Source organism: Pleurodeles waltl, chromosome 1_2 (genome assembly GCF_031143425.1).
Source record: "Pleurodeles waltl isolate 20211129_DDA chromosome 1_2, aPleWal1.hap1.20221129, whole genome shotgun sequence".
Taxonomy (NCBI): Eukaryota; Metazoa; Chordata; class Amphibia; order Caudata; family Salamandridae; genus Pleurodeles; species Pleurodeles waltl.
In genome coordinates this window covers 889824163-889968341 of record NC_090437.1, presented here as the reverse complement: position 1 = coordinate 889968341, position 144179 = coordinate 889824163, and the positions used below count along the sequence as shown (strand labels likewise).

General features: G+C 44.0%; 1 protein-coding gene across 3 annotated transcripts; it reads left to right on the top strand.

Moving 5' to 3' along the window:
- Window positions 1-41381: 41381 nt before the first annotated feature.
- PDLIM3 (PDZ and LIM domain 3) lies at window positions 41382-107324 on the top strand. 3 transcript variants are annotated; one of them, XM_069199743.1, is made up of 8 exons: window positions 41382-41651; window positions 67202-67353; window positions 78016-78100; window positions 96130-96197; window positions 98772-99035; window positions 101388-101518; window positions 103908-104019; window positions 105998-107324. In XM_069199743.1, the coding sequence occupies exons 1-8, from the start codon at window positions 41559-41561 to the stop codon at window positions 106179-106181; spliced, it is 1089 nt and encodes a 362-aa protein (XP_069055844.1). In that variant the 5' UTR covers window positions 41382-41558; the 3' UTR covers window positions 106182-107324. The 3 variants fall into 3 exon arrangements, with proteins under 3 accessions (XP_069055844.1, XP_069055861.1, XP_069055854.1); XM_069199760.1 differs by lacking the exon at window positions 98772-99035; XM_069199753.1 differs by lacking the exons at window positions 96130-96197; window positions 98772-99035 and adding an exon at window positions 95592-95779.
- The last annotated feature ends 36855 nt before the right edge of the window (window positions 107325-144179 follow it).

Sequence of the window (144179 nt, the reverse complement as noted above, 5' to 3'; positions counted from 1 at the left end):
CCCTGCACCTGATTGAAGAACCAGGAACCCCTGTTTTTCACCCCGGAGCAAGGATAAAACTGGCAGACCTGCACCCACACCTCAGATCCCTGCAAGGAAGAACTATAGGAGAAGATATACTGCCCTGATGTGCACCTGGACACTGCAATCTGGAGGACTGCACCAGCTGCACACCTGGGCTTCACCACAAGAAGGACTTGCCTCAACTGCGTCCCAGCCTGACTTGCAGGTTCGTCCCGGTGAAGAAAATCTCAGAAAAAGTGACTAAGTCCGAACGTTGAAAGTTGACCAGGACCTCCCAGGCAGTGTATCCAAAGAGGGCTCCAAGGATGTTGGATCAAGATTCAGGTTTGCCCCAGTTGAAGGATTTTCATCTCGCAAAATCGTCTAAGTCCAAACGTAGAAATCTCCACGTAGGGCTCCTGCAACATGTATCCGAGGAAGAGTTCCAGGAGGTCTGACTGGACTGGCGACTTGGTCCTGCTGAAGAACATCTTCAAGAAGACAACTAAGGCCCATATTTTTACTTTTTTTAGTGCCGCATTTGCGTCATTTTTTGATGCAAAAGTGGCACAAACTTACAAAATACAATTAGATTGTGTACGTTTGCGCCGCTTTTGCATCAAAAAAGTACGCAAATGCTGCACTAAAAGAGTATGAATATGGGCCTAAGTCCGAAGGTAAACTTTTGGAACCATGCCTCCCGCGGGTTGGACTGACGACTTGGTCCCGCTGAAGAAAATCTTCAAGAAAACAACTATGTCCGAAGGTAAACTTTTGACCGAGGCCTCCAGCAGGCTGTAGCCGAGCAGGGCTCCATCACGGTCAGCTTTAAACTTTGACTTTACCCTGGTCAAGGTGCGACCAGATGACCAGATTGGCACTCTTTGTTTCTAAGCACTAAAAAGCATTGATTCTTTAAAAATTCATATCTCTGGTTCCCTTTATTAGATTTTATTCATTTTGGTGCCATTTTAAAGCTAAAAATATTTCCTATGTTTATAAATTGGTTTTGGATTCATAAAAGGTTTCCTTTGTTTTATTTACTTACTGTTTTGTGATACTTGAATGCTTTATGCTTTGTCTCCTAAGTTAAGCCTTATCGCTTGTTGCCAAGCTACCAAGGGTTAAGCTGGGGTTAATTTATTGAGACCTAACTTAACCTAGTGGGGGTTTAGTGGCCTATTGCTAAGTGTAGGTACTTACCTACCCTTACCAATAGTCCATTTTCTAACATAACGTTTCAACTTCTTCAGTACTCCTGAGACTCCATGACAAGCTTCACCGGATAACTTTTGGTACTCCAGTTTGTTGTCATGTTCTACAGGCAACATATGTAGTTGCTGTAAAGTAATTCCTTTAATGCTATGTGCAGCTAATGCCTAGTCCAGTGGGTGCTACTACTGCACACAACAACTTAGAGTCAGTAGTCCTCTGTAGGACAGCAGTGAGAACTTCAATTGAAAAGCTTTTCCCTGTGCCAGCTTGACCGCTGACATGTAATCGTAATGGCTTAAATGATGCGCATGTACACTGTTTCGTCTCATGAGGGAATCCATGTTCTATTCTCTCTTTCACCTCAATATATAATACTTTTTGCTCATCATTCAGTTGTCCAACTAACTGCTTCAAATCAACACTTTCCTGTCTTGCTTGTTGTATTGCAGCCTCCACCTCATTCATGGCTACAACAGCTTCATTTTCAATAATGGTTGTCCAAGAGAATCTTGACTCAGAGGTCCTGAACTTTGGTTGCTTTGTAAACTCTCCTTACCTATGTCAGCAACAATTGTTTCTTTCTATTCAATCTCATTATTTGTCATTCTCAAATAGTTTGGAAACACTGAATGCTGTCTTTCAAAGTGTTGAAAGAATCTTCTTAGCAGTCAAAAGGGCACATTAAGACATTGGCGGTAAGTGCCACCTACCGCAGCGGCGACAGCCGCCAAAAGACCGTCACCGCGGCTAACATCCATCCACCAAATTATGACCACAACTGGATTTCCACCACAAGAAGGGCGGAAATCCGGCTCTGGCCATACTGGTGGATGGTGTTAAGGTTGAGCTGCTACCACCAGCAGCGCCACACCAGTAGACCACCACCAGCCATATTATGAAAAATAATACAGCCTGGCGGTGTTCTGCTGGTGAGAGCTGCTGGCAGTAGCAGCGCCCCGTCCCCTCCCGGAAGACCCCCTGTATGCAGGTAAGTTGGGTTTCCGACAAGGGAGCGGGGTGGGGGTGTTGTGTGTTGGAGGGGAGGTGCATGAATATGTGAGTGTGTGCTGAATGCGATTGTGTGTGTAGTGTTGTTTGCGTGTGTGTGTATGCATGTGTGAGAATGTGTGTATGAATGGAAATGTGAATGCTTGTCTGTGTCAATGTGAATGTGGTACAGATGTGTGCGTGAATGAATGGATGCATGCGTGTATGCATGTGTGAGTGAGTGTGTGTATGTGTGGTGCGTGTCTGCGAGTGTGCGTGTAAGGGGGTGGGGGATAGGAAGGGGGAGCATGGATGGAGGGAGGGGTGGAGGGTGTCTGGGGAGTGTTAGGGGGGTGGGTGTTACTCCTACCAATGACAGGGAAGGAATTTCCTGTCACTGGTAGGGCCTACTGCCATGGGTTTCATGGTGTTATGAACACCACGAAAACCATGGTGGTAGACAGGGTCAAAATGCCGCCAGTGGTACAGTAGCGGCCTCCGGGCTGAAGATTCCTATCTACGGCCCGGCGGCTGCTACCGCCATGGCGGTAAGTGTGGTATATTGGCGGGTTGGCTTCAGACAACCCGCCAATGTCATAATGTGGCGGTATGTACCGCCAGCCTGTTGGCGGTACTATCGCCACATTATCACTGACTGCTGGGGTCATAATGACCCCGAAAGTCTCCAAGTCTGATTCAGAACGCCAAGGCTTAAACAGTTGCAGAAGTGCCAAATAGAAAAATTCTCTTTTATCATGAGTTTGGCAACTACGTCTTCTGAGGTTGATTAGACTTCCTTTTGTGTGCGAAACCAAACAACCATCACAACCATACATGTATTCCCCTTCATCTACGTTTTCTGTCACAGATCTGTAGTGTTGAAGTATTTCATAAAGACACATTTTTCTAGATGTGGACTCCTTCTTGGATGGTAAGTGTCCAACATATTTGTTTTCACAATATCTGTACTTTCCAGGTCGAACTCTGCAAGGTACTGAATTTCCGGGAAAGACTTCAACACTCTATTTCATGTGCTTGAAAGGCCTAGACTTACACAAACAATTCCCCTTGACTTTGACTACAAACTGGCTGAGCTCTACCAATCACAGCATTCACAGGAACCAATTTTCATATGAGAAAGCATCTTCAAGCTGAAGTGGCACAATTTCTTGGTTTAAGACTTTTCAGCAGAAATCTCAACCCATATATCCATCATATCAGTCTTCTCTGATTTTGTTATGTAGGAAGTCACATAATGAGCAACAGCTATTGAGTTGTCTGCCACAAATTGAATATCTATATTAGCATTCCATATTTTGAGAATCACAGAATTATAGTCATTAATATATTTGGAGGCCTCTGTTCTTTTTGAGATTGTGTGCGTGTTTTTGTGTTTTTCGAGTCAGTGTATATCTCACTCCAATAAAAACCTACTGTTCACTCTCCCTTTGGAAATCACAGGTGTTGGAAATCCAAAATGACACTTTGTGTAAAATCTTCCTTTAGCCCTGTATTTTCAACAAGAGTACTTACCACATCTATGTGTTTAAAAGTGCAGAACTTGCTGTTGTAGGCCTTTTTCATCAATGTCTTTAAGGATGGCACATGTCACACACTGTTCTATGAAAGAGAGTACAGAGTCATCACTGTCTGTTCTAAATTTTGGTGTGTTCTTTAGACATAACAGCATGTAAATGTGAGGAGTACTCTTTACCCCAAAAGAAAACAGTAACTTCTCCTAGAGGAAGATTTGTTTTGTTGCACATCAAACATAGCATGGCTTGAAACTTATGGGTAACATATCTACAAACATTGGCAGGATCCAAAAAGTAAAGTTCGCCTGCTGCCTTCAAACTGATATTCTTAATGTTTGACCTTACTTCTCTCAAGGAGTCAAGTAAGTCATCTCATGCTTACTCTGTACAATTGTCACAAATCAAGCAGGTGCACCTACGATTTGCAACATACACTTCAGTTCACCATGATAACAATACCAATACTAGTTGGTCCCACATTGGCATGCCATCAAATGAATCACATTGTATTCCAACTTTTCATCATCCCCATGAACTTTGTCAACAAATTCTTTGGCTGAGATGTTTTGTAGATTTACTTCTGTCTTCAGTATGTGGTTTATAGCATATGATAGTCCAGACAAGTCACTCTCAAATAATAGATGGAATATGTATGGCATACATTGACGAAATGTAGGGTCATCTAAGTATAAATCTGGTTGACCTATACTGAACCACTAGTATTGGTACAGGGCAGTCATCATACCAGCCACCTAGTCCAGTTGGAAATAGTTGTGGAAAACAGTGAGCCTCCATCTTTTTTCCCACATACTCATTGGAGCACCTTTTGCTTGCTTTCATTTGAAAGAGATCAATAGCATTTTCAGTAACTTCTTTGGAATGGAGTGGATAGATTTTACAGTATATATATATATATTTCTTCTGATTTGGCTCTATCCACTTTTTCATTTTGTCCGCTTGATTACAAAATTTCATTCTTCATTCAATTTCCATCTCCAACAACAAAGACATTTTTGTAATAGATTTCAGGTATAACGAAGCTTTTTTAAAGTTCATTAACATCCACTAGCTCTTGCAAGATCTTGTTGTTTTTGGTAAGCATACTATTTGATTTACAAGAATGATACCTAGTTCATCAGTGTCTCTCTCTACACCCACAGTTTCAATATTCCATTTAAAATCTAAAGTTAAGTAGACAACTCTTCCTTTAAGGCCTTTTTGTAGCTCTGTTGGTGGTAGTTTGCCAGTCTTTGGTTCCATATGAACTATGGCGTGAAAAGGGTGTATAGATTGTATGAGAATTAATTTATAAATATTTAATTCTCTAAGCTCTTCTGGAATTGAAACCAATTCTAACTTGTTATGTATTGCCCTAACAGGCATTTCGTTACCCTCTAACTTATCATATCAATACTTACATATAACCTGCTATGTTGACAAATCAAACCGTTTCTCTACAAATAAATATACAGCAAATTATTGCCACTTATCTATGTTCTCTTCTTCAGTTTTTGAGAATAAAACAAGATTTCAAGTTTGGCTTTTGTAGTGAGTGTGTCAGCAACAAATACAAACATAGTTTGGTTTCTCTGAAGAAACTGTTTAAACTTTGCAATCTCTTGTGTAAAATTATCAATACTAATACCAGTATTCTGTTCCTTTACACCTGCACATAGCGACTCCTCATTTTCCCTAGACTCTTCTTCAGGACCAAAGAAACGAAATTGAACAGCTTGACAAACCGTTTTCACCTCTGCTAGTGTACCAAACAATACAGCACTATTTATTTCTCCTAAACATAAGGCAGAAGTTTTCACAAAGTAAAGTCTGTGATAAAATGTGCTAAAGCACACTTTCTGGGATAGACATCTGTGAATGCCCTTGTAATACCCTTGTAAATTACTATACTTCCTTACTTTGCATGGATTCCAATTCCAATTTTCAGTTTCAGACTTCTGCATGGAAATTCACATAGAAATGTTCTCAATATATCAATGTATTCCTGATGAACACTACAAATACTACTACAGCTCCATTTGACAGATGCCTGTCTATCTCTTCCTTGTACCTCTTCAGCTATCACTTCCTTTACTTTCCTAGAAACCATCTCCTCTTTTGCAATGGGAGTACAATCTTTCACCTCGGAAGATCGACCAGTTGCACTAATGTGTTCTCTTGGAAGTAGCTTTCTTCTTTTAAGAAAGGCTCAGCACTTGACATATGCTTCCATTCTGCTCTGAATGACTTATTCACATGTCTTATTTTGGTTTCTTCTCTTCATAGACCACACTGTTTTATCCAGTTTTTTCAGTCTGTTCAGTATCACAATAAATAGTTTCCTATTCAGGGAAAATGCCTTATCAACTACAGTCTCAAAATGCTGTTTTTGCTGGGCTGATTCTCTTCTTCTTTTATACTGCCTCATAGTGTGTTTTTTTATAAGATTTTTTAAATTAATGTCACTTGTTCCATCTCCTTTCTTATCTGATTTGAAATCTGGCTTTTTATTTGCATGGTTTAGCCCACTTTGCATTTTTCCACATAGTATTTTAAGAAACTTTTTTTTCTTACCAGCAACTTTTTCCTCTTTAACCACATTGTCAGCATTATGTACCTTTTCTCTCTGAGTTGTAACAAGAGAGTATCCTTTCCTCTTATTTGTTCTTCTTTCTGTTTTTTCATCATTGTAAGTTTGTTTTAAGTACGAGAAAATGCCTGAAAAGAATAAACAGATCAATACATAATGCTTTTCATTATGTACTATTAAATTACATAATTTTAGCATTTAAGTACCTACATACACAGTTATGTCACTATGTTATAGCCAGTGAAAGTATGTTACTTTCCATTTTTAAATCAGTGTGTACGTGCGTGTGTGTCACTGTATGCATAAGTGTCTTCTGGGCATGTTAGTGTATACATCAGTGTGTGCTTGGGTGTGTTAGTGTATGCATAAGTATATGCCTGGGTGTGTCAGTGTATGGATCAGATTGAGACTGAGTGTGTCAGTGTATGCATCCATGTGTGTGTGTGTTAGTGTATGGATTAAGGTGTGCCTGGGTGTGTCAGTGATGCAAATGTGTGTGCCTAGGTGTATTAGTATATCCATGAATGTGTGCCTGGGTGTCTCAGTGTATGCATCAGTGTGTGCCTGGGTGTGTTAGTGTATGGATTAGTGTGTGCCTAGGTATGTTAGTGAATGTATCAGTGTGTGCCTGGGTGTGTTAGTATATGCAAGAGTGTGTGCCTGGGTGTATCAATGTATTGTAGTAAAAGGTGACAATGGCAAACATGCTCCTCCCATAAGTGTCCCACAGTGTTACCAGCAGATTGAGTGTATATTTGAGAAGTCTACTGCTGGTGCTGTATGGTTGGCTACCCTGCCACCCACAGGTAGAGATATGTATTCTTCAATACAGAATGTTTTTTCACCATTATAAGTCTGTTTTAAGTATGAGAAAATGTCTGAAAAGAAAAAACAGATCAATACATTATGCTTTTCGTGTTATACCATTAAATTACATAATTTTAGCATTTAAGTACCTACATAAACAGTTATGTCACTATGTTATAGCCAGTGAAAGTATGTTGCTTTCCATTTTTAAATCAGTGTGTACGTTTGTGTGTCACTGTATGCATAAGGGTCTTCTGGGCATTTTAGTGTATACATTAGTGTGTGCTTGGGTGTGTTAGTGTATGCATAAGTATATGCCTGGGTGTGTCAGTGTATGGATAAGATTGAGACTGAGTGTGTCAGTGTATGCATCCATGTGTGTGTGTTAGTGTATGGATTAAGGTGTGCCTGGGTGTGTCAGTGATGCAAATGTGTGTGCCTAGGTGTATTAGTATATCCATGAATGTGTGCCTGGGTGTCTCAGTGTATGCATCAGTGTGTGCCTGGGTGTGTTAGTGTATGGATTAGTGTGTGCCTAGGTATGTTAGTGAATGTATCAGTGCGTGCCTGGGTGTGTTAGTATATGCAAGAGTGTGAGCCTGGGTGTATCAATGTATTGTAGTAAAAGGTGAAAATGGCAAACATGCTCCTCCCATAAGTGTCCCACAGTGTTACCAGCAGATTGAGTGTATATTTGAGAAGTCTACTGGTGGTGCTGTATGGTTGGCTACCCTACCACCCACAGGTAGAGATATATTCTTCAATAAATAATACTTTTACATATTACAACCAACGCACTCAATACAATTGAAAAGAATAAAAAATTGATATATATTTCAAACAGATCCGTTCTGCGTTGACAATTATTCTTTTATTCTGAAATCCCAATTCCGTTCATGCTTTCTGTACAGTTCTTCAATAAAGTTGGTTCATACTCAACAGCCAACACATGTTTCGTCCCAAAGTGACTTTATCAAAGCTGTATTGCAATAATATTCAAGGCGTCCTATGGTCGCGTCTATCATTGAGGGTCTTTTGTTGCGGACCTTACCTAATGTGGCATCCATTTGTAATAGATGCCAGTGCCGTTTGAGGATACGGTATACCAGAGTACTGGCTGTACTGCACCTAGTTATCATGGAAAGCCTGATTTCTTTAGACACAGTGCGTTTCTTGTGCAACAGTACCGTTCTACATTCTCTGGACATGATACATTTTCAGGCGTTGGAAAGTACATTAATGGGGTAACCCTTTTTGCGGAAACGTTGTTCTAAAAGGTCCAATTCTTGGTTGAAAATGTTGTTATCATTGCAGTTACGTCTAGTTCTAGACATTTCCCCATATGGAATAGAATTTTTTTTTTATTAAACTTTGTTAATTGGTATTTCTGTGATTAAGCAACAAACAGTGCATGGGTAGGCCCCACATCGCAGGGTATGCATACGGATCTATACATTCATATAGCAGTGTATACTAATCATTTACAGAGTCATTTTGTCCATCTCGCAAACAGTTTACAGTCCAGCAATTTGACCCACGCCTCAGCTAATTCCTGCCCAATTACAGATATTGTTCTACATTGAGGTTCAATGGTTTCTGTTTCTTTCCAAACCATACCATAGAAACATTAACTTGTTCAACAATAAAAAGAAATAGAACGGCAAATCAAATAACAAAATGTGTGCTGCCTTAATAATCGGTTGTTGGTGGGATAAGTAATATAAGTAAACTGACGCTAGGTGTCCAGGAGATGGGTCCAATGCCCAACCCCCCCTCCTCTCACCACAGAAGTAGTATAATCCAAGCCCAATAGTATTTAGCGAGGCCTGGTCTCCTGACGTGCCATCCTTTTCCTAGGCCACATCTCGCCCAGCCTCAAGGGGTGCCCCTTCCCCTCCAGTCCTGCATGCCCCCTCCGCTTCTCTCCTTCGAGCTTCCCATTCCTCCAGAATGTCGCTCCAGAGTGGCGCCAGAGGCCGTACCCTGACACCCCGGTCCTCTTCCCTGCGCAGCGCCTGCAGTTCGACCTGGGCCCACACTGACACGTCCCGCCTCCAGTCCGCCAATCGCAGGGCCCATCAGTGACTTCCAGGCCATGGTGATCCGTCACTGGAATAGAGTTGATTTGAGTGCTGGGGTGTGCACTGTGTGCGTGGAAAATGCAGTTACAAGCAGCAGGTTTTCTGTACATTTTCAAAAGGATTTTATTGTTCACAGTATAGAGTTACATCCAGAAATCAATACTGCGTGTACCTATGTGATGTGTAAATAGAAGATTATAAGTTTTCTTATTCAAATGTTTAATCAGGACATCCAGGTCTGAGTCAGTACCAGTCCAAATGGCCAGTATGTGATCTATACATCTACCCCAAAAGAGGATATGTTGTAAGATGGCTGGAGGACCATTTGTCCACAAATGCTGCCTCTCAAAGTGACCCATATAAAGATACTTATAATCTTCTATTTATAACCGCGAGTGCGTCTTAAGAGGATCTGCGTCCCTAGATATCTATATTTATTTTTCCTTTAATATTTCAAAAACGACTGAATGGATTTATACTACATAACAAAAGGGGCACTTTCTGGACCAAGACTTACCTTTCTGCCAAATTTGGTGCAATTCCGTCCAGTGGTTTGCAGAGGCGGTTCCTGCATTAGGTAATTGGGGCGTCACCCCCCCTCATATTTTGCCCCCCCGGCCCACCTAATACATGTCATTAATAAATATACTATTAAACGTACAACTTTAATTGTGCCCACGCAGTGTCAGTCTCAGTCTTCAGCTGCGGGTGGTTTCTCTTTACGGCTGTGGCTCTGAAGGGAGTGGGGCTAACACCAGTGAGCAACAGTCCTACAGGGAGCACAGTAGCAGAGTACACCTTGTCTAAGGAAGGCCACAAAGTGGGCATGTCGGGTCGGACAGCTGCCTTTCTCCTGCCAACCCGACATGCGCACTAAGGCCTCTCGCCACCTGCACATTAGGAGAACAGGGGTTGATCAAAGCCACAACCCCTGGTATCATAATGGGCGGTAGGTTTGCCTGCTCAAGTCAATCCTGGGGCCGCTCTCTGTATGGGAGCAGTGTCTGGATTGGCTGAGTGCAGGAGTTGCTAGGCTTCTGTTACAGTGTGCGAAGCACCCGGGGAGGAGAGGGGCACTCTGGCCAACTATGACCCAGTCACTGAAATGGCTTATTGTGAAGCCATGCAGTGATTGGCCATCTCTACAGCTGCTCAGCCAGCCTGTCTCTCCCACCTCTTTGTGCGCAACACATTGCATGTTTACTTGCATAAGGGCACAGAGGAAAGAGGGAGAGCACATGTGGCCATGGTCACATCGCATTTGCTGAGTGACTCCGACACGAGTGGAGTGGTGAATACATCTACTACTGTTGTGACTACAGTCACCTGAGAAGCAAAAGTAGGTTTCAGTGTGTACCACAATATTACTAATGGACATTGGAACTGGGGAAAGAAAGTATATGTTCTGTATGTACTTGTACTGGCTGGAAGGAAGTTGCTAGGTCTGAGGACTCTCCTCAGAGTCAGATTGACAACAGCTCTGCAGCTTCTGGTTCTCCGTGCAGAAAATAAATGTATCATGACTCAGGCCAGAAAAGATTTTTATTTTAACCATTAACCTAGCAAAATCTTTCCTGTCTGCAGAGCAACAATGTAAGTTGAGGAAAAAGTGTTACGTTAGAACTGGGCCACCAGCTGCAGAAAACAGTCAGGTTCCAAATTCTGTAAAATGTGTGTACCTCTCATACAGTAACTGCTCGGGTGTTTCATGTGTGGTCTCTACGAAAGTGCTGGTTTGTGATGGAATGCAGAGGGTGTGTTTGTCTGCATGGATATCACCTTCAGAGTGTTTGTACAGTGCCAATATGTGCTTTATGGTAACTTAGGAGCACACTATGGCGGTGCTCACTGGTATAACCAGGGGTAGCCGTTACACTTTGTAGAACGGTACAGTTTGGATGAAAATGAAGGTTTGCTGGATGCAGGTTGTCTTTGACGGCAATGTTCTTGATTGAGGGGTGGTCACAGGGTACCATAGTCCTGGGCACATTGGCTAATAAATGTGTTCTTTTACTGATTTCGACTTTGATATGTCTCTTACTGAGGTACAAATATCCACAGGTCATGGTCCCATTTATCCGGCAGACAGGTTTAGTGACGTGTAGTGAACGAGCTGCAGATTATACATTTAGGCAGGGCCCTCTTAGGCATCCATGTTTACAAGGCGAGCAAGTGAAGGACTCTTAAACCAGGTAAAATGAATGCATTATATTTACAGCACTTAGACACAGAGCTAGGGTATGAGACGTCATATGAAGCCATTTATCAATGTTTGAAAGAAGCCACTGAGGCCAATAAAGTTACAGAATTCCAGAGCCAGAATCTACTTGTGCCTAGAACCCCGAAAGAGAAGCTGCACCCAGACACGAGCACCTCTGAGGTGAAGTGCTGGTGCCCTCAAACTCACAATCCGAGACCCCTGCTGGCTTGTCTTTCTACTAAATAAAATACTAGTAGGTCTGCAAAATACAGTTTTCCGAAATGTTGTGGAACGTTTTAAAATATCAAGGGACAGATTTATGGAAAGTGACACTGCACCGAGTTCAGCCCCACTTCCTCTGTGCACCTTAGCACCCCCCTACTAGCTCCATATGTGCACCGTATTTAAAATACGGCGCACCATGGCACAGGGTAGGCGGCAATAGTGTAATTTTTTATGACGCTATTGATGTACTCTGCAGGAGTAGTGCCAAAATATTGGTGTTACTCCTGCAGAGTTCATAGGGCCGCATTCTAAAGAATGGCAGCCCGCTTTTAACGCTTCGCTGAGCAGGCGTTAAAAGTGCCGTAAACAATGGTGCAAGGAAATCTCATAGATTTCCTTATGCCATTTTTCCGGCTCCCCTAAAGGGGGACCGCCCCCTTTCATTACATTAGGTCTAGTGCAGGCATAATGTTGTGCAAAGGGTTACAGAGTGGTGCAATGCAAATAAATAAATAAGGCGCAGGGATTTTGGCCTTGTTGGGCCACATTAACGTCAAAATAAATGATGTTAATGTGGTGCAAGGTGGCCCCCAAGTTTAGTAATTTCTGCAAGTGCAAAATCAACCAGTAGCTGCCAATCCATGGGAGCGTAGGGCTCCTTTTAGAGGTACGAGCCAGAGAAGGTTGGCACCAGGCTGTGTCAATCACATGCCGAGGGCATGGGATGCCCTCCAAGACAGGGTGCTGCTTCTAATGAGCACCCACTGCTGAGGGTGTTCGTGTAGCCCACAGGTCTGAACTCAGACATTGCCAACTCAACTTTCATCCTCTTGTATAGTTAAGAGCAACGGGTCGGATCAATATGTTAGGCTCCTGCATCAAATCCATATGATTATCTCTCTGAAATGCCTACATGCACTGAAGTTCTACAGTGTGCGCTATGAAGAACAGTATCCAGTTATATACAAACACTGTGACTGGGAGTTGTACGAGGATGAAGATGAAACAACACTTTTGAGGACAACCAACCAACTGGCTGTGAAGGTTTGCGATGTTTTATGGAGGTGCTTAAAGTGGGGAAGAAGTGTGTTACAAAACTCAAAGTCTCATATCTCAAAGTCTTTTGTTCTGTGGTTATACTGAATAAGCAGCTACCAGCATCCCTATCATATGAAATCTCTTTATTGATGTCATAACTACACTTTCACAATTGCCTTATTAACCTTCCTGCTTTCTTAAATGTGCATGAAAATGCAACATTTGCCCACTCTTTCCTCCAGCAGAGAACTCTCCAAACCCGCTTTAGGATGGTCAAGTTTGCATGCTAGCCTGGCTTACCACACGTCACTCATCCCAAACATTTTACGCCCCACCACTTTCAAATGGAACCAGGCATCCCTGGTGGTTTGGGATGTGGATGTCTTCAAAATCCCTATGGGAAATTGAGGAGGGAAAATGCGTTTTGGGACACCCACCCCCTTTTTCTAAGCCCCTCTTGACAAGTCACCCTGAAATGTTCAACACAGCAGATGAAATGACTGTCAAGCTAGTTTTGAACATTTTGTGAAGATTTGTCAAATGGCACCAAAAAAGTTATTGGCAAAACAATAAAACGCTTTCGCCTAGAGGCAAAATGAAAAGCAAGCACAGGAGACAGTACTGGCTTTTTAAAAAAAAATTACAGCTAAATTTGCGAATATTTGCAGATTTTGATGTGAATTAAACAAAATGATTTTTTTTCCCTGGTGGGTTCCCAGAGGACCCTTGGACCAAGGCTAAGGGGTTAGGGTAAACATACCCTGCCCTCTTTTCTTTTTTGTTTTCTGGACTCGGCTAAAGCCGAGTCCTATAATGGCTGCCCACTCTTCCTGGTTGAAATGTTGACAGCCAATTAGACCTCTGCACGAGATCAGGAGAATTTGCGACGTCGTTGTGACATTGAAATACAAATTTGGATTTAATTTAACTTCTCTTAAACTACTAAATTGATTTACACAAAATAACAAAAGCGTGATCTGCAGACCAAAAGCTACCTTTCCGCTGAATTCGGTGTAATTCCATCCAGCAGTTCGGGCTGCAGGCATGTCTAAAGAGTCTATAGGAATTAACATGAGAAATGCACTTTTTTGACCCCCCTCCCCTTTTTCTTGGCCTCCACTTGATGGATCACCCCAAAACTTTCCCTGCACAAGACTCTTGGTCAAACATTTTTTTGAAACTTTCGTGAAGATTCATCAACCGGCACCAAGATATGGCCAAGGAAAAAATGCAAAAATGCTTTCCCAAGGGAAACTATGTCCTAACTATAACTACCTACTGGCGACCGCCAGGAGGTAGTATGTGTATGTATGTATATATATTTATATATATAAACAGACATTACCTCCTGGTGGTCATCATAGTTAGGACCATGTTTCCATAGGAAAAACATTTTTTGACTTGCCTATGTCGTTGCTTCATTTGACGAATCTTCGTGAAAGTTTCCAAAAAAAGTGTGTTGGTGATTCTTGTTGCACATAAACGTTTTGGGGTGATTCATGAAGTGGGGGCCAAGAAAAAATTGTGGGTTTTAAAAAAAAGTGTTCACCATTTTAATTCCCATAGGGATTTTAGACACGACTACAGCCCAAACTGCTGGACGGAGAAACACAGCATTTGGCAGGAAAGTAGCTCTTGGTCAAATAGTGCATTGTGTTATTTGGTGTAAATCCATTCAGTAGTTTTTGAAATAATAAAAGAAAACTAAATATAGACAACTGTAGGTGTGAACACGTTGCAACTATTTTTGCGATGTATTTGCCCTTCCCAGACTTGCTGACTTTCTTGTGGCCCTTCCCCACCTTGGAAGGTGTCGCAGCTGACTCCACACTCCCACCTCTACCCCTGGGAGCGGCTTTGGTGGCTGGCGTCATCCCCCTCTCCTGCCGGGCACTGGCCAACTTTTGATGCTTCACAGGTAGGGGACTGTCCGTGCTGTGGCTCCGTGCCACACTGGCTGCCCTGGTGGCCGGTGCACTCTAGATTCCGGTGACTACAGGCACCACTGGTCCTGGAGATGTTGTGGCTGAGGTGCTAGGTTGTGACCTGGAGAGTGGGGCCCTAGGAGACTGATGGGGTGGGGGAGGTGAGGGAAAGAGGTCAAGGTTGGACAGGAAAAGTTTCTTGGGAACACATGGATGGGTAGCTGGAGGGGGTTTGGGAGTGGAGAAAGAGGTTGTGGTTGTAGGAGGTGTTCGTTTGGTGACGTTGGGTGAAGGTGCATGCGCTGTAGGCTGTCGTGAGGTGGATGGCTGTTGGGTGGGTGTGTGCCTGCGTTTGTGTATCTTGGGAGGTGGCGTCACAGACACACTGGGAGAGGACACAGGGGACGTGTGAATGGCAGTGGGGGTGGTGAATGCACGTGAGCGGGGTGTGGTGGTGTGTGTGCTGGTGATGGAAGTAGTGGCTGTAGATGTAGTGCATGCAGGTGTGAGTGTAGACGAGACTGGGAGGGAGGAGGGAGACTAGGAGGAGGGGGACACAGTGGAGGCAGTGGATGTTGGTGTGTCTGCATGTGTGTGATGTTTGCGTGAGTGCCTGTGGGATGTGTGGTGCTTATGTTTGCCAGAGCTTCCCTTGTGTGTTGATGTGTGTGCATGCTGGTCTGAAGGTGTGCTTGGGATAGGCTGAGGTAGAGGGGATTGGGTCTGGGTGGAGGAAGTTGGAGGGGGAGGGTAGAGACAGGGACAATGGCTGCCATCAGTGCTGAGGCCAGAGTCTGAAAAGCTCGCTGAAGGGCTGCCTGACCAGAATGAATGCCCTCCAGGAATGCATTGGTTTGTTGCAACTGCCTTTCTACACCTTGGATGCCATTCAAAATGGTAGACTGCCCAACAGTGAGGGACCTGAGTAGGTCAATGGCCTCCTCACTGAGGGCAGCAGGGGTGACTGGGGCAGGAGCTGAGGTTCCTGGGGCGAAGGTGATGCCCACCCTCCTGGTGAGCGGGCACGGGGCAAAGGCTGAGGGGCTGCTGGGAGGGCAGTGCTGGTAGAGGGGGGTGGCGGCTGTACCTGTAGATGCGGTGGGGCACAGATGTTGCCGCCACCACAAGGGAGCTCCCATCAGAGAACGAGTCCGTATCACTGGTGTCAGCTCCTGTCCCCGCAGTGGAGCTTCCCTCGCCCTCCGTCCCACTGGTGAACTCTAAGTCCGTAGTGTCGCCCTCCAGGGCCATGTGGGATGCATCTCCCTCCTGCTCCGTTGCCACTGCTCCTCAGCCTGATGGTGCTAATGCACACAAGAACAGGGAGACCACAAAAAGGGGGGGGGGGGACAGAAGAAAGACATGTTGAGTGCATGCATTACCGCTACCTTTGGCGGACATGACAGACACAGAAGCCCCCTGCACTACGCCGCGCACTTGGGCTCCACTGTTCAATCCCTGGGACATGGCCTACAAGGCTATGGCCGACATCTGCACACATGGATGACACAGGAGCCTGACTAGGTGTACTTGGCACTGTACACAGGTGGGGTGGGGTGCCACAGGGTCTGCCAGAACAAGGGGACCTAACTAGCACACTCGCCCTGGCCTAGGGAAACCCACAGCCCACCTCCCCCACCCAGACACCTCAACTGCACGCAAAATCAGCAGAATGAGAGTATACACACCCCCTTGTGGCTGCTGTGATGCCCTCAAGTGCCCATCCAATTCCGGGTACACCACCGCCAGGATCCTGAACATCAGGGGGGTCATGGTGCGACGGCATCCCTCCCACATTGGGAGGCCATCCCCAGCTGGGCCTCCACCATCTTCTTGCTCCAGCGGCGAATGTCCTCCCATCTCTTACGGCAGTGGGTGCTCCGTCTGTGGTAGACCCCCAGTGTCCGGACGTCCTTGGCGATGGCACGCCAAATATCCCTTTTCTGGTGAGCCCTGACCTACATGAATTGTACATGGGGAAAAGAAAAGTTATTACCAACTGCACCGTCACAGTCATTGGCCCCCATCCCTACCCTTGCCATGTGGCACATGCACTCACCGTCGTTTCATGCACGCCTCAATCTCCCCCCTCATCTTTCATCCACCCCACTCCACACAGGCATTGCCCATACAGCATGGTAACGGTGTACTTACCTGTTTGTCTGGAGGACCGTAGAGTAGCATGTACTGGGGGAAGAGCCCATCCACGAGTTTCTCCAACTCCTCCAATGTGAAGGCAGGGGCCCTTTCCCCAGACGCACGAGCCATTGTCTCTTCCAGACCGAGGTCACAGCAGCACTTGCAGTGTAGGTCCTCTCCTGTCGAAGATCAGGTATCGAGTGATTGAACAGATAGAAAATGGCAGTCACGTCCGCGGCGGTGCGTACCGTCACCGCCGGCGTACATCGCCATTGGCTCCTGGGACCCATAGGGTCCAATGTTAACCAATCCAGAATTGCGCCTCGGTCTTCGACCGCCTACTGCGACGGTGTACAACGCCAGCACAGTTACCTCACATCCCATTGTCCCACTTTACAGGTCAGGCAGCTGCCATTTCAGGGGCCCACATGGCTTAATTTTTAACTGCGTCACACATACCTAGGCCTTGCCTCAACACTCATACAGGCCAAATTTCAGATTATGATTCGTGTTCTGTGTAAGCTGTGGGTACGTACCTCTGAGTTGGTTGACTCTGTGCTCGCTGTTGTCCTTCATAGGCACAGTTCGCTGGGACATGTGAGGAGATGGCGGCATCCTCCAGTGTACAGACCGCAGGGGGACCTGTCGACAATGGACGAAAGACATGAATCCCCCCTCAAGTGCAGGTGCTGTCAGTACTCCATTTCCTTATAAGTGGGTCATTTCAAACAACAGTGGCCATAGCATCAGGGATGTCCCAGCCTATGTTTTCCAACGTGTTGTCCAGAGTGTTGTCTGCCCTGCTGAAATACATGCAGAGCTACATCGTTTTCCCTCAGGTGGAGAATTTGCCTACAGTGAAAGGTGACTTCTATGCCCTGGGACACATCCCCAACATCATAGGTGCCATTGATGGGACACGTGTGGCTTTGGTACCCCCGCAGGAGTGAACAGGTGTACAGAAACTGGAAGAGTTATCATTCCATGAATGTGCAGATGGTGTGTTTGGCAGACCAGTACATCTCCCATGTTAATGCCAAATTCCCTGGCTCAGTGCATGACGCTTACATCCTGCAGAATAGCAGCATCCCCTATGTGATGGGGCAACTCCGGAGGCACCGTGTGTGGCTATTAGGTGAGCACCAGGAAGCAAGTCAGTGGGAACGGTTGTCTGGGTCTGGGGATATCCCTACAGGTTAGTGTGTGTCTAACAGTTGTCCCTCGCCATTTGCAGGTGACTCTGGTTACCCCAACCTGTCATGGCTACTGACCCTAGTGAGGAATCCCAGGCCAAGGTCAGAGGAACGCTACAATGAGGCCCATGGGCGAACTCAGCGGATTATAGAGCGGACCTTCGGCCTCCTGAAGGCCAGGTTCATATGACAGGTGGATCCCTATTCTACTCACCCAAGAAGGTGTGCCAGATCATTGTGGCCTGCTGTATGCTTCACAACTTAGCTTTGCGACGACAGGTGCCTTTTCTGCAGGAGGATGGTCCAGATGGCGGTGTTGTTGCAGCTGTGGAACCTGTGGACAGTGAAGACGAGGAAGCAGAAGAAGAGGACATCGACAACAGGAACTCGGTGATCCTGCAATATTTCCAGTGAGACACAGGTAAGAATACAAACCTGCTTATTACATGTACTTTAACACTACTACCTCTCAACTGTCTGTCGTTTTCACCCAGTGTATGGTCACTGAGTTGTCACTTTCCCTTACGATTTCACAGATGTGGGTCCCACTGTGTGACATCTGCTTTGTTTCCTCATGGACTAGAGCTGTGTGACATAGGTATGTTGACATTACATTTGAAAGAGCATTTTAACACTGTAATTGCTAATACACTATTTCGAAATCACAGACTGACTCCAGATTGTTTTGTGCTTCAAGGGTGTTTATTTAAGTGCTCAATATTGGAGGGGGTTGTAAAATGCTGAGGGGTGATGGTGGACGAATGTCCATGGCAGAGTCCAGTCTGTTAGTCTCACAGGTGCATTGCCCAAATGGGCATAGGAAGTGGAGCTGGGGCAGTTTGAGGATGGACAGGGTGACAAAGTGGGACAGAAGGATGACATTCAGGGTGGTCTAATTTCTTGGCGGGGGTCTTGGCATCGTTCTCTGTCTTTTTTCCTGGAACGCAGGGACTGTTTGGGGGGTGGTTCACCCTCTGCAGGGGGTGGGGTGCTGGGTGTGGTGGTCCTGTGGCGGTGCCTCCTGTTCACTAGCGGAGGTGGTGGGCAGTTCATCGTCCAGGCTAGTGTCAGGGGCCCCTTGTTGTGCCACAGTGTCCCTCCTGGTGTTGAGGACTTCCTTCAGCACCCCTACGATGGTGCCCAGGGTAGAATTGACTGATCTGAGTTCCTCCCTGAAGCCCAAATACTGTTCCCCCTGCAGGCGCTGGGTCTCCTGAAACTTGGCCAGTACCGTTGCCATCATCTCCTGGGAATGGTGGTAGGCTCCCATGATGTTGGAGAGGGCCTTGTGGAGAGTGGGTTCCCTTGGCCTGTCCTCCTCCTGTCGCACAGCAGCCCTCCCAGTTCCCCTGTGTTCCTGGGCCTCCGTCCCCTGGACCGTGTGCCCACTGCCACTGCCCCCAGGTCCCTGTTGTTGTTGGGGTGGTTGGTTAGCCTGGGTTCCCTGTAGTGGTGGACACACTGCTGATTGACGTGTCCTGGGGACAGAGGTATGGGCCCGCTGGGTGGGTGCTGTGCTGGTGTTTCCAGAGGGGGGAAGCTCTGTGCTGGCCTGTGACTGTGTCAGGGGAACCTACTGTCCAGAGGTCCCCGATGGGCCGGGTTGGTCATCTAGATCCAGTTGGACAGAGCTGCTGTCATCACTGTGGGCCTCTTCTGTTGGTGGTGTGGACATGTGTGGACCCTCCTGTCTGGTGACATTGGGTAGGGGTCCTGCAGGGGTATAAAAGGATGTTTATTACATCTGTGTGTGGCATGGTGTGCAATGGGTGGGTGACCGTGTACACCAGTGCTTGCATTCCTGTGTGGGTCGTTGTGTGATGGTGGTTTAGGGGGGTGTATGGGTATGTGCAGTGGCCATGCTTTGGTGATGAGTGTCCATGCTTTGTTGTTGCATGCAGGGCTTGGGTTTGGGATGTGTGGTTTGTGATATTGAGACTTTTGTGAGGAGTTGGAGTGATGGGGGTGAGGCTGATGGTGGGGGTATGTGATAGCATGCAAGTAGGGTGGGGGATGTAATAGTTGAGATTTGACTTACCAGAGTCCATTCCTCCATCTACTCCTGCAAGGCCCTCAGGATGCAGAATCGCCAAGACCTGCTCCTCCCATGTTGTTAGTTGTAGGGGAGGAAGTGGGGGTCTGCCGCCAGTCCGCTGAACCGCAAAGTGGTGTCTTGAGACCACGGAACGCACCTTCCCCCCATAGGTCGTTCCACCTCTTCCTGATGTCCTCCCGATTTCTTGGGTGTTGTCCCACTGCGTTGACCCTGTCCACTATTCTTCGCCATAGCTCCATCTTCCTTGCAATGGAGGTGTGCTGCACCTGTGATCCTAATAGCTGTGACTCTACCTGGACGATTTCCTCCACCATGACCCTGAGCTCCTCCTCAGAGATCCTGGGCCATGCCGTGCCATGGGGTGGTGTGGGTGATGTGTGGGGTGGGGTGCGTTGTGATATGTGGGGTGATATTTAGTGGTGTGTTGTGTGAGGTGCGTGGAAGTTATGTGGGGGATGGTATTGTGTGCCTGTGGATGCTTGGTAGTTGTTTGTAGTGTCTCTCTCTGGCCTTCTCTTGGTAATTTTCTCATAGGGGTTTGTGGGTGATGTGGGTGTGAGTTTTATATTGTAATGGGTGTGTGGGAGTGGTGTGTGTATGTGTATTAGGTGTGTGTATTTTGAATTGTCCAATGTGGCTGTGTTTTGTAGATGTGTGTGTATTTTGAGCGCAGCGGTGTGTACCGCCAATGGAATACCGCAGTTGAAAGACCACTGTGTGGATTTGTGTGTCGTGATAGTGTGGATGTATTTCTGTTGGCGTGATGGTGGAGGTTTTGTTTTCGCCAGTTTATCACTGACCTTTGGTGTGGCGGACTTCTGTGGGTGTCTGAATTTTTGGCAGATTCTGAGCAGTGGGTCATAATGACCGTGGCGGAATTCCGCTGCAATAGCGGTGTGTTGGCGGTCTTCTGCACGGCGGTAAGTGGCTTTTACCGCCAATGTTGTAATGAGGGCCTATGTGTTTTAAAAATGGGAAAATGTTTTTTCCACGACATGGATAGTTGCGAATCTGCCACAGCGCTCAGCGCAGGTCACTGTCTAAAACACAAAAAAACACATTGGCACACTCATCCACCCACTGAAACAGTCATGGAGATACTCACATAGGTACTCAGACACTCATACACCCACTCAGAGACTCACTCAGACACTCATGCACCCACTCACAGACCCACTAAGACACTCACACACTCGACCATCAGACCCAGACCGACACTGACACAGTGACACAGCCACTCACAGACCCACTCAGAGACTCACGCAGCCACTTGCAGACCCACAGACACTCATGCACCCACTCACAGACGACCCAGACACTCACACACCCACTCACAGACCAGCTTAGATGCTCCTGCACCCACTCACAGACTCACGCACCCACTCACAGATCCACTCAGATTCTCAGGCACTTACTTACATACCCACTCTGACACCCATGCACCCAGTCAGAGACCCAGGCAAACACTAACATGCTCACTCACAGACCCACACAGACACTTGCACATCCACTCACAGACCCACATAGACACATACCTATTCACAGACCCACTAAGACAATCACACACTGACTCACAGACCTAGACAGACACCCACACACCCACAGGACGACTCAGAAACTCATTCAGCCACTCACATGCCCATTTAGAGACCCAAACACCCACTCAGACACTCATACACCCAGTCACAGACCCAGGAAGACACTGACGCACTCACTCACAAACCCACACAGACACTTACACAGCCACTCACAGAACTAGTCAGAGACTCACATGCCGACTCACAGACTGTTAGCATAGAGTGCCATCCAACTAGTATTTTGCTGCTTGCTTAAGTGTTTGACTCCAGATAAGTAAAATTAACATTACACCTGTAACATGCCAGCACCATTGTCTTTATCGATAGTTATAAGTTGCATTACATAAATAAACAACAATAATGGCTTCTTTGCATAATCTATTTAAAATGCTTCAGCTCTGACATGATGAGACTGTAAAAACAACTCTAACGAGTCTCTTTGATGTTACATCAAAGGCAGCACTGGGAGATACTGCCTCAGATTTAAGATTTTTTTACACCCTGAGGGGGTTGGCAGTAGTGGGGAGCTCGTATCAACACCTGATTTTTACAACTGCCAGTGCTCACCACCAGCGGGACCCTAACAACTTAAACCCCTTCCTGGCTCTCACCAACCCCCACCACCTGCTCCAGTCCTGTACCCTGCACACTTTGTTATTTGAGACTTATAACTTTCCAATCCAGCCATGCTGGCACTCCTTCAAACTTATCTAGTATGCACTCAATAAATCCCCATTTCAGATGGCAAATTTCCATACATGATGTGTACTGAAGTATAAAGTGTTGGCTACAGGGTCTGGCACCAGCCAGGACCTGTAGACAACCACTACATCTCACAGCCATAGGCCATACGCTGGTGTAGTTGCATTAATATGAGCTAATTAAACGTGCTTTGCGCAAAAAAAATTTTTTAAAAAGTCAATGAAAAAACAAAGTTTACAGGGACGTTAGAGTTATGAAATACATTTTTTTAAAAACCTTACAAACTCACTGGAAAAAAACAAGTTATGGGGGCGTTAAAGTTAGGAAAATTGAATTAAAAAGTACAATTTCAATGAAAAAAACAAAGATTACAGGGACGGTATACTTAGAAAATAGAATTTAAAAAACCTGGGAAATTCACTGAAAAAAACAAAGGTTACAGGGATGTTAAAGTTAGGTACTGAATTTACTCACACAAAACCATAGAAATTCAACAGTTATAGTTACCAGCCCTAACTATAACTTATGCCCCTGCAATGCACTGCTTATGACATCATATATTACATCACTCATGACATGGTTAGTGACATCACTGATGATATCTCAAATGATATCACTCATGACATCACTGATGACATTATCCACCTACAGACTCTCACACCCCAATCACACACTCATACAAACCTCTCGTACACCCACTCACACATTCACAGAACTACTCACATACCCATTCACACATTCATACCCCTACACAAAAAACAATCACTCATAGTAAAATAAACTTGCATCCTCCACCATGCCTGTCCGAGTTCCATGCACCTATCCTCTCCCTCCTGTCCATTTCCTTCTGCCCCCATGCTCTGTTGTGCTGCAACTGCTCCTCCTACCTGCCCTGCATGGTCTGTTGTAAAGTCCCTTCCCCTGTCCTCTCTTGTCTGTGTCCAACACTACCCCTCCCTTCTGTCCCCCATGGTCCTTTCTGCATGCCCCTGTCTCCTCCCTCTTAGCCACCATGGCTGTTATGCTGACACTAACCATCCTGCTTGCCATGCATGGTCTTCTGTGCTGCGACAGACCCTTGCACCTGCCGTGTGTGGTGAGCTTGCTGCCCCTGACCCCACTCCCACCTTCCCTCCATTGTCTGTGTGTATGCCACTATAGTCTTACTGTTGCCCTCTGTGGTGTGTTGTGCTTCCAGTGCCCATCCCGCTTGCCCTTCATGGGCAGCTTGCTTCTCCTGCCCTGGCTCTTTGCCCCGTGCCCTCTGTTTTCTAAATGCAGTCCTCTGTCCCTACCCTCCTGACTTGTCTGGACATTTGTCGTGTCCCTGCCCCCTCCCTCTTGCCCTTCATGGTCAGTTATCCTGCAACTGTCCCTCCTGTCTGTCCAGTATGGTCAACTTGCTGCCTTGCCGCTTTCCCCTCTGCTCTCTGTTGTTCATGTGCATGGCCCTGCCCCCTCCCTATTGCTTTCCATGGTCCGTTGTGCTGCACTGCCTTCCTGCTTGCCCTGTGTTGTGTATTGTGCTCTGCAACTCCTGACACCTTCCCTTTAGGTCAGTTTGGTGCCCCTGCTCATCTCCCTCCTGCCCTCTGTTATCCAAGTCCATGTTCCTACCCCATTCCTCCTGCCCTCTGTGATTCAATGTACCATACATGCCAACATTTTGAACTTGGTAAGAGGGAAAATGTGAAGAAAAAACCTGGGGAATTAATTTTGCCCACTGACTTACATTGAAAAAGAGGAGATTTTAGGCAGGAGACAAATTAAATAAAGACCTTTTGGGCTTAAAAACATTGGGAGTCTCCTGTCTGAATCGTGTCTGTTGGCATGCACCCTTGTACTGCCACTGCCTCTTCCTTCTGCCCTCAATGGTCTGATATATTGTCCCAGCCCCTCTTGCCAGTCCTGCAGGGTTAGTTTGTTGCCCCGCTCCCCTTTCTTCTTCCCCCCATGGTCTGTGGTGCTGCCACTTCCCCCCACCTGCTCAGCGTGGTCAACCTGTTGCCTCTCCCTCATCCTCCCTGCCCTCAATTATTTGAGTCCGTGCCCCTGACCTTTGCCTCTCCACAGTATTCTAATGAACAACTACATTGATAACGTTCAATATTTATTTCAAAAGTGTGGCACACATGACATCATCTTGATGTAACCAAAACTGTAATGGCTAAAGATTTTCCTTTAGATTTTAGAAAAATGAGAGGGTCTTACTCCCATAGAAATTGTGGTTAGTGTGCTAAAAAATTTAAATGGGGACATATTTTCTGAGTTCCCAAATAGTGAAAAAGCACTTTTAAATTATTTGCTATCTTGATTTTTTTTATCCAGTTAATCGCTTGATTATATATTATGCTTAGGGGAGAGAATGTGGTGTTACGGTCAGACTTTGCAACTGAGGAACCGGGTTTGAGTTTTGGCGTGAGCTCGATATCCTGTGATTCTGGGCAAATCACTTAATCTCCCCATGCCTAAAACCAAAATGAATGTTTTTTTTTGTAATGTAACGGGTGCTCTTGTAAAGCACTCCAGTACTGTTGGGTTAAGTCTGCTCTATGTAAAACTGCAAAAAACAAAACAATTATTCACATGTCTGTCATTGGGCTATTCTTGGGCTACATTTGTGTGACATTTGTGCTACATTTTTGCTCTGGGTGCCATCTTGGGAGACGTATTTGTTATGAAGCTCCATAATCTCCTCATTTACAGCATTATCCTCAGTAGAAAATGCTTTTGTTTTTTCTCTTCGATTCCTTCAAGATGGCGTTCAGATATACCACACTTTTGGCATAAATTCAGAATGTTAGCACTTTAGTGCTGATCACCAGGGAGTTAACTGGCAGTCTGCTGCTAGTGTTAAAAGTGCATGTTTCAGTCTGCATGTCAGAATGTTTTAATGAAATAGAAGAGGAAGGCATTTGAGAACTCACTTAAAATGTGTCCTGATTTTTGTACAGCACTAACCATGATTTCTATGACAAAATTAACCCCCCCTTTTTGTTCCTTTCTAAATTAAATGTTTTAGGTTTTACCAGTGTGATCCAATCAAGATGGCTTCAGGTGTGCCAGACTTTTGTCATAAGTAAGACTGTTAGTGTTCTAGTTGAAACTGTTCCCAGGATGCTTGTTTCCAGTCCAGAGAGGACCTGGCTTGGCAGTTTGGGCTGGACTGTTCCCATGAGGGAACACAGTCAAGACTGATTTGCAAATGGCTGGGTCCAAACTGGGGTGGCTTGGTGGCCAAAAAGGATGGATTAAACCCAGATCTTTGTGACTGGAGGTGAATATTTGCATTGTTCAGTATTCAGCGTATCATCTGTTCTTTTTGCTCTAGTTGTTCTTTAGAACACTCTGGGAGGCTGCAGTAGAACACAAGGGAATCAACTGACAGGTTGCTCTTGTTGGAAATACATGTTTTACTGAGAATGTCAGACTTCATTCTCATACGGCTGAGAAAGATGGTGTGAATTTACAGAAAATATGTGTAGGAAGTTGGCTCTGTATGTACTATTTCAAAGTAAGAAATAGCATGCACAGAGTCCAAGGGTTCCCCTTAGAGGTAAGATAGTGGCAAAAATAGATAATTCTAATGCTCTATTTTGTGGTAGTGTGGTCGAGCAGTAGGCTTATCAGAGGGTAGTGTTAAGCATTTGTTGTACACACACAGGCAATAAATGAGGTTTTTGTATAGAAAAATATTTTTTCTTAGTTTATTCTAAGAACCACAGGTTCAAGATTTACAAGCAATACTTTAAATGAAAGGTATTTCACTCAGGTATCTTAGGAACTTTGAATCATCACAATAGCATGTACAGTTTTGGCAAAAATGGCAATAAGCTATTTTAAAAATTGACACACTGCAAAAATCAACAGTTCCTGGGGGAGGTAAGTAGTTGTTAGGTTCACAGGTAAGTAAAGCACTTACAAGGCTCAAAGTTGGGTCCAAGGTAGCCCACCATTGGGGGTTCAAGGCAACCCGAAAGTTACCACACCAGCAGCTCAGGGCCGGTCAAGTGCAGAGGTCAAAGTGGTGCCCAAAACACATAGGCTCCAATGGAAATAGGGGTGCCCCGGTTCCAGTCTGCCAGCAGTTAAGTACCCGCGACTCCGGAGGGCAGACCAGGGGGGTTTTGTAGGGCACCGGGGTTACACAAGTAGGCACAGAAAGTACACCCTCAGCGGCACAGGGGCGGCCGGGTGCAGAGTGCAAACAGGTGTCGGGTTTGCAATAGAGATAAATAGGGAGACCTGGGGGTCTCTTCAGAAAAGCAGGCAGGCAAAGGGGGGGGCTCCTCAGGGTAGCCACCACCTGGGCTAGGAAGAGGGCCGCCTGGGGGTCACTCCTGCACTGGAGTTCAGATCCTTCAGGTCCTGGGGGCTGCGGGTGCAGTGTGTTTCCCAGGCGTCGGGTTCTTTGAAGCAGGCAGTCGCGGTCAGGGGGAGCCTCTGGATTCCCTCTGCAGGTGTCGCTGTGGGGGCTCAGGGGGTTCAACTCTGGCTACTCACAGGCTTGCAGTCGCTGGGGAGTCCTCCCTGTAGAGTTAGTTTTCCGCAGGTCGAGCCGGGGGCGTCGGGTGCAGAGTGGAAAGTCTCACGCTTCCGGCGGGAAACGTGTGGTCTTTAAAAGTTGCTTCTTTGTTGCAAAGTTGCAGTCTTTGTGGAACAGGGCCGCTGTCCTCTGGAGTTTCTTGGTCCTTTTAGATGCATGGTAGTCCTCTGAGGCTTCAGAGGTCGCTGGACCCTGGGGGACGCGTCGCTGTTGCAGTTTCTCTTGAAGTGGGGAGACAGGCCGGTAGGGCTGGGGCCAAAGCAGTTGGTGTCTCCGTCTTCTCTGCAGGGCTTCAGGTCAGCAGTCCTTCTTCGTCTTCAGGTTTCAGGAATCTAGTTACCTAGGTTCTGGGGGGGGTGTTTAGGTCTGGGAGGGCAGTAGCCAATGGCTACTGTCCTTGAGGGTTTGCTACACCCTCTTTGTGCCTCCTCTCTGAGGGGAGGGGGGCACATCCCTATTCCTATTGGGGGAATCCTCCAAAATCAAGATGGAGGATTTCTAAATGCAGGGGTCACCTAAGCTCAGGACACCTTAGGGGCTGTGCTGACTGGTGGGTGACTCCTCCTTGTTTTTCTCATTATCTCCCCTGGACTTGCCGCCAAAAGTGGGGGCTGTGTCCAGGGGGCGGGCATCTCCACTAGCTGGAGTTGCCTGGGACATTGTAACATGAAGCCTGAGCCTTTGAGGCTCACTGCTAGGTGTTACAGTTCCTGCAGGGGGAAGGTGTGAAGCACCTCCACCCAGAGCAGGCTTTTGTTTCTGTCCTCAGAGAGCACAAAAGGCCCTCACCACATGGGGTCAGAAACTCGTCTCTCAGCAACAGGCTGGCACAGACCAGTCAGTCCTGCACTGAACAATTGGGTAAAATACAGGGGGCATCTCTAAGATGCCCTCTGTGTGCATTTTTTAATAAATCCAACACTGGCATCAGTGTGGGCTTATTATTCTGAGAAGTTTGATACCAAACTTCCCAGTATTCAGTGTAGCCATTATGGAGCTGTGGAGTTCGTTTTTGACAAACTCCCAGACCATATACTTAATATGGCCACAACTGTACTTACAATGTCTAAGAATAGACTTAGACACTAGGGGCATATTGCTCATGCAGCTATGCCCTCACCTGTGGTATAGTGCACCCTGGCCTAGGGCTGTAAGGCCTGCTAGAAGGGTTACTTACCCATGCCACAGGCAGCATTTTGTGTGCATGGCACCCTGAGAGGGATGCCATGTCGACTTTGCCTTTTTCTCCCCACCAACACACACACTCTGCAATGGCAGTGTGCATGTGTTAGTTGAGGGCTCCCTTAGGGTGGCACAACATATGCTGCAGCCCTTAGGGACCTTCCCTGGTCACAGGGCCCTTGGTACCACTGGTACCTTTTACAAGGGACTTATCTGTGTGCCAGGGGTGTGCCAATTGTGGAAACAATAGTACATTTTAGGTGAAAGAACACTGGTGCTGGGGCCTGGTTAGCAGGGTCCCAGCACACTTCTCAGTCAATTCAGCATCAGTATAAGGCACAAAGTGGGGGGTAACTGCAACAGGGAGCCATTTCCTTACAATATGTTCTAATTTTAGCTTCTGGAGCACCTCCCTTAACCTCTATGGAAAAACATGAGAAAACAGTTTTCTCTCAAACACGATTCATGAAATCCCTGCTGTGAGAAAACAGGGCTGATTGCAGAGGCCCCATAACTTTTTGCCCCCATTTTCCACTTTTTGCTGGTGTTTTCCTGACTTTAAAGGTGCCCTGGGTACTGCTAACCAGTCCCAGGGCCTGTGCTCTGTGTAAAATGGATATGCAAATTAGGCTAATTATAAGTGGCTAAGTTAACCTACCTATAAGTCCCTAGTATATGGTAGGGCATGTAGGTTTAGGGACCACAGCATAGGTGGTGCACACCTAGGTGCATTGCTGAGGTGCCCAGCGTCATTTTAAAAGCAAGCCTGCCTTGCTGGCTGCTTTTAAATTAAAGTTATATGCAAATTCGACTTTGGAATTAAAGGTACTTACAAAGTCTTAAACTACCTTATTTTTACATATAAGTCACCCCTAAGGTGTGCCCTATGTGCCCCTAGGGCTGGGTGCCATGTAACTATAAGCAGGGACTTTATAAAAATAGATTTATAAGCCCTGGTGAGGTAAAAACAGCCAAATTCGTTTTTCCCTCATTGAAGTAAATGGCCTTCATAGGCTAGAATGGGCAGACTTTATTTTAAATTTTAAAGTCTCCTTAAATGTTACATACCAAGAATTTGGTATCAAATTGATTGTTGTAATAAATCCCACAACTTCCAGTTGTTGGATTTAATATAACTTGTTTAGGTAAAAAGTTTAGACTTTACCTAAAAAGTTGCCAATTTCAGCTCTGCATTGTTTTTGCTGCTGTGCTCTGATTGGCCAGCCTGCAGCAGCTTCTGCCAGGCTGCCTTGATTAGGTGTGAAGTGGCCTGGCTTCACACAAAGGAATGTGCTTGGGGGAGAGAATCTCCCCTCAGCAGATGGTGAGGCAGGAAGGAGGAGGGCTGCCAAACTGGTCTTCAAAGGCAGAGAAGGACATTTGCAGCACCCAGCAACACCCCCACATCCTGCAACCCCAGACAGCTAGGTGCCCCCTTGATTAGATTAGGAGAAGGCAGGAGAGGGGTGTGTTTATGATTTTTAGCCACACCAGTGGGTGGGCTCAGCCAGATGTAACCTCCAAAAATCAGATTCATCCATGTTGGATTTTTAGAGACTGTTGCCTTCTGGGATGGATTTTTGCCACACTTCCCAGGAAGTGGTCATCACAGGGGGACGACCCTGTCCCTGATTGGAGAACCAGGGCCCCCCTGCTTTTCACCCAGGAGCAAGGATAAAACTGGCAGACCTGCACCCACACCTCAGATCCCCTCCAGAATTCAACAAGAAAGGAACTAAAGAAGAAGAAGGACTGCCCTGCTGGACCCCTGGCCTGCACCTGGACCCTGCACTCAGAAGGACTGCACCAGCTGCACACTTGGGCTTCACCACAAGAAGGACTTTGCCTGGCTTCAACTGGTTCAAGAAGGGACTCCCTGTTTGCTACAGGTGAAAAATTGCTAACCAGAGTCCCCTGCACCAACTCCTGAAGAAAGCGACCAGCTGACCACTGTCCAGTGGCCAAAAAGGAGTTTGCGCCAGGTGCATTCTGGGAGTTGAAGTCCGCACCCCCCAAGGACCATCACAGAACTTCTGGACCCTTGGGGTGAGCTGTGGACCCCAAAAGAACCTTAAAAGAACATCTGGGTGAAGCCCCAGAAGTTTGGAAAAGATTTGAGAGTTTTTGGAAAAAAGCTCCAGAGAGGGACCGACCCGCCGCGGAAATTCTAGCCGGCTTGCCTCAACCGCGACCCGGCCTGACTTCGTGGTTCGTCCCGGTAAAGAAAAACATCCAAAAAAGAGACTAAGTCCGAACGTAAAAAGTTGACCGGGACCTCCCAGCCATCGTATCCGAGAAGGGCTCCATGGACGTCGGATCAAGATCCAGGTTTACCCCGGTCGAAGGATTTTCATCTCGAAAAAACGACTAAGTTCGAAGGTAAAAGTCTCCACCGAGGAAACCCACATCGCGTATCCGGACAAGGGCTCCAGGAGGTCGGATTCAACTGGCAGGTTCGTCCCGGTGAAGAAAAACTTCAAAATAAAGACTAAGTCAGAAGGTAACTTTTTAACCGAGGCCTCCCGCGACCTGTAGCCGAGCAGGGCTCCATCGCGGTCGGCCTGAAAGTTTGACTTTGCCCCGGTCGAGGTGCAACCAGATGACCCGATTGGCGCTTTTTGTTTCTAAGCGCTAGAAAAGTAATAATTCTTTAAAAATTCATATCTCCGGTTCCCCTGAACCGATTTTAATCGTTTTTGTGTCATTTTAAAGATAAAAATATAAACTATTTTTATAAATTGGTTTTGGATTTTTAAACTGTTTCCTGTGTTTTATTTAATTATTGTTTTGTGATATTTGAATGCTTTACACTTTGTCTCCTAAGTTAAGCTTTGACGCTCGTTGCCAAGCTACCAAGGGTTGAGCTGGGATTAATTTACTGAGACCTAACTGTACCTATGTGGAGGTTAGTGGCTTGTTGCTAGGTGTATGTACCTACCTGCCCTACCAATAACCCATTTTCCAACATAATTGGAAGCAGCGACGGGATCCTGTACTTGTGTTCAATATCACGTTACAGTTTTGGGTAAAACAAATTAAAAATCCTTTAAATTGTCCTAGTGCAAAAATTGTTTTTAATTTTTAATTTGGATTAATTTCAAATATTGAATTTTTGTAATTTTTCTAAATTCTTGTTTCCAATTTTTGCAAAAAGTTTTTGTTGACACAAAACTAGGGAACCATGGAGCTTGATGTGGCTAGCCTACCCACACTGACAGTAGTCCAGCTTAGGGGGTTGTGTATTGAAAGAGGGTTGCCTGCAACCACTGATCTCAGGAAGCAAATCCTGATCACATCCCTGACAGCATGGGCTGAGGCCCAAGAGGTAGAGTCAGAAGAAGCTCCAGAGGAGGGAGAAAGAAGGGAGGATGCAAGCTCTAACCACTCAGGGGAGGGAAGGCATCTGAGCCTAAGTGAGGATGAGGAAGAACGGTCCTCAGTAAATACAGTCACTAGGGGCAGATCCAAAGCTAGTGGTGGGAAGGGGGTCCTTTCAGGAGGAGAGAACCCATCCATCAGAGAAAGAGAGCTGGAGGCCCAGCTAGCATGCATAGCTTTGGAAGCAGAGAAGCTGGCCCTAGAAAAGAAAAAGTGGGCATACAAAGAGAAAAGAGATGGAAGCAGCGATAAAGAAGCTGAGGTGTCCATGGGTGGGGGAGTTTGCCCCAGATTACCCAAGGGGGTAGTTCCTGCTTATGTAGAGGGGGATGACATAGATAAGTGGCTGGGGGCCTTTGAGAGGGCACTCCAAATGAGAAGGGTTAGGCCTCAATACTGGGGTTCCCTTTTGTGGGAGTTGGTCCCCAACTCAGGGAGGGATAGGCTTCTGACCTTAAGGGGGGAGGAGGCAGATTCATACCCTAGTATGAAGAGGTGCTTAGCCAAGAAGTTTGGTCTGACCCCAGAGCAATATAGAATGAAGTTCAGGGACACCCAGAAGGTCAGTACCTAGTCTTGGGTTGACTTTGTGGACATTTCACTAAAGGCACTAGAGGGCTGGATTATTGGTAACAAAGTAGATACTTATGAGGGGTTATACAATCTGATCATGAGAGAGCACATCTGGACCAATTGTACCCAAGAAAGGTTACGCCAGCATCTAGTGGACTCTAAGCAGACCAACCCGAGAGAGCTAGGGGAGGCAGCTGATGAGTGGTTGAGAACCAGGGTGGTTGTCAAGTCCCAGGGGGGAGACTCCAAGAAGGGGGGGACAGGTCCCCAAAAACCTAAGGAGGGAGGTGGTAAGCCCACCACAGAGACTCCCTCTGTACCCCAGAACCCTAAGAAGGAGGAGAGTAAATCCCACTCCCACTCTGACAAGCAGAGACAGGGAGACCCAGGGTTAAAAAAACTCTTGGACAGTAGGGCTTGCTTTGACTGTCAGCAGACAGGTCACTTCAGAGGAGATGCAGCCTGTCCAAGGAAGGTGGTTAGCACTGGGCTGTCCAGTGTAGCCATAGAGGAGGATTCCTCAGATGATGAAGTCCTCCTAGCATTGTGCTGGGAGACAGGACCAGATGGTAAGCTGGTGATCCCTGAGGGTGGGAGTAGGCACTTCCACCACATTCAAGTGAATGGGATCCCTACCACTGGCCTGAGGGACACCTGTGCCAGTCACACTATAGTGAGTGACCGGTTAGTGACGCCAGACATGTATGTCCCAGGAAAGACAAAGAAAGTCAGGATAGCCACAGGGGAGGTCACCTCCAAACCTGTAGCCATAGTGCCCCTAGAGAGGGAGGGTATCCTTGACTGGATTAGGGTGGTAGTCAGTGCTGACCTCTCCCTAGATTGTATCCTGGGCAATGACCTCCCAGAGGTGAGTCTGGTCACAGATGGGGTGGTCGCCCAGGGCGCCCCCCCAACCCAAAGTCCTGGGGAGTCAGTCCCTACAGTTAGGAAACAGGGGTCCCCAAGAAAAGGAAAGAAGAAAAGGAAGGGTAGGCCACTCTTAAAGAGAGTTCCCGGGAGCCAAGGGCCTTCTGCCCCAGTAGGGGGGGAGCCCAGAGTTGGCACTGGTGAGCCCTCACCTGACCCCAAGGAAGTCCTGAGTAGTCAGGCAGCGGTCCAGATGCAAGGTGTTGCCCCTGCACTGACAGAAGGGAGAGTGGAAGGAGGGTGTCTGCCACAGGAGGTGGTAGCCCCCCACTCTAGACAGCAAGAGGGGTGCCAGGACCCCAAAGATGCCCCTAAAGCAGCTCAGCCACCTGTCAGTGGAGAGCTTAGGGTGTGGTTCTGGGTACTGACAGCTGTCAGTAGCCTCTGCTGGGTGCTAGCCTTCCTGGAAGCACTGTACTTGGCCTGGGAGGCAGACCCCAGGGCCAATAGCAAAGTAGGCCCCCTGACTCTATTGGTCATGGTGGGGTTGCTCAAGTGTTGGGTGACCTCTTTGGGTAAGCTAGGTGTTGCCCTAGCAAAGTTTGGAGTAGGGGAGGTGGGCACCTCACTACCCAAGTTGGCAGAGAGAAAGGAGGAAGACCCCCCTAGAGGAAAGTTTCAGTTTGTGTTGGGTCCTTTTACTGTTGGGATGGCTTCACTTCCCATAGGGAGTGACCCTGACAGGAGGATATAAGGCAGAGTAGGCCCTGCAAAGGGACAGCCAGTTTTCTTCACTGTCTTCCTCGCCTAACAAGCCAGGAAGACTCTCCCAGGGTTGGGCTGAGTCTCCTGGGCGTGGGGGCTGGGGGGGGGGGGTTGTGTGAGAAAACAGGGCTGATTGCAGAGGCCCCATAACTTTTTGCCCCCATTTTCCACTTTTTGCTGGTGTTTTCCTGACTTTAAAGGTGCCCTGGGTACTGCTAACCAGTCCCAGGGCCTTTGCTCTGTGTAAAATGGATATGCAAATTAGGCTAATTATAAGTGGCTAAGTTAACCTACCTATAAGTCCCCAGTATATGGTAGGGCATGTAGGTTTAGGGACCACAGCATAGGTGGTGCACACCTAGGTGCATTGCTGAGGTGCCCAGTGTCATTTTAAAAGCAAGCCTGCCTTGCTGGCTGCTTTTAAATTAAAGTTATATGCAAATTCGACTTTGGAATTAAAGGTACTTCCAAAGTCTTAAACTACCTTATTTTTACATATAAGTCACCCCTAAGGTGTGCCCTATGTGCCCCTAGGGCTGGGTGCCATGTAACTATAAGCAGGGACTTTATAAAAATAGATTTATAAGCCCTGGTGAGGTAAAAACAGCCAAATTCGTTTTTCCCTCATTGAAGTAAATGGCCTTCATAGGCTAGAATGGGCAGACTTTATTTTAAATTTTAAAGTCTCCTTAAATGTTACATACCAAGAATTTGGTATCAAATTGATTGTTGTAATAAATCCCACAACTTCCAGTTGTTGGATTTAATATAACTTGTTCAGGTAAAAAGTTTAGACTTTACCTAAAAAGTTGCCAATTTCAGCTCTGCATTGTTTTTGCTGCTGTGCTCTGATTGGCCAGCCTGCAGCAGCTTCTGCCAGGCTGCCTTGATTAGGTGTGAAGTGGCCTGGCTTCACACAAAGGAATGTGCTTGGGGGAGAGAATCTCCCCTCAGCAGATGGTGAGGCAGGAAGGGGGAGGTCTTCAAAGGCAGAGAAGGACATTTGCAGCACCCAGCAACACCCCCACATCCTGCAACCCCAGACAGCTAGGTGCCCCCTTGATTAGATTAGGAGAAGGCAGGAGAGGGGTGTGTTTATGATTTTTAGCCACACCAGTGGGTGGGCTCAGCCAGATGTAACCTCCAAAAATCAGATTCATCCATGTTGGATTTGTAGAGATTGTTGCCTTCTGGGATGGATTTTTGCCACACTTCCCAGGAAGTGGTCATCACAGGGGGACGACCCTGTCCCTGATTGGAGAACCAGGGCCCCCCTGCTTTTCACCCAGGAGCAAGGATAAAACTGGCAGACCTGCACCCACACCTCAGATCCCCTCCAGAATTCAACAAGAAAGGAACTAAAGAAGAAGAAGGACTGCCCTGCTGGACCCCTGGCCTGCACCTGGAACCTGCACTCAGAAGGACTGCACCAGCTGCACACTTGGGCTTCACCACAAGAAGGACTTTGCCTGGCTTCAACTGGTTCAAGAAGGGACTCCCTGTTTGCTACAGGTGAAAAATTGCTAACCAGAGTCCCCTGCACCAACTCCTGAAGAAAGCGACCAGCTGACCACTGTCCAGTGGCCAAAAAGGAGTTTGCGCCAGGTGCATTCTGGGAGTTGAAGTCCGCACCCCCCAAGGACCATCACAGAACTTCTGGACCCTTGGGGTGAGCTGTGGACCCCAAAAGAACCTTAAAAGAACATCTGGGTGAAGCCCCAGAAGTTTGGAAAAGATTTGAGAATTTTTGGAAAAAAGCTCCAGAGAGGGACCGACCCGCCGCGGAAATTCTAGCCGGCTTGCCTCAACCGTGACCCGACCTGACTTCGTGGTTCGTCCCGGTAAAGAAAAACATCCAAAAAAGAGACTAAGTCCGAACGTAAAAAGTTGACCGGGACCTCCCAGCCATCGTATCCGAGAAGGGCTCCATGGACGTCGGATCAAGATCCAGGTTTACCCCGGTCGAAGGATTTTCATCTCGAAAAAACGACTAAGTTCGAAGGTAAAAGTCTCCACCGAGGAAACCCACATCGCGTATCCGGACAAGGGCTCCAGGAGGTCGGATTCAACTGGCAGGTTCGTCCCGGTGAAGAAAAACTTCAAAATAAAGACTAAGTCAGAAGGTAACTTTTTAACCGAGGCCTCCCGTGACCTGTAGCCGAGCAGGGCTCCATCGCGGTCGGCCTGAAAGTTTGACTTTGCCCCGGTCGAGGTGCAACCAGATGACCCGATTGGCGCTTTTTGTTTCTAAGCGCTAGAAAAGTAATAATTCTTTAAAAATTCATATCTCCGGTTCCCCTGAAACGATTTTAATCGTTTTTGTGTCATTTTAAAGATAAAAATATAAACTATTTTTATAAATTGGTTTTGGATTTTTAAACTGTTTCCTGTGTTTTATTTAATTACTGTTTTGTGATATTTGAATGCTTTACACTTTGTCTCCTAAGTTAAGCCTTGACGCTCGTTGCCAAGCTACCAAGGGTTGAGCTGGGATTAATTTACTGAGACCTAACTGTACCTATGTGGAGGTTAGTGGCTTGTTGCTAGGTGTATGTACCTACCTGCCCTACCAATAACCCATTTTCCAACACCTGCAGAATGCTTTTTCAAAAGGTAAAATCACCTTAGAGCGCACCACAATTCTTCAAATGAGTATGGTACCATCACCAAATGATTTATCATCACCAAATGATTTATATTGTAACTGATATCTGTTATCACCCTTTATAGATTCTCCTTTTTGTGGCCCTCAAACCCCGCCATTCACTACAATGCATTTCAGGGGAGACAATGCCTCGGAGTCCTGTAAATGCTATCAAAGCATGTTATCCATGTATGTATATATAGGTGTCATCCACACCCATTTATGCCCGTCGGGGTCTGGGTGTACCTATCCTGGCCATTTACATATTATTTTCATTCATTTTTGGACACAGGGACCAAGGGCCATATGCACAAACACATTTTCCCATAGACACAGAATGGGTAAAACCCTTTGATACATCTGGCCCTAAGTCCCTTAGGGCCAGATGTAGGAACCGTTTTGCATGGTGCAAACTGCGAAAATCGCAGTTTGCGCCATGCAAAACGGCCATCGCGATGCACATTCACATTTTGCGAGTCGGTACCGACTCGCAAAATGTGAATGCGACTCGCAAATAGGAAGGGGTGTTCCCTTCCTATTTGCGACTCGCACCGCAATTCACAGTTAACACCCACTTGAAGTGGGTGGTAACTCATTCGCAAAAGGGAAGGGGTCCCCATGGGACCCCTTCCCCTTTGTGAATGTCGCTAAAAATATTTTTTCAGAGCAGGCAGTCGTCCAATGGACCACTGCCTACTCTGAAAAAATGAAACCAAATGGTTTCATAATTTTTTTGTATTGCAACACGTTTTCCTTTAAGGAAAATGGGCTGCAATACAAAAAAAAAAAAAACTGCTTTATTAAAAAAGCAGTCACAGACATAGAGGTCTGCTGTCTCCAGCAGGCCACCATCCCTATGAGTGCAGGGACTCGCTATGGGGTCGCAAAATGCGATCCACCTCATGAATATTGATGAGGTGGGTCTTTGCGACCCCATAGCGAGTCGCAGACGGTGTCTGAGACACTGTTCTGCATCCGAGATTGCGACTCGGAAATTGCGAGTCGCACCGACTCGCAATTTCCGAGTCGCAATCTCTGACCTTGCTACATTTGGCCCTAAGTCTTATAATGGCTGCAAAAACATATTGGTCAGGCTGTCACCAGCAATCTGGATTGACTAGTCCCCTTTAAATTGACCAATCAGAGCAAATCTGAACACCACCTGTCCTGTTTTACAAATTTATTTTTCCTTTATTATCTAAAAAACTACGGAACAGATTCACACCAAATAACAATAAGGTCACATTCTGGACTGACACCTACCTTTCTGCCAAACTTGATGTAATTCTGTCCATCGGTTTAGGCTGTAGTTGTGTCTAAAATAAAAAAAAGTATTGTGCGACAAAATATCATTACCAGAATGTCATGAAAGTAAAATTGTGTGTGGAAATAACTTCCCATCTCCTTTAATTCAAGATATAAATATATCCTCATGGTATTTATACTGTCACGATACAGACCAATGAAAATAACCTACTATCCTTTGAAGGATTATACCACGAACTCAATAAGATCTGCAAAAGTACCTAATGTCATGGTCATGGATTGTCTCCATCTTGTGTCATCTGTGTGTTGGGGTACACCACTCATGCACATGTAGACATCCCCTGGGGCCTGTTTTGGGTTCTCGAGGTTTCTGTGGTTCATGACACCCTGGGGCCCACATTAGGCTTGGTACTGTGTTTATTTGCATGATCACCTTATCCTGGCCATACATTCTCGAGGCCTGGCTTCCATCATACGGTCATGCTCCCCAGAGCCCTATTATCATTTTTTGGGAGGTCACTCCTCCAGGGCCCTGGATTGTCTGACATCCTCCCTAGCTTTGTGTCACCTGAAATCTCACAGGATTTCAGATGACACATGCCGGCGGCCATCTTGTATTTGAGTGCGGTATAAATACCACGCCCAAATCACAAGGGAGTGCTTGGCTTTGTTCCCTGCTGGAGAGAGAGCAGATCTCTCTCTTTGTCCCCCTGAAGGGGCCAGCACTCTGTCTACATGGAAACTTGATAACATCCACCGGGTCTCGCTTACCTGCAGCATCGGATCTCTCCCACAATGACATTCTTCAACTCAAGCGTGTCTGTCACAACAGCACCTGCATAGAAAAAGAAAACAGAAAGTTACTTGAAGTAAGACTGCGCAGGGAGGTTAGTGCACTAACTTACCTATAAATGAAAGACTATGCATAATGTTTGAACATTTCCTCATGGACAAGAAATATATTTTGGATCTAGCAAGCTGTGCACATTATGTTGAACATTCATGGGCCACAGACATTAAAATAATATTTTCTCTTTAAGTTGGACATGGTGCACAGGGTGTCAAACCTGATTGGCCCTCATTAGGAGCAGAACAACTCCAAAAGCACAACATGAAGATTGCTGATTTAAGAATCAGGATTCTATGCAGTAATAGATCCTTTATTGCAAGTACTGTGTGCCACTGCGTGATACACAGTTGTGATCGTTTTATGATTATTGTATGCAAAACACAATTCTTGTTTATTCCTGGTAACATGCATCTTTGTTCCCTTGTCAAGTGCAGATACACACATCCCCTCACACTGAAAACGAACCAAGGTCTGCTGATGTCTCAGTAGAGCAGAACGGGAGGACGTCCCCGGAAGGCCCCATAGCAGACATTGGAGTCAAAGGTCTCCATCTTTGTTATTTTCTCCCAGCCCCCCTTTCCTTCTGGAGCATCAGCTGATCAGAGGTTCTTCCTCGATTGGACACTGTTTAGAGGCTAATGGAGGACCAGCATCATCTTCGCAGATAAGTACTCTAAGGCCTGTATTACCTATAAGGCTCAATTCCCCTGTTTGTGCCATAGTGCACCTTATAGCAGGTGTACTGTCCTCAGGGCATCCATGAACTCATGCTGACCCCAGGACAGCGCATTCTTGAGAAATACAGAGCAGCTGTTTAAGAGCTGGTCCATGTTTCTCTGTGCAGATGGCAACCCGTCTGCACTTTTCAGAGGGATAAGTGATCCCCTTGCAGGCGGGTGTAGTGACTCACTGCACCTGCCTGCAAGGGGATGTCTGTGGGGTCCATGGGACCTCTTTTCATCCCTCCACAGGGCTGCCTTTGGAAGGTGTACTAAAAGTGTGCCACCTTTTTGTGGTGCCCTTTCAGTGTGCCTTCTAAAGGCATGTTTGCCTTATGCAGTCTTACTTTAAGCAACTTTCTGTTTCCTTCTTCTATGCATGTTTGCCTCTGCGCCCACGCTGGTAATATGGCATGGGTGCAGAGGAAAAGTGATTCCCTCATTTGCAAGTGCTCATGCCCCCATGCAAATTAGAAAACACCCACTAATGACAGTGCTGGTGCTATATGTGTGCCAGCGCTATCTGTATTACAGAGTGGCCGCAAAAGCGTCTGCGGCCCCTTCTGTAACACCAAAATGCCCCGGGGGCACGCAAAGGGAGTGCAAACGCCTGTTGCACCCTGGGGGTACTTTGTATAATACTGCCCCAGGTGAGTGTTGTGACACCTAAGTTCCTGCAAAGCCAGCCTCAACAACAAAGCGGCCTGAGTGCAGAACACCTGACCCATACTTAAGTTCCCTTGGTATTTCTTAGCCACAGGGGAGAGCACATACACTGAGGTATCCATAACACAACCTCATTGCGCTCTTTTTTTTTATATATATGTTTTATTTTTTTTATTTACGCATAACAAATACACAAAAACCGCAGAGTATGCCCCATGCCACAGCCAGATTCCACATTTCTACAAATAGATGCATGTGTGTGTGTGTGTGCTTGCACATCACATTCCTAGCACTCTGGCCAAGGCCAACCACTTTATGGTATCTAACTCACTTAGGGCCAGATGTAAGTAGATTCTGAATTGCGACTCGCAAATTGAGAGTCAGAGAGACTCGCACTTTGCGAGTCGCAATTCAGAATGTAGGATTGTGTCCCTGACACCATTTGCGACTCGCAAGGGGGTGCAAAGGCCCACCTCATTAATATTAATGAGGTGGGTAGCAATTTGTGACCTCCTTGAGACTCGCGGCACTCACAGGAATGGTGGCCTGCTGGAGACAGCAGACCACCATGTCTATGACTGCTTTTAAATAAAGCATTTTTTTTTCTTTGTAATGCAGCCCGTTTTCCTTAAAGGAAAACAAGATGCATTACAAAACTAAAAAAATGATACGTTTTCGTTTCATTTTTTCAGAGCAGGCAGTGGCCATGGATCACTGCCTGCTCTGAAAAAATGTTTTCAATGCCATTCACAAAGGGGAAGGGGTCCCATTGGGACCCCCTCCCTTTTAGGAATGGCTAGCACCCATTCGAAATGGGTGCTAACTGCGATTGTTTTGTGACCGTGTTCGCGGTCACAAAACAATACAACATCGCGCTGTGACTCGCAATTAGGAAGGGGAACACCCCTTCCTAATTGCGACTCGCAGTCCCGTTTTGAGAATCAGTAACCAGGTTACCGAATCGCAAAACGGGGATTGGGCATCGCGATGTAGTTTTTGCATATCGCAAACAGCAAAATTAGCTGTTTGCGACGTGCAAAAAGTTTTGTACATCTGGCCCTTAATGTGGAATTCATCAATATTCATTCGGCCAAAAAAGCACACCTTCAGCATTCATGGCTAATTATCTGCAACCAGTGGACTTATACTGATACTAAAAGAATCTAATTTGGCTATATCTCCTAAACGTTTCTGGAATGCTTGCTGCAGGCTCAACATCATCCAAAGACCAGGGAGGCAAGGCGAGGAGGGTTATGGGCTAAATTTACTCTGACAGTACTTTATGGGTTCATTTCACAGAGCCCAGACAAAGAGATAGAAGAGCAAAAGACGAATGGCAGAATTAAAAAATTGGTACACAAAACCAAATTGTATTCATATCTCAGTGGGTTGCTCCATTCCAATGACCTGTTGCTTTTAGTGTAGTTTGGGATGTCCACTTTTTGCTGCATTATTTATTTCCCTTACGTAGTGCCTCTCCGTTTGATTTACAAAGAACAGCGAGAGCTGCAAAGGAGTGTGTGTAGATAAAGACCTTGGCAGAGAGTGGTGCACCAGAGACCTTTCCACAGAGGCTGGGCTGTGCCTTCCCCTCTGCTGTAGAGGAGCTGGCCAGTGTGTGACGTCACATGGGAGAACGGATAAAGAGGGATGAAAGGTCCAGACGAGCGCTCAGAATCCGCAGCAGGAGGAGGGATCACAGCTCTGGGAAGTACCCGTGCGTGTGGGAGCTCCTCGTACCAGTCATCGGTCTTGCTCCATCACAGTACCACTCTGCTAGCGCGAGAAAAGGGGAAACCGGAAACTAAGTGCAACAGTCCTGTCGGGACAAAATGCCCCAGAACGTGGTTCTCCCGGGACCTGCTCCATGGGGGTTCAGGCTAACGGGAGGGATCGACTTTAATCAACCTCTGGTCATTTCACGGGTACGTTCAGATCGGCTTGTTTTCATCAGCGTGGATTGTTTGCCTTGTCCTCCTTGTCATTTGTGACAGACGCAGGGCTTAGTAGGTTGCTGTTTTCTGCTATTTAAGTGGGGGTTGCGCACACAGGAGTGTCGCACCATATGTCCAGTACTATGACTGTTGTGTTGAGCGATACCTGTTTTCAGCCGTGAGTCTAAATTGTGTGGTAATTGACCCGCATATTCTTGATTCTTAATTTGAAAGTAGTAGGGTTTGATGTCGGTATTTCTCAGCAAAGACTACAAATTCGCCCCTTCTCTCCCAGGGGCGACTCGCTGTGGAGAAACCTTCTGAGCAGCGGACTCTCAGATGAGACAGCTGCACCTTTCAGATGAACCGGCGTCTCAGGGAGGACCCGGCTCCCCCCTTTAAATGTTCTGAACACGTGCTTGAGGTTAGTCATAGGTTTTCTCTGCTCTGATGATACAGCTGTCCAGCTGGTGCCGAGCAAACTTAACTCGCCTTCCACTGAGACAGTATTGATCAAGAATACACCCTGGCCTAATGGGCTATCATACACCCCGGGACTTTACTTGCGTCACTTACGCACAAATAACGGGCAAATTGCGTGTCGTATTCCGTTTTAATTGTTTATTTTTCATTTTTGACTGAAAACATACTTGATGGTTAGAGAATCACATAATAGGTAGTTACTGATGTAAAAGTGGTTAACGATATGCGTGCCAGGCACGGTACTTTATAAATAATCATCAAAGCAAGCTATTGTGACTGCACAGGCATGACATACAGAGAAGTCTGGAAATCTGTCAGCAAGTGAGCTAAACATAGGTGCCGTTTGTAGTAGCGCTGTGGCGTACGTGTGCGGGCAGCACGTGGCGTCACGTGCACGAGCATCTCTCATTAACTGAATGAAGAAACAATAAAGAGAGGCCCCGGCTCCGTCTTTACCTTTTATGGACTTATGGCCGCGCATGCTTTCCATTAGCTGTACTAACAAATATTTCACTGGTGTCTGGTTTGTATTTGCCGCATGTTTAGATTGGGAAAGGCCAAACCATTAAAATCGTAGCAACAACAGATTAATTGGACGGCTTAGAACAATTCGAGGAAGTGGTAGCTTTTCTGATTCTTATTTAAAAAGATTTGGGTCAAGAAGATAGTCGGCGAGCCTTAGGCCAAGCCTGGAAGCACATATTACTTATTCCTGTGTGACTACTGCGGAATTGCTTGGTGCACTTTGTAACAGTGGAATGGTGATCTCCATAAGCGGTTGGCTATTAAGTTGATGAAATAGTGCAGCGGGTTGAGCGCCTGCTGGAGAGAGTACCTAGTCTGAGCCCCGACAGGGCCAAGTATCTTTGACTTGCAAGGGAGTATGAGAGGAGTAACGATGACGTGGACAATGAAGTAGCGCAGAGGGTTGAGTTCCTTTGGTTGTAGGAACTTGTGTTTGAGCTGCGTTTCATCGGATCAAAGTCCCACGACAGGGCAAACTTAAGCCTTTCATCCTGTTGAGGTTTATATAATAGGTGCAACCGACAATAATAACACCCCTTTTTTACTGCCAAATTGTAATTCAGTCCATGCTGCGTATTATTATATGAGAAATATGTCTATGACGTCATATTTATGTCTGCGATCTTTAAACAATACCAAAGACAGATGTATTGACAAAATGTTCACACGTGGTAAAAGCATGCCAAACAAAATTACAGCTGCTAAGGATTGAAACCTTCCATTGCTCTGGATGATGAGATCACGTTCTTATCACTAGAACTAAGGCGCTGTAGAGGGCACTGTTTCAATTTGGGGGTGGGGAGCCGATCATCTGGTTTTACAAGACATTTTTGACAATGACGGTTACTGACTAGGTTGGAGGTCTCACTCTCAGAATTCAGGGGTAACTAATGGGAACAAACCACAGGACAGGTGTGTAAGGTAAGATTCAAGTTTTCCCAATTCACTCACCTTCACACAACGTATCTTAGCCCACATAGGATCAATGTAATGATCCGAATTGACACCATGCACTGTTCGCGCTGCTTACTTTTGGATGCTGATTTCATTCATATGGTGTGGAGCTGTCCCAGACGGGGCAAGGTCTGGACCAAGGTGGTTGAAGACATGGAACGCACACTTGCTAGGCCAGACTTGTTAAAAATAGCAATATATCTGTTAGTCTTATACCACTGCAGACTCAAGAAGAAGGGGGGAGACAGATTTTTTGATTTAGCACTAGGTGTGACCCGCAGTGTCATAGCTCTGCCCTGATGGTCTACAGACGGACCACCGCATTGCAGATGGCATGGAACAGTAGAGAGTTGGACGACAGTGGAGGGTGCTGCTCTGAGAGCAGAGGAGTTGAGAGGAGTGTGCCTAAAAATGTATTGCAGAATTATGGATGGAGGTACTACTGGCTTTCATGGAAAGGGAGGGGGAAATGAATGACCAATGGACTAGGGGAGACTAAAGGTCATTCTTCTGCGGCTACCTGACAACTGCCCAGGGTGCCACAGATATTTAGAGTTGGGAAGATGAGATAGTAATGGCTCATGCGGTGAGTAGATAATGCCATTGAGCACAGGGCGGGGTCGGTAGACAGTGTGGATTTGGAGACTGGAAATTGTTGTACCAGATTAGCGCAAAAGTAAGATACACGATTGTCAAGAGCTCTGACAACCAGTATTAAAGTTTGTCCGAAGATCTTCTCCAGTGAAAAAGATAAATGCACTACAGTTACCTGCAAAGTAAGAAATGCTGACCTAAAATTATCATTTTATGTTTTAACACCATGAGGGTTTACAGTAGTCTGCTCACCGTTTGACAATTCTTGAAGAAGCAATCTACCTGTTCCTAATTTAAGAGGTTCTGTCAATGTCCTTTGTACCATAAATTTAAGTTGTGATTGAGTCAGGTTTCTATAAACAGAATGATTATTCGCCTCACACCCGAAGCGATGTCTGCTGACAGTAAGAGCTTTTCTCACTACTCAACCAGATCACTTCACACTTACATCTAGGGCAGCTCAAAATCTACTGGCGCACCCTATAAAATATACAGAATGTCCTGGAATAACCAAACACAACTATGTTCCTGCCCCACAGAAATATAATGTTGGTGGCCAAATGTCATTGGGATTGCCATCAGACCCGTCTGTTTGGTACATCAATGAATCAATGGACCTGATCCTTCGTTAGTCACTTGCATCTAGTGCAAGCCATCCGCATGTAACTGAGGGTCCTGTGGCAGATACTCTTTGCATGCTCACATTCAACTTTCCACGAGGGGGGTTACTTCCTGTCACATTCTTAGGTCACACCCGAGGAATTACCTCCTTTATATCCCTCCAACATCCAGGAGTGACTTGCAATACTACTTTTAACTGAGGGGATCTCTCTGCCCTTTCTCTGCAGTGTCGTGTTTGTTATAACTATACTCAAAGAAGCACATCGTAAAAATAAATTATTATGCTTATAATCTCTAAACTAGTGTAAAAAATTATTTAATTTTCAGAGGAGGAACAGGATTAATGGATCACCCCCAGTGAACATCACTCTTGCAGGACTGAGCATTACCAAGCCACATATTCAGTGATGAAGTATCGCAGTCCATCATGAATCCTGGTTATCCCCAACCATCACTCTCACCAGGGATGAGTAACAACACTAAGCAAATCTCAGGTGCCCAACCCAAGCCTGCAAGGAAAGGCTCACCCAAGCCAGTGACTTCCACCAGCAGCTGGCTGAAGCCACACACGTGTTGTTAATGCCAAGGCCGAGCACTGGTTAGAACAAACACCCCCTGTTTACGCACAGGGAAACATTGAGGGGAAAATACTGTGTCTTACAGAGATTTGGCCTAATTAAAAGGCGGATACAGGGAGAAGTTAAGAGAACTGAAAAAAGAAAGAGAAGAAAGAATTTCTTATAACTTTTTTAGCATTTTTCAGAGTTGGCAGTAGTGTGGTGTGAAAATAGCTGGTAAAAGGAAGAGGGAAGCACCTGATCTGCTGATGGACACTGATGGGAATCGAGAGGTTCTCCAGTGCTAAAAGACAGACGTCCGTGCAGAGCTACGGGAACGGGATACACCAGTGCTCGTAGGGGGAGGAATATAAAATGTGAGTTAAAGGGATCAGCATCCACCTGTTTGAAAAACAGATGTCCCATCTGACATGTTGTCTGGGATGACTCAAACTAAACACTGTAAGGGAATCCTCAGGCGATCCAATCTGACAGCACAGATCTAAATTAACAGGGATAGTTATATATAGAGAAGAACAGCACAGGGCAGCGAGCCACTGCCAGGCTGCAGCCAAGCTTGCATCATGTTAAAAAGAGCAGAATAAAGACAACATAATTCAACCCATTGGCAACATCTTTCGATACCAGTGAAATGTATTAATGCTGAGAAAAATATTCCAAAGAAGTTTATTTCCCAACCCTGCTGAAATTAATGTGAATAGTAACCATATTGCACAAGATAAATCTCGGTATTACGGATGAGAGGTTTTCTCAATGCACTCCTATAGGTATTTTTTTCTAGTGGAAGGCATACCCAGGTACTGCGAGTTGCTTTTATTTACCTGACATTCTTTTGTTGTAACATTTCCAAATAATACTTTCCCATTCTCTCACTTGATTGTCATTAGAGACTCCGCAGTACTAAATGGAGAGTATTATTTTTTCAACTATCTGATTCCTTGTTCTTTTGCTCCTACTTCGCTGAAGGTTCGACTCGGGATCTTAACTGTTTAACCCGACACCCTCCTGACTTAGGCGTGATTTACTTCTGAATTTGATGGAATAACTTTAAAGATACTCATAGATAAATGTTTGCGAATTGGGCCATTTGCTTCTATCAGCCCATTGAAGTTTCTTGCCATCGTCCCGCTGGTTGCTGTTTGAATCATACCATGCAGCAATAACCAGGGTCAGCGGGCCCTGGTGCCACTGCACCTGCTGCACCAATGGAAGCTACGCCTCTGATCTTCTGTCTTATACCAGTTCACCTTCTTTTGTCATGTTTTTAGACAATTGCGCTTCGTCCTTAATGTTGGCCATAGGTATTGGGAAAATAGCTTGTGGTTTCACTCCGCCAAATTTACATCTTTTTCCTTATAACATGTTCTGTAGCTTTGGTAGTCTTAATCTTCCCCGTTCCTGAAAACTTCAAGCCCTAAACAGAGGCGTGCAAGCCTCCATCTTGTCTCACTTCCTCTGTTACTGCAATAACAGGTCTCTGCTGTTCCCGGAGCTGGCTGAGCTCAAATGTACAATATTCCAAAATGTACTCTTTTCTTATTTTTCCCACAGCTAAACTTTTACTGCAGTCTTGTTTTATCCCAATTACATTGCTCTTCCTGTTATTGGGATCCAGGAATGTTCACTACTTTTTTAAATATCTTTAATATTTAATTCTGCATTACGAAACTCTGTTTATAATTGCGCGCTACTCCCTAATTCTGTTGACATTTCATTTATCCTCGCAGCTCCAGCTTCATGACCAGTTTCGTTTCCATCATCACATTGTTTGGATTGCGATTATGTGTTATTAATGTATATTATGGTGCTCACCCGACCTCTAATCTCCTCCTTTCCACATCAGCATCTTGCTACAGATACTTTCCTCTTCTAGATCCACACTTGGACATTAGAAGATAGACAATGTGACACTTAATTTTTGGCGACATTAAAATGCAGTGGATGTGTTATTAAGTATAACCTGGTTCCCAGAGAATGGGTGAGACCTCCCAATAGGTATAGTTCGTTAAGATAAATTGCCAAATGCTATTTTGACGTAAAATTTTCCTGTCTGCCATTACAGGCATATCGGTCCCAGAATGGAAAAATATTTCTTGGCCACTCCCCCCATGAGTCAAAAGTGCCTGCAGATCATTGATTACTTCTTATGGATAAACAAACTTCCATCTTGAAGGTTTGTTTCTAAGTAACAAAAAAACAGAAGGACCAGCATTACATTTTTGCTGTAAGTATTTCCACCCCGCTGATGGGACTCTCATCAGAAACATTCATGCTAAGTTGGAAGCGATCTTTGAGTGGAGCGGGTATTTCTCTGCTGGGATGGTGGAGGTAGGGCCTCCACTGCTATGGTGGACTCACAATCTGCCTGTCATAGGCTAAATAAACCTCTAAGGGCCAGATGTAGGTAGGTCCAATTTTGCGAATCGGAAATTGTGAGTCGGTGCGACTCGTAATTTCATATTCGCAAAAACGGATGCAGAACGGTGTCTCAGACACCGTCTGCGAGACGCTATGGGGTCGCAAAGACCCACCTCATTAATATTAATGAGGTGGGTCGCATTTTGCGACCCCATAGCGAGTCCCTGAACTCGGGGATGGTGGCCTGCTGAAGACAGCAGACCTCCATGTCTTTGACTGCTTTTTAAATAAAGCAGTTTTTTTTTTATTTTGCAGCCCATTTTCCTTAAAGGAAAACGAATTGCAAAATAATAAAAATAACGAAACCATTTGGTTTCGGTTTTTCAGAGTAGGCAGTGGACCACTGCCTGCTCTGAAAAACCCTTTTTGGCAACATTCACAAAGGGGAAGGATTTCCTTGGGGACCCCTTCCCTTTTGCGAATGGGTTACCACCAGTGTGACACTGGTGGTAACTGCGAATTGCTTTGCGACTGCATTCGCGGTCACAAAGCAATTTAGCATAGTGATGCAAGTCGCAAATAGGAAGGGGACACCCCTTCCTATTTGCGAGTCGCATTCACAATTTGCGAGTCGGTACCGACTCGCAAATTGTGAATGAGCATCGCAATCGGCATTTTGCATGGCGCAAACTGCGACTTTCGCAGCTTGCACCATGCAAAATGCTTGCTACAGCTGGCCCTAAGTGTGCCATCTGCTATTACTAAATATGAAGGTGTTAATTCTGAATGCTACATCGACTTGGCTATGCCAAAGAGCCCACGGATGGGATTAGCGTTCACGTATCATGTACTATGTTGGTACCTAAAAGGGGTGTTTCACAGGGGGCAAGGATTGGATTGCACTGTGCCCTGGGTGTGGCCAAGGTAGCTTGTACCTCCCAGAATTGTCCAGTATCCACTGCTGCGTGGATACTGCGGTTTTGGCAAAGTGTTTGGGTGCTGGACATACCAGGTGGGGTGTTCCCACAAGGTGGAATTTGGCTTGGGCAACAGGGCTTCATAAAGTATAAAAATACAAGACTATAAGTACCAAAAGAAAAATGAATGTTAAACGACATTGTGCTGTGATCAGTAACTTGTCACTATCTTAATAAGCATGCAAATGTCCAAGAACAATCGACGAGTTCAGGTGAACTACATAACATAACCTCCTCCCCCTAAATATGAGCTTTTCGTGTAAATGACTATACATAGCTCCACTGAGGCAGAAAACTGGATTAGATTAATGTTATACCCTTGCCACTGTCTACCTTGTGGATTTTGAGGTGAGGAGGACGTGGCAAAGGTTGTGGCCTTTAGGGATATCCAGAGGATGGATGCAAGATGTGGCCACACATGACCACTGGAATTTAAATGAGCAACGGTATGGCTTAATGCCACACTTCCACCCTCCTCTGGTCAACTCTAAAGGGGTGAGCTCGGCTAGGATGTAGCAATAATTAGTGCATCAGGTGTCGTTGTACTGGTGCCAAAGGGTGTAATGAGCTACATCAGCCCAGTAATGACTACCACATCAGGGTTAATAAATTTCATGTTGCAGTTACAAATACTGTTTACTTGAACTCATTGTAAATCACATTTCAAATACATGGCCAAAATGAGCTGCACAATTACGATTTTTGCTGGGGTAGTCGTAATATGAACTGCATTGCTAACTGCATTACTTTAACTCTTCTCATTTTTCGACATTGTGGAATGAAAACACATGGCTGCCTCTTATGAGACTGACAAGCTTCAATCACGTGCACAAACCACTTGAATTAAATCCTCAGATCCAGTGAGGACTTGCACTCTTCAGAGTGAGGTAAGATTATTTGGATTTCAGAAAGAAGTGTGGGAAGTAACAAACGCCGAAACGTAGAATAGGAGATACATCTATGCAGATATAAAAGAAACTGTATGAACATTTGAAAGTTTACTCGGAGGAAAAGTGAATAAAATAAGTTATTCTCATCAATTTCCGAGCCCCAGAGGCATGTAGGAAGGGGGCTATTGAATCAATAGTTCGTTCGCGAACAGTGATATTAGTGCGCCATCATCCATCCCGACAATGCGGAATCTCTAGGCCACAGGAAGCCATTAGCGGACTATCTGGAATGTATGAAGGATCGCAAACTAATGAAAAACTTGTAGACACAGCCAGTCGGCAAGCAAGCAGTGTTCAGGTCACTGCGAAAGGGAACGGATCAGTAAAGAAAGGCGACTCAGCCTCCACTTACCCCACAGGCCCCTACACTCAGCCCAGCTCTCTCTCACAGAAGTACCCCGCATCAGGAAAACCAGAACAGGAGGACACTCCTTTTTCTACCTCGCAGCCACCACCTAGAACACCCTCCCTCTCCACATCAGACAAGCCACCTCCCTCCTCAGTTTCACAAAGGAACTAAAGACATTGCTTTTTTAGGAACCATCTTTCTGGTAAACGCTACACTTTCCCCCCTCTCCCCCTCACTTCCAGCGCCTTGAGGCCCTTTACTGGTGAGTAGTTGCGCTATACAAGCACTGATTGATTGATTGAAAGGTGAACTGTCCAGTCTTGGGCACAGTGGTGAAATTAACTGAAAGACTTGTTCTCATCCACCACCCCAGCATACTTTCAATTACTAGAAGTAGGCTCACAGCAGACACAATACACACAGTACTAAAGCCAGGGACAGTGCAGTCTTTAGATTTGAATTCAAATGGATGTGCTTTAGGTATCAGCTTTAACAACAGTATTGCAGCGCTGTCTATTCCTCCAACGCACTCAATATACAACAGTGGGTTGGGGTTAACACCAAAACGTGGGACACAGGGGAGTGAAGAGAGGGGAGCTATACTGCCTCCACTCACAAGTATGTTCCGAGAACCAGTATCCTAAAGTATCTTTCTAGGGTTGAAGTCACTGTTACACTTTTTAAATACTTTTTTCTTATTGTGAGTGTCCCTGCTCTAAGTACCCACTGTGAACTGAATACTAAACAGATCCAACAGCCAGTCTCTCTGCCACTTGGGCCCATTACATTTGACCAATGGAGGGTGCAAGTGTGGCATTAAGCCATGCCTCTTGCCAGTCCCCTTGCTTGCGCACTGGTTATGGCCACATATTGCCTCTAGTCTTTCTGACAAAAGAGTCCTCTGTGACAGGCCCAAAGGCCACAACCTTTGTCAGGTCCCCATCACCTCAAAGTTGACAAAGCACAACTTTTAACTGTGTCAAGTAGACACTGGCAATAGGGTGTGACATTCAGCTAAGCCAATTCTTTGCTCCAATGCCACTATACACAGTAACTGACACGAGAAGCATATTGCAAGCCCCTTTGGAGTGAAATAGAATTATAAAGACACACACCCTGTTGTCTTGGAGATACATATGTAGTGTTAAGTACGCTTGTTTTGTGATTGTCTAATTTTAGGCTTTTGATTCTTTGCAGGTTTCCTGTTCTGGAGAGGCCTTAAATATGTAAAGGCCGAAACACATTGAGCTTTGTTTTGGGGAAGCCCCACCAGATATATTGTGAGATTAATACTGAGTTATAGGATATTGGGTAAAGACAATGCCCTGGGCTCCCGAGGCTCTGCGGCTACCTCAAGGTGACCAGTCCAGCTCTGCAAATGGTCTTCCAATGTGCGTCAACAGGTCACTTAATTTTTAGTAACTTTTGAACCATTTGAGCTAGAATCAATTTATTTGTTAAAATCTCAGGATTATGTGGCAGGTGATGGATTATGTGGCAAATCTATAACTATGCGGAAATTGCTAAACAATCATATAATTCCAGTTGCCCTGGCTATTTCACGGAGTCAATCTGGAGATTGAGTGAAACTTGCCAAAGACTGTAAAAGGATTATTTTAGGTGGGGCCTCCCACTTGGTTCCAAGAAGTCAGTGAACACAAATATTTATTACAAGTCTTTGTTATATGCTAGCCAGTTTTACGAAAGAAAGATAAACTTAACAATTATTAGTGCACTAGCATAGATGAATAATAAAAATACTGAAAACCAAAAGAGATATCTAGAAGTATAAAAACTTCCTACATTACGTCTGCTAATCTGAGAACATGTACCCAATTCAGTATACCCCTGCTGCCCTAATGGGTGTAGCCCTTGTTTTGTTTCCAGTCCAAGTCCACAGGTATATTGCACATTAAAGTTTTACAGAGTGTCCCTGTCAGATTGTATTACTAGTCTGCTGCTTGTATTTCACCAAGACAGGACCACTCTTACGTATACAAGTAAATCTCAAAGTTTGTCAACCTAATCACCCCATGAGGCGCTGTAACATTAGAGGGGTTTGGTATGGAGGGAGCACACTGTTGGCATTTCGGCAAGGGTTGCCCATTGCATTCTGGTAAATAAAGAGTGCAATTCACTATCAGTTTATTAACTCGCAAGAATTGAAGTATTCCTTTTGCTGAGATAAATGTAATATGGACCAGTATTGCATCAAGGGGTGCTGGTGACATCATACTTCATATACCATTTGGCCAGAGGCTGAGTGGTTTATAAATGTCCCAAGAACTGCGAGATGACAATATAGGACCAGATTTCAAAGGTTTCCATTATGTTTTTTGTAAATTGCATGTTTATTTTGAGGTACTTAAATTGAGAATCTTTTTTCATTCACAGAAGAGCAAAGAATGGGCACGGATTGTAGTTAGAAAGTTTGGGGTTTCTTTACCTTTCATGAATACTTTTTTGATCAATCAGTGGACGTACAGTTTTGAACTGAGGCCCTTTGGCATGAAGTGGCCCTCCCAGGATGGCACATGACAATGTAGCATTTGCACTTTCTTGGCTCATTCTGTGGAGAAAAACATTGAAACTATGCTCAGAACATACAGGGCAAAGGTTATAGCTGCTGTGACCTATGTGAGCAGAGATATGGAGATTTGAACTCCACTGCATTACAAGTGAAAGAAGATAGACTGCTGCAGAGATTGTTAAGCCTTCCTCAGTCATCATTCAGTTTTGACATTCATCAGCAGCCTTCAGTTTTATTTGTAAAAAATGTGATTAAACTAGCTGTCCCTCACACTGTTGATGGACTTTAGCACAACAAACCTCCAGGCTGTAGCCAGGCCACCATCAAAGACACACTAGTCAGAATAACGCGTATGACATCCCTTTGTTAAAATATTTGATGAGAACATTTAGTAACTTGTTCACATTCCTAAAGCTTCATAGTCTCTGGGTAGAAGGCTTTTCCGCCGAGTAATGATGTAAGTATCAAAAACTGTCAGTGAGGGCGTCTACTATACCCAGGACCCTCCATGATACAGAGAAGTATTCACTTTAGCAAAATAATGCATATGTTAAAAATATTCTCACTCATTTACGGTTTTATCTTAGACTATACACGTTAGGATTGCCTCGGGGTGATGGGGGAGTTTGACTCCAGTGAAGGATATGTCTCATTCTTCCTGTGAAAATCAATAATTGCACATTTGTATACATTTTCTTTTTATATCATTGTGAAATTCTAAGTAAGTTAATAATGCCTACCTCAAGGAGTAAGAACTTCAAACAATTTAGGCCTAACTTTAGTTTACTACCGATGCTTTAAACTCCAGCTGTGCGCTTCACTAGTTTGTCAACTCTGCTAAAATCAAGAAGATAACGATATAATTAGGATTCTTGCACGATCTCAGTGGGAGAAAGGGTGGGTGCTTAAATGATGTTTCTGATTTGCAAAATATGAACCATCAGCAAGTAACTCTCGAACCTGTCGTTGTTATTTTCCGGCCATTGTATTATAGTTCAAAACAGTATCTGGGTGTGTCAACTGTGTAATTGATGACAATTTAGATGCATTTCATTCACAAGTATGTTCTAATTTATTTTATACTTTTCTTAATTTCGTTACATGTGATGTACTGCGATTAGATTGTTATGTGGAGTAAAAGAATTTTTTTAAAATCTAAACTAAATCCAGCTGTGACTGGCTGACTGAAAGCTATGTTGGTGTCTTACTGTGTGACAATCCTAAGCGAGTGTTTTGCTTAGCGCTCTAAAGCGACCAGAAGACGACATTCATTTTGTTGCTATGCAAATTATTACAACAATCACTCCTGCACGGTCATACTATTACATCTCGACTGCGTTGGCTCTCCTTGCTACAGCGGTCAGTTCCAAACCACTGACCTGCCAGTAAACTCTGCTTGAGTGTCTGGTCACGTGACCCCACTGTAATGTTGTGCGGTCTTTGCATCAACGTATTACCTACTCATCGCTTACCCTGCACCTTCAGGTCCTTCACACTTCCACTCATCACCACTTGTTGATGCTCACCAGCAGCTCTGTAATGAGCTGGCGGGTTAAACATTATGCTGCGGCCATTAGCAGCACTTGGAGTCTGGGAGCAATCCAACACAATAGCTCATAGGAAAACTTTAGTAATAGGATGAAGAAGCCAAATGTAACAGAGTTAAGACGTAATGCTCAAGAAATGTATACAGTAAAAAGGATATTGTAATGGCTGTCAGAATGCCCGGATAGCCTGTAGGCTTAATCCACGGTAGCACTGGCTCCATATGTCATATACTGCAACTGGCTACTAAAATCCCAATTTCTAGGTGTAAGAAAACTGCTTCCTTAAAACGGCCTATCAGGTACACATCACCAACCAGCAGGTCATCAGCCCACTACCAGAGCAAAGAACTCCACATTAAGGACCATTTACATGTAGCTCTGTTTTCTGGGGGTTTTGGAGGCATGGTATCACTAACAGATTCAGTCCCCTGTTGATGTTTGCCACAACCTTTCAGAAGGAGAGGGGACAAGGTGTAGTCTTCTAAGAAGAGCTACTGCCTGTTTTTTTTTTAGATGTTTGTTGAATGGATAGTGCAGTGGGACGGAGCTGTAAAAGGTAAACTCATCTAAATGTCGAGCTGTGGGGCATTTGGAGCTGCCCGAGGAGTTGCTTTCGGTTAGGTAATTCTTAACTATAATAGATCTGATTCATTTTTAGCTGTGTTATCGCTTTCTTCATCTGGTGACAAGCTATTACTAAATAAAATGCAATTTGTGGTTTTGAAACCCACCCATGATGGAGTTACCAGTCAATGAGCCATTCTAGAGCTCCGGTTTGGCCTGCTTTTGAGGACATATTTTTTCTTAGCGATAAACCTCGCCCGGGCATATAGTTTACTTACGTATCGTGCCCACTAGGTTGGATTTTACCCAGGCGAATGTGTGTTTGCGTCAGGGGATAAAGTCTTGGTTACTCTTATGGAACCTCTGCAGTAAGCCACTAGAGTATATGAGCGGTACTTGGTTTCATAGAATTGCCTGTTTGTCAACAATTGGTGAACTGCTTTTCGGATTCCAATCCCTGACTGTCAAGGAACTCACTCCCAGGCAGTGCATTTGGGTCTGCCACAACTCATGATAGACATTGCACCCCAAGTGTGGTGGGCTAAGTACCACTTGTGAGGGCCCTACCATGTCAGCATCACCCTGGGTGTGTTCTTCCCAGTTGTGCCTATCTCACTTGCACAGAGTGCTGCATACTATGGCCCACTGCATGGGTCTCCAACTGCCCATGAACTTAAGTTTTGATGATGCTTTTTGGAGAGGTCTATGGACTGGTTTCCAAGAAGTGTCTTTGAAGGTCTGTGTGCAACAAGCAAGGAAAAGGTAAGTGAATGGAGTGAATAGAATTGTGACATGCCTGGACAGAGTATTTATGCATTTTCATACAGGTTAATGAATACCTGGTCTTTAAAGAAATTGTTGTAGGCACTGCAGGGATTTCATGGATAAGTTGCCTATTGCACAAATAAGATCCAGATGATTCACCAACATGGATTTCATGGCCTATTAAACTTCCTCAGGGCCTTGCCAAATAATTCATTTAATGCAATCTCAGATATAACCCTCAATTCATAACACTGTCCATACAGTGTTGGGTCCCATTGAGGGTTGTTTCTTAGGGTTTACTTTTTCTTCAAATACCTTTTATCTTCTTATGGAAGAAGGTGAGCTGTGAGTACCCTTTAAGAGCCGAGGCACACAAAACCCTTTGGTCTCTGAGTGTTCTTTAAAGAATAGCCGCTCTCTAATGCTGCATTGTCTTTGGCTGAGGGTTGTTCCAAATCTGTGTAAAGCAATCTCTTTGGGTTTGAGAATCATCAGACCGGTGCAGAGGTGGAAGGGTCCAATCATATGCAAGAGCAACTGCGTTAGTTGATCCGATGTGTTGCTTTTTTGTATGCCAGTATTAAAAGCGACAGCACACAACACAGTATCCATTTCTTTTATATTGTTAATTTTACAGTGTAAGTAAATAATTAGTGGTGTCTACTTTATTTATATCTGTTTGATAAATAGCTGTGGGATAATCAATCTCAGGGTAGCCTCTCTTTCATAACTCTGCATAATTCTTCATTAATAACTTGGTTACATTAGAGATATTTTGGAAACAATGTCACTTCCTCTATATTTTCCCTGGGTATCCGGTATGGATATCTAACTTTATTTCAATCACAAGGTAGAGGGGAATAATGCTCAGATGAAGAAAGCAAAGCCACACTGATACATTGTTGCTTGACAAAGTAGCCAATGCCAGAACCAGGGGAAATGATAGGAGAAGCTGGAGTGTGGCAAGTATTTTTTTTTTTTTTTAGCAAAAAGGCTACATTGTACATTGTAAATAAAGAAAAAATTTAGTTAAAAAAATCTTGTTTAAAAAAAATATTAAGGATCTGTATACATTTTACTCAAGGTCCAGCTGATGCAACAATCCACTGCTAATAAAACAGCATTACTGATTACAAGCAGGTTTACTGAATCAACATCATAATAGTTAAAGTTTATTTAACTTTTAATTGCCCTGCGCATCTCCATCTGAAGAATACCAGGGGCCCCATTATATATTGTGCCAGGGAGCACAACGGGCGTGTGCACCTGCTTTGAGAGCCCATGGGACACAATGGCATTATAGAAGCAGGCCGCAGAAGCTAATGCATCCTTTTCTGTAATACTGATAGCACTAGTGCACATGTAGCACCAACGCTATCATGAAAGGGCGTTCCCTAATTTGCATTGGGGCGTAGCCACTTGCAAAGGAGGGAACCACTCTGCCTCTTCAACCCTGCCGTATTATGGTTGCAGATGCAGAGGCAATCATCTGGAGAGGAGAAAATGGGTATAATGGACTCCTAAAAATTCCCCTACAAGCAGGTGCAGATGCTCACTTTACCTGCCTGCAAGGAGATCTCTTGCCCCTTATCGAAGTGCAGGTGGCATGCCGCCTGCACTGTGAAACACAGAGCTGCTTTAAAGCAGCCACCCTGTATTTTACTTGAATGCTCTGCCCCAAGGGCAGTGTGAGCCCACCGCTGACCTGAGGGCAACACTTGGGGCAAAACATTCTTTCTAATACTGCGCACTGGCCCTGTTTTTACCTGGCACACCTTTTGAAAGGTGCACCAAGGCGCAAACAGGGACAGTGTTCCTTACACATAATACTGTCTCTGAAATCAAACTGGTATAAGCAAGCAGTCAATCAAAAAGAAGGGGTTTACTTCAGGGAGCAAAAACCTGTTTTGCAGAATCATTTGCTTTTTCAGTGTTGTGTAATAGCAAACAACAATAATAATAAATAATGGAATAACTTTGGCATAAAAATCTGTTACATGCAAGTACAGCCCTTTCTCTAACAGTGGTGTTTCTAAACATATTCTATCAGTCTTTGCAAAATATAAGTAAATATGGCTAAGTGGAATTGATACAGCAAAATGTTTGTATTCAGGCAGGCAGTTGTTTGTAGTTAATCCAATAGTACAGGAACAAAAAAATGGCATACACATATATAACAATTACAAATTGCAATTGACAAAATTACAAAGTTAATATAATCATAGATCTACTAATAGTGCTTTATGAAACTTCTATTATAATCTAAAGTTTGCTAACTCTGGAGTATTTTCCCAGTTAGTCTTTAGTCATAATGGGGGTACCTTGATTTTCAGGTTTTATCCATAGGATCTATTTCCTTAAGAAGTTTACTGGTTTAGTTATGGTCCATTAGATACAGAGGTGCTATTAGCACAGATGTACAATTGTCTCCATCAGTTATATCCATACTGCTGGTACAAACAGCACAAAATAAGCAGAACCTTCAAGTGGCTCCTGTCTGCCCTGCACACACGTGTCCCCTTCTGTAATACTGATAGCATTGATGCACATGTAGCACCAACACTACCAACCTCATTGTACAAACCTGCCGTGCCATCCTCCACCCATCCTGCTGCAAAAGCTCTGCCCAGCCTCGCGCCATCAAGGTCTTTATATAGATGGGGAGCTAGTGATGAGCTACACAGCCATCTGAATGCTGCCCGGGCACTGTGCAATCTCCGTCACGAAAGTTCAGCGTCTGAATTGCACAGATTGAAATCAGGAAACCTGGGATCAATCCCGGCTTCCTGATCTCACTTGACCACATCACGTGACCCTAGATAATTATTTTATTCTACTGTGCCTCCTTTTCCTTCATCATCACATTTGACAGCACATTTAAATGATTAGGGCAGCATATGCAGGGTACAAAGTTCTTTGCTGCACATGATTTAGGCTATACTGTTGCTCCATCTTTATTAAGCGCCCCCAGCTACATGCAGGGGGTCAGCAGATACCAGACCTCCTTTTGGTTCACTAAATACATTATCATCATTGCAGGGAGGGCTGGGGTCATGAATGTTTTTAAGTGCATCTTTAGAAAGTATCAGTTCTAACAAATGACCCTCAATGTGTTGATACAAACTCGTGTCCTAAAGTGAAACAGCCCCCCCATTGCAAAGAAATGCACCTTTTCAAATTTTAAAACTGTTATTTCTGCAGTGAAACAACTTCTATTGCACTACTTACAACCAAAATATCTTGTGAGCTCAGCTCATGCTCAGGCTCTTAAAGCCAAGTCATATGGTGGATGCAAGAATGCTTAGCTGCTACATGAGAATGTCAGTTTTGTTAGACAAAGGCTCATTTTGCTTATGGGTTTGCAAATCATTTCAAGGCGTAAGGTGTAAGAATTATATGAAAAGGAGGGTGAGACTGCCATTCTGGTGCTTTATTTCAGTAGTAAGAAAAATTCTATCAAGACAGAACAACGTAGTGGGGTAAAATGAAAGGGCCCTAGTGTCAAGTGTGAGGCATGAGGCATATGTGTAAGAGTTTAGAGTTATTGAGGAGCATGACACATTATTATACTTTCTAGCAAGTACAATCATAAATGGAGGCGTGAGGTGAGGGCATTTTTTCGCTTGATGTAGCTTCAGGAATATATTGTTAAATGTTTATTGATGCTGACAGCAAATCCATTAAGGTTTCCCAGTGGTTAGTGATAAATATCATGCTACACAAATGTAGTAAACTGGGCTTCTTTGCAGATGCCCCCCATACATTTTGCCCCTATTCATACTGCTAGATGTTGTTTTTTGACCCTGATAGTGCATTGGGACCTGCTAACCAGGTCCCAGTGCTAGTGCTCATTCCCCTATAAAGGTACTGTGAATTTGTAAACCCAATTGGCAAGGACTTTGCCACCCCTGTAAGGTCCTAGTAATTGGTACCAGTGGTACCCAGGGCAGGGATGGTTAAGAGGTCACAAGGCCTGCAGCACTGATTATGCCACCCTGCTTGGCCCGAGTAAAAGTAAAGCCTGCAGAGCTGCCATGTCAGCCAGCACGAGCAGCCTGTCTGCTCAAGTTTGACTCTGCCCACACCAAGGGAAGACAGAGTCCTTTCACTGCCTACAATACAGATCAGTCACCACTTAAGGCAAGCTTCCTAAAGCCCAGGAGGCAGGGTGCACTGTGTTATGAGCGTGGACATATTTGCACAAGCATATATGACCTGTGATAGCATTTAAAACATAATGCTATCATAAGTGATCAGCAGCCCCTAGGATAACATGGGCTGGCACCCAGGCAGTCCCCAGATGTCCATCTCCATGTTGGCCCAGCTGGATTCCCCTGTGTTTGGTATCAAACACTGTGCTTTTTAACCATGAGCACAATTCTCATGCCCAGGATTAGCTAACATGTACCCTGGTGGCATCCTTAGAGGATGCCCACCACAATATGGGTTTCTCTTGCCTTGACAGGCTGTCCTGAGCCATTTGCCACCAAGACAAGAGTCTGTCCTCCTGCTGGTTGTGCTAATACTTCCCCCAGGATGGAGGCAATGGACATGGGCAGGAAGGAGGTCACACCTCCTCCCTCCAAGGAAAACTGTGTTTAAAGTAATCAGTGTGGTGAGCCTCAAAGGCTTCACCGCACTTGATGTGTAATCTCTTGTCCCCCCACTCAACGACAAGCCCTTCCTGTCTGACCAAGCCGGCAGGTTGGAAAATTAGCTATTCAGGAGGCGTACACCTCCAAAAGGCTAGCCACAACTTTAGTGTGGGCTAGGAGGTCTGTGCAGCTGAGGAAAGGTTCTGCCATGTTGGAAACCTTAGAAAAGTAAAACAGTCTCACAGCAAGTCGTCACTTCAGAGGCAGACTAGCCACAGGGACAAGTAGCCCATTGGCCACTGCCCCTCAAACCCTTAGCGCCTCTTAAACCAGGATTTGAGGGGCTCCTCTGGCACAAGAACCTCAGTTCTGACTTTAAAACCAAGAAGAGGCACAAGGAAGATGCCATCACCGACAACAGGACTTTGGACTCTACCGCAACGCAAAGAGAGGACACTTACATGCCCTGAGGAGACCATATACTGGAACTGTGTGAGCGACATGTGCGTGTAGTGAAAGCTCGTTGCTCCCAGCAAAAGGTACTCCAGTGGATGCCAGAAGCTAAATAAGACTTCCTTGACTGTTGGTAGCAGTCACCTGCAACCCGCAGAAGAATTGTTGTGCTGCGTCCCTAGAAGTACAACCCGCCGGGCCTCTCGCAAGTGAGTCCAAAGAAAGTGACCTGAACCCCGGGAGTGGTAGTGAGGCTGTCACCAACCTTTGAGCTACTACCCCCTTTCAGACAAGCTCCAGCCTATAAAGTACCTGTGGACTGCTTTTGCCGCTGCCAAGGCTTGTCTGTCCCCAACCCGGTAACCAACAGCTTCTCGGACATCACCGACTCCGGAGTAGTTCATCAGCATAGTGACTGATGTCAGCAATGACCCCACTCCAAAGAATCTGCATCCTGAAAGAGGTGACTTTGAGAGGAGCAGCAAAGCATCTTTGGCATGACCAGTCCCCGTGATTGACAGCTGCATGCCCACCTCTGCACACGGAGATGCCGGACATGGTGGCGAAGTTCCAGCTGTGGAATTCAGGTCGTAGGACCGTAAAGGCTTCTACTTTCCAAGGGTAGAGTGTGAGCCCACCCCAAAGCGTACTTTTGTCAAGTTCTGCATTTTGACTGTGCCCGCGGATCCCGTCAGCACCGAGGACAGCAACAGCACCTCTGCACCCGGTCTCCCTGGGCAAGGTAACTAGAAACTGACTGTTGAAGCATGGTCTAGGGACCCGCATGACCTTAACTCAAAGTGGGTTACCTGGAGCTCATCCTACAAGTGATCAATTGCACACTGATTTTCCCCATTGATTTCGATGGGAGTCATTTGACCAATACAAGTACTCTATTTTTCAATGCTTTGAAAATTCAGAACTCTGGTTGTCTGTAAGATAAAATACATGTTTTGGGGTCTAAATGAAGGTAAAAATCAGCTTTAATTTTCTAAATTGGTGTCAAATGTATTTTGAGTTGTGTCATTTACTTATCATCCATGTGGGTGTTGTGAAATGCTTTACAGATGTTCCTCTAACAAGCCTGACTGCTCTTGGCCACACTACCAGGACTGAGCTAAGGTTTAGTAGTGTGAACCTAAGGTCCACCTCTGGGTGACATGTTAGTATTACATAGTAAGACTCCCCACTCATACCCCATAATACTGCCACCTTGCTACATCAAACTATATGGCTCAAGGAGAATGCACACAGGTGTCGGCGATTTGAATGTTAAACTGTAGGCTGAACAATACCCCTGCTGAGTACAAGTGAAATATTGGTCATGAACTTTACTACACCATTCAGGGGGACAAACCAGTATAGGAGCAGTACATCCGGACTGACATCTGTCACTGTAGTGTTTGAGAGGGCCATGCCTAAGATCTTTCGCTGGATGAGGGCTGTACATTGTGATCTGGATTATATCCTAGAATCAAAGGGCCACAAGGGTACATGTGCCACTTGAACAGCTGTAAAGATGTGAATATGCAAACAAGCGTTATCAATTTCTGTTACAATTCAAGAAGATAACATTTATACAGCGCACCATTTTGAAACAGCATTTCTCAGTGAAACCGGTCTACAAGATGATGAAAGGAATGTTACCCAATGTAAGATTTAAATTAATTATTACTCTGGACCAATTGAGTGACATAAATGTTTTAGTCTTTTTGCTGAAAAGCCTTAAGTCCTCAGAATTGATGAAGAAAGGAATGCACATTTGTGTGCTATGACAGTTACCAAGTGGCTTTTGACAACAGATGTAAATGGAAAGGGCACCTCCATGACACATGCTTGATCATAAGGTTCCTGTTTAACTACTAATGCAAGTAAACATGGAAGAGGTGTAGTATTAAGCTAAGTAAGGAAGAGGAAGGATGTTGGGATTTCGTTTTCCTGTAGAGCTCTGAAAGAGGCAGAACAAAAAGAGTGCAGTTTACAGATAAACCTTGGTTCTAACATGCTTTAGACATTGTGAGGCATTTCCAAGTTTGGAGAGAGTAGCCATTAAGTGAATGCATTAGTGTAATATGACAACATGATTAGATATGGAGTTTGCACGGAAGGTTTCTACAAAGATAGACATTTTGGATAGGTCATTTAAGAGTGAGACATTGACAATGGATTTAGCAACAAATAACCCATATCAAATATGCTTCTGGGATTAGGAGTATTTAACCGATGAGCAAATTGAACATAAATCTGATGCAGTCTATAGGCCAAAGGCTACCAGTTTAGTGGAAAAGGAAGACAGAATTGTGAATGCAACCCTGCATTTAGCCAGATGAAACAGGCCACAGTGGAAGACATTATTCAAAACAATGCTGTGGTGGTTCAATCCATTCATGTTGATGATTAGAAGATGGAGAGGTAAATGAGTGGGTGCAATTATGGAAGCCTGCAGGTAGTTGTGTATATGGACAATAAACCACTGAAGTGAGAAAGAAGCAAAACAAGTGCAGTGTGATTGACAAATGTGTTTGGAATGGGTAGAATTAATACGTGAAAAGGCTAGAAATCTGCAAAGGGCTTGAAAACTGCAACCTGCATTTTGGGAATCATGAGTTGTACACTTATGGCCTGATTCACAAGAGTACATGTATATATGTAGACCTACTCACTAGTAAATCTATTACTGCACCTAGATATAAATTAACACTTTTATTTTGCTACTCACCATTCCCAAGTGTAGTTTTACACCAAAGGGTAGATTTACATATCTCCATCCACTGGTGGAGTCTCCTTCAACAGTATTTATGAGTACTACTGGTAACTTTGCGCACATAGATGAAGAGCTCCTCTAATAAGATGGAGATCTACCTGTGGGAAAATGCAGGGGATATATTAAAGTTTATTATTCTTTATAAAAATATAAAAAATATTTTAACATAAAATAGACATGTACAATTATTTATTATAAACCTAGAACTATTAAAATAAAATGTTACAGCATATTAACTCATTACATTAAATATGAATTAAATTGTATAAGTATTAAGCCATATATATCTTTTCTCAGTCTGTCTTACTACATTTTTCTTTTTTAACTGCATTTATTATTATTTATTTTTTCATTCTTTTTTCTCTTTTGTTTCTTCTACCCTTGCAAACAAATTGACATATGCTTACAGATTCCATTGTCTGGATCAGCGTCAGGCCACCATCGTCTTGATCCATAAAGACAACCCCTGGACCAATGGGGGTTGTATAAACCCATATCCCTCCGAAATGTTGAGGCCAAAGTTCTCGCTAAATTACTATTGACCAGACTTAAAGGTCATAACCACTCTGGTCTACCTGGATCAAGCAGGCTTTGTGCCCAACGGAGGCACCAGACAATCTTAGAAGGCTCTTTGGGGTAATGGTCTGTACTCAAGATAATATTATATCCGTGATGGTCCTGTCAATGGACTCCTCCATGGCCTTCAACATTCTTGAATGGGACTATATGGAACGCTTTGGATTTGGCCCTGCTTTCCTGGGCTGGATCTGTCTTCTATATCAGGGGTCGGCGGCACGAGTGAGGGTGAACAGGGTGCCTTCACACACATTTGAACTACACAGAAGGATGCAACAGGGATGCCCACTCTCCCCACTGATATTAGCCCTACCTCTAGAGCCCCTGGCACTCTGGATCAGGGGTGATACATGATACAGGGTATCACTTGGAGGGAGACATGGGAGGAGCGCATATCCATATATATAGATGATATTTTATTCCCCCACATTCCCCCACATTTATTATCCCCAGGCTAATGCAAATCCTCTGCATCTTTGGCACCTTTTCAGGATACATGATTAACTTGCAGAAATCACTCATACACCTCAACATGGGGCCTCAACCAGTCGTATGGGGCAAGATACCTATGTCCATGGTAGATGAAGGATTTAAATACCTCAGCCTTTATGTAACAAAAAGTCCCTCGTGTCTTATAAGAATAACCTCAAACGCACCCTGGAACATTTTGATGCAGATGTACAGCACTGGAGGACTTCACCGCTCTCCCGTCTGGGACAAGCGGTTATGTTTAAAATTATGACCCTGCCATGCATGAAATACATGCTTCAAAACACCCCATAGCTAGTGCCCAAAGATAACTTTTACTCGACTTTTACTCTGGGGCAATAGCCCACCCCGTATCTCCCACCAGAAACTAACCAGGGGAGTATATGGTGGAGGATTTGGCCTACCCGATATGCGCAATTACTACTGGGCCACTCAGTTGACGTTAGTCAATGACTGGGCCTTTTCACCCTGGGATGAACCAGCAATACATTTAAAAAGACTCACGTGGGGGTAGAGAGGGCTATGAGGGGGGCGCTATATAGGACCAAACTAGCTCGCACGCTCCCTGTTCACACCATGACAGTCACCCAAATATGGAGGCACGCCATCCCATTTTTGGGCTGGAAGGGTCACCTAACGGACATGACCCCTGTATGGTCCAACAACCTACTATCGGAGGTGGGCAAACTACTGGGCTTCACAAAATGGAAATTGATAGGTATTACCAAGCCAGGTGAAGTATGGCAGGGAGACGAACTACTGGACTTGACTGAACAGACCAACCAATACCAACTAGCACCTACACAAAGCTATAAATATATCCAGATCAAACATCCAGCTCCAACATGCTCTTGCCTGACACATACCCAGAAATACGACCTTCAAAGAATCATCTCCACTAGAGGAATGTGTCCTGTCAGAATGACTATGCAAGATAGCCATTTCTTTAATCAATAATAATATTGTTAAATAATGCCCCTGCCGCTATGCAGGCTCTTATAGCCAAATGGGAGACAGATGTGGGACAATTCGATGAAGATGAATGAGAGGAGAACCTAGGGGCACCTAGAGAAATCACAATTAAATCTGGCTTCAGGCTGATTCAGCTATACACACTACATCACTCCTACTACTCCCGCACTATTCTACCACCATAGTTAGTTGCCCAACAACGGCCTGCTTGCGGGGTGGTGAGTAAAGGGGGATTGTTACTTCACATGATCTGGAGTTGTCCACGAATAAAACCTTACTGGCCATCTATCAGGGACACGATGCACACAGTGACGGGATACACTATGCTGGACACAGTCAAATGTTGCATGCTCAATATGTGGGACAACGACCCACCACTTCAATATAGCAAACTGTGGTTGTCCCTTGACCTCAGAGTAGCTAAGAGGAACATAACCCAGAAATGGGGAGTGGCAGAACCGCCAAATTTACAGGGCTGGCAAAATTAGATGGACTGGCGTATGCTTACTGAAAAAACTATATACCTCCGCAGAGGATGCCCCAAGAAATGGTGGTGTTCTTGGAAAGCCCATAAAGGGGGTGAAAATGATTGGGACGATACCAAAAATGTGTGTGAATAGATTGTGGACTTGCGGAATTGTCAGTGCCTTTAAAAAAAAACACAAATGTATTGTACTTCCAATAAACCTGAAACTTCTAATTACCATTGCCGACCTATGCCTGTTGTATTTTATTACTGTTTGGTTGTTTGATGTTTGCACTTTTCCTAATCAGGAAACTCGAGAAAAAGATTTTTTTTTTAAATGATTCCATTGTCTGAAAATACAAATTGTTGATATTTGAAGTCTAATGTGATGCAGTTTGCCACTGTATCTACAGACATTCTTGAGTATTTGATCTTCGAAATAGTAAAGTAGCCCACTTAAGCTAGAATGTATTATTTATACTCTTTCTTCTTGGTCTGAAAAGTGATAGTAGGGAACATAATTTTGTTGAATCTTTATGAATCAGTTTATTATGCTTGACTTTGGCCACTGGTACTTCGTGTTTCCTTGTTGCAGTGTACCACAGCATCCTTAAACTACCCCGCTCCCTTCATCTCCTGTTCTAACTCTCGCTATCCATTTGTTGTAATAGGCAGGAGAGCACAATCCATAGTGCAATATCATACAAACCATACATACATACTTGACGCTCAAGGTTGGACTGCCCCCCTGTCAACAAGATGTGTGATTTAAAATTGTTATTGTGCATACATTTGTTTTATTTCAATACAAGCCCTTTGTTTATTTCTATGTTTTGTATTTATAAAGGAGGTGGTTTGAACAGAACCATTTCTGGGTTTGAAAAAGGTGTCCTGCCAAAAAGCGTGACCCATTTTCTGCACACCACAATAAAAAACAATAAGAAATGTGGTGAATAACACCCTCTTGAAGTGCCAGCAGCCTTTGCTTGGGGAGCAATACTTGTTTGACCTCATTGGTGTTGCCTGGACGCCATCATGCACCATGCGCGGAGGGCAAGCGGTGTTCCAATTTCATCATGAAAATAGTTTCATTTATTTAATACTATTTCCTCTGGGATGTTATTTTAAGTCCCTGTCAGCATTATTTTCAATGGCAGTGTGTTAAAGTAATGGCACCTGCCTTTAATTCAGGAATTATGCTTTCATAGCTTTTTCTCACTCTTTCGAATGCACTTTTCCCAACTCTTTAGAAAGTCATGGGATATCATGTGCACGTCTTTTGTCTAAAATGTGAAAGTAAATAAACACATTTGATATTGATGGAGCTAAAGAAGATGTGGTACATTCATCTGTACTGTGTACATGCGCAATAAATAAGGATTGCATTATCTTTTACACCTCCTATTTAAATGATATAATTATTTCTTTCAGATTACTCCAGGGAGCAAGTCCTCTGCAGCGAACCTGTGCCCAGGTGACGTCATCCTCTCCATCGATGGCTTTAATACAGCTAACATGACACACGCGGAAGCACAGGACAGAATAAAAGCAGCGACTAGCCAGCTTTCTCTCAAGATTGAGAGGTAACGTTTTGTGTTATCTGTTATCTGCCTTTCAGAACCACAACCACAATCTTTCTCAAGCCGGAAGAAAAGCAAAGCGTTGCTTTTTCTTTGAAAACAGGGCTTGATGTGTAAAGAAGCAATCCACTTTTAGGTTGCTAAAATGCCACAATCGAGTTTGGGAGAAAAATCGAGGTTGTTAAAGACATAGGGGCTGATTACCAGTTGGGATGCACTTCGGCTCAATATTCGACCACCCCAATTCCAGCTCCAACCCCTCTCCCCCAAACTGCCCTCCCCAAACCCCCACTGTTGGAACTAAATACTCCGCATTACACAGGGGTGGCTCCTCCGTGGGGCCGGAGGAGCATCACCCCACCATCCCCGCCGGCAGCGACAACTGCAAAACTTTTACCAAACAACAATAAAAAACGGTGTTCATTATTTTTGTTTGGTAAAAGAGGCGGGGCCACTGGGGTGACGTGCACTGATGGGGAGTGTGTTTGGCTGGCTGTCTCGGGCCGGCCAAACACAAATGCGCTGTAGACTCTCTGCAGCCCAGCAACACGGTTGCTGGGCTGGAGAGAGCCTGCACAGGCTCCCAGTCTGCCTGGGAGCACCCTGGCTAGGCGCTCCCAGCCAATCCTGACGCTGCTTTAGCCTGTGGGAGCCTGTGCTTGCAGCAAGGAGAAGGAGAAGCAGGAGCAGAGCGGCGCGTGGCGTTGAGGTAAGTGTTTTTTTAAATTTAATTTTTAATTATATTTAATTACCCCCCACCCCCTCCCTGCAGGCTGTGCCCCCCCCCCCCTTCAACTTCCCACGAGCCACTCCTGGCATTGCATACTTTTGGAGAATGGAGCGCAGGGATCCGCGTTGCCACATTGATTCTTGCATGTTTCCACGCAGATTTTCACACAGAGATTTTGGCTGCTTTCATCAGACATTCTCCAGATGACACACGCAGTCCAATTGGGCTGGTAACTGCTGTTACTGGCACCTCTGGACTTATCGGATTAGATTCCAACATTGCTGCAAAAAACAGTAAAAATATACTAATTCCGGAGAGCTGAGAGCAAAGAAGCTGAACAGCAAACAACGAGCACCTCAAGAGGTATAACAGGTATGAAGAGAATCCTCTTTCGAGTCGGAACACTAGCAAAGCAGACATCACATGATGTGAAATAGAAGGCATAAAAGCTATGAAGGACCCGCCCCCAGAGTCTCGATAAATCACCCTGTTAATATAACTGCAAAGTCAAATTGCAGGCAGTAATTGTGCCAAAACAAACCTATGAAATCCTTGATTAGGAGTGGGCCAAACATACCAATGAGCCAAGTAACTGGAGTTACAGGGCCTGCTGGAATGGTAAATGCTGGTTTTTCACATAAGGATTTTGAGTGCCAATAGTGCCTCAATCTCCCTATGAAACTCTATAAGAAAACGTGGAAATCTAAGCAGAAACACCAATTTCCTCGTGGTAAACTTCAAAACATGTACTCCCTGTTAGTTTCCCTTCCCTAGAATTGCTGGGACCCATAGTCAAACTAATCTTGAGATGCAAATAGTCTAAACAAGGGAGCGTACGTTGTACATGTAGTTAAAATAGCTGTTGAATGACCGATCTCTGTGTCAGAGGACCACTTCTCTATAATTCTCCATGCAAATATGATAACACCCCTTATCTCTGCGTGTGTTCCCCATTGTAGAATATGCACATTGCTATAAAGATTCCTGAATGAAGGGCATGATGTCTACCACTATTTGGACTGGAGTCTGCATCACTGAGTCTTCTGTGGAGCATTGGCAGAAGGCAAGGAGGGCCTGAGGGGATGCTGGCCTCCTGCCCTAACTAGCTGTGTTCCATTACTCGAAGCATCACAGTGTGACAATAGCAGCACATCTTGGCAGTATTCCAAGGATGCCTGCAAATGATAGGAGTTTGAGGAGTAATGGAGGATTACAGTAAGGTAGAATCAGTAAGAGACTGCACCATCCTTTGTCAGTATCCTCCAGCCGACTCTTAAATGGGTATGGTTAATCATAACCGTGGCTGTGCTCTAGTATCACACTCAACGGTATGCAAATGCATTTCTAATACCAGATTCCTGAGCACATGGGAAATCCCGTCCACCTTCCACAGAGCAGTGATATATGCAATGTCATCTAGATAGTGTCCAAGGGCACTTTCATACACTGCAAGTATGCTCAACCTCTGTTTCATAGGGCACTTTTGTGTGGCATAGGTAGATTCAAATCCTTCAGGTCAGCAACAATTATAATTCTTCAATTACATAGTTCAGTATTAATTATAGTGACACTTGATAGGCAAGTGATGAAGGGCAGAAGGTGTTTAATGCCCCTGAGCTGCATGGCAAAACCTATGATTTACTGGTGTATGGGTGTAAAGTGGAAAATATAGATAGGATTTGTCAACCCCTTGCTTTCCTAATATCACCTATTCTTCCTCATGAGGCCCATCTTGTTGAGTGACCACAGGTCGAACTTCGAGCAACTCCCACCTTCTTTTGTTTCACCGAACCCAACCACCTTCGTCTCTTGTAGAAGTCACAGGGCCTAAAAGACATTTGACTCACATAAAAGTTGACCAACACATTTGTTGGAAAATGGGTTATTGGTAAGGGCAGGTAAGTACCTACACTTAGCAATAGGCCACTAACCTCCACTTAGGTCCAGTTAGGTCTAATAAATTAAACTCAGCTCAACCCTTGGTAGCTTGGCAACGAGCGACAAGGCTTTACTTAGGAGACAAGTGTGTAAAGCATTTAAAAATCACAAAACAGTAAATAAGTAAAACACAAAACACAATAGAAATCCAACACCAATTTATAAAAATAGATTATATTCTTATCTTTAAAATGACACCAACACAAATAAAATCGGGTAAGGGGAACCGGAGCTATGAATTTTTGAAGAATAAATGTTTTCTAGCGCATAGGAGCAACTAGCGCTCAAAGGATTAAAAAAGGTCACACTGGAAAGGGACTAAGTCCAGAGTTCAGGCCACCTATGAAGTAACACTGTGTCACACTTACTTTCAGAATTGTTTCTTGATTCAGGAAAGTGGTCCAAAGCACCAGCCAAGGGTTCAGAGGCTCTGGTTTGCCTCTTGCCGCCTGGGACTACAACTCCCACAATGCACCTCTTCTACTTATGGAGTTGTTCCAAACATCTCCAAACTTCTGGATCTTCTTCTAGAGGTCCTTTTGGGGTCCTTAACCTGACCACAACTTGATTCTAGAAGCTCTGAGTTGCTCTTTGGGAGTTGGGACTACAATTCCCAGAATGCACCTGAACAGAATCCTCAAATGGCCACTGGACGCTGGTCAGCTGGTCTCTGCTTGCAGGACTTGATGCAGGGGACTCTGGACAGGTCCTTTGTACCTGTAGCAAACAGGGAGTCCCTTCTTGAAGCAGTAGAAGACAGCCAAAGTCCTTTTAGTGGTAAAGCCCAAGTGTGCCGCTGGTGCAGTCCTTCAGAGTGCAGTGTCCACATGGAGGTCAGGGGTCCAGCAGGGCTGTCCTTCTGACGCTCTTCCTTGTTGGGATCTGGTAGAAAACTGAGGTGTGGGTGCAGCTCTGCCATATTTGTCCTTGCTCCTGGGTGAAAAACAAGGGGGTCCTGGTTCTCCAATCAGGTGCAAGGTCCTTCCCCCTGTGATGACCACTTCCTGAGAAGTGTGTCAAAAATCAATCCCAGGGACGAACATTCCTCAAAAATCCATCATGGCTAAAAGTGATTTTTGGAAGTTACATCTGGCCGAGCCCACCCACTGGTGTCGCTAAAAATCTTAAACACATCCTTCTCCTGCCCTTTTCTAATCTAATCAGGGAGGCACCTAATTGTCTGGGTTTGCAGGATGTGAGGGAGGTGCAGAGTTGCCCCAAATGTCTTTCCCTGCCTTTGAAGACCAGTTTGGCAGCCCTCCCCCTTTCTGCTTTCCCATCTGCTGAGGGAAGATCTCGTCCCCCGGGGACATCTCTGTGTTGAGCCCAGGCCACTTCACACCTCATCATGGCAGCCTGGCCAATCAGAGCAGCAAAACACTTCAGGGCTGAAGTTGGCAACTTTCTAGGTAAAGTTTAGAACTCTTTACCTGAACAAGTTATATTAAATCCAACAATTGTAAATTGTGGGATTTATTATAACAATTAATTTGATACCAAACTTAATGTATCGGACACTTAAGGGGACTTTATAAATTAAAATAAAGTCTCCCCATTCTAGCTTATGGAGGCCATTCACTACAACGAGGGAAAAACATATGTGGCTGTTTTACCTCACTAGGGCTTATAAAACTATTTTTATAAGGTCCCTGCCTATAGTTACATGGCACCCAGCCCTAGGGGCACATAGTTTATGTGTAAAAATAAGACAGTTTAAGACTTTGGAAGTACTTTTAATTCCAAAGTCAAATTTGCATGTAACTACTTTAAAAGCAGCCAGCAAGGCAGGCATGCCTTCAAAATGACAGTGGGCTCCTCAGCAGTGCATCTATGGGTGCACCACCTATACTGGGGTCCCTAGCCTAGGGACTTATAGGTAGGTTGTCTTAGCCAATTAAAATTAGCACAATTTGCATAGTCATTTTATACAGAACACATGCCCTGAGACTGGTTAGCAGTACCCAGGGCACCATCAGAGGCAGGAAAACAATAGCAAAAAGGGAAAAATGGGGGTAAAAAGTCAGGGGGCCTCTGCAATCAGTAATGTTTTCTCACAACATGCAGGTCTGGAGGTGAAGGTTTCTTCTTCATAGTCCCCTAAATATCTTACCATGCACACCGGTGTGTTGGGCATGCAAAGAAAAGTTAATTATTCAGCCTCCTAAAAATGACGACAAAGCAGCATTTGATGAGAAAGACCCACTTGATAAGTCAAAGGCTGAAACATCCAAGTCCATTCTCAAAGAGATAAAGCAGGATCTCTGAGACCTAGACTCAAAATCTAGAAACCGCAGCCCTCATCCTCCTTGACCTCTTGGCCACCTTTGACACCATCTGCCATCACACCGTGCGCACACGCCTTCACAATGCAGGGATCTGCGACAAGGCCCTGGACTAGATCACCTCCTTCCTCTCCGACAGAGCACAGAGAGTCCGCCTCCTTCCATTCCTATCTGAAGCCACCAGGACCATCTGCGGCGTACCACAGGGCTCCTCCCTCAGCCCGACACTCTTCAATGTCTACATGGCACCACTCGCCAAAATCGTCTGATCTCACAACCTCAACATCGTCTCTTACACCGACAACACCCAGCTGATCCTCTCCCCCACCAAGGACCCCCCCACCGCCAAAACCAACCTCCACGAGGGTATGAAGGCTGTCGCCAACTGGATGAAGAGCAGTCGACTAAACCTTAACTCAGATAAGACAGAGGTCCTCATCCTCAGCCCCACCCTCTCAGTGTGGGACGCCTCCTGGTGGCTGCCCACGGTGGGAGCCGCACCAACGCCCACCAACCACGCCTGCAACCTAGGTTTCATCCTTGACTCATCGCTCTCCATGACCCATCATGTCAATGCCGTCTCCTTCTCCTCCTTCAACACCCTCCGCATGCTCTGCAAAATCTACAGATGGATCCCTACCGAAACCAGAAGGACGAATACCCAGGCCCTCATCAGCAGCAGGCTGGACTATGGCAACGCTCTCTACGTGGGAACCACAACGGCTCTCCGGAAAAGACTGCAACGGATACAGAACGCCTCCGCATGCCTCATCCTCAACATCCCCCGCCACAGCCACATCACAACCCACCTGAGAGAACTACACTGACTTCTCGTCAACAAAAGGATCACATTCAAACTCCTAACCCACGCCCACAAAGCACTCCACAACGCCGGACCAGCATACCTCAATGATCGTCTCACCTTCTACACCCAGAACTGTCAGCTTCGCTCCGCTGACCTCGCCTTCGCCACCGTCCCACGCATCCACAGCACAACAGCCGGTGGCAGATCTTTCTCCTACCTCGCTGCCAAGACCTGGAACACCCTCCCCATCCACCTATGGCAGACCAAGGACTTACTGACCTTCAGGAGACTCCTCAAGACCTGCCTGTTCGAGCAGTAGCATATTCCTCCTCCCCCTCCCAAGTGCCTTGAGACCCTCACGGGTGAGTAGCATGCTCTACAAATGCAATGATTGATTGAAAATCTCCAAATTGATTGCTCACAGGCGATATGGTCGCCTTAGTTTAACATGCATTGAACACTACTATACAGCCCTCCATTTATCTCAATTGGTTTATCTTTGGCCAGGACAGGATGACCCCCCCACTATGGGTTCTTATTGAAAGGCAGTCTTTACAGGCATCTTCAGGTTTGTAAATGTTTTGTACTCATAAATTGCCTTCTTACAAACTTCTAACCTTATTATTCAGTCTATGCTTAAGATTTGGGTGCCCACTCACAAACTGCTTAAGAGTAATCCAAGGCTACATAATAAGGCTCCCATATGGCATAATGCTGATATTAGAATAGGGAAACATACCATTTCCTTGGATATGTGGGAGAGAGCAGGTACTCTAATGTTGGATCATTTATTCACTTTAGAAGGCGAGCTTAAAATCTTTATAATGCTTCAGATAGAATTTCCAATCCTTAGCTCTCAAAAGGGGAAATACTTACAATTGAAACAAGCTCTACTTAGTAGACTAGAATCAATTCCGTGACTACCTGAGGATTCCCCAGTCATACAATACTTAAAAACTTGGGGGAAATTGAAAGAAGCTGTCTTTGGATTTTATAATCTGATAGTGCATAAACTACACTCATCACCATTACTAGCACAACTCCTCGTCAAATGGCAAGGGTTACTTAATGTAGCATATTCCAATGAGGACTGGGCGTTGTTGTTTTGAACATGGATAAAGGAATCAGAGAGGCTAGAATGAAATTTACCCTTTTCAAAATTCTTCATAACTGGTACTGGTCACCACAAAAACTCAAGACAGCAGGTTCACTACACCATTCTACCTGTTGGAGGTGTCCCCATTAGGATTGTGATATACTATACATTTTATTTCGATGTCCAGTGTTGACGGAATACTGGTCTTCTATAACTTCCTCTCTACACAGAGCTATACATGTGCCCATTCCTTTAACAGAAAAATTAGTTATATTACATCATGTTACTGATCTCCAAAATCTAACAAACTATACAAGACGATTGATGGCTATCACACTCACTGTAGCAAAAATGTGTATATTACGACATTGGACAACACCACAACGTCGTACACATGATGAATGGCTTAGTGAATGTAAAAAAATGGTATCATTTGAAAAGCTGATTTACAGATTGCAAGATAATGTTGGGAATTTCAACTAAATTTGGAAACCCTTTCTAGCTAATACATATTCTATTAATATTCATACTTGAATGTTTTCTCCTTCTTTGTCTCCCATACTTATTAGGACATTTTTATTATTGTTTTGAGTCATTATGTTATTATAAAGACAATTGACACTTCCCCCATTAACACTGTTATTTTAAGTAGGACTTACTGCTCACCTATTCAACACTGTAGAATTGGGAGGAATATCTCCATTTGAAATGCTATATATGTGGGTTTGTATGATATTACTATCTCAACTATCTTCTAACTAACCATAATATATGATTTAATACATATAGCATAATTCTTTTTTCCAGATTCTCTTTTATAGGTCTTCTTCTAATAGTTAATTCACAGATGGATGCCTTATGAATAATCTCATATATTGCATTTATTGATATCTGTACTATGTTTGTGTTTAGAAATCTGAAACGTTAATATTTCATAATATTTTTACTATGTAATCATAATTTGATTTATTGTTTCTCTCTTTTTAACACATTGTTTATATATTTACATGTAGTATTATATAAATTGATATACAAAAAGAGAGATAAGGAAAAGAAGTATTGTGACCTTAAAAGGTTTCTCCCACACAGGTTAATAGATGTAGAACCTTGTGCATGTTTCAGAGGCGATTATACCTTAGCATCTTTTGGTCTTTTATGTTTTAGTAACTTACATATAAAGGGTTTATGCTGATTGAGATTCTTTAGTTAAAGCAATAACCCACCTCAGTGAATAAATGTGTGTGTTCCATATACATTCCTTGCTCTATAGCATATCCCCGTTTTCCATATTTGCCACAGGTGCCAACATGGAATATATAGTTCTGATCAGGGCATCATGCACAAATTATCCTACATCAAATCTAAACAAATCGGAATACATAATTCTCAGGCTAGTGAAACATTTTGGCAAATTTCCAAAATGAGAATATTTTCATTGAAAAATGTGAAAATTGTAAAAGATATACCCCAGAATAGGGGACATGGAGTAAGAAAATAGGTAAGGAGGGAAAGGGGGCAGGAGCCATGAAAAGTTGGGAGTGTGAAGAGGTACTGAGGTATAGTTAGGTGGAGTGGTATTAGACATTATGTAATGGTGAAGATAGTAGGGATATGTTATGGCAGAGGTACTACAGTATAAGAAAGGGAAGAGGTAGTACGGTATAAGGAAGAGGAGAGGTATGAAGATATAGGCAGTAGTAGAGGTTCTAGGATATACGTAGTGAGGCTAAGGTAAACACTGCCATGGAGGCACTGGGGTATATGTGTGGGAGAGGTACTAGAATATAGGTGAGGTTAGCAGTACTAAGGTATAGACAGAAGATGCAGTATTGCATAGTTAAAGGTACAAGTACTAAGATATAGATGTGTAGAAGGAAAGAGGTATAGGCAGGTATTAGATCATAGGCTAGGTAGAGGCGCTAGGGTAAAGGTAGGAGTGGAAGCAGTAAGATATTATTAGGGGCTGAGGTAGTAAGGAAAAGATAGGTTACCGGTATTGGAGCATAGGCAGAAGTTGCAGGAGTAGAGCATGGTCGCAAAGGCAAAACAGAATTTAGAAAGAAGGCAAGACAAACTACCTGGGTAGAGAATGAATAATTAAGAAAGGAGTTGGAAAAAGAGGGCAGGGTTGTGCACCACCATCAAACAAGAAAAACAGAAGGAGCTAGGGAGAGTAGCTATGGATTTTATGCCTAGAAAAAAGGGAAACATAGTAACCCATGCCATCATTGGGAAAAAGAAGTGCATTTTTTGATGAAAGGCGCTGTTTTTACCTACTGTTAAATATGGCAACCAAAGGTGCAGCACAAACAGGTCTACATCAGAGAAGCCTCGGATCTTTTGAGGATGAACACAAGTTCCAGTTACAGCTGGCAGCCGCTGTAGTCCTGAAGTAAGTCGCCATGTCAGCATGATAATGCCAACTTCACAAGCTTGCCAGATACTGGAAATTGCCGGGAGATGGGGCTGGTCAGCCAGTAATGTCCGCTAGATTTTGCATTTTGCTTATTTATGGATGAAGTGAGCCCCTTCCTTGGTGCGTGACCCAAGTCCAAATAAGAATGAAAATGACAGTAACACAGAAGAGGAAGGAGAGGTAAAGAACTATTGTATTGATTACTGCTTTCCATTTTTGGTCATTTGGTCAAAAGCACCCTAGCCCCAAAAGGATAACGATGCACGTTACAGAGATGCTGAAAATAAGAGCAGCACAAAGAGAGTACCCACCCAACATTAGCAAAAAACAAAACTAGAAAACATCTAGATGTAAGGGCAAGTTGACATGGAAGAATACTAATTAAAATAAAAATGTTTACAAAGTCAGAAATACACAAAACACTGACACATAAAATAAGATGGATTAAGGTCGTTAAAATGATTAGGTTTAAACCGTGCTTGTGTAAATTGCTCAAATGTCTTAACAGAAGTATGTGTACTTTTAAGTTCTGGCTGCTCCCAGGGGCCTGTGAGCAGCTGAGTAATTCCTTCAATTGGTGTGAGATATAATTTAGTGGGTATTCACAGACAGTAAAGATTAACTGTTTTCACTTACATTATATACCCCATGCTGCAAACCCACACCACCGGTATTTAAAGAATAATCACCGTAATATGTACACATGCTACCCACAATAATCATTACACATGGAAAAGTAGTGATTTTGAAAAGGGTAAATTTGTAAAAATGGCCCAGAACGAAGCCAAAACACCGAGGGCCTCATTTAGGGTTAATGGGAGCCAGAACCCACTGTAAATCGTTCCAACACATTCCCAACAAAAGGGCTCAGCTTTCTTCCCAGTCGGAAACCTTTGACATGGCCGTCCATCTGCCATAAAAACTCGGGGTCAAAAGCCAGGTGCCACGCCCTGTTACAGGCATGGCTTCACACCTGATATGTCATGCTCGGCCCACTATTCCTGACGCCGCTGGCCCCTGCAGAAAAAAACACAAATGTCCCCAACACACTGGTAAAACATACCATGCGTGCTTCACACTTTTTTGTGTTTCTGACATGCCGCTTTTAGGGTTAATTATTTAAATTTTTAAAAAGAAAGCACCAGCGTCGTGTTTGCTGAAAATGTTTTCTCCTGCACTGGCGGAAGAACTTTCAGCAGAGAGGGCCCTGCTGACCTGGTGGGTTCTCTAAATTAGAAGGGGACTACTCTGCTGGATAATGAAGACATGGCCTCCACCATCCAGTCCAACTCTAAATGTTAATCTTAACACATCTTAGAAAGTATATTTTGTCATTTTATCTTATTAAATTATTTTTTATTCAACTCAAGTATGTGTTCTCTTTATCTCCATTTTCAGGCCAGAAAGTAGAATATGGTCCCCACAAGTATCAGAAGATGGAAAGGCACACCCATTCAAAATTAACCTGGAAGCAGAACAAGAGGTATGAACACTTATCAATGAGAAGTACATAAGCAAATAGCAATGATCGAAGCAGCAGTATCACGTGCCTTCTTTGGGACCCCTATCAAAGGACCTACCCAATGTTATTTTCAATTAATTAATCAATAAGGCAATCAATTAGTCATTATTTGAGTGTCCTTTTAATTAATTAAAGCTACTGCGCTTTAGCCTACTTTACACAAGTTTGAGCCTAGAGCATAGACCACATATGACACACTGGGCCACCTAGTGCAAGAAAGAATGAATCTTCGAAAGGCAACTGAGGAGATCATATTTGTTAAGCATATGAAGCAATGGAGTTTATTACACCGATTTCGAAATCCTATTCCTCAGTACAAATAATAAGAAAGATAAACTTCCATTAAATAGTAAATTGATCAAAGCCTGAACATTGTGGCTCTATAGTCTCTATATTCAGCAAGCACTCAACACGTCTCCTACACCCCGACCTCCTTCTACACCCTGACCTGGCATCTCCGCTCTGCCGACCTCGCCCTCGCAACCGTCCCATGCGTCTGCAGAACTACAACCGGCCGTAGATCATTCTCGCACCTCGCCACCAAAACGTGGAACACTCTTCCCACCCACCTGTGCCAGACCAAAGAACTCCTTACCTTCAGGAAACTTCTCAAGACCCGGCTGTTAGAGCAGTAGCAGCAACTCTCCCCCCCCTCACCTTCTCCTCCCTCCCCTCCTCAGCGCCTTGAGACCCTCACGGGTGAGTAGTGCACTTTACAAATCCCCTGATTGATTGATGTCTCATACCAGTATGCTTCTAAGATAGTTCAGTGGTCTGTCACACTACCAAGTGATGGATGATGTTGATATTGCTGTAGCATGTCCCAGGGCCTAGACCTCTTAATAACGAAGGAGATCCCACTTTACAAATCCCCTGATTGAATGACGTCTCATACCAGTATGCTTCTAAGATAGTTCAGTGGTCTGTCACACTACCAAGTGATGGATGATGTTGATATTTCTGGAGCATGTCCCAGGGACTAGACCTCTTAATAACGAAGGAGATCCCACTATTGTGGGTTTTGACTACAATTTAACCAAGTGCAACAGATCCAAACCACAAGTGAACTGTTAAGCCACCAGTAAGTACTTTGAGTTCTTGCCTGGGCTGGATAAACCCAATACCAATGAATCTGTGAGTTAGCCTAAGGAGCTGTAACCTAAAAGGCATTAAATACCTGGGTAGCTGTAGTATGCATTGTGGTGCAATCTAGGATCATCTGTAGGAGGTAGGTGTAGGTTAAACAGAAAGGGAGGGAGTAAAAGATGGAAGACGAGAAGTTCAGAAAAAACGACAGAGGTTCTGGCACAATGCACTTTCCAGGCCTAAGAGGATGAAAGACTTTACAAGAAGATACCATTAAGCGTTTGTCCTTCACCTGGATGTCCAATAGGCAAACTCATATTTGGCTTGGCACTCTAAATATCCTTGACAGTTGGCAACAGATAATGTTAAGCTCTATCAGCTGCTGGACACAAAAGTCTTTCTTTTGAAGCCTTTGCAAATAATTATTCGCCATGGCTCTGGGAGCCCAATTTATAGAGCAAGCACATCAAGAACCACCCTTTGTGACTGCTTGTGATACCTGATGTATACATTCCTTCTAAAAATTAGTCTCAGACTACACCCTTCATAATCGGAGACTGCGGTAGGCAGCACAGTTTACTAATATAAGTATAGCAAGCCCTTTATATGTATCAACATTATTTGACTGAAAATCAGTTTCCCCCCACTGATTTGCTTCTGGGTGAAATAAATATTTTATTTTCTCAGATTTGCTTGTGTGGTCAGCAACTCTTCATTGTCTGATGTCAGCCAACAGTCTGTTTTTTGGCTGAAGCGATTCATGTCTGATATTTGTGGTTGATCAAAGGCTAGTCATTTCCAAAGATTGGTTACTCTTTGGCTCTGTTTGCAACACCTGTTGTACCATACTGAAATATATCTTTACTTCGGACTGCTTATTTTTGTTTTTAACTATAGACCTAGTTCTCCGGCCAGCTTCCTAGATCTTTAGTCCTAGTCTCCTATCAATCTGTGATTCGACAGCCTGTCACATTTTGACTCCGATTCCCATGATTTGGACTGGTTAATGTCCCAAACATTGGTTAACAGCTATCATATGAATGCCTATGTGGTATTTGTTTCTGTCTGTCTTTGGATTAACGTGTGGCAGACTTCCCCATTATTTTTTATTATTTTTTTAAAGTGGACCACAGGATCAGAAAGCTCACTTCAATGCTTGACACTTTGCAAACTCTTTCTTTGTTTCTGAGTTCGGCATTAAAGTATTGTTCTAGGATAAACCAATTAACACCCGATAGAGAGGAACCTTTAATTAGTCTTGCTTTGGAAGCATACATTTCTATCATAGGGTCACCGTTAATGTGTTTGGCTTTATCAAGTCCTTTCTGAGGTCTGCACCAAATTGCTGTTGAAGGACGACTTTACACAAGATGGATGAGGCCACTGTGTTTAAAATGTCGTAGTTTATCGTAGAAATTGTTTTTAGGCCCAGAATACAAAATAGATAATGACCAAATTAATTACATTCAACAGAAAGGTGGGTTATTATGCCAAAGCATTTTAGTTACTTGCATCTTATTTCCCTGACCAGCCTGAGCGTAATGCAACTGAGGTTGTCCTGCTTTTTTCCCACCATGTTCACCATGGTGGTTATGGGTCTCAACGTCCCATCCTTGTGTGGACATAAATGACTACACAAAATGTACCAATATCCTTCATAAGCCTCAGGTGTATGCCTGGTATTGCACACCCGTTATCCATTTGTGCTCCATGTCATGTTTCCACCCTATCCTGGCACAATACCCTCTCTCTCTCTCACTCTATCTCTCTCTCTCTCCAACTCTCTCTCTCTCTTTTCACACATCAGTTCGAGTCTGGCTTTGTTTAACAGTGTTAACTCATTTTACACAAGAAAACTTTTCTTTTGTCATCAATGAGCCTATCAGATGGACAGAACAAGCAGTTTAGGTGCTAATATTAATAATCCATTGCTTAATTTCCAACTCGTCTACCTGCAAAAAGTATTTACAGAATCAGAAGTGGCCAACTCGCAGTACATGGAAATACAAAATAAAAATGGAATGAAACTAGACAAATAAGGAATGAGAGGAATATTCCATGAAGAAGCAATTATAGCCTAGAAAACAAGAAGGGGATAAAAGATTCCGCTATTTAAGTAGGGTTAAAGTAACACAACAGTAGTCCCAGAAGTGTTAAAGGAAAATTGATTATTATAAGAGAAAAATTTAGCCTAAACTCGGTGGTCAGAAAAGCATAAATTGACGTTTGTGTTAGACAAACATGAGGGTTTTGAACTACCTACGGAAGGTTAAGGATAAATCGAGTGGGAACACACACAATAACCAGCGCACCAATACACACTACTTGTATTCTTCACTAAATTCACTTAATCCCATCGGAGTCTCGACATCTGGGAATCCTTAAATTAGAGAATTCGTACAGTAAGAAAATTACGGCACTTCTAGGGAAACACAGAGTAAAAGTATATCATGGCCCAAAAAAGGTTGAAAGAAAAACAATATTTTTAATGAAACCTAGTGTGACAAACGAAAGACAACTGAAATGCTACGCTTAACCACTGAATGTTAAAACATGCAGTGGATAATAAGAGAGTGAAAAAATATTATACATTTTGTGGACTGCTGAGTAACAATAGTTGCAATTAAGTCAAAAGCATAATACCAGGAAACCCAACTTTATCCAAAATAACATACAACATTCACATAAATGTTGATCAATACAATAATAAATATTTAGTATGTAATCTATGAGCAAACCATTAGCAATAACAATTGTTTGTGTTTTCCCAAAAGATAAGAAATAAATACTGCCTGATTACTGTTGACAAGCACATGAGAAAAATTAATGAAAATTAAAGGACGAGGTTGAACACTAATTGTAGGAAATACGTAGCAAGTTCTTCAACATTCAATGCTTATTGTAAAATAATGGGACTCTATCTTAAAACAAGAATTTCATGTACCAGGGTAAAGAAGGTTCATTTGTGTGGTTTTAAAATCATAGAAAATCTTTTGTACCCAATGTATATTTACAGTTTCAGCGACATGAACCAAGCTATTACAACAATTTGCCACTAATGCATGACTTACCTGGGTTACATTAAATGCATAGGTGGTATCACCTTGTTTTCTTCCGTGCGTAATTGCACATTTAGCATATCAACGCACACTGCCATGTTTTTGGGCAATCAGTGGTATTACAATGTTTATGTTTTAAAAACATATTAACATTGGTTTTTACTGTTTCAAAGCATTAATGACTTCGTAAAAATGAAACAGAGAAAAACAGCATGACTTTAGAAAACAAAATATCGTGATGAAGTTAGATCACCCATGCAACTATTGTTTCCAAGCAAATAAACCGTGCATTTAAAATAACATTTGTTTTTATAATGCATTTTGTTTTTACTTCTTATCGTCAATTAATTCAATGATATGTCTGAATTCTAATTTTGTCATTGGTGAACATGACACTTGAGGGATTGATTGACTGATTGATTAGTTGATTGGCTAAGATTAAATTGAAGCACTTTACCTTCACTTTCACATTCGTTCTTGAAAGAGTGTCTTATAGTAAACTCTTTACAAATGTATGTTATGTTATGCTATGCTATGTAGATTTGTATGGCACACTTACCACCCTGGGGGGCTGTGTGGGGGAGGGGGTGGAACAGGCGCCCTGGAAGTTGCAGGCTGAGTTGTCAGAGAGTAGCCAAGTTAAGGAGTCAGGTTTTCAGTTTCCTCCATAACTTGTACACAGCATCAAATTAGTAAAACCACTTGATAGTAATTTCATATGAATCTGAATTTGAGTTAATTAATGTGCTGCAAAAAAAATTGAAAGTTCAGCCATTTGGTGATATATGAAATTCTTGTATGTACTTTCGTTTTTATAACTATATTTATTTTAAAAGGGACTGCTACAACGTTTTGTAAATTCAGTGATTCTAATGTTGCAATCATGAGTACCTTTTCATCCTAGGGCAGCTATGTTGAGGTGGTCATCAGTGCTTCAAACAACATGCGCTCTTTGCATTTTTAATGATAACCAGAAATTTGAATGTGGAAAGGACTCATGCACGGATATGCTTCATTTAAGGTTCACAATGATCACAAAAGCTGGATGTTTTTTTCGAAGTGTTGTACCATATACGATATGTGTCATGGACATTGATTTTCCAGGAAAGTGATAACTAAATATCATTGAGCACTACCTAGGACATAGGAAACATTGTAAGGCCATATGCCACTCTACCTGAGTGTATAGTACACCTATATCGAACAATAACCTCTGTCAAAGTTGTTTCTAATTTTGTAACACTTGCACAGAGTATCATAAGACTTCTCTCCTCAAATACTTTGCAAAGCATCTCAAATAACTCCAACCAATGATATATCTGTTTGTAGCAAATACATATTTTCCATTGGTAAACCTTTAGGCACTTCAAATCGAACTGTGCAGCGTAGTAAAAGTGTCATGCCAATGTCATTGCTTTAGCCAAACGATTTGAACAAAAGCTACTGAAATTTGAACAAGATATAGTTGAAAGCAGGACGCGACGGCTGGTACTGTACTAGTCATTCAAATTTGTAGGCAAATACATTTTTACACAGTTCACCCTGTCAAGGATTTAAAGTCAGATTAGCCAGTAAAACGCACCAGCATCATAATTTGGCATGTTGTCAAACAAGGAGATGATTGCCAAGGGTGCACTCACAGCTAGATTGTATCAGTCATTCTGCAGAGACCTATGGCTAATACTTCTTCATCTTTGGCAGAGTGAATGCCATCACCCATATCATCCGCGATCACAGGAGTAAAACACTGGTAGAGACACTAGGAATGCTGAAAACATAGTGGTTTCTAGCAGTTTGGCTTCCTCACTTATACACCATTCTTCTGATGAACCATGGTGTCATGTAAACTAACTTTTACTAACATAGTAACAGAATAAAGAACACATAAATTGAACTAAGAATGACATTTTGTTGTACCTTGATGAAACATAACGCAGCAACAGGTCAATATGCCCCTCAACGTGTTCTTGATGTGTCCAGATATGTCTCAAAAAAGGGGTGTTAGATTGGGGTTAAGTGGGCGCTCAGGATCCCCTATTAAGCAGTATAGAGTTAAAGAATGTTCTTTTGATGTGTCCAGATCTTTAGCATGCAAGAGCCCAGGGCTAACATAAAATAATTGTTAAAAAACAAGTCATCCAAAGCAAATAATCAGTGAGCTAAAATAAAAATATAAACATTGAGTAGAGTTCTGCACAATCATTAGTTTATATACAGCTTGAATTAGTCAAACAAAGTATTACTCGTTTCCATGTCTTTAATAAAATCTTAATTTCATGTCACCACAGCATGGAAAATCATCATTTTATAGTGAGATGAGGGGGTAGCATTTTCTTTACAAAGTATTTCCTTTATATGCAGCCTCTCATTTACATGCAAGAAGACATGGTTCACTATCTTGAAACAGAAGGCGGAGAAAGCAGATGCATTGGATTATCTGTCACCACTAAACTATCTTCCAATCTCACCCCAACGATAAGGGTCTTTGTAAACCTGTTTTCTGTGACCAAGTGGCATGCAAAGACGAACAGATTGGGTGACAGAGATAAGGATAAGTGAGCTAGGCCCATGCTAAAAAGTCGCCCTCAGTGTTTGATGAGTTGATAGATTTGATGAGCATCAGCTACACCTTAATTCAAGTTACAATGCACATATTAAAAATTAGGATGATAATGGAGTGTTTATTCTTGACAAATTAACTACTCTGTAAATTTGCCAAGGGTAGTAATTTGCATAATACAAAATAAAATAATTGATGAAAAGTCAGTAGTCATTCACGAAGTAGCAAACTTGCTGAAAAATACCAAGTGGTGTGGCACTGAAACAATGTCGTGAGGGAAAATATTAAAAAAATAAAGGTTTCAAATTGAAAAGTAAATTGAAAAGCAGTGGAACCGTAAATTCATTGTAAAGATGATGAATTGGAACGCAAAATTAAACACAAAACGGTTGGAAAATTATCTAAGGAAAGTATAGCAAAAATAAATGGTCCAGGAAATTAGTACATTGTTGCTGCGCATGAACCAGTCAGTGCAATTAAATTGCTCAAGTGAAAGAGTACGTAGAAAGAATGAAGGACATAGCTGTTACAAGAATGGACGTCCAGCACACTCCTAATCGTTAAATTCATTCTAGTCATTATTTGATTTTAAATAGATATTTTTCGATTGAGGTCATAGTGGATGCCCACCACAAGGTCAAAAAGTCAGCATTTTAAATGTGACTCTCGATAGAAGTTATCATATTCTTGATAGTACTTCGAGAGAGAGTACCAGGTATTAGGACCATACACTAGTAAGGAATGAGAGAATAGCCTGTACTGTATGCAGTATCAGTGAAGAAACTTCTTTGCCATGACAGTGCTGAACAGGTGTGAAAAGCAATGAGCCATGAAATTGAAAGGCAAAAATCTAACGAACTATGGCTTTTGATCTGATGACAGCTGTTCGATTACGAGGGCTTCCAGCAGAGTAAAATGGCTACTTTCACCACACAGTACATTGTGCAAAGATAAGGCCCAAACTATGAAAAAATGCCTGGGTTACTTACCGGTAAACTTCATTACTCCAGGTTCAGGTCTTCCTCGTCACAGTCCTCAATGGGTCATTTTCCCGATCTCAGACAGAAAATACAGAGCATTATCAAAAACTACAAACAAAATGGCCTGCTTACTCTTGAATATAAACAGGAAAAGTCTTCATAAGCACTTCCTGTAAGTACTAAGCATAATACCATATAAAACCCAAACAAAAACCCTCTCTGGTTGCCTCCCATCAAAGGGCGGTAGGGAGGGACTACAAGACTCTGACAAGTGAGACTTGAACCTGGAATAATGAAGTTTATCTGTAAGTAACAGGGCATTACCTCCATGTTTGTCTCCCTTGTCCCAGTTCTCACTGGGTTAGATAGAACAAAAGCAAGTAGCAACAGAGCCATACTAGAATGCAGATACACACATTTATTAGCAAATAAACTGAATTTGCACATTGTGATGAAAAACTTGCAAACACTTTTACCAAAAACAGAAGAAACTCCCCCTTACCTATCAACACATGATAATGTTGCATATAAATGTGAGCGAAAGTCCAGGTAGCATCGAAGCAGATATCTTTCATCGAAGTCCCTTTCAGAAGCACCCATGAATCTGCCATTGCCCTCGAAGACCACCCTTGAACAGGGCCAGCCAAAACTTTCTCTGGACTCTTGTAGACCAAAATGATAACCTGTTTCAGCCATTGACTCAACCTTGAAAAGTAGGGCTGAGATGCTCAACCAAACAAATCAGACATAACAAATGAAGACTGTACTTTTCTGAATGATGCAGTACCTGACACATAGATAAAGCTCTGTGAAGATTGAGAGAATGCTAATATATTTCCTTTGATGTAATGTAAAACACTAAGGGTTGACAGGCGTCAAGACTGCTGGATGACTTTGGCTGCTTCCTCAGAAGAACCTAGTACTTGCAAGCCTAATCTCTGAAGCTCCAGGCCGTCAGATGTAATCATTCCAGAGAAGCCCTGCTGAGAACTGGTGATAGCAAGGGAGAGGGAACAAGAAGAAAACCCCACTGGGGGGCCAGTGACAGCTGTAACAGAATGGGATAACAGGCCCTCTTAGGCTGATTCCGGACTACTAAGACCATCTGAACATGTTCTGCAAAAATCTTCTGGATGTCCCTGAGTACTAATGGAATGAGAGGGAAGGCATAAGGCAGACCCTCTGGCTACTTCACTGAAAAATAATCCACTGCCCATACACTTGTGTCCAGGAACAGGCTACAAAATACTGGGACCTGGCAATTCTCCACTGAGGCAAAGAGACCCAAAACTGGAACTCTGAACCTCTGTATCAATTGATGGAATATCTATAGATGCAGTACCATGGATACTGAGTATGGGAAAAAAACGGCTTAACCTGTCCACTAGCATGTTCTCCTTCCCCAGAAGATAAGCTGCCTCTAGAGACACCAGGTTTTGCTCTCCCCACAGACAAATGAGCTGACTTAGGACAGAGAGCACCAACGGATCTATCTCCATTGGTGTTGAATATAATTCCTTACTGCGCAGGGCAGACTTTCTGCATGTAGTGTGGGTATGCTGGACAGTGCAGGTTTTGTGGGCACAGGTGGTGGCAGACCTCTAGAGGCCTATGCACCTGCATATTGTACATGTTCCATTACATTGCCTGTTGGGACATGTCAAGAGACCGAAGGATCAGAAGATGAGTTACAAATTCCTGCAACTGACATTAGTTCTGGCCTGGTGCGGGGTGGCAATCACTTGGATGGGGCAGCCTGGACCTGTAGTTGACCAGTGGTAGAGGGGCTTACAGGAATGGGCACTGACTGAAAAGCTGCATATGAAGCAAAGTTGGCGGGATGAGAAACTGGAGGATGATGTTGTGGCATGGAGGGCGATGTGTGATACATTCCTGAGACTAAGTGTAGACGTGGAGACGATGAATAGTGATGATGGGAATGCAAGGGAGGAGGGTGATGTGCCATATATGGGGGGAAGAGCTGTGCCCATGATTTAGGTGGGGTGCACCAGCTGCCTGTAAAATGTGTAGTCCTGTATTGCAATTGAATGGAGGTAACCTACCTGAGTGTTTGCTGTCTCAACACTAATGATTTTCACCATGATCTGACAAGTGTAATATACCTTGATGCCCAAAATGCTCTCAGTTGTTTTACAAAACTGAAAAATAAAGTAAAAAAAATAATAATATATATAACTCCTTATCACCTGATTGTCTGTCCGAACCAACAGGGGGGACCCAGAATCATAGGGGAAAAATCCAATAAAGCCAGATGTACTGCTTCCAGTTCCTTCCAATTGGAGGAGTTCTGAACCTGGCTTGGAGCCCATAAGCCTTGAATCTGTTGGACTGAAGAATTGATCCCCATCCCCTCACACCAGCAGCTGTCATGGTTACCTCAGGAGAGATGGAGAGACATGATACACCCCTGCAAAATCAGTCCTCCTGCAGCTACCATGAAAGCTCAGCCTTCAATTACTCTGATCTGGAATCTGGAGAGAGTAATTCTGGGACACTGGGGGCCAGAGTGCTAACAGACGGCATACCAGCTGAGCCCAAGGAACAATTGCAACCATTGATGCCATGCCCCTTGGACTACCAGCCATTCTGTGGTAGATGCCTGAGACTCTCTTTGTAAGGACGTCAAAAGTGTTTGTGACCTGATCTTTCTGTGAGATGGAAACTATATCCTCCCCTACACCTTGTTGAAATTGACTCCAATGAACTGGATGATCATTGCTGGTAAGGGAGAAACCCGATTCTGGTCACAACCTGAATGGATGTCTGGAAGTCCTCCTGCGCTTTAGAACAAAAGAAAAAGAAGTGATCAAACAATTGTCAAAGTATGGAAAGAATTGAATACCATGTGAATAAACAGTACTCACCACTGGGGCCAGAATTTTCATAAAGTTTGTCAGAGCTGAGGCCAGACAAAAGTGCAGGGCTTGAAATTGAAAAAGATGACCCCCACACAAAACTGGCGATACCGCTAGTATTTATTCCCTGTGAGTGTGCATGCATCATTCAAATCGATTGAAGTCAAGAAATCCTCCTTTATTAACAACAGCAGAATGGAAGTCAGGGACAACATTTTAAATTTGTGATGAGGAATACGTCTGCTTACTCTCTTCAGATTCAATTTTCGACAAAAGTTCCCTGACACCTTCAAAACCAGAAAGATGATAGTATAACATACTTCTTGTTCCTCTGCTTGTGGCACCAAAATTATTGATGCTTTGGACAACAATACATATATTCCATCCAGCAGAGCTGCCCAACATAATAGATCACTTGTCAGTGGAGTGGAACAGAAATATTATGGAGAAAAGGGCACAAAGTCGATGACCATCCCCATGACACTTCCTCCACTACTGATTTGTCCAGAATCTCCTTTTGCAAAACTTGGGCAAAGTATCTCAGTAGACCCCCTACTTGCTGAGGGATGTCCGTGGCAATGTCATGCCTAGGAAGACAGAGCGAGTGGTGGTGGTCATAGCAGTGGGTGAAAACCAGGCTTTGTCAGCTTCAGAGGTGCCTCAGCCATGACCCCTGCATCAAAAGGGTTGTGCAGGCTTAGTGGGTGCCCCAGTGCCAATTACTCTCTGGTAGCCAAACCCCCTACCTTTCCCTGGAGGTTTAATCAGAGCCAACAGCTTTGGTCCTCTGTTTTCTTAATCAGTTCTTCCAGTTGCTGGCCAAACAATTTGCAACCCTGAAAAGGCTAAGCAAGTTCTTTTGTGTTGCATCACCTTTCCATCCTCACATCCAGATATGGCTGTCCCTGAAGATGCAGCCACTGCTTCTAAAGTGTCATAAGAAATATCAACTAAAAGTTTCATTTGTTGTTCCATGACAGACAACATCTCCATCAAATCCTTGCCCTGCTGCAACTGTTTCAACTGGGTTTGGAAATCCTTTTAAAGGGACTGAATTTCATAGCTAATATAGGCCCCAGATTTGACACCAAAATTGGCTGTGGCCCATGCCCTCTTAATAGCAGAGTTGGTCTTTTTATCCACCTGGACTGCTGGTGAAGCATCTTCTGACACTAACAAACCCCTGAGAAGACAACCCAGACATCAGAGAATCTACTTTCACTATACAATATTATTTAAAAAGTAAATGGGATATCGTTTAGAAAGGAAACATGAGAAGGCCTGCTTATCTATATTGTCTCATTCATGAGAAAGCACCTTCCAACTAGATAAATGCATTTGAAGGGAATCAGGTTGCCTCTTTTGCTACCTGCTAAAGAAGCCCTCCTCTAGGGGTTCTTCAGGCACCACCGGCAATGGTAAATTGTCTCTGATATGACCCAAAACCGCAGACACGTCTGGTCCCTGAACCAAGCAACCATGTATTTTTCATCATAATCATCATACCCTATCCCCTAGCTTGGCCACCTTAGGAGGGGGTTGCAAACGCAAAGATCTGGCTGAAAAAGCATCCTTCACTACAGACTGAATCATCTCCTGAATCAATTACAAAGTAATAGGTGCCGAAGTAGCCTAATGTACCTCCTCCACCCCTGTTGCATCCAAATGCTTCATTTCTCAGTCAGTTGTCTTGCCAGACTAACTTTTTCGACAGAAATACGATCCTGAGTGAGAAACAGTAAGTCTTAAATGGTACCAATCTGCACAACTTCCTGTTAGAGGAGTTGCTTAGCATCCCCTAATCAGGTCTCATGAGAATGCCTAGGTCCAGAAAAGATCCATGTAAGTGCAGCACAAAAAGGAATGCCGATTGCCACCAAGACTCCTAGAGTAGGTCTCATTAAAAAAAATGTGACACGCTCATTCCACTAGACCAGGCTGCAGAGACATGCTCTGACCACTAGCGGCCCGCTCAGCAAGACCACCAGGTACTCATAAATTAATATAGCCGCTTAGCGAAGCTTCCAAAAAATCATGATAGTAAACACACTTACCTTGTGCTTGGTTTCCTTGAACTGAGAGAACAAAGAAAACAAGAAGTGCTTATGACAACTTCCCCTGTTTATACTCACAGGAAGGAGAAGTCAGACATATTGTTTGTAGTTTTTATTGATGTTTTGTATTTTCTGCTGGAGATCGGGTATCTTACTCATTGAGGACTGGGATAAGAGAGGCAAACATGGAGGTAAGGACTCTTGGTGTCTCATGAGAGTATAGCCAAGCAAAAAGTGTGTCAGGCAGCACAGCTTAACTCTCATACCATAGAATGAAGAACCAATGAGGTAATTGCTACAAGTGTACAGGTTTTAAGTTAATCCTGTGACATGGACAACATCAAAAGACATAGCATGAAATGGGAAGAAGAGACAGTTTTGTAGGTGTTTGAAAGCTAAAGGCAAAAGAAGAGTCACAGAGGTCAAGAATGTTAGTCTGAAGAATCAAAGTAAGAATCAAATCCCAAGAGTGGTTCAAGGAGAAACAACAAAGGGAGATTCAGCTGATTACTGCACCATATATTATCTCATAATCACACATCTTTTTGAGTATGCAGGCTCTCTATTATGTTAGTATGCCGCTAGTTGTTATCAATAAGTGAGAAATGCAACGCAGTAAGCCAAACATCTATATTTATAGCAACTATGGATTTCTCAGTCACTAAAGAAAGGGAAATTATCATTACTTGTTAGGATGAATTAAACATTTACATAGTATCAGGGTTTCGGAGGAAAGACAAGATGTTAGCAAAAATGAAATTATCAGCCACCAAAAAAGGGAATCAGCTGACCATCATCCCAAAACCCAGACATCTAATGTAGTCCAGAGACTATTAGAGTGAGGCAGAGCTATCTACATTCTAATATGTTTGCCATTTGTCAGAGCTGTACCCCATGCTCCCTTATCTGTCAACTGGCATAGCAAAGAGGGTGCATCCAGGGCCAGGACTTCACTGGACATCATGGGAAGCAGTGGCACATCTTGGCTAACCATGTAGTTGCAGCAGTACCCAGGTGCTGAAGATTAGCTGGAGACTAGAACCAGAAGGTCATGCCAAAACCTCCCTGCTTAAGTTAGTTTCAAGATGGCAACCAACATTTGCGCACATTGTGGGTGAAAGCTGATGAGCAGCAGCAACTTAAAATGATTTTTTTCCCTCTGCCATGTTGTAGTATATTACAGACTATAAATATCTTGACTAAAACTAACTGAAACGTTACATGTGTTGCACAAATCAAGATGGTCTAAGTCAAATAGACAGAGAAAAATACTAGCACCTAAATTGCAGTACCACAAAAAATAATATCCCCTCTTGGGTACCGCTCCTACCCTTTTGTTTATGGGACGCGCAAACCTGAATCAGTTGGGGCCCTCACAGAGACACCAAGTGGTTCATCCTATTTTTCTTGGGGTAGTTGCAGACAAGCTGGTAGTAATGTGTTCGCAGATGCATTTGCTGGGAAGACACTGGTCAAGACTGTAGTTAACCACTATCGTAGAGGGCTGTGAGTAGGCTGGAGAAAGTGCAATGAGATCCAAGCATGTAAGCTCAATGGAGCTATTTGCAAAGAATCCACTACTGATAAACAATGCTGGTTTGCTGCTGTTTTGTAGAGCAAGGAGAGGTTTGAACAATCCCAGCGAAAGTACAAAAGAATTCCTGATCTCCATTTTAGAAACTAAAGGCAAGAACCCTATGAATATCCTTGCATTCAACGGGTCTAGGAAAGCTATTGCATTGAAAAGAGATAGGAACAAGAGCTTAATATTAACAGTAAATAACCTGGACTGGGAAATCCATAAAGCATACTTATCTCGTATCTCGGATGGAGCTTATCAAAATCTAATTTTTGACCTGTGTTTGAGGTAACAGTACCTGCTGCATTCAGTGACAACCGTACCAATTGCTATCACTGGGCCTAAAAAATAAGATATTTACCAGCTATGCTAAATTAGCTTTTTGTCTACGTCAGTAAGAGTTTGCTCTATTGTATTAATGTTGCACTTTTTGATGCTGATGGAGTGGGGTATTTAACTCCAATCTCTTGGTAACATCATCAACCACAATCCCTCACTGGTAACCAGGCCCTTTGGTTGTCGAGTTGAAGTGATGAGAGGGAGCTAACATCAGAAATACATTTCAAATACCATAAAACCAATGTGACCTCAGAGTAAGGAGAGGATGGCATTCAACCGTAAGGTTGAATTTTCCAAGGATTAGTCAAATCATCAATCTGCAAAATGTGTAACGGTTAAGAAATTATATCAATACAGCCAGAATATTAAGATTCTCAAATACTCAAAATTTAAGTATTATGAAACACAAAATAGTAACAAACAATATGGACAGAATGCAAAATATCTAATTTAAGTGTATCATAAAGAAACTCACTCTGTTTAAATTAAGCATTGAAAGAGGGTTGGGAATTTCTAAAGGGAAGGAAATAATTTGTCAGCATAAATGCAAACCCCAGTAGATGTTCAGAGCAAATAAGAGTTTCGAGCATGAAGCTTTCCATTCGAGGGAAACACATTAGAGAGAGCTGCTCTTTTTAAAGTTAGGGTAAACGTTTGCTCAAACTAACTATGGAACACTAATTAAAAGGATATTCGAAGGTTCTAGAATGCCCATACCCCACTCCCATATTCCGGAGCCAATCCTATGATGACATTTGCTATGAGTCAGTAAAATTCCTAAAATCCCATCCTCACACAATTAGGTACACATTTCCGTGTCCTTGGGAGTTGCATTTTCCCAGTACAAAGGGGCAGGAGGCTCCTTTCACCATCATCTCTTCACATCAGCTGGCAGCTTACCCTTCCCAATCCTCACTATCAGTCTAACACATAACAATAACCTCTACAACATCAGACCTGCATACCTCAACCACTGCCTCACCTTCCACATCCCCACCAGATAACTCCTCTCCACCCACATGGCCCAGGCCACCATCCCACGGATCCACAAGACCACAGCCAGAGGAAGATCCTTCTCATAGCTTACTGCTAAAACTTGGAACTCTCATCCTCTTCATCTCGGGCAATCTCCCTCACTGCCTCAACTCAGGAATGACCTCAAGAGCTGGCTCCTCGACTGAACCAATCATCCAGCTCATCAACTAAACTGCAGGCTCCACCCCTCCCAAGCGCCTTGAGACCCTAACCGGTGATTAGACGCGCTCTATAAGAACCCTGATTGATTGATTGATTGATTGAATAACCCTTTCTCTAGCTAACGAGGAACCCAATAACACACCTGCAGAAGAGAAACATCAAACTGACAAACTTAAAAGTGTGTGATGCACTGCTATGGCCCAACGTCAAGCTAAGTTAACTCGAGAATCAAAATGGAAGCACATTACAGTATTATAAAACCTTAGCAATCGAAGAATTATTAAAGTGTAAATATATTCAGTAAATGTGATCACATTGATTATTAGTCAACTCAGTACAACTACATGTGATTTCCTAATGTGCCTATAAGTGATTGCCTAATACAGTTTTATCTATTGGAAACACACAGGTTAATTAAGTTAAACACACACTGAATATATAGATTACATGTAAATGCACATAAATGACGTATATAAGGTGAAGCCCACATGAACGCTTCTCCAATGTTGCATATATGTACACTTTCACAGTGCCACTTCCCAGTTTGTCATTAGGGTACTAGGGGGTAGGTTGTGTGATGGCGCTACTTTATTTGGGACAAAAGTTGTTTGCAGTCATTTCCTCACAGATTGAGGGTCACCGATCAGGTGATGTCACTTCTGCTGTACCTATGAGTGTGGTGACATGGCCATACTGCATTGAAGGCAAAAGAAGAGGTTAGCTATGCAGAAATATGGTAAAATAAATGTAATAAATGATAGTTTTTGATGGAGCCTCCCGGTACATGGGAAATCATTAAGTGTATAGAAGTATTTTTTTTAATGTGTGACCCCAATAAGTGACAAACATTCCAATAGGAAAACTGCATGCTTGTTCCACACATGCGGTGTGCACATTTTCTTATCGAACCCACACTTCTGTACCTGTGCTAAAACGATGATGAGTTTCTCCATAGTACTTCAGGGATTACTAAGAAAGTGAAAGTCATCAAACCTCCCTCACATGTCTCTTGACGTGTAGACTGAGTATGCCATTTTTCAGCACATAGACTTTATTGGCAGTTGGGGTCACGTGCCTCTCTAAATTCAACGATTTTACAGTGAATGTGTATGAAATATTGTTTTCATAACCAATGACTAATTTGCAATGAAGAATTTCCTGGAAAATCTTTGGATGCCTCTCATGCCATGACACTGACATAAAAATTAAGGCCTGAGTGTAAAGCAGCTGTGCAGTCTTTAAGATGTCTCCCTTAATGTCAAGTTATCTGCTCTCCAGCCCTAATTTTCTCTCTAGCTGGTTGTTTTACCTCAATGCCTTTTGTACATCACAAACTGTTATGTTTTTTTATAAATTGTACAAGACTATCTCTTGCATTGTCTCACAGAGAGAACTATTTCTTTCATTGTACTTGGCACTGACAAAAAAAAAAATCACTCCCTTACCCTATTTTGTGCCTACACTTGGCCTAATTGAAATAAATAATAAACTAGTGCAGTTCACCAAAATATGCGTTGGTATTGACATTGAAAAGACACTACCAGTGGCGTACTGCTGCTTTACAGAAGGGCGTTTCTATAAACAATTAGGTCAGAAACGTTGCTGTGCTACTGTAAATAGCAGTGCTCCAGTATTAACACCCGGCGTTCTTGGTTTTGCATCATTGTGTTCGCTCTGGCATGCATTGTAGCTTTGTGTGTTTTGTCTGCCTACAATGTACAGGAATTCAAGCCCATTGGTGCCGCGCACAACCGACGGGCGCAGCCTTTTGTCGCAGCAGCAAACGTTGATGACAAAAGGCAGTTAGTGAGTTCCTCGTATAACACCCCCATTGGGCTTTACTCATCTGGCAACATAAAAGATGCCCTCCACGGACAGATGAGAGGTCTTGTTCCTGATGCTGAACAAATGTAAGTATCAGATATTTGTTGCTTGCACTAATCAATAACACATCTTTCTTTCTGGTTCCTACCTCCATGTGCCTCTCTGCCACTCACAGTCAGGTAAGGTGATGCTGCCTTCTGTCAATGTTCACCTCTTCATCAACCTATAAGCACCATGCCCTCAAAACGGCAGCCCTAGAGTCAGAGGTGTTAATAAGCTGTGGTCAGCAAAAAGCCGGGAATTACTTTTGCTGATACTGTCAAAAAATGCAAAGAAGAAATGATAGTAGATTGAGATTTAGGGCTTATTTAGAGTTTGACGGACAGGATACTCTGTCAACTAAAGAATGCTTTATTAAAATCCTTTTTTATTACAGGACGTGGATCACTTTGAACACAAGCATAACGTTCGGCCTAAACCCTTCATACTGCCCGGCCGAAGCAGGTTATATATACTTTAACAGCATGCTGTGCCTTGGGCTTCTAATTTACTTTAATTGAAAGATATCGGTCTGCCAATAATAAGGACATGCAATATCCTTGCGCTGCTGCCTGATCTGTTCAATTTTGTTACCCGCTAATCCCTTTTTAGCTTACTCTTTTCAACTGTGTTGATTTCTCTATTGTTGCCTATTTCTAAATCTGTGACTTTTTTGCTTTTAACTTTATTGAGGAAAAACAAATTGTAGTGCCACAAAGTGCTCGGTTTTGGCAGTAGCTCACTGATTTAGGATACCTGGTTAGAAAATGTTATCAGGTGACAAGCCATGTCCTCGGAGTTTAGATATCTCTGATTTCCTGGAAGAATTCCCCTACATTACATAATTCATGTTTACTCCATGAGTCAACCTCTTTTTTTGAGAATACACAAGACCACTGGAACTCACTGGAGCTCATTGGATCAAGCTAAACAAATGATATACCACTGGAAATGATTTCACTACTTTAAGATCCACAAGGTTCCTATTTATCAATATCTCATAGAAAAAGGGCATTTTACTTAAATCATATAGAAATTATCGGCAAACCACAACAGCAGTTCAATTCCTGTCCTAATGGAGTTTGTCAAATCCATAAGACAGAGTTATCTTTAGTTTCCTTTGGAGCCAAGATCGTAAGTACGAAAAGCCCTCGCCGCCATAAAAGGACAGTATCACAGTCGACTCAATTGAGTATAACTGCGCTGCAGAACCATTGTTAAAGGCACACATCTTTATGTTCTCCTCTATAAGCTCCTTGGTAAAAATACAAAATTCAGATAGATTAACTGTAACATATAATATAATGTATAATATTATAACATATAATCATATAATACACATAATAAATATATATATATTATATTTATAGATGTTATATTCTATAATATATGAGATATAATTAATATAATATATATATATATATATATATGTGTGTTGTGTTTATCCTGTGTAAGCTCCTTGGTAAAAATACAAAATTGAAGTAGTTTAACAATAGCATATATAATAAAATATTATATACACATAATATAAAATATATTATATTATATTTTATGCGACAAATTATAATATATGCTATTGTAATGTATAACACATATAATATATTATATATAATATATATATATTAAGTATAATATAAAATAATATATATATATAATCCATTAACAGTAAGAATCAGGAGAGAGTTGAGGTTGACAAACGAACTTACCCAAACATGCTTTTTGCAACCTGAGTCTCAAACCTAGAGAATTTTTTCTAGACACAGTGATGGTTGTAAAATGCTTCAATGACTGCTCCAGAGAATTCAGCAAAGGATTTTATGCTAGAAAGAATTAGTGTAGCAGCCCTGCCTCAAGCTGAACGTAACCTGGGAGTGCCAGCTAGCAGTGCTTTGAACATTTAGCTCAGTTTAAGCAACTACCTCTCAACCTTCACCTTTCTAACTTACATCAAAAGCAGCAAACAGATGCTTAGTTCTCCTGAGCAATACAACTCCTTCCAGAGTGAGCTTTAAGCAGTATACCATCAATATATTACATATGATATACCATACAACAGCATATCACATCCACAACATTAATCAGAGCACTACATTAAAAGGTTGATTTAAGTAAGTGGATGTGTGGATAAGAATAATAAATGTATCCTTACCTTGATGTGTAGTTGTAGGCAATGCAGTGGATGTAATATTTTTGTAGGTGGATATTCTTGACCTCAATATAGTCATCTATATACCTTTAGATAGTGCATCAGGACTTCACCCTAAAGTACGAGGAATATTCAGCAAAACCAAGAACCTCATGAGAACTATAGACGTAGAACAAGAATTGTAATTAATGCTCTGAGAGATGGGCTCTGATAGGCCCCTTTTGGCAGACGGTAACACATGGCTATGGCACAACAATTCATTATGTTACCTGATAAATACTCCCCCACTTTCCATCAATTGACAACATTCAGGCACTAGCCCAGAGAAGGCCTTTGAGTAGTCCAAGTAGCCTTACACCCAGCTTTGGATTACAACAGTCATGAGACACTTATTGGTGTGATGGGCATAGACAAAAAATCATCAGGAGTAATAGGTGCAGATAAGTAGGTAAGGTATATTCCAATTCCTACTCTCTAAATCCTGCCCTGCAAATGGAAGTGAGATGTTGCATTGATTCTATGGGAAATGAAACACAGGGTTATGGTCCAACCTCTTGCAGTTGCACAGACACCAAGATTCATAGCTTGAGCTCTGGGACTATTACATAGTTTTAAACCACTATGTGGTGTAGGTGCACTGTTCAAGTCATGGGCCTTCCCTTCTCTCTAGATTCTAACGGACGACAAACTAAACATATTAACCTTTTTATTGAATGCAAGCATGTGCATGCTTTTCCCAATAATAATTGGTATACTAAGGTTTTAGATACTTTTTGATTGCTGATTTCTTCTCTTTGTTTCTTCCTTTATATTCACACCTCTTTCTTCATCTCTGTGGTTCACCGCCTCTTGTTACCACCTCTGTCTGTGCCCTCACCTGCCTAACCACACAGTGAATGCAGCACTCCTTCGGGCTTTGATGGCGGCAGCGGACGGAGCACTCCTTCCACCATCAGTAATGTTAGCACTATTGACCCAACTGAGCTGAAAGTTGCTGCCAAGATCGCCCCTAACATTCCCTTGGAAATGGAGCTACCGGGTGTAAAAATTGTGCACGCTCAGTTTAATACACCCATGCAGTTGTACTCTGATGAAAATATTATAGAAACCTTACAAGGCCAGGTCTCTTCGATTTTGGGGGAAAAGCCTCCACCGAGGTAACCATTTGTGGCAGTGCAGTGAGTGAATTTTCTGCTAGTGTGGCCACATTCTGCTTTTTGTTTCAACCTTGTCTGTGATTGTACTAATGGTCCGTATAAGGCAGCGGGGTCTTGGGTTTAAGGAGTGCTTCCTGGTAAACAGATGACCAAATAAACAAAGAAATGTGCCTGTGTTCATAAAAGGCAATCATGTTAAAGAATCTTTCCAGAAAAAAATGGTTTGATTTTTCAGCTATTGGTTTATATTGACAGCAGCTTGTGAGACGTTGTTGTAGTGGTAAATTTATGTACCCATTCAGTTGCCCTTAGTGATGCTTTAGGGCTGCATCCAGACTGCATGTATCCCTACATATGAGAGGATGTGGTAGAATGTCATTGGAAGGTTCCTTTCATCTTTTCACAGGAAGCACACATTTCTTTTACTGTTGTGGTGGGAAAAGTAGATAAAATGTAACAAGGGTCAAATAGCGTGTAGATATGACAAGTAACTGTTATGGATTTCTCTACTGCAACTCCACCAACACACCCATTATTAGCTTATTAAATAGGACTTTCTCACAAGATGTGCAACAACTAAATGTCACAATTCAGATTTAAAGTCAACACCCTATGGTCTTGTTTATCAATTGACGACCACGTCCAAATCCAGGAACCCCTAAGCGCCATATGCCTCCAGCCAGACCCTACAAACAGAGTCCCATGGCTTCTAGTTATAAGGTCAGCTTGTTCTTATAGAAGACCAACTAAGCCAAGATCATGTACACCATCAATTGAATCTCACAGTATGAAACTTTGATGCCAAAGGCGAAGCACAGCAATTTCCGAAATGTATGCTTTACTTGTAATTACGTTTCAGAGGACATTTTGAGATAGAGATATTCATTGCAGCTTGCTCTCTCCCAACAATTAGGGGAAGTCATTATACATATTTGCTTCATCCTTTAACCAGGCAAGGACCTTTCACAATGAGCATCAAATATGCTGATATCCCTTACTAAGACAAAACACAATTCTAGTGAAGACTCTAGTGAAAAGGCTCATTGTATTAATGCCATAACTGGCTTTGCCAGATTAATTTCGATTTTTCCAGGAAGGTCCCCAAGTTATGATTTGTGCTTTCTTATGACTCAGTTCATCATGTTGATCCCTCCCTCAAAGTCATGGAAATCACCTGTAATTTAACCACAGTTTCAAACCCTACAGGCACGTTACCAATAACTGATTTTAATTATGCTTAGCATTTATCACTCTTTACATGGTCTTTTTAACAACTTCTTAAAATAGGAATGTACAGCAATGGATTTCAAATAGGAAAACCACCAAAATCACTAAGATTAATGCCACAGATAGGCTTCATGTAACCTTCCAACTACATAGTACATTGAAAAAACAAACCATAAAGTAAATATTGTTGCCAATGTACTCACAAATTGTAATAGTCTCATATACAGTTGCCATATTAGCCAACAAGTAAGGCAGTCCAAGGTAGTTATTGATTAGGGCAGAGTAGTACCTTCGTCTTGTCCTGAAGCTCTTTGACATCATTCGAGTTAATAACTACTTGGAAGTTACCTACAATGCCTTGAATTAAGAAAACATCCAAACTATACCAGAATAGTATTGTTTTTGTGTGTGCGCCACTGACAGAAAAGTAGAATTCTAATAAGAAAAGGGCAATTCTGACCATATATCAGTCTACGAGCACCATGGACCCATATCTATTAATGGTCTGCTTGGCTAAGATTGGGCCGTGAACTGAGTGCCTGGTGTCCTGCTGGAGTGGTGCTAGCAATTGTAGTTTAAAATGTTTAATGAAAAACTTGTAGTTTGAAACTTTTAGTGTAAAATATAATTAAGTCTGGAAAGCTTTTTTTAATTGAAATTCATACTTTGACAGTGTCTAAAACTACTTTCACTTGACTTAGCATGCCAAATTAGATAGAACTGTATTTAGAAAAGAAAAGTTTGCCTAGTTGAAGTAATGTCCTGACAAGATGAGGGGAAAGTCAAAATTACGTTCAGGTCAAATATGGGATTTTTTATTTTTACAGACTGATTATAAAGTACATAGCTTTCAATAATGTGAACTGTTCCTTAGTAGATGTTTCAACATCATGTATTTAAAACTAAAAGTTTCAATCTATTTCCGCACATTAATTCCAATCTTCTGCAAAAAACTCATGGCTTTCATCTCTGAATTGTGCTGTACGTGGGATATATTTCAATCTTTGTGATATTATGATGAAAACTACTGCTTATGTTTCATCAAGATCTGATTTTGAATTTCAATGTAGGAAGTAGTCATTTATGCATCTTTTGTCACCCCCGTTTCACTTGCTCCCTTCCTAGTGAACCAGCTGCCACCTCAGTGCCTCAGTCTGATGTGTACAAGATGCTTCACGACAACACAGAACAGTCGAGCAAGCCTCGCCAATCAGGTTCCTTCAAGGTGCTGCAGGACATGGTCGACGATGATGCAGGTAAGAAATCAGGGGGAAAATAGGGATAAATGCCAACTCAGATGTTTGCTGTTATTGAAACTCCCAGTCATTGCATTTTCATCATTGTCAAATGGAAATGGCTGGGAAACAGCAATTACAATGCAATCAGAACCACGCATACCTTTATAATGCATGTGTCTTTACCAAGCATGTCTTTACCACGCAGGATTTTGCAACAAATATGCTTTTACCACTCGTCTTTACAACAAATTTCGTTTTAAAGGCATGGATGTTAAATGTATATGTGTGGTAAAGGTTTTATAGGCAAATGTAAGTGTTTCGCAGATAATTAGCGATATATATATATATATATATATATATATATATATATATATATATATATATATATAACTACATATATATATCACCTACTGGCGATTGCCAGTAGGTAGTTCTAGTAAGGACCAAGCGGTTTTTGACTTGCCTATATCTTTGACATCATTTGATGAATCTTCCAAAAGAAGTGTTCCCGAGAATCTTCTTGTACATAGGAAGTTTCAGTGTGCTCTGTCAAGCAGGGCCAAGGAAAAAAGGGATCAAAAAGTTGAATTTCCCATGTTAATTCACATAGGGATTTTAAACATGATTACAACCCGAACTGCTGAACGGAATTACACCAAATTTGGCAGAATCTAGCTTTTGGTCGTCCTGAAAGAAGCCTTTTTCATGTTTGGTGTAAATCCCTTCAGTAATTTTTGAGATATTAAAAGAAATATAGCTATCTAGAGGCACAAAGGATTTGCGAATAATAACAAGCTCATGCAGAGAAATGAGGAGCTCTGATTGGCTGCCAACACTTCAAGCAGAAAGTGTTGGCAGTCATCTTCAAAGCCCACAAAAAATTTTAAGAAATAAGATATGGAGCCATGGTAGGGACAACCAGACCTCTTAGCTCTGGTGTGGGTTCTCAGAGGGACCCCACTGGGAAAAATTATTTTTATAAAAATGTTTGCTGCAAATTTGTGATGAATTCACAAATTTGTGACAACATTTTTTTTTTTTAAAACAAGCGCGGTCTCATGTGCTTGTTAAATCTGAATCTCTCGGGTGCGCCACCTCCCCAGAGTCTAAGATCTCATTAAATGCAGGGGTGTCGCACAGGCCCCAGGCACAGCCCCGGAGGCCACCACCTCCCCGGGGCACATCTTTTAATGTAATGCGAGAGGATGCCTGCCTACCCGACAGTCCCAGGGACCACCACCTCCTTAGTGCTAAAACGTTTGTGGGCAGTGGTGCTGCCCACCCCTCCTTGCAGCCCCAGGGACCACCGTCTCCCTGGGCCCTGGGGCACATCTCTTAAACTAATGTGGATGCCACCCTGGCCGCCCACAGCCCCAGGGACTGCCACCTCCCCGCTGTATATCTCTCAAACTAATGCGGTGGGGCTGCCCGGCCCCTGACCTACCGGCCCCCGCAGCCCCTGGGACTGCCACCTCTGTGTGGCACAAATTTTAAAACAGGTAGGGTGTCCGTTACAGACCCCAGGGCCCCAGGGACCACCACCCCCCTGGGACTCTTGATGCTGGAGGGGGACACGCTGCCCCTGACGAGGAACCATTAATGGCTCTGTGGACTGCCACCCCCAGGGCCAGCTCTTGCTATGTCCCGGGGTGCCCACCCCCAGGACATAGCTGTTTGCTGTGTCTTGGCGGGAGCTTTGACAGTTCCCACCAAGTCACAGCAAACACTCCACTCACAGTGAGGGACAGCTGTCAAACAGCTCTACTAATGCCTATCAGTATGGGAGATGTGAATCGTACACCTAGTAGTCTCCTTTGTCTTCTGTAACATTTTCTATACACTGATTTATTCATGTATGATTCATTGTACGTGTGTGTGAGAGATGTAAAGTGTTCCAAAACTACGCTGGTATGAGAGGCGCTATAAGACAAATGAATAAATATGAGAGAGGGGCTATGGAGAGATGAGAGACTGTTAGAGGGTGATGCTGCGGGAATCATTGAAGAGACTTAATAAAGATACTGCATCCTGGTGCTCTGTAACACCAGCATTTACTATGCTTTTAAAACAAATACAAATTAATATATAATAAAAAATATGTTGTAGAATGCACCGTTTTTGCTATTTTTTTCCAAAATTGTTTTGGGGGGATAACAGCCCCCAGCCCCAAGTCCCATTGTAGTGGTCAGGCTTACTCGCTATGTACCCAAAATTTGCCAGTGTTGCTTTAGGTTGCCAGTTCAGCCCTGCCTTTTCCACTGTAAGTTAAAAATAGCCTGACGAACTGTGGCATTAACTGAATGATCATATGATGTACAGAGAATATTTATGCTACCAATTTCCTACTTGTTATTCTGCATTATCAATGCCTCTTTGACAGTATTTGTTTATTTTTTGTGTTCTTCAGATCGGCCCACTGGTACAAGAAGTGTCAGAGCACCAGTAACCAAGGCACCCACTGGGGGTGGGGTTGGTGCAAACAAGATGCCACTCTGTGACAAATGTGGAAATGGAATTGTGTAAGTTACTCTTCTGATTTAATTATCTAATTGTACCTCACTTCATCCCCTTTTTCTCTCAAAACTGAAAGATATACATAAAATGTGGAATTTGCAATAAATAGACTTCCAAGAATGGAAACTATATGATGTTTTATGGGATCAGGAAATGTAGAGAAAATTTAGTCATCAACACTGCAAACTACATAGGTCTTCCTTGGAAAAAATGACAGATACCCCTCATAATGACCCTACCTAACTCTCACTATCAAGCAACATCTGCAGCAGCCACATACGGGATCTGATGAATATAATCACAGCTCTCACCACTTTTCCATTGTTCACCCAAAAGAAAATCTCCTCAATGCCAAGCAGTACCTCTCGAGTAGTTACAGCTAACAACATGAACAATTTGACAGTCCCCCTCTTCAAAGCACAAAGAAGTAAAATAGAAATAACCAATTTAGTGGCTCATTTCGCATAACAAAATCAAAATGCAGATGAATTGTGTCCACAAAATACCTCAATAGCCCCCTTCCCTGCATCCATTTCCCAGGTTCTAAACTACACCACTTTAGAGACAAGAGTGAATGAATCCCAATACTTTTTCAATAAATTTTCTTCATTGGCAAAATAAAAGGCCTGAATCAGCTCTCAGAAAACCCCCTCACAGGAAGAACCAGAAACTGTTTCCTGCTTCCTCTTCACAGTTTGTAAATACCTAAAAAGAATAGTTATAGGGGAACGGGTTTTAGAGAAAGACTAAAGATTGTTCTGAAATGCCAGGACTAGGGAAAGTATCTTCATCATTGGATGGGGTGGAAGGTGATAAAGCACTAAGGGGTGATCTGTGGAGAAAGTAACGAATGGTTGGATCTTTTTGCAATGTTACGCTGCTGTCGACTGAACAGATCTAAAAGCTGCAGTACTGAAACAATATACTATTACTAAAACAATAACGTTAGTCGCAGGTGGAAATGGTGAAGGAGGTAGTCAGAGGAAAACGTTGGGTCAGAAGTAGGGAAGAGACAATCCGAGAAGGAAATAAGAAGCAGAGTGATCACACGGAGTTTGTAAAGTGGCTTCTGCAGTGGGAGTAGGAATATGGTGATCAGGGGAGGGAAATGGAGAAAAGGGTAACCACGATGAATCAAGGCCATTCACTTTTTCTGTTCTTCGCACTCCTCGCTCTGACCTCTCCATACTCTTGCTATCTTTCCTTCCTCTCTCTTTACATCAACTCTTTCTTTCATTCCCTCCTTTCATTCTTTCTCTCTGCTCCTGACCTACTATGCTGCAATGAGCCCCAGCAGCAATATAGAATTAGTGGATGCCCTTAGCCTTCAAAGACAGGAGTCTACAAAGTCCAGCTCCCCCCCCCCCCAGTGTTTAGAGATGGGGCTGGGAAGGGACAAAGTGTTGACAGTTACACTGAGCATTACATGTAACTTCTGTAGGATACGGGTCGTAAAAAAAGGGGAAAATTAACATGAGTGTGATGGATGAAGATGCTGCATAAAAAGGGACTATAGGCATCAAAATACTGAACAAAGTTTAGCGGTGGACGCAAAAAAAGCAGGTTAGAGAGAAACTACAGGAATAGTACTGCCCACAGTTGAAAAGTTATTATTTTTTTGCAACCCAGGGAAGTCGTTTATAGGAGGATGGCAGAGGGGAATGCAGGACAGGGGGAATACTGTGGGAGGGAAGAAGGGCTTCACCACAGGGACACTAGGATTTTGAGGGCACTGGGCCAAAGGTATTTTCGGGGGCCCAAAATGGGAGAGGGGGGTTGTTACTAAGGTTTTGCATGTGCTTGGTGCAAAGAAGCGTTGCAGAGGAAATGCATTGATTTAGTTTATAAGATCCTGTTGGTGCAGCTAAATACTGCCCTTCGTAAATGTAGTCTGCCATGTCGTGTACCTTCATGTGGAGGTCTAGAGTCCTGGTTTGTATTTTAACATTAATCTCTTGTTATGTTTGTATATCTTTTATGCAGTGGCCCAGTCGTGAAGGCGCGAGACAAGTACCGTCACCCAGAATGCTTTGTGTGTTGTGAATGCAACTTAAACTTGAGGCAGAAGGGCTACTTCTTCGTGGAGGGTCAGCTGTACTGTGAAACACACGCAAGAGCCCGCATGAGGCCCCCCGAGGGCTATGACGCAGTTGCTGTATACCACTGATTTACACATGCACACGCACGCACACTTTACCACTGTCTTTGGACAAAAGCGACAGCTGGCTACGCGCTAAAATTAAAAAAGCACAATTTAACAAATATTTGATTGGTTCGCCATTGTTTGAAGTGAGGGCTTAGGAGCTATTCTCCAGTTGCCACAGATACAGCTTACACTATTTCTTTTTGCAAAAGTGTGAACTTCACATGCTGAGATATTATTCTCACTTCAAAATGAGAGCACACTGCGCTGGAAGGGACTCTAATTTTAAAATGCTATTATATTAATAAACAAATAAAAAAGAACCCAACATTTCCAGAACACAGTTGTCACAAAGGGCCAATCACAACTGAGAGACCATGAACTGAATGTGCACGTAGTCTGCACGACCTTAGACTCCTCGTGATGAGCAGTTGATGCATGGGTGTGCTGTATGACAGGCTTTCACAGCCATGGCGCACCTTCAGTTCAAGTTTTCTCAGTTCGGCACCCTCACCAGTGCTAAACTCTGGAAATTCACAAACGTTTGCATTGGCGTGTCATTTCAAGGCGACCTGTAAAAAAACACTCTTTCTCTTTTTCTTCTTTATTCAGCGCATCTATGTATTTAGAAACAAAAGGGCTTTTGTTTATGGTCCCGTGGGCCATTTAGAGAAGAGGGTTTCATTTATTCTCGCAGTATCTTACAGAAATGTAAAAGCCAACACAGCTTCACGCAGTTCACTTACATCACTACATAGGCAGCCGCGGCGGCAGTGGAGTTTCTGGCTTCGGACACCTGTGCAAAGTATTGGTTTTCTGCGAGTACTTTGGTGCACAAGTTGTTGTTGCACTTTGTCAGGCTGTGCAGAGGTGATGCAAATTTACACTGGCAGCGGCGCAATCTTGAAATTGCACCTCTACGTGTGCAATCTGTGTACACCGCCCTTTGATTTTCACACTAGATGTATCAAAATTGATAATATATCCCGCATCACTACTGCTTGCTTTGTGCACAATATGGGTGAATGTTCACTTTTCTAAACTAAAACTGACAAACATGACTTAACTGAGACAAGACAAAGACTGACAAAAATAACACCCATTTCATCCTTTTTCTGTCAATTATATGTAATAAACAAATATATAAATAAAAAAACGACCATGCTCTCCTTTTTGTTCTTCTTGTAAAAGGTGTTCTTTGCAGAGATGCACCCACGGAACTCTTAAAGCATGAGAAACCGACAGCCTCAGATTTCCTTCCCAGCCTTGCTCCATTGTGTTTCAACTGTGAGGAGTGTCTGTGAATCGAGGGGCTTATGGTTTTAAGGGCAAATACTTCATCAGTGATTCGCGAATTTTTTATCGTGTGTGTGTGGGCGTGTCTGTGTGTGTGAGAGAGAGCGAGAGAAAACCGGTGAAGGGATCAATGTAAAAGAGTGAGATAATGGACAGAGCAGTGTATAGATGGGTGAATGAACCATTGATTGAGATCATGGATTGATAAATAGCTCAAGCATCTTTTTATCCATCCATCATTTCACTCTCTCGTTTATCCATCCATGCACTTACTCATTCATCCGCCCATGCATGCACTCCATAGTATTCACTGTCTCATGCAAGGTCTTAAACACCGTGCACCCATGTTTGCAATCATGTAAAGGTCTTGACCATGTATATCATCTTGAGCTATGTTTTGTATTGTGCTTATTGTTTTTTTTTTTTTTTTTTTTTTTTTTAAGCTGCAATGTATTATTTTGCACAGTGATGATAGAATCATCTTAGCTGTGCCATTTCGGATTTTGCTTTATATGGAAGTTCTTCTCAGGCAGGCGGCATCTGTCATGTCCTAGCATCTGACAAAGAGTCCATTGCGATCATCTGATCCCGATCCACTTCAACATATCCTTAATGTGCTATAGTAATGCACAAATATGTGTTATGATGATATGTTTTACTTGCTGTATCTGTCCACATTAAATCTGAGGTGAGCACATGTCCAGTTATTCTGGAGTGATCTCTTCAGGTGGCACTATAGATGGAAGGTCATACTCATTGGTACCTTCTACATCAGGAACAAATTGTATCTGTGCTTCATAGTTACATATGCATTTCATACAGTCCGGCAAATTCAATAATGTTTTATTGCGGCATAGATTCTGGACCAACAGTTTGTCCCTAAGAAACTAGATGATGCCCACTACCCAGGTGAAAATGATTTGTTAATGGTCGTCCCCTTCTATAATGGTAAATGACCCACTAATTCCAACTGGGATGCTGTTTTGGAGCAAAATCCAGAAAGACATGCATATGGTGTTCCTCTCTTTTACGGAATGTGCAGTGCAAAACAATGCCATGGAAAACTATGGTATAGGACAGCCACTGGCCAAAAAGTAATGACACAAGCATTTTCATGAATCACTTTTTGGTGCCTCAGTGATGTTCAGCTGCTACGCATTATGTACATGTTTACATTGAGGTAGGAGACTTAGGGCCTCATGATGACATTGGCGGCAAATGCCGCCTACCGCCACGGCGACGGCAGCCAACATACCGTCGCCGTGGCTACTGACCGTCCATGGAACTATTACCGTAGCTGGAATCCCGCCAGAAGGCTGGCAGAATCCCGACTACGGTCATGGCGGCGGACGGTGGTAAGTTGGCGCTGCGGCCAGCAGCAGCGCCACAACAGCAAAACACTGCATACTGTATCATGTTCCATGATACGGCCTGACGGTGTTTTGCTGTCGGATGCTGCTGCTGGCAGCAGCGCCACATCCTCCTGCCGGAGGACCCCCTGCAAGCAGGTAAGTCAGGTTCTCCGACAGGAGAGGGGGTTGGGGGGCGTTGTGTGTGGGTGTGTGCGTGACTGTTTGAATGGGTGCATGCGTATGTAATGTGTGTGCATGAGTGGGTGTCTGTGTGTACGTGCTTGTTGTGTCGTGTGACTGCGTGTGTGCCTGGATGTATGTTCGTGAGTGTTGCTGTGAGTGTGTATGAATGAATGCATGCATGGGTGAATGTGTGTTTGCGTGTGTGTGTATATGTGACAGGGTGGGAGGGGGATAGTGGGGGAGGACTCTGGGGAGGGGCGGGGGAGACCCCCATCAGTTCCAGGGAAGGAATTCCCTGGCACTGATAGTGCCTACCGCCATGGTTTCCGTGGCGGTACAGAAACCACAGAAACCATGGCGGGGGCGGCGTCAAAATGCCATGGGTGGCCTAGTGATGGCCGCCGGGCTGGAGACTGTATTCTCCAGCCCGGCGGTCGTTACCGCCATGGCGGTCGGTGTGTTAAACCGCCAATGTCATAACAGGGGAGGTATGTACCGCCAGCCTGTTGGCGGTACTACCACCACTATTACACCGACCGCCGGGGTCATAATGACCCCCTTAATTCTCTGATGCATTCTTACAGCGTCATCGTTAGAATTCACTTATGTTCAGAACTAATAATACTTACAATAGGCGCAGTACCAGCTACAGCGTTTACTTAAGTTCTTTAATGTATCCATCCCCAAGCCACTTTAGGATGTTCACGTGTTCACTTTCACAACTGTTCTCACAGGGGCGTCTCCTCCATTAGGACAGAGGAGCGTTGCTGCTCCACCAGCAGCGGCAGCTGCAAAACCTTTTCAAGAAAACAATAATAAACAGTGTTTATTATTGTTTTCTTGAAAAGGGGCGGGGCATTGAGGTGACAAACACTTGAGGGGAGTGCACAGAGCACTCCCCTCAGAGCGCATATGTGTTTTGCGGGCCAAATACACATGCGCACAGGGCTTTCTCCACCCCAGCAACACGGTTGCCAGACTGGAGAGAGTCTGCACAGGCTCCCAGTCTGCCCAGGAGCGCCCTAGCTGGGTGCTCCCAGCCAATCCTGATGCTGCTTTGAGCAGTATCAGAATTGGCCACAGGGCAGGATGGGAGCCTGTGCCTGCAGTGCCAGCGACAAAGTAGGGGGGCAGCACGGTGCGGCGGCGGAGAAGGTACGTTTTGTTTAAAAATATAATGTAATGTGTCCCCTTCCCCACTGCATGCCACCCCGCCCCTTTTGCGAGCCATGACTGTTCTTATGCTCATTCTTTACCTAAATATTTTGCTTTCACTATCCCCTTTTATTGACTTTTACATTCGCTCAACTACCTGTAATCATTGCAGCCATGTCAGAAGGTTTTGTGGTGCGGGTCATGCAACTGATGCAAGGTCCTTGGTATAACATCACCCTGTTTCAAAGTTTAAAAATGTCCAGTAGGGAAAGAGAAAACTTGGCAGATCTGACATCTGGCGCCTTCTAGTGGGTTTAGCCATGTCAGCTGCCTCGTCATCTATAAATAGGTAAGGTCTGCATTAAACTATAAAAATAAAGAGGCATATTTATCAAAGAGTTGCGTTGCACTTGTGCCACACAATGGGTGCAAGGGCAACGCAACTCAAGTTAGATTTATCAAGCCACACAAGGCCAAGTTCTGTGGCCTTATGTGGCTTAATAAATCCAGGGTAATGCAACACAGTGCAAATCGCTACATTGTGTTACTCTGCCCTGGGAAGACATTCCATTACCACACATACACCCATGGATTTGAGTGCATTCTCAGATTTACCATTACTGGTGGACCTTGGAATGTGTCAAAATGCTGCACCTCCCCAGGTGAGGCGTAACAATGAGAAATATCTCAATGTATCCTCGTTCCTTCCTCTTTCTACATGTGCTGAATTCTACAGCGCACATAGAAAGAGGAAAATGCCTCTAAGTATTGTTTTTGGGCAGAAAGGTGTCCCTTCCTGCACAAAACCAATCCTGCTTACAACAAAGACACCCTTGCACCATGGTGCAAGGGTGCCTGCATTGGCGCTAGGCAGCTCATTGTGCGCCAGTGCTGAGAAGAGACAGGAATGCGCCGTATTATGTTAAATACAGCACATTCCTGCCCTTTCTGTATCACGCAGCGCAGCACAGCTGGACTGCACTGCATGATTAAAAAAATATATATGCCTCAAAATTTGCAGCATGAGCATGGTGTTCTCAGAAAGCAGGGCCAGTCGAATAATGACCCCTCTGCCAACCTTCTCACAGTCCTGAACCAATATATCTCGTGGACCACATGTATGGCATCACACTGTGCCCCTTCTATAACTTATCTAATCCCTCAGCTATCTATAGCTAATGTAAAGCTCATGGACGACGTGCATAGCATCTTAATATATTCCTTAAATTACGTAGCTAAGTTGCTAACCACCTGCAATCAATGCAAATCTTATGGAGTGTTATGCACTTAAAATTATGTAATCCTCGTGGACCACTGGTTTCTTGGCATGAACCTGCAATTAACTTTAAAGAACCCTTATCTCTGGCACAGTCTCCTTCATGAAGCAAGTGATGCCACCCTGGGTAACGGAATGTGTATTCTCTGGGTCTGAGTGGAAATTAATCCATTTTAAAGCACTCTCCTGTCCCTTGTGCTCGCTTTGATCATGGTCTACCAACAAGTAAAAATAGGTATCCTTGCAATCATGCAACAACTTCCTAGATATGGCCTAGACAGGACTCGGAACATCTTAACTAACCCCTTAAATGATTGACAGAGCAAGTATTCGGCTAGTTGTGGTGCAGGGCGTTATCCAAGCATGGATTCACAGATTCATTTATTTTAAATTTTCACTGCATTTGGAGACGCTAACTGTAAGATGGATAACTGAATAGAACAGATTTATGATAAAATTACTTGAAATTGAAACTACACTGAGAAGAAAAAAATACAGGTCATCTAAGCGGATTTGTTCAGCAGGCTGTTTCAGCCCTCAGGTTGGCAACCTCTAGGCTACATACCTCTGTCTCAGACATGGGCTAACAGCAACTTGGTTGAAAATGTAAAGGCAGAATGAAACTAGATTGAGAAGGGGCGGGGTTGGTGCGTTGGTCCTGTTAGGTTTTACCACAATTATCACATTTTAGGTCTGGCTACAGACAGCATTAACTACTAGTAAAGACCCAATGTCACCATTAAACACCCAACACAGAAACAAACATAGAAATACCATATACAAAAAGCGGTTTGGTTCAGTCTTCTTCAACCGTTGGTTTTCTTGGAGATCCTCCATCAGGCATTGGTTCAATGGGCTGTCTCTCATACCTTGGATCAGCCCACATCATTTTGAAGATGTTTAGTTTGCAATTTTCATTCGTTATGAATATTAAAATTTGTTCTCTGTGAAATTTTTGTTTTTATTGCAGGCAGCCACAAAATTTGAGCATGTGCAGTATGTCTTCTTTTGGCAGGGTACCCACAGGAGAGGATGGAGGCACAGTGCCTGCTACAGTGCTTCACCTCTTCCGCCTGCCTGAGACTGGAGGCACACGGGCCAGCTTCAGCGCAAGTGGTGCCTGATGTGACAATCTTTTTTGGTGCTTCCTTCCCCATGACCTCCTCTCTCACTACCATCCAGCAAATGAACCCCTCTTTTCTCCACAGCCCTTCTCTCACATGCATTTCATTTGTTTTAAAGCACTGTTAAAGGCTGGCTTTACTAATCCACTCGGCTATGCATATAAAAGACAGATCTCTTCTTTGCAGCAGGCATATTAACCCTTTGTGCTACCATATGGTGCATCAAAACGGCCACTAGCCAAAACTTCAATATATCTCTAGCAGGAACATTAATCACAAGAGTTATCTTTTTGACATTTTTATTGCTGCCTGAAACCTGGTCACACAAGGAACTTTGCAGCAGGTGTTTTTAAATGGTAATTTATTGCTAAACTATATCTACAGCATACTCCTTCCTCCCCTGGCCTCCTCCTCCCTCTTCTCTTGTGCATAGATGAATGATGCACTCGCCATCTGCTATCATGTAATTTGTTTTAAATAGTATTTTTTTCAAATCACTGCTACTTGGAACTGTCAGCATGAACGTGTTTTTTTTCCACATTTTAAACGTACAAAACCTAAGAAATTCTCCTGTTAGAGTTATCCTAAGTAACTATAACTCATGCCCTAGGGTACCTCCAACACACTCGCCATGCACAGTTTTTTCTTTAAAAATTTTACTGCAAATATTACATTGATATTATCAATGATGTTAACAAAGATGTCATGAGTTTCGTAATTTGTGGGGTCATTAACAGTGCATGGCCCGGGTGCGAGTTATAGTTACCTTAGGACACAAGTTATAGTTACTTGAGATAACTATAACAGGTGAATTTCTATGGTCTTGTGCATTTAAAATGTGAGCCTAACTATAACGGCCCTGTAATCTTTGTTTTTTAAGTTCATTTCTATTTTTTAATTTTTTACGTAAAGCCATTTTCATTACCATGCGTTAATCCAACCACTTTCTCACACAGCCTTTGGCCGTGTGAAGAAGCAGTTTGCCGCAGGGTCTGCAGTCAACTCCTGCAACAACCCAACCCCATGTTGCGCACGACCTTCTGCCATGCACAGCAGGGGTTGCCTGCAGGGCCTGGCCTCCACACAGACCCTGCAGCCATTCCCTATAACCACCCAAACCCGCACTGCACATGGCCTTTGACTGTGCGTGACAGGGCTTGGCCGCAGGACCTGCCCTGTGGCCAGATGCTGCAGCCAACCCCCTAACAGCCCACCCCCACACTGCGTAAGGCTTTGGCCATGCCCAGCAGGAGTTGCCTGTGGCCTGTCTCTCTGGGTGTGAGGATAGGTGTGACAGGGTGTGAGAGTGTCTGTCTGGGTGTAAGAGTGGGATCATCAGTGTCTTGTTGGGTCTGTAAGTGGGTGTGTCAGTGTCTGTGTGCATCTGTGAGTGGGTGCATGATGGTTTCAGTGGGTCTGTGAGAGTCTGAGTGGGTCTGATAGCGGTTGCGTGAGAGTCTGAGTGTGGCTGTGAATGGGTGCACGAGGGTTTGAGTGGTTCTGTGAGTGGGTTAGTGAGTGTCTGAGTGGTTCTGTGAGTGGGTGCATATGGGTCTGAATGGGTGTGTGAGTGGGACAAAGATTGAAAGAGAGGGAGAGAGAGAGAGAGTTTTTAGGCTTTGATGAATGATATACTTAGAATGAGATATTTCTGGACAAATTGAAAAGAAAAATGTATTTGTCAATTAAAAAGAGTGACATTATCTTTCAGTATGAACCTTAAACTTTTTAATTTTAAAAGAAATGAAAGAAGAAACATGACCACCGGCACACCTGGAGAAGCACCCTCAACTATCAGCGTGAGGGTCTGTGACCTTAACCTTTAGGCCATAGGTGACTGCTTAGTGTGCTTAGTGTGATTCTTCCAGACATACCTATGACATTCACCCCACGCATGTGATAGAAAAGTGTTCCATCACTAGGAAGGTTTAACAGTCAAAACACTAGTGAATAAACAAAACACACTGTAAAGCAATACTAGGATTTGAACCTTCAGCCTACTCAATCACAGCACAGGACCTTGACCATTAGGCCAGAAGTGACTCTGTTCCGCTCTGCATGCAAATGTAACTATAACATTCGTACCAAACATCTTGCCAGTTTGACGCTTTGGAGTCATTGCATGGAGAGACCATTGCAATGACAACCTCTCTCTTACTCTCTTCCATCCCATTATGAGAGAGAGAGAGAGAGAGAGAGAGAGAGAGAGATAGAGAGAGAGAGAGAGAGAGAGAGAGAGAGAGAGAGAGAGAGGACTGCTGGCAGAGCCTCAAAGTCCCAGCGGTCCTAGCCAGTTCCCCACATCCTGTGGGAGCCGGCATTGCTTCCACAAGCAGGGAGCTGCTTTAAATAGCAGCTCCCTTCTTGTGGGAGCAATGTTTTCATCTGTTTTCTGACAGCAGGAGCTGGCAGAAAGTGGACTTTGTTTGCTTTTGCTTGGCGAGAGCTGTCAGCTCCCACCAAGCAAAAGCAAACAGCTACGTCCCGGGGGTGGGCACCCTTGGACGTAGCAGGAGTAGGCCCTGGAGGGTGGTGGTCCCCAGGACCATCAATGGCTCCTTGAGGGAGGCCCCCCTCCAACAAGGAAATAGCCCAGGGGAGGTGGCGTTCCCTGAGGGTGAGGGGGGTCACACGACCCCCTGCATTAACTTTTAATAATGCCCCGGAGAGGTGGTGGTCCCAGGGGCAGCAGGGGGTCAGGTAGCCCCCACATCACTTTATGTCCAATCCCCAGGGAGGTGGTGGTCCCCAGGGCAGTGTAGGAGGCCATCAGGCCTCCACCATGCAAATAAAGTATTTTGCCCTGAGATGGTGATGGTCCCTGGGGTGCATGGGGGCCACATGGCCCCTCACACCTATAACATAAATCGCCCTGGGGTGGATGTCCCCAGGGCTAATTTAAGCCAAAGGAGGGGGGGCCCTGTGCATATAGTACTCAGTTTGAAATCTGTCAACAAATGAACAGCACACTATAAACAGTGACTGCCACAATTTTCTGTCATGCACTAATGTTATATAAAGTACCACTAACACTTATTTGGTAATTCTGGACTACAGGCATCCAGGGAAACATGCCATTGGCTACCATGCCAGGATGTATATTTGTCAGTTTGAGAAATGCAACAAAATATTGAGCACATTTATTAAAAATATATATATATATTGATACGGAGTCTGTACCAATACGTAGTCTTGAATATGCTAAAAGCATTCAATTTGTATGGATGTACATTGAATCAAAGGGTGCAGTTTAAACGACCTAACACTGTTTTTTTCCTAAAAGATCTGGCACAGATGTGCAAAAAACACCCATCAGTAAAGGAGTTAAATTGAAGATATGCCCCTATATGGTGCCCTCATGAGGTTTCAATTGCTCATGCCTTCCCTAGCATGACGTCTCCTTCCAAAGATCCTGTCTCATGTCGCTGTTTTTGAAAACGATTAATGTTGCCATGACGTTCAAGTATATATGTGAGGCAGGAAGGTTGGTATTATAGATGCACACGAGAATCCGCCTATGAAAATCAGCTTTCCAGGACACACACTTGTATGATCCCTGAAAGTTATCCAGAAGTTGGCAGGAAACAGCAGAGAGAAGGAATACCGTATATCCAGAAGTTCTTTTGCAAAGCGGCATACTACCTTATAATTTGCATATAATGTATGAGTGCGTGTGTGTGCGTGTGTGTGTGTGTGTGTGTGTGTGTGTGTGTGTGTGTGTGTGAGAGAGAGAGATAGAGAGAGAGAGAGAGAGAGAGAGAGAGAGAGATATCTTTGCCATTGCAGGGCCACTAGGATTACAAAGAAAAATAATGTAAAATGTGTAGTAAGGCTATCCAAATTATGCAGCAGGAAAGGAAAATTATGCAGCACATTCTCTGGCAGTATTTTTCATCCATTTGAGCTGGTAACTTTTTTTGTGGAATCTGTAAATATACAAATGATGTCACAGATTTTGTGCCAAATGTCATAAATCCATATTTATGTGGTAAAGGCTGCGGCCACAGCGCTGCAGAAATCCACACTGGCCCTCACAGTTACTGTCATTTTTACCAATAATTTATTAATAACAGCAAACCTATATATTTTAATTTAATTCCAATTAATGTGCTTTGAAGAAAACAGCCTTCCTCACTATCACAAAATAAACCTGTAAAATTAAAAACATAAGGGACAATGCGTAATATGGTCCTATATTGCCATTTTGGGGTTCTAGTCAATCTTGTGGGTTCTGGTGTCACCTAAACCTACGAGTTGGTTTCCTTATTTAATTTGTTTATTTATTGAGCTCACTGTCTACCCCTCTGCAGTACCCCAGCATCCTCTAAATAATCGTAAATGTGCGTTGCAACCTTATCCCTCCCACCCGTTTGCCTTCTCTTTTCTCCCCCAGTAGTCCACATACCACTCCTCTTAGATTTTGAGGCCACAATTTTATGCGTTCATGCCACTAAACATGCATGTGCTTTGTATATGGGATCTCTATCTCTGCATTAACTTGGGCAGGAACGGGTGAGTTCACATGCTAGGCTTTTCATCTGTTATGTGGGTGTTGTACCCACATTTTTCCAAAAGAATATATTAACCCACAGAACCGTGTATCACTGACCATCAACCTTTAAAGTCGAATACGTTTTGTCTCCTGGTTCTCCCGTTTTCAATTATTACATAATTCCCATCTGTTCTGTATTTTGCTTTCTCGTTTCTGATCTGCTTTTCTTTTTTGGGCAGTTCTGCTCCTCCTTTTTACCCACTGTCTTCTGCTTTGTGTCTCAGTCTACTTTGTCTTCCATAATTACTTGTTTTTACTTCCATTCTTCTTCTTTTCATTAGATGCCTTTCTTCACTTTCAGTTTATTTTCAATCACTTTTTTCATTACTCCTACCCTTGTGCTGTCCTCTCAGGCTACGGCTGCTGTTCCTGGTGTGCTTTTCCTGGCCTCTTCGTTCTGTACCTAACCAGTTTCTCTTGCTCTGCTTGAGAAGGGAAGAGCAGGTTTGCAATCATCAGAGCTCAACACACTGTATTGTAATTGCATTTATATAATGCTTACTACCCCTGGCAAGGCGTTGAAGTGCTTTATACTGGGCAGCACTCTGATCCAGAACCAAAGGGTACCAGTTCATCCAGTTATTGTTGGTTATTGGAATTAGTTTTGTGCTCTCAAGGGCACCATTCTGTGTGATTCTACCTGTTTCTTTGTGGTAGATTAATTTAATAGTATTTAGGTTTTATCATTACTGGGTGGTTAAGGGGGTGGGAATATGTGAATTCACTCAAATGGTTGATGGGATTGATAGATGAGCAAAATGAGATTACTTTTCTGTGTGCTCACCCCATATGTTTCACTATTTGCTGGACCCTACACTTTGGCTGGCTTTAGAACCCTATGCACTTTACTCCTGCATAGTAAAGTGCTCATGCTAACCCTGTAAATATGACTGAATTTGCATATTCCTAATTGGTATATTTAACTTACACATAAGTCCCTAGTATATGGGACAAAATGTACACAGGGTCTGTAAATGTAATGTCATTAGTGGTTTGTGCCATCCGCTACAGCAATAGTGTAAAACATTGTAGCCTGACTGTGGCAGTCTAAACACTCCAATTCAACCTGTCAAGATAAACCCTTTTGATTAGGTCAAACCATACCTTTTAAATAACAATAAGTCACCCACAAGGCAGAGAATATGGTATTTAGAAGTTTTAGAAGTGTGACATGTAAAATATTAATGTTAACATGTCCTTAAGGTGACTAGCAACCAAAAGCTATTTTTCACTGTGGCAGACCTAGCTGCCCTATGTAGGAAATCAGAGTACGGATTAGAAATCGTAATACTGTATCTCAGGAATTGGACTAGGTAAAAAAAATAATTAAACAACAATTTTAAAAGCTAGTAAAAATCCAATTCAACTGTGAAGCCAGCTTTGTAATAAATACTAGGGTAAGTAACTTTTAGAAAGTTATCTTTTCCCTGCCCAAGGTTCATGCAGGGTAAATCTGCTCTTCCACTTCTGCCATCCAGTAATTAGCATTTGAAGATGTATGAAAATTGATCCCATTGCAGAAGTAAAAGGCCTGCAAGTAGGTAAGTTTTGTTCCCTTGACAAGATGATAGTGGGGTCAGACCCAGGAACTGAATTAACTTCAAATAAGTCTCCCCTCTCACAGACAATTGTTAGCTGGCACTTGTGCAGGGCCCTTCCCTTGTCCCCACAGTTAGGCAGGCTCTAATCACAGTGGGCCTCTTTTTGACATAAAAGTGTTAAAGAATGTCAAATCCTGCTTGACACATCTGCTGGGGTGCAGATATAACAGTGGGTGGTGCACTTTAAAGGCAAGGAAACAGGATGCCAAAATAATTCTTGTGTATTCACTATCTGGTTGCTGAAAAATCCTGCTTTGCTCTACCAAACATCTGTCTCTGAGTTTATTGGGTGTACAGTGATGGTCACAAATTGAGTGTAAGTTTTAGATGTTGGAGGACACTAGGATTGCCATTGGACACTCCCCCCACACACACAGCCTGAGAGCCGAAGTTGAGTGTCGCTCAAGACATTTTCCAACTTGAAAATGCCCATAATGGGTAGAGTTGGCCCTGGGAACCTTTGCCCCATTGGTTAGGGCATGCCCAGGAGTCCTCCCACCAGCTAGCACATACCAGGTATAAATGTGCCGGGCATCAACTTCAGAACATATGTGAATCTAAGGAAGATTAGAATAGGACCTCTTACCTGAGAAGAGCCCTGAGAGGACTGGACATGCTGCCGTTTTTTCTCAGGACAAACAAGTGGACTGCAAGGGTGATAAGGCTGACCTTCTGTTAAAACCACAGAGACATAACAAGCTATAAGAGGCCTTTTCCCTCAGCTGCCCGGTTGACCAGTAGCAATGGACTGGACCTGCTGTTTGGCCTCTGCCTGATATCCTGTAAACCTCCAAGTGGCTCCCCTGAAGTCTTTGAGATGCTTTAGAAGTGAACTCCTGTGGTGGATTAGGACTTGAAGAATTAAAGTCAGAAGGTGGAATCTTTGATCCAGATGAACGTTCTTGGGGTATCCACCCTGCAATCGATTGTGGCCAACATCAAATTGCGTATTGGCCCTGTCTACCGCAGCCACTGACTATCATTGGCACTTTGTACTTCTTGGGGCTATTCCTAATTAAAACTTTAAAAAATCATATCTCTTGTTCTACTTGTTGGACGTTAGTCATTATGGTGTCATTTTGTTTATTAAATTTGACTCTATTGTTCAAATTTGGTACTGCATGTATACTTTACACATTGCCATAAGTTAAACCAGTCTTCTTTGTCATATCTACCAGGGTGGTTTGCTCAGGTTAGTTTAGAGACTTTGATGGTTCACCCTGACAAGGGTTGTGATTATTTCTTGAGGTGGGTAGTCACTTCATGCAAATAATAGTCCAATTTCATAAAGAGAATTTGTGATCATTAAAGTGAGGTGTGGGCAATTTTCAGAACACAATATTAGGAATCAAAGCAAATAAGCAAGTGATTTGGGAGAGACAGAAGGAATGCAGGGATGGAAAGGAAAAGAAAGAAAAGGAGGGGTAAGAGTGAGGAGTTTTAAGTCAAAGTCTGTTTTTCGTGCCCAGCTTTAGTAAATATGAGGCTTTCTGAGATAGTATGCAATCTGGCCATTATTATAGTCCTCTAAATGAAAAAATAGGGGTTTATTCTATACTATTGCCATTTTGGACTTGAGATATAAACAAGTTATCCATAAAGTTAATTTCAAAATGGTAATGCTACAAATTGTAACACTTCCGGTTGCTCCAGAGAACTACTTGGTGACACTGAATATAAGTGATGCCTGTTTCCATTTGCTAGAGCATGTTACCAGTCACAATATCTCTGATTTGCAATAGTAGAGCACCATTTTCAATTCAGGGTCCCATCCTTTGTCTTTCTGCATCACCAAGAGGCACTTGCACTGGTAGTTTGAAGGGGTTTCTTATCTGGTTGACTGACTAACTTCTGCTTCTTCTGATTTTTACTACCTCAATACTCAAAACGTCTGCAGTAGATTTCCAGAACTAAGGTTTCTGCTGAATTGGAAGACATCACAACTAATTCCATTGCAGTAATGTAGGTTCATAGGAGACCTATTCTGGTCTAGACCAACCTGGGAGTAGTATGTCTGCCAGACAGGCATATTTCTCTTCACATTCATCTAAAAAGCTTACTATCTCTTCCATCAGAAAGATACTGGTTAAGGGTTCAAGGTTTCATTACCGCAACATGGATTGTCACAACATTCATGAGTCGATTGGCAATGACACTTGGTTGGTATTTTTTCTTTATGACATAATTTTGAGCGAAATAAGGAGCACTGCAACCTTTTTGTGGCCTTGGTAGCTCCCAGTGGCTTCTAGGAACATTTCCAGCAGGTGGGATTCCAACACGGATATCATTCACATAAGATTCAGCCTGTAGGCCTCATGACTTTCCAGTTTTGCTGATCCAGCTTACCCTTCAGCACACAATTCAACATGATAGACTTCAAATCCCCTTCCCAATATAAGAAAGATCTGCTGCCACCCCTCCACAACTCATGAACTGACAGTAAAATTACAGTCTCATTCTGTAAATCTCCATCTACATATAAAAATGTTACAATATTAGAAAAATCTTAGGGGCATATTTATACTCAAAATTTTTGACGCACAATCAGCGCAAACGTTGCCCCGTATTTAAACTTTGACGCCTGAGCCCGCGGACGACAAAATTCCACTGTGTGCGTAATTTTTTGGATGTGGCAACCCGCCTTGCGTTAATTATATGCAAGGTAGGCGTTCCCGTCCAAAAATGGCTTAAACGGCCGTGCGTCGTATTTATGCTTTCGGGCAAAAATGACGCACGGCCGGGAGGCGGAGCCAGAAAATGACGCACAGCCCGATTTGCGTAAAAGATTAACGCCTGGGTCAGGGCAGGCGTTACAATGGGGCAAACACACCTGTATATAATCAGAACACACAGAACAAACAGCAGAGCAGCAACAGGGAGCCATGGAGGTGATTCTAATCCAGTATGCATGCAGACGCAGAGCCCAGCAACAACAACAGCAGCTACAACAACACCAGCAGGGACCCCAAAGGCAGCGCAGAAGGCAGGAGAGGATATTCCGCCCCAGAACAACCTTTCAGGGCCTCAGGGAACACAACATCATACAGAGGTACCGGTTGAACTGGCAGGCCATTCAGCAGCTGCTGCAAAACATTGAACAGCAGTTGGCCCCCACTTTTGGTGACACCCCGCACCATCCCAACAGAAACAAAGCTGCTTGCCCTACTTCATATGCTGGCAAGTGGCTCTTTTCAAACAACTGGTGCCCTGGTTGGCGGAATATCACAACCATCATTCTCCGCCTTTTTGCCCAAAGTACTGGACGCCATCATTCGACTGACACCCCGCCACATCTGCTTCCCTAACACACTGCAGAAGCAGCAGGAAACAAAACAGGGGTTCTACGCAATCAGTGGCTTCCCACACGTCCTTGGTGCAATCGACTGCACACATGTACGCCTTGTGCCACCTGCTGCAACTGAACACCTCTACCGCAACAGGAAGCACACACATTCCATCAACGTGCAGGCCATAGTCGATCACCAAGGATTGATCATCATGGCTAAATATCCTGGGAGTGTACATGACTCCTTCATCTTCCGTCACTGCACCATCAATCAACACTTCCAGGATGGACGGTATGGCAATGGACTACTTGTTGGTAAGTACAAAAACCTACATATGTATACACTGCACAGCAACCCTCTAGGACACACAACACATACACCACAACAGCAACATGTCAACAGGAACACACTGAGGTCGTGACATCGCTAGCCATGTTTCTTAAGTCACCATTGAACCTGTCACACATCGTAAATTACTGTACAGCCTAATGTGAAGACGTCAATGAGTGTGGTTGCCTAAATGTCACCTTGCAATTTGTAAGTGTCCCAATGACCTTTACATTAATACATTGCCTAATTCTAAAGGTATGGGATGTCCAGGGTACTTTGATATGAACGTGTTAACAGCACTTTCAATTTTAACTCTGCATGGAACTATCATCTCACCCCCAGTGAAGACACACGGACACCTGTATCACAAGACACAATGCTAGGGAGGGCACACTGTACTGAAAATCCCAAAACATACTGCTGACAAACGGTTAGCAGACAAACACTTGTTCAGCCAAGGAAACAAAACAATGCAGATGGTATAGCCTACAAGCATAGGATGTCACATTAGTACACAAAAGAGTCACAGACAACACAAGACAACTACTGCCATTAAAGGTCTCTTCAATAGTGCCATCTACATCAACATGATCCCATTCATTTTCTCTTGCAGCTGATCAGGGGTATGGCATCCAGCCATGGATTATGACACCATTTGGCAACCCGAGTACAGCTGCAGAGCGTGCATACAACGAGGCCCATAGGAGGACACGCAGCATTGTCAAGCGGACCTTCGGCATGCTCAAGTCAAGGTTCCGCTGCCTCGACATCACTGGTGGTAGCCTCCTATATTCCCCCGAGATGGTCTGTAGGATCATCCTAACATGTGCAATATTGCACAACATTTGTGTCAGAAGAAACATTCCCCTCCTGGAACCAGGGCCACAGATGCCTGAAGAGGAGGAAGAGGAGGATGATGGCCTGCAACAGGAGGGGGAACTACAGAACACAGCTGCTGGTATACGCAGGCGGCAACAGATTGTAAATAATTTCTTCTGAATATGATCACCTTTACCACTTTAGTTAACTAATGTAAATAAACACCTATTATAATCACCATATCATGGTCTGGCTATTCCTTTTTACACACCTTCATCTCTACTTATCAGAATAAGAGTGTTGCCTCATGGAGCATTGCTGAGATACTGAGTAGGACACAGAACATCCCAGAGCTTATGTGATGCCCAACATACAATGGTCACATACACACACACTCTTAATGAAATATATCATGTACATATCTCCTTTGAAGGCCTATAGCAGAGGACCACAACTATTTCACACATACATGTTGAAAGCAAGGTCCAACGCAGCCCATGGCACACAACTATGACACCATCACTCAATAAGGGGAAAACAAGCCTCATACACGAGGCAGTCAATGTGCTTTGGCATCACTAACAGGATTGTCTGACAAGACCCTTGACAGCAGTTAGTCCAACTGCATCCAATATTTGCAAGGAATATCTGTGACTAGAGTTCCATAGAAGCAGAACATAGACAGCACAAGTGCCACACATATGACATGCATTGCGCACATGACATTCCATGTACATGTCAGCCCATTTCCGAACTCATCACACACCCATGCACCTGGTCACAACCCACCTGTCGGAAGAGGTCCCTGGAATACTAAGATGTGTGCCCTGATAATACCTCCTCTACAAACACAGACCAACATTAGCAAACCAGTGTGCTACACCCTTTACTAAGGTATGCCATTGTCAAAGAACATCTGACTGCATGGAGGTCAGGTCAATTTATACACTGTCTTCTAGTTTCAAAGCCCTGTTAGCACATGTAGATTGCTTCCCCTTGTGAAACTGTCTTTTGGCCTTTAGACTGCAAGTCTCACCTACAGGACTGGTGAGAAACAGATGCAGCCCACACCTGTGAATACCTCCATGCACACCACCCATTACAAAAAGCACTGCCCCTGATGATGACTGGAACAGCATAGTAGTAGCCATTATGTCAAATACATCGTCAACCATTGATAGTAATTAAGCCGTGTAACACAGCCCTGGGGTTCATTTGTCACCTTCAAAAACACAGGACATACACAGATTGACATGTCAACTGTCTAGTTTGTCCTCCAAACAGTCTCAGTCAGACCACTGATTATGTAACCTGTCCAGTAGCTGTCTCCTGAATCATCTTGCATTCTGTCAGCCTGACTGGCAACTGTCTGTGCATCACACTAAAGTATCCCTGTGTCTACATATGTACCACACTTGCGTTGGAAAACCTGCCATTCATCAGGGGGCATTGGGCATGGGCTTCTCCCATGCATACACAAATACATAGTATAGCATCTGCCTTTCAACTGTACCATTTGAGTTAAATCCTCTTGGAAATGCAAAATTCCTGGCCCATCCCTTTGCTGGGTTGCATTTATGCATGAATGACAAAGTGTGACAGTGTCCCAGGGTCATAGGCAGGGCTTGGGTACGGGGCTTTCAGCACAACCAGCAACCTCTGATAATGTACATGACTAATACACAAATGTCAGAACCATGACAGTTCACACACAGCATCACAGTGCGCACAACAAGTGATGGGCCGTGTGTGCTGAATAGCTGCTAGAATAAACAGCACAGAGGCTATGATGTTCCCAGATGCAGTAGGAAATGCAGAGGCCAACCTGTGTACAAATGTTGTAATGACACCTGCCGGAACATGACAATTGAGACATTATCTCACTCAGCACACCAATGGTTGCCCTGTTGACTGTCTCATTACACGTCGTTAGTGACAGGGTGGGACCATCCACATGTTGGTTCACATGTCCACATCTACTTTACTCACATTGATCAACAAAGGATACTCAGTAGTTACAGGAATAGCTGCCACTGACTCATGATGAGTCCTGGTCCGAACTGTGACAAATTACACCCCAAACAATCTACAGGATCATCATTGGACCACACACATGAACAAGACACCTATGTGGAAATGATCACTGGAGATATGTGGACACGTGCTGTCTTGTATGCTGGTCCACCACAGCCACTTGATAGTTGGGGCTTACTTCTATGGCCTCAACTGTGGTGTCATCATACATATGAGATTGACCCTTGTCTGCCTGTGCAAACAACGTGGTACCCACTTCCTCAATGCATGTGTATGACTCACTGTGGGATTCATCAACTAGTGCCTAGGAAGCTCTTACCAATACTCTAGGACATAGGATGTAGAAATTGTGGACCTTTGACATGAACATGTGTCTGCCATCCATCTGGTGCCTGCTATGTCACATGTGGTGTCTACGTGACCCTAAAACTTGGAAGTATACTTTGCGGGTGTTGTTACATGTATGACTAACACATGCCCTTGCTCATTCCAATTTTTACTTGCATCTTAGGGTTGGACACATGGACGTCACATTCATACAACCAAATGTACAATAATGCTTCATGTGATGTACACACACACCTGGTCAACCAACAAATTAGTTGTCAAAGCACACACTTTGAGCCAAAGGCAATTAGGTATTGTACATATGTTCGTCACATTGCTATCCTCTCCTTATGGCAAACATGCACAATTTGTGCCATACATATATGTGGGCCACACATATGACCATCTATGACGTCAGCCAACTGTAAACATACTGTGAAGGGTGTAGTGGATGATGTTCCGCTGCAGTATGATGTCACACATGTGAACATACACCATCAACACCATACTGTCTTCAATTAGCCAATCTCTGATGTGTTCCAAATGTAAAATAACCCAAAAACATGTATAAATGCCCCAAACCAGTTAATGCACTGTAATTTTGACATCCCTAGCGGTGTGCGTCATTTTTTGTTGCACAAAACTGTATTTGCGTCGTTTTTTTGACGCACAGGAGTGAAATATAGCCCGCATCCAGATATTTGTACAGTCCATGTATCATTATGTGGATGCGGGTTAATATTCACGTCTGTGCGTCAAAAAATGCCGCAAATACAGTTTTGTGCAACAAAAAATGACGCATAACGCGAAAAAGGCGGGACTTTTCATTCAGGAAGTGATGTAATAGGATATCCTGTTTACAGATCTTGTACAGTGGGTGTACTTTCACTTTGCAGTCTATGATCCTTCTAGACTGTGTGGCTGTGTAGAGAGTGTTGTCCAGAGATTTTGTGCTGTATTTGTCCTGTGTGCTATCTATAAAGTCCTTTTGTGAAATAAATTTTGTTTGTGTATACTGTAGTACTGTGTTTTTTCTACATTTGTCCATTTATCTTTTGTATTTCTTGTTTGTGGGAGTCTGTTGTGGGTAGTGTTAATTTGGCGATAGTTGGGCTCTTTTAGTGTTTAGGTTTACTTTTTTTCTGTCTTTTTACCCCTACTTTCACCCATTTCCTCTTTCTATTTCTTTTACCCCTATTCCTTCACTTCAATTAGAAGTATGTCTGGTAGGCCACGTCTTGGCAGGATGGGGGAAGAGGAGTTGGGGGGCTTCATCTGGCTGGTGACACATTTCTTGCCGTTCATGATCCAGGCAGGGGCAGGGTCATACAGGGCTACCCGACAGAGGCGCGCAGAATCCGGTGGGGAAAGGTGCTGCATGACCTGCAGCGTGTGTATGCCAGCCAGAGGAGTGACCACCAGCTGAAGCACCGGTGGGCTGACCTCATCACCAGGGAGCAGGATCTCTTGGACCACCTGGGAATCATGATTGGTGGCACTGTTGGTGAGTACGACTATTGTTATTGTGCACAAATGAATGCTCTGTTGTGACAGTGGATTAGTGCAATGTCTTCCAGCTAACTTGATGACTGTGTGTAATTTTGGGGACATATAAGGGGATCATTGATGCACTATGGCAAGGATCACAATTGCTAGCTGTCAGGCAGCACGTGCTCAGAAAACGTACAGGTAACTTTACCATGAAGGAAATTGGTGCGGCCTTTCTGTCAGCACAGCTTACAAAATAGGAGCCAATCATGTCTATATAGGGTATTATTGACAGAGAAGTACAGATGTACCAACATTTAGGCCAACTATGTTGACGCAAATTGCTAGACTGACTTTAGAATCACTACATGATGCTGAAAATGTGTGCTGCCTTCACAACAATTTATAATAGCAAAGTGGCTCAAACATTGGTCTCATGTGAGTCTGGTGAGTGTGGAAGGAAAGCGTTCACAGAAGTACTATGAATGTGTGGGATTATTGTGTTTCTTAATCTTTTAGGAAAAATGTCAGTTCATGATTTGAATACATCGTGTAAAGGTGTAAGGTGCCCTCAGCTAACATCGTAAGATGTTTGTTGGAATCGGTTGAGCCACAATCCAAATATGGATGGCAGTCCAAGTGTATGCAGATGGCTTTACATCTCCATGGTTGGTGCAAGTCACCATAGCTGGGCCACATCAATTGATTATACTGTAACAACAGGATGGCTTACAGGAGTCCCTGCCCCTCCCTCTGTACATTGGGCCTATGTGCACTAAATGTGTCATGGCCACAAGGCATGTTTGACTGGTAATGCAGTCCTCAAGTAAGTAGGCGTTGGATGTTTCTCTTGGATGCACATGATGAGACGATTACACTCCATATTTTTTCGTGCTCACCAATTATGGGTCAAGTTTGCAACCACATGATAGTTTGGGCCAATGTATGTGTGCAGATATGTGTGTAACTGTCACAGGAGACCCATGCTATGTACAAGTTGGCCGTGAAATATCAGATGCAGTACCATCATGTCTGAATGGTTGCCATTTACTTATTCAGCCTACACATTGTAAATGATACTGAAAATGTTGCACTGTGCACAGATTTTGAGCACATTTCTTCCTTCCATACCTTATAGGTGGACCGGTGCCCTACACTGTGGGAGAGGTGGCGACATTTGAGGACCCGACCACTACAGTAAGTGTTGATATGTCTGTTATGTGTTGTGTTTGCTGGTTATGGACTCGTGTGAGTTGGACGCATAGCAAGGTGTGATGCTGTGGTCAAGTTTTTCACTTGTTCCATGAGTGGGAATGCAGTTTTCACATGTTTTGAGTTAGCCAATGCGTATCCAATGGTATCATGTAGGGATTGTAGGACATCCCTGTAGGCCCCACTGTGAGTACAAGGGATAGTCATGTTTCTGACACTTGTATCACCAAGAGTCGCAATGGAAGTCAGCCCCTATTTAGTCAGCCTGTCAGACCCACATTCTCTAAGATTGGTGGAGCTAATAGCTTCCCAATAGACATCTGCTTCACTATTTACCTACGTAAGTTTGAAACAGTAGGTAGAACCTCATAGCAGCATGTACTTCCACATGTAGTGTATCAGGTCTGTGGAACCTGAGTGTAATGGCCTAGGTGTGCATGCAATTCATGATCATGGGTGTTCTAGCAACTCTGTGTCTGATGTAAGTCAGGCCTCACTGGAAGTATATGTTGTGTACTAAGTTCTGATTTTCCTGACATGTCTGACCCTATGAGTGCTCTAGGGTTTGGTGACTCCAAAATGTAGATAGACCTTACCTGTGGTGTGTCTGTAGAGACAAACATGTGTGGATTAGCCTATACACTCCTCGGTGTACATGTTGTTGGCAAATTATAGTTGTTTATCCACCGCCCCCCCTCAAACACGGCCATGGGTTTGTGAATGGGGTACCTAGTATTGATGCTACCAGTATGTTACACATACCTGTGAAGAAGTGACGGTTTCGTTGCATACTAGTATACACACTCAGGTTTGGCACTTGGTACCATACTGGAAAGTCCAGTTACAACTTGCAGACCATGTGGCTTTAGTTTTGCTTTCCGTACACTGACATTTGTAGCCCAGCTCTTGCTGGAGGATATGCAGCATGATTCTTAGATGTTAACTGTCAGAACTCAGATTGCAAGTCAAGGCCAGTTGTTACCCATCTTGTGGGTTATGAATGTGCTTTGTGTGAGGTGACCTTTGTTGTCTGGCCTGCCATGTACTTCCTCGGGGACATTCAATGCTCTGTATCGTGATATGAGCTGTTAGAAGTACAGTAAATGTATTGTCTGATTAACTTGCTGTGCTGTTTTACACAATGCAGTTACTAATGTGGCATATCTGCATTTGTCTTCACAGCAGCTAACATGACTCCAGACCAGGTCCGTGAATTTCAGCGTCGGGCCATGCGATACCAGCACATCCTGCTGGTGGAGTCGGGGTTCCGGCGGATGGCCCGGCGATATCGCAATGAACGTGCCTCCGGGGCATGGCAAGCCTTCCCACAGGGTGGGCCTACTGTGTCCACCACAGCCAACACAGAAACAACCACCAATGAGAGCCAGGTGGCCCCACCCACAGCTGCCTTTGTTGAATCAACATCTGCTGGACTTCCTGGCCCCAGCATTGCCACCGGTGCAGGACAGCCCACACAGACCTCCTCCACCGGTACCCAGACTGCCACTGCTCCAGCTGTTGACCCTGCCGCCTTCAATAGACTTGAAAACAAGATGGACAAAGTGCCGCCCAAGGTGAGCCACCTGAGCCGGGACGTGCAGCACATTAAACGGCGGGTCAAGGATATCAAGAGGACCCTCCGGAGGGCCAACCTCTAAACTGTTGAATAGATGGACATGATACCCTCCCCTCCCTCCTCTTTCCTTGTTCTTATACTTAGTGGGCTTAGGAGGCTTAGTGTTAGGTTAGTATAGGCTGTTAGTTTAGTCAGTGTTAGTGGGTGGGGGGCAGGGGGTCCTGCTTGTTTCTTTTTTGACTTATTAAATGTGTGGGTGGGTGGATGGGGGGCTATGTTGGGGTTCTTGTGTGTAAAAATAAATTTAAAAAAACAAAAAAAGCAAAAAACATAAAAAAACAATTTACCAAAAAATATATATATTTGTTTCGGATAGTTTAGTATGTGTTTAGGTTAGTATGTGTTGTCCTCAATGTGTCCCGTCTCATAAGGGGGGTGGGGGGTAGTTGTTTAGAACGTTTCGTAACATGTGATAAGTAAGTGTAGCTTAGGTTAGTTAGGGACAGTTGTGGGTAATGAGTAGTCAGGGTAGATTAGGGTAGGTAAGATCTTTCCCTCAGTTTCCTCATCTATGGTTAGCTTTTAATAAATATTTGGTTACCCCTTAATAGTATGTGTTGAATGGTACTTGATCGTGGGTTTGGATTCCGTGTACATCTCTTTTGTACTATAACATCTGTGTCCAATGCTACAAACAAATCCCAACTGAGCTGTACGTTTGGCAGCTAACCCAGAGCTACCTTGCAAAGTGTCTACCCTTTGTTGCAACCACCAGTCACAGTTAATATGGATGACAATGTGTTTCTGTTGATAAGTGTGTTTTCAAAGTCACTAACAGTGCTTCCAGACTTGATATTGGGGAAACAGTTTTAGGTCTGACTGCAGTGTGATGATCATGCACACCCTTATAAGATGAGTTCTCATTGGCAATCTTATATTCTTGTCTTCATGACCCTCATACATCATTTGTGACACAGTTCGGCATGATTACCTATTTGTACGTTAACTCAGACACCTTCATTTGTGCAGTTTTTTTAGTGTTTACTTAGATTAGTGTGGCATGTTTATTGTGTTATTTTTGCACGTTGACAACATTTAGCGGGCACTATTGGATGACTTAGTTATCCCCTGAGAAGCATTCTTCTGTCCAACACAGCATGGTGGTGTATGGTTTCTCACTTCATCAGATTATTCCCTCAGGATGGGCAGAGTATGATGCAATCATGGTCACTGTGCAGATTTCTCTAACTACATAATATCTGGACAGTTGTATTGACAAGCTACGTTATTTGACAGTAGGGACATTTCCATTATCTACTGCGCAGTTGATATGTCACATTACCCAGAGACAGATTTGTTGTGTAAGTGCTATTTATTGAAAAGTGCTGTAGTGCTATATGTACATTGTCCATGACTGTGAGTCCATTATAGTGATATCTTCCATTGTGATCCAACACAAGGGTTTACCAAAATGCTTTTGTCATGCTGGGGTTGCTGTTTCAGACAGTCCAGAGGGACAGACTTAGCCAATGAGTAGGAGAGAGACAATCACTGGGCTGGGTGACAAGATATACAGTGGTTTGCAGAACAGTGCTTGAGTACAGTTGTTGCACGACTGGCAAGTTACAAAGCGCAGGACCTTGGTAAATGTCGGCCATGTGTCAGGGACTAGTGCTTCCGGGTACTTTTCCTTGTGAATGTGATCTGTTCCATGTCTTCTTCTTCTAATGTGTGTGTTGCCTGCTTTGTCCTTGTTGTTGTTGGTTGTGAAGGGGCAACACACACCTCAGTGTTAGAAGACGTGGAGTCAGACATCCCGGTCGCTGCTCCCTGTGAAGGTCTTAAGGGCAGTACTGCTGCAAGGAGGGCCTGCTGGTTCTTGAGAATAGCAGCCACATCACGATGGTAGGCAGCCAGGTCGGCCCTGAGGAGTTCAATGTTGCATTCGTGCACGCGTTGACAGGATTGCTGTTGTAAGTGTTGGGTCAACTGTATTACAGCTGTGCTGATTTCCTTCTGGGTTTTCTGCAGTTCCTGCAAGATAGATGTTAGGGCTTGCATAGCTGCTGCCTGATCTGCAGATGACATCATGCACGAACGCACCCCCTCAAGGCTGGCTGCCATATCTTGCATCCCCACCCGCACCTCCTTGGTCAGCTCCCGCTGTACTCCAACTACAGTTCTCTCAAAGCTGGTGCCAGTGTCGTCTGAGTCCTCAGCTGTATTGTAGTTGGCAGGTCTTACAATTGGGGTGGTGGGTGGATCCTCTGCAATGGCTTCTTGTTCTGTGCTCCTCCTTGTGACTGAAGGTGGGGTCTGGAGGGTTTCAAGGACCTTTTGGATAGTCTCCTGGGGAATGTTTATCGGCTCGTCATCCATGTCATCAGGGAAATCTGGGACAGGCATATCGGCAGGAGATCCATTTTCCTCTGCAATGAAACAGGGTACAATTAGTGTGTCTGTGTTGTGACAATTTTGACGTGACGTGCCTGCCTTTTGATGAATTCACTTTGTGATCTTGTTTTGTATTAATATCTGCAGTCCTTCAGATGGGCATTGTTTCAGGCCTATGGCCCACCTGTGTGTCACATGTATGTTATTGAGTTGTCAGCCTCATCGCGTCTAGTTGTTGGTTTATGCCAAATCGAGAATTGCCACATTCTTGTCCTACTCGACCCTCCGTGTATATCCATTCTCATGGTGAGACCTTTGACTGGCTGTGGGTGTTCTTATGGTCCTGGCAGCACACTTAACTATCAGGACCTGCCCCAATCCCTGATCGTTCACACCGACTTAAATGTAATTGACATGTGGCATATCCTAAGCATGGCAATGTTTGGATCTGATATGGATGTTGACATTGTTAATGTGTCCTGCTGATGTTGGGTAATGTGTGTTACATTGGATTGCCCTGATAGTCGTATCAGTGTCCTATTTCATCCTCTGACTGTGCAGGTGTATTTCAGTGACCAGTTACATGTGTCCCCTCCTCAATGCTGTTGTCTGAGCAGTATGACATTTGTGATGTTGTCTTGTTACCCAGGCACAGGATGGACCCTGACATATGCAGCATGGGTGTGTCCTTAGTGCTGTGTAGCTCCTATTGTTGTTTACTTTGGCTGATGTTTGTGACAACTATGGGCATTGACATTTGACAGTACTGGGGCCTTTGTCTTGTTTCAGGAGATTGTTGCAGATGTCATCCTCACCCCCTAATTTAGGTATGTATGTTCCATGGGGAGGTTACTGCCATTGGCTACTTGAGCTGCACACAGATCAGAGGTGGTAGTGGCAACTGTTGTTGCAGTTACATTGCAGTTGTCGGTTTGGCTAGAGGATTGCTAATAGGGCCCTAGTTAATGTAGGAGGTATGTTGGCCGACGAGTGCCAGGATGTTAGTTTGACGTAGTGGCCTTCCCTCCTGTCGTGGCTTTCCCTTTGCTCCATCGTTGGCATGACAGCATGCCCCCATGGGACTGTTGTTGGTGTCGTGTAATGGTGTGCCCCAGGTCTTCTCAGAACGGGCCATGCCCCCCTGCCGTGCCCCTTTACCCATGCCACTCCATGTATATGATGACTTACATGCAATGTGTAGTAGGAATTCCCCCCCCCCCCAGTTGCAGTTGACATTAGTGCATTTCAATTCCCCATGCAACTTACCCTGCATATGCGTTGTCTCCTGGTAGTCTGCGCTGTCCTGTCCTTGAATCCCTGTGACGATCTCCTCAGGGATGACGGCTGCGACCATCTCCTCCATGTGGTCCAGGGCCTCCTGGTGTGCTGGACTCCCCCCTCCAGTCTGCAGTGCTGCCTTCCTGTTCCTTGCCATCTTTTCCTTGGTCCTGCGTTTGCAGTCATGCCAGCGTTTATTGCACTCGATGACTGTTCTGCGTACTTCAGCCACACTGTTAATCTTGACGACAATTTGTTGCCATATAGCCTCTCTCCAACTGATTGGCAACTTTGAGGTGACAAACAGTTGGTGCTGGTGTTCCGTCACCTCTTTAACCAGGATTTCCTGCTCCTCTGTACTGAAGCGACACTTTATTTTCTTCTTAGAAGTGTCCTGGTTCTTGTGTGGGTCCTCCTGGCTGGTTCCTGGTCTGCTGTCATCTTCCTGGGGTCTGTAGTGGCATCTGGGATCCATTTTGGCTCTCCTCTGGTGAACTGGCAGTGTTTGCGGGGTTTTTTGACGCTATTGCGTCAAAAAACGGCGCATATCCGGTTTGCGGTGTCGTAAATCGACCCACAGGCATTTCCGCCGCGTTAACGTCATTTTCCTTTACGACTTGATGCCGCGGTGTGCGTCAAAAATAATGACTCCCACCTGTTGTTTGCGCCGCCGTGCGTCAAAGTATAAATATGATGCCCGCACGGCGCACCAAAATGGCGTTAGCCGGCGGTAATATTTTTTACGCAAAACTGCGCCGGCGCAGTTTTGCGTCAAAAAGTATAAATATGGGCCTAAGTATTCTATACCCTGCTAGTATACAATCACCATAGGTGCTCATTTTGTCTTATCTTCCAGTAACTTGCATTGATGTATGAGGACTTTCGTCTCAGCCAGCCCCAACCATCTGCTGTCGGTCATGGATTGATTCTCTGCCTTTCATCTCCAGTTCTTCATTCCCCATTTGCACTGAAACAGTAGGAGGGTGACATTTCATTGCATACGTCCATGCCTGTGTGTTGCCCTGAGGCATTCTGAGCGTGGGTCCCATCCGAGAATTCTTCGCTGACATTGACAGGTACAAGCTTTCAGTAACCCAATCCCATGCAGTGAGTTCAAAAAAGAAGTTTTTAGCATTTGCATCGTCATGAGATGGGCGTGTAAGAGGAGAATATTTTCCAGGTGCATAACTCAGTTTTTGCTTAACCTTTTCTAATGATTTCTTGTGTTTCTGTACCAGTCAGGAAAGAAAATGACACATGTTGATTCAAACATGATCTGCCCCAGGTTTGTGCCCATTGTCTATTGATATCGCCCCATGGCAAAGAAAAGGGAAAATGTAAAAAGTTTAGTAAACTTAAAAAATATATGTCTATTTTAATGTAAAATTTTAATGTGAATTAGCTTTATATAATTATTCTAAATGTAGAACAAAATACAAATTGCTACAGCACTAATAATGTAATGTTGAAATCATTTTTAACATTTACCTAATAAAAATCCTACCTAATAAAATACTTTATTGGTTTATTTATTATACATTAAAATGGCCAATGATTATGCGTAGACATATTTTAAAGTAATGATTTCTCTTAAATAAAGTTAGATTTGAAAACAAATATTAACATTTTAATATAAAATAATACTTAGGCCCTCATTACAACCCTGGCAGTCGGTGATATAGTGGCAGTAATACTGCCAACAGGCCTGCGGTAATAAATATGAAATAATGACCACGGCGGAAACCACTCAGACAGCCACTTTAACACACCGACTGCTAGGGCAAAATCAACAGGCACCACGGCGGTAACCGCTTGCAGCCAGGGAAAAGACAATGCTCCGCCCACTGTATAATGACACACTAATCCGCCACCTTTTCATCAGCAGAATTACCTCATTTCCACCTGTCTCTCCATACAGGACAGGCGGACGCAATTTCAGGGGGGGTGCAGCCAATGGTTCCTAATTGCGTCACAGTACACAAATGCACCATTTGGACATCTCCAACAAAATACTGTTACAATCACAACATGCATTGTACTGTAGGGGTTGGAATGTAGCGATAATGACCAGCTGCTTACTCTTTTGGCCCATAGATTGCAACCACTGCGGATGAATAGGAGATGGAGACATCCCCCATGTGCAGACCCGTGGTGGACTTGGCAACAATGGAGGACAGGCACATTATCCTCACCTATAGACTTGACAGGGACACAATCACTGAGCTGTGTGCCCAATTGGAGCCTAACCTAATCTCTGCTATCCGTCACCCCAACAGGATCCCCACTCTTGTGCAAGTGCTATCAGTGCTCCATTTCCTGGCAACTGGCTCCTTCCAAGTGACAGTGGGCTTGGCAGCAAGAATGTCACAGCCAATGTTCTCAATAGTGCTGACCAGAGTGTTGTCTGCCCTGATTAAACACATGTGCAGCTACATCGTTTTCCCCCAGGTGAAGGATTTGGCCACAGTGAAAGCTGATTTCTATGCAATGGGACATATCCCCAACATTATTGGGGCTATTGATGGAACACATATTGCATTTGTCCCCCCCCACTGGCGAAATGAACAGGTGTTCAGAAATTGAAAGAGCTTTCACTCCATGAGTGTGCAGATGGTGTGCATGGCGGACCAGTACATCTCCCACGTCAGTGCTAGGTATCCTGGGTCTGTGCATGATGCCTTTCTCCTGAGGAATAGCAGCATCCCAAATGTGATGGCCCAACTCCAGAGGCACAGGGTGTGACTAATAGGTGAGCCCTGGTTCCCACCCAGTATATGTTGGTGTATGGGTGTGGTGTGGGCCCTAAGGGTTAGTGTGTGGCTAACAGTTGTCCCTCGATATTTGCAGGTGACTGGTTACCCCAACCTCTCATGGCTACTGACCCTTGTGAGGAATGCCAGGACAAGGGCAGAGGAACGTTACAATGAGGCATATGGGCAAACAAGATTGATTATAGAGAGGATCTTTGGCCTCCTGAAGGCCAGGTTTCATTGCCTCCATCTAACAGGTGGATCCCTGTGCTACTCACCCAAGAAGGTCTGCCAGATCATCGTGGCATGCTGTATGTCGCACAACCTTGCCTTGCGTCGCCAGGTGCCTTTTCTGCAAGAGGAGGAGGCTGGAGATGGCCGTGTGGCAGCAGTGGACAGTGAAGATGAGGAGACAGAGGACGAGGATGACGACAACAGAAGTGAAATTATTCGTCAATACTTCCAATGAGACACAGGTAAGACAGTGTTGATAAACATAATTGACAGTTTGATGTGCAACATTGTCACTGGCAGGCTGTGTTTTCCTACTTCTATGCCCTCTCACTGTACCCTTTGGCATCTCTTTTTGCAGATGTTGGTGCCCCACTACTGTATTGCTCTTGGTGTGTTCAGTGCAGCCACCTACATGTCTTTCCAATGTAAACATTACTGTACAGTTGAATTGCAATGTTTGAACCTTTGTTAAACGAAAACCTTTTGAAAACATCTGACATACGCCATACTTGTATTTTTACAAAATGTGTTTATTGCAGTGCTCTCAAGAAGAGGGGGTAGTACAATGGACTGGGGTGATGATAGAGGAAGTCCAGGTTAGAGTCCAGTCTATTTGTATCACAGGTGCATTGTCCAAGGGGGCATAGGAAAGGGAGTAATGGCAGTTCATGGTGGACAGGATGACAGAGTGGGACACAAGGGTGACAATCAGGAGAGTCTTATTTCCTGGCGGCGGTCTTGGCAATAGTCTCTGGCTTCTGCCTGGATTGCAGGGAATGTTTGTGGGGTGGTTCTCTTTCTGCAGGGGGAGGGGTGCTGGTGGCCTGTTCCTGTGGCGGGGCCTCCTGTCCACTAGCGGCAGCGGAGGGGGAGGGCTGTTCGGTGGTTTGGCTAGTGTCAGGGGCCCGGTGGTGTGCCACTGCCTCCCTCATACTGTTGGCCTTCTCTGCCAGCACCCCTGCAATGGAGACCAGGGTTGTGTTGCTGTCCTTCAAGTCCTCCCTGATCCCCAGGTACTGTCCCCCCTGAAGCCGCATGTTCTCCTGCAAATTGTCCAGTATCTGGCCTAGCATAACCTGGGAATGTTGATATGCTCCCAGGATTGCAGTGAGTGCCTCCTGGAGAGTCGGTTCCCTGGGCCTGTCCTCCCCCTTTCACCACAGCAGTCCTCCCAGCTTCCCTGTTGTCCTGTGCCTCCGTCCCCTGAAACATGTGCCCACTGCCACTGACCCCAGGTCCCTGATCATCCTGTGTTTGTGGGGTTGACTGGGGTCCCTGTAGTGGTGGAAACACTGCTGATTGACGTGTCCTGGGGACAGAGGTATGGGCCCGCTGGGTTGGTGCTGTGGTGGTATTTTCTGAGGGGGAGGCTCTGTGGTGGTTTGAGACTGTGCCTGGGTAACCGACTGTCCGGAGATCCCTGATGGGCCAGGTTGGTCATCCAGATCCAGGTGAGCAGAGCCGCTGTCATCACTGTGGGCCTCTTTTGTGGGGGGACTCGATGTTGCTGGCACCTCTTCACCGGTGACATTGCCTTGGTTACCTGTGGAGATGTAAATGCAGTTTTATTGTTTCTATGTGTGACATATTGTACATGGGTGTGTTGCCCTCTATGGTTGTTGCCCTGACAGCTTTTCCATGTGTGAATTGTTATTTGGTGGCCTAGGTGATTCTCTCTAGTGTGCATGCTGTGGTGATAGGTGTCCATGCAGGTCTGTGAGGGGTGTCCATGCATTGGTGTTGCATGCAGGGCTTGGTATTGGGATGAGTGGGTTGTAATGGTGGGGTATGTGGGAGGTGGTGGAGTGATGGGAGTGAAACTAAGGGTAGGGGTATGTGATGGCATGCAGGTCGGGGCTGATAGTACTAGAGAATTGCCTTACCAGAGTGCAGTCCTCCTGCTACTCCTGCCAGGCCCTCGGGATGCATGATTGCCAAGACTTGCTCCTCCCATGTTGTAAGTTGTGGGGGAGGAGGCGGGGGTCCACCCCCAGTCCTCTGTATGCGAGCTGGTGTCTAGCTGCAATGGAACGTACCTTCCCCCGTAGGTTGTTCCACCTCTTCCTGATGTCATCCCTTGTTCCTGGGTGCTGTCCCACAGCATTGACCCTGTCCATGGTCCTCTGCCACAGCTCCATCTTCCTAGCAATGGATATCTGCTGCACCTGTGATCCAAATAGCTGTGGCTCTACCCAGATGATTTCCTCCACCATGACCCTTAGCTCCTCCTCAGAGAACCTGGGCTGTTGTTGTGGTGCCAGGAGTGTGGTGTGGGTGTTATGGGTGAGGGTGTGTGGGGGGATGTGTTGGGGTGTGTGACGTAAGGTGCGTGTGTGGTGTTTAGGTGATGGTGGTATCTGGCTCTGGTTGTGTGGGTGCTCTTGCTGTTTCTCACTCTGCTGGCAATGCTTTGTAGTTGTAAAGGGTTGTGGGTAATGTGGGTGTTTATTTTATAGTGGTGTGGGTGTGTGGTATGTGTATGTGTGTCAGGTGTGTGTAGTTTGAATTGTACAATGTGATGTTTTGTGAGTGTGTGTGTATTTTAGGTGTGGCGGTATGTAGCGCCAATGGTTTACCGCCATTGAATATCTGCCACAGTGATTTGTGGGTCAAAATGTTGTGGGTGTTGTTTTGTTGGCGTAACAGTGTGGGTTTGGATACCACCAGTTTATCACTGACCTTTGGGCTGGCGGACTTGTGTGTGTGTGGCTGCATAGTGAGGGATTGGTATGTGTGTGTCATAATATGGTTGGCGGTTATCCACCACAGCAGCGTTATGTTGGAGGCAGTCGGCATGGCAGTAAGTGGGATTTACCGCCAATGTCATAATGAGGGCCGTAGATTTTAATTGTGTTTAGAATTTTAACAATACATTATCTATATATGTACATCATATATAAACTTAGGGCCATATTTATACTTTTTAACGCAAAACTGCACCGCCGCAGTTTTGCGTCAAAAAATTTACCGCCGGCTAACACCATTTCGTAGCGCCGTGCGGGCGTCATATTTATACTTTGATGCACGGCGGCGCAATCAACAGGTGGGAGTCATTATTTTTTACGCACACCGCGGCGTCAAGTCGTAAAGGAAAATGACATTAACGCGGCGGAAATGACTGTGGGTCAATTTACGACACTGCAACCCGGATATGCACAGTTTTTTGACGCAATAGCGTCAAAAAAACCTGCGAACACTGCAAGTGCACCAGAGGAGTGTTAGAGTTTGTACACAGCAAAGAGCATGTCCCCTCTCACTGCACTAGTGGGTTCTGTAATAGCTCCCTTTTAAACTTACTATTAAAAGCCTTTCTTGTTATTTCACCTTCCCCCCCCTAGGCTTCTGTGTATGTTGTTTAATGTGCTGTTTTGTTTACACATTGGGCCTTGCTTTTACCAAGGCTTCTTTAAAACACTCCTCCCTAGGCCATGTGTTAATCCAACTCATTTGCATAATAACTGAAACTCTGCACACCTTTCAAGACCATGTGCAGCATGTGAGGACCACACCCAGCTCTTCAAACCACACCCAGCTCTGCACACCTTCCAAGAACATGTGCAGCATGTGAGGACCACACCCAGCCCTTCAAACCACACCCAGCTCTTTGAGCCACACCCAGCCCTGTCTATAAAAGGCATCCCCCGAGCCTCACCCAGTGCTTGTGCTCGTCTACCTCCAGCTTACCTGAGAACAGATCCCTCGGCGCTGGCACTCCTGCTCTTTACAGACTTTCTTTGACTTCAATGGGCGCAGCTGCTGGCTCTTCCTTCTTCCGGTTTCCGGTACCTCCTTGCCTCAGCCTCTCTCCTACGAGTAACCTGCAAAAGAGAAAGAAGACAAGGTTAGACTGATCAGTATCTCTTGCCAGCAACAAGTAAGTGCAAAACTTTTTATTACCTGATGAAGCTTTGACGGCAATTTCTGGATTCGTGTATAGACAGTTTGAGGCGAAGTGCCTTCCACGAGTATTGTGATTCAGGCTCTTTGTTGCAGGAGTATTTTGCGGAACTTTGTGAAGCGGACATTGTTTTTTTTTTCATGGAACTTTTGGGAATCGAACAGTGAAAACCATTGACAGCAAGGCAAACAGTAAATCAAGGACTTGCACAAATTACATGCTGTATTTTGATGTAAAAGTACAGTATTTGTTTTATAAAAGATTCTGGAAATATGGGAAAAGTGAGTCTACTATTGGGAATTTAGGCTTTAGTTATATTATGATGAATGTTTGATATTGGTAATTCTGATAACGGTATTTGTTTAATGTTTTAGAAGCTTTACAGTAATAGAAAACACATCCCAGAGCAGTAACACATTCCAAACCTGGAAACTAGAGACCAGGATCCAAGAGGTACTTTTAGAAGAGAATTTCTAATAAATAAAGGGATAGTCAGGAACCCATTTAGGAATAGGTTGCACTTATCTGTTCTTTGTTTATGTTTCATTAGGCACCAGTTTCTACAGAAGTCAGAAAGGGCCGCAGATTTGTGCAGCACTTCAACAGTGGAAACGCAAGAACGGTGTTGTCTTTTTATTTTTTATTTTATCCACTTCCCCCCTTCCCTTGAGCTTCTGTTCTTAGTGCACTGTTTTAAAAACTAGTGTGCTGGAACAAGCAGTTTCAGGGTGGGGTCGGATTGTCTTCAACCTCCATCAGAACTGAACAAGAACTCAGGTGAGCTGGGCTTTGACAAGGAGAGCCAAAATGGATCCCAGATGCCACTACAGACCCCAGGAAGATGACAGCAGACCTGGAACCAGCCAGGACGATCCATACAAGAACCAGGACATTTATAGAAAGAAAAGAAAGTGTTGCTTCAGTGCAGAGGAGCAGGAAATCCTGGTTAAAGTGGTGACGGAACACCAGCACCAACTGTTTATCACCTCAAAGTTGCCAATCAGTAGGAGAGAGGCCATATGGCAACAAATTGTTGACAAAATTAACAGTGTGGCTGAAGTACGCAGGACAGTCACCAAGTGTAAGAAACGCTGGCATGACTGCAAGCGCAGGACAAAGGAAAAGATGGCCAGGAACAGGAAGGCAGCACTGCAGACTGGAGGTGGGAGTCCAGCACACCAGGAGGCCCTGGACCACATGGAGGAGATGGTCGCAGCCGTCATCCCTGAGGAGATCGTCACAGGGATTCAAGGACAGGACAGCGCAGACTACCACGAGACAACGCACATACAGGGTAAGTCGCATGGGGAATTTAAATACAATAATGTTGACTGTAAGCAGGGGGGTAAATACCTACTACACATTGCATGTAAGTCATCATATACATGGAGTGGCATGGGTAAAGGGGTACTGCAGGGGGGCATGGCCTGCACAAACAGAAGCTGGGGCACAACATTACACTACACCAACAACAGTCCCATGGGGGCATGCTGTCATGCCAACAATGGAGCAAAGGGAAAGCCTCGACAGGAGGGAAGGCCACTACGTCAAACTTACATCCTGGCACTCGTCAGCCAACATATCTCCTACAGTAACTAAGGCCCTATTAGCAATCCGCTAGCCAAAACGACAACTGCAATGTAACTGCAACAACAGTTGCCACTACCACCTCTGATCTGTGTGCAGCTCTAGTAGCCAATGGCAGTAACCTTCCCATGGAACATACATACCTAAATTAGGGGGTGAGGATGACATCTGCAACAATCTCCTGAAACAAGACAAAGGCCCCAGTACACGCAAATGTCAATGCCCATAGGTGTCACAAACATCAGCCAATGTAAACAACAATAGGAGTGACACAGCACTAAGGACACACCCATGCTGCATATGTCAGGGTCCATCCCGTGCCTGGCAAACAAGGCAACATCACAAATGTCATACTGCTCAGACAACAGCATTGAGGAGGGGACACATGTAACTGGTCACTGAAATACACCTGCACAGTCAGAGGATGAAATAGGACACTGAAACGACTATCAGGGCAATCCAAAGTAACACACATTACCCAACATCAGTAGGACACATTAACAATATCAACATCCATATCACATCATAACATTGCCATGCATAGGATATGCTACATGTCAATGACATTTAAGTCGATGTGAACGATCAGGGATTGGGGCAGGTCCTGAGAGTCAAGTGTGCTGCCAGGACCATGAGAACACCCACAGCCAGTGAAAGGTCTCACCATGAGAATGGATGTACACAGAGGGTCGAGTAAAACAAAAAGGTGGCTATTCTCTATTTGGCATAAAGCAACACCTAGAGGCGATGAGGCTGACAAGTCTGATAACTCAATAACATACATGTGACACACAGGTGGGCCAGAGGCCTGAAACAATGCCCATCTGAAGGACAGCAGATATCAATACAAAACAAGATCACAAAGTGAATTCATCAAAAGGCAGGCACGTCACGTCAAAATTGTCACAACACAGATACACTAATTGTACCCTGTTTCATTGCAGAGGAAGATGGATCTCCTGCCGATATGCCTGTCCCAGATTTCCCTGATGACATGGATGACGAGCCCATAAATATTCCCCAGGAGACCATCCAAAAGGTCCTTGAAACCCTCCAGACCCCACCTTCAGTCACAAGGAGGAGCACAGAACAAGCAGCCAGCGCAGAGGAACCACCTACCACCCCAATTGCAAGACCTGCCAGCTCCAATACAGCTGAGGACTCTGACGACACTGGCACCAGCTTTGAAAGAACTGTAGTTGGAGTACAGCGGGAGCTGGCCAAGGAGGTGCGGGTGGGGAAGCCCTAACATCCATACTGCAAGGACTACAAGAAACTGTCAAGGAATTCACCACTGCAGTAAGGGAGTTGCCACAACACCTCGCACCCCAAACATTCCACTGCATGCACGAATGCAATCATGACACCCTCAGGGCCGACCTGGCTGCCTACCATCGTGATGTGGCTGCTATTCTCAAAAAACAGCAGACCCTCCTTGCTGCAGTACTGCCCTTAAGACCTTCACAGGGAGCAGCCACCGGGATGTCTGACTCCACGTCTTCTAACACTGAGGTGTGTGTTGCCCCTTCACAACCAACAACAACAACAACAAGGACAAAGCAGGCAACACACACATCAGAAGAAGAAGACATGGAACAGATCACATTCCCACGGAAGAGTACCCGGAAGCACTAGTTCCTGCACCATGGCCTACTTTGACCAAGGTCCTACGTTTTGTCAAATGCCAGTCTTACAACAACTATACTCAATGACTGTTCTGCTAACCACTGTATAACTTGTCAGCATGCCCAGTTAATGTCTCTCTCCTACTAATCGGCAAATCCTGTCCCTCTGCACTGTCTGTAACATCACCCCAGCATGTCAGTAGCATTATCTACACCCCTTCTGTAGGATCACCATGTAAGATTTCACTAGAACGGACTCAGCAAACATGGACAATGTACATATTGCACTACAGCACCTATCAATAAATAGCACTTGCACACCAAATATGTCTCTGTGTAATTTGACACATCAACTATGCAGTAGATAACACAAATGTGCCTGTGTGACAATCATGTAGCTTGTCAATACAACTGTCCTGACATCATGTAGTCAGATACATCTGTGCAGTGGCCAGGATTGCATCATACCCTGCCCATCCTGAGGAGAATAACTGATGAAGTGAGAATCCACACACCATCATGCTGTGTTGGACACAATAATGCTTCATCAAGAGAAATCAAAGTCAACTAATAGTGGCTGATAAATGTTGTCACAATGCAATACTAACACATTGAACTGTGCAGTCTAATCTAAGCAAACACTA

What these genes read in the sequence shown, in the direction of transcription:
- PDLIM3 (XM_069199743.1), top strand. Translation starts at nt 41,559, where the DNA reads ATGCCCCAGAACGTGGTTCTCCCGGGACCTGCTCCATGGGGGTTCAGG. An exon ending in AACCTCTGGTCATTTCACGG is followed by an intron (nt 41,652 to 67,201) that starts GTACGTTCAGAT and finishes TATTTCTTTCAG; the next exon opens with ATTACTCCAGGGAGCAAGTC. An exon ending in ATACTGCCCGGCCGAAGCAG is followed by an intron (nt 96,198 to 98,771) that starts GTTATATATACT and finishes CTAACCACACAG; the next exon opens with TGAATGCAGCACTCCTTCGG.